The sequence below is a fragment of the Haliotis rubra genome, unplaced genomic scaffold (genome assembly GCF_003918875.1).
Source record: "Haliotis rubra isolate DU_JTF1 unplaced genomic scaffold, ASM391887v1 Scf34, whole genome shotgun sequence".
Lineage (NCBI taxonomy): Eukaryota > Metazoa > Mollusca > Gastropoda > Lepetellida > Haliotidae > Haliotis > Haliotis rubra.
In genome coordinates, this window is record NW_025767013.1 from 2,792,581 (window position 1) to 2,936,759 (window position 144,179).

Sequence of the window (144,179 nt, forward strand, 5' to 3'; positions counted from 1 at the left end):
CGTTGTTTGTTTTTATTTTATTAAAAATTCTATATATTTTAGCTATAATAACGGTAACGCTATTTTTCAGAGCATTATCATTTGCAGAAGCCCTCGGTTAATGAAAGACCTCAAGTGATGCTACTCTTAGACGTTTTCCACTTTTGGTAAAACTCAAATGAATGGATGTACAACCCATCAGACATGAGGGGGACACTCTGTCGTACAACTCTGTACTTGAAGGAAAACTGATTTGTATGTTTCGGTGTAGGTACTAACACCGTTATCAAGCAACTTGCTTGATAACGGTGTTAGTACCTACACCTAAACGTCAGCACTCATTGCAATAAAGAAGTTGACTATCCATACAAATCAGTTTTCCTTCATCTTCACAACTTCTAAAATGCCTCTCAAAGAAACTCTGTACTTGACAGGGGCAACTGACCATCTCATTATCTGTCGCTTCAAGGTTATGTTATGTTACAGCAACATTCTCAAGAAATCTTTTCAAAACAAGAAATGGAATCCAAAATAATCAAAGAAGGCCTAAGGAGTGATACCTTCATGTCAAGATTATTTTTTTCTGATTTGCAGTCAAAGGCAAGAAGGTGTTCATGTTTGTAACCAAAGTTCTGTAATTACAAACAGTATGCCTTCACGCCAATGTCAATTCAGTTCACTTAGGATGGCTGCTCAAATTGCCGACATATGGTGTAAGTGTAATGATATAACAAATTGCCTACATATAATAACACAAGCTGTAAGTGTAATCAGATACATTTTAGAAATCGCTTTATTTAGAAACAGTGTACAGAGATCATGAAAGGTCTGTATACAAGTAAAACATATTGTTAAAAAACAAAAGATGCTTGCTGTATTTACCTCAAACTTTAATGCTTTAACTGTGACATGTGTTTTTGTGTGCATGAAAAAAGAATGAAAACTAATAAATGCTTTGATAATTCTGAGTGTGTTCTGACAATGCAACAGCTGCCAAGATATAAATGAAAATGCAACATTGTGTCATCAACCTTGTATGCATGCTTGAAACACCAAGCCAAACACTGAAACACTTCATCAGGACTTGGTTAATGGATGGACTGAAGCATCGTTTCATGCTACCACATTATATTACAAATATTCTCCATTAATAAAAAAAAAAACTAGATTAGGGACTGAGTGAGTGAGTTTTAATTTTTAAGCTACCCACCACCAACAATAGTGAGTGAGTAAGTTTTAGTTTTTAAGCTCCCCCACCACCAACAATAGTGACTGAGTGAGTGAGTGGGATTTAGTTTTTAAGCTCCCCCACCACCAACAATAATCTAGTGGTTTGTTTCAGTATTAGTGAGGTACAAATGTTTGTTTATAAAAACACTGTTGGAATGTATAATATGAAGAACAGTATTAAGTAAAATATAAAATCACTGGTGGAAGAACCGAGTGCTGATATCCCAATCTCAAGACATTATTTATTCAGTGTGTTCTTAACTCATGAATTCCAAAAGTGATACCAATTTAGGTATCACTGACAACAGTATTATATTCTACTCTTCCTAGAAAGCAGTACACAGTAAGATAGGCAGATTCACTACCACATTAAACATACAATTACAGTCAGACACTAGCTACAACACAACAAATACTTCATCATCACTGTGATCCTACTAACATACAACTACATCAATACTATAAAGGTAAATTGCCTTCTGAATACATCTTCCCTCACAGCTAGTCTACAATGGGGTCTAACACAGGACCACATTCTGCCCAGCTTGTCACAAATCTTATTTCACATCACATCTGAATAATGTGTTACAAAGAAGAGCAGATAATTTCAGCTCTGCAGATCTACACTAGTATTCAAATAATATAGCCTTTGTTCTAAATATTAACCAATCCTCCAGAGGCAGGAGAGTCATTTGACTGTAGAATTCCAGTTTACAATCTTTCCCAAATTGGGTGTAATTTTTGTGTCTTGATCATAGTGCCACCAGTGGCTAATATGGGTTACGACCTTCATATGCCCCTACTTTTGACCAATCAGATTCCACCTTTCATATCACTTGCATTTGCCTCAAATAAAATGGTGGAACAGAGTCAAGACAATCCAATCGATAATCAAGATCTTTATGGTAATACAACAGGCCTTATCTCGTGAAGTGAATCAAGTCGTTTGAGCACCTTGATAAAAAACATTGAAAGGTTTTGAAAATATCTGATGATGCTTAGTTGACGGTACACATACTCTCCAAATCTTCACTGCAGTAATAATGTCTTTTGTGACCCAGATGTTGATGTCATTACACAATTTTGATTGGACTGTGAATAGACTCGTCAGTCCAGCTGAAATATAACTCTGTAATGCCAAGACGTGTGGAAACTGGACTTAAAGGGTCAGTTAACTCTTGACGAACATGATATTAACCATACAAACGGACACATAATTTCACATTTTGGCATGACCTGTAGTAACAGCTCAGGGGAAGAATGTGGCCATTCAAAGAGAAGTACAAGGCACTTGTTGACGTTTTGTGATGTCTTTCAGTCTGTGTATATCGCAGCACCGCCACCAGGCTGGGTACCAAACAATGACGATGCCACTTGAGATTGGCGTGAGGTACCATCATAGTATTCTTCTTTCACTCTGGCTAGGAATGGCTTGACTTGGTCTGCTGGTACCACGGACACAGCACACCCACCCCAGCCAGCTCCGGTCAGACGGGACCCTAGTGCGCCAGCCTTCCTGGAATACACCATACAAATGTAACAGATAGGTATATTATCATACAGTGGATTCTCAAATCAGGATAATGACTTCACTTTGGTTCAGAAACATGTTCTTCCAACTGAGTGACCTTGACCTTACCAATTTCAACTATGGTTTAGTTACATATACAAATTAGCTATACTATACTAAATATACTTTCTGACTGAAACTATTTACACTTACTCCATGAACTTACCCATCATATTGCAAGTGGAGGTGTACTGAGAATTTTGAAGGAGTACTGACATGTTTTTGTGTGAGCGAGTTGGTGATGTGGTTTGTCTGGACGATTCATTGATCACTATTTCCAACCATGTATTTGTATTTGAAGAAGAGTGAGAAATAACTGAGCAACCGTGTGATGCGCGAAATGTCAGGTCCGACTGGACATAAATAGGAACAGTGTAGTTTTTAGCCAATCGAAAAATAGTGATGCATATTGTTGCATGGCAACGCAAGGGATTCCTACTGCCGGGGTTCCCTTATGTGTCAACTAGCGTTTAAGCTAAAGAAACTCTTGACAACAAGTATTTATCCGAAATTGATTTCCATTTGCACAATACGCATGGAAATTAAATGTTAGACGTACAAAGGTATTTATGTGCGTACATGATACGCTTGAAATCTTATTTTATGTCGTACTTCATTGATTTTGAAGCATACATTACACCTGTACGCCCCTTATCTGTAGCCCTGTCCATGTGTTATAATGCACATCATTGTGACCTATCTAGTTGACACAGGTATTGAAAACCATATACATTGAAATGTAAAGCAAGACTAACATGGCAATGTGCCCTGATGCCAAAGAAGAATGAAATATAACATATTTACTAGTTTATATCATTTGGTCACATAGAAGATCACCTTTTGTGTGATCCAAGTGTCATGGTGACCTTAAAGATAAGGTCAAGGTCACTCCAAATCAACTGGTGTGTCAGTAATCCCCCAATGTAGGCTGTCATCAAATTTGAAAACATTGGGTAGAACTGTGCAAGAGATATCGCGTTAACAAGAGTTTGAAAAGTTGTCAAAGTGTCATGGCGACCTTGAAAATAAGGTCAAGGTTACACAAGTTGACTGGTGTCCACATGATCCCCCAATGTAGGCTGTCACCAAATTTGAAGACATTGGGTACAACAGTTCATGAGATATCGTGTTAACAACAATCGGGACGTACATATCTTTGTACTGGACGCTGCTGAATATATAGTCCCCTGTTCTGCGTTGCGGCGGGGTACAAAAAGAAGTAACAACAAAATATGTATATGAACACGGAATAAGTCTTAGACACTACAAACTGTGTAGCACATCCTACAATATTTAATTACACATTCCGTGTGGTAATTCTAAGAGTATGGATAGCCCATGCTCATGGTCTGTAGAAAAGTTGAGAGTGACTGAATGTTTTTTGAACCCAAATATATAACAGTGTTCCATAAATACACAAGTCTTTACACAGGTGCAGCTATCTGCACTGTTGGGGCACACTCAATCCTCTTTACTCACACAAATAGTGAGGCACCGGGACCTATTCTGGCCAGGGAAACCTGTTTGTGTTCAGTATCAATTACAGGTTATTATAAACTTGAGTTGAACATATTGCTGTACATACATGCAGATGTCGACTAGACTGTCCAGGTCTGGATGACTGCATTCGTACAGGTCTCGACAACTAGCGTGACTCGCACTCATCAGCTCCCCAAGACGCTCCATGCCATTGGTCGGCTTGTCATCACACACAGCCTTGAACTGCCACACACGATTAGCTTCACTGTATACATGACTAGCACGCTGGTACAGCTTAAAGCTTTGAGCTGTTGAAAAACAAATTAATCAGTCATCAAAAATCATTGTCGTACACAAGTTATACATAAACAGTATAGCAATACATCAAGCATCAAAGCCATACATTAAATATTGTTTGTATATTAACCATCTGTCATACATTAAATATCAGGACCTCAGGGTTTTACCTTGACTTACACAAATGAGGGTCCAGTAGACCCTCATCACTAAGTTTTATGGGTCATTGCTGGTAATAGGAGGGTCCTGTAAAGGTGAGATGAGGTGAAATTGGGTTTAACGTTGTGCTTGAGAATATATTTCGGCTCATATGGCGAGCGTGCATGCGTGTGTATGTGTATGTCGCGGCTGCTTGTACTAGCCAGACTTAAGCTGGTTTTATAGTGCTAGCCCACTGAGATACCATGCCGCAGTGAAGCATGAATACCCCACTCAGACACATTATATACTGACTCGAGCCGACCAGTCCCTTGTTGTACCCATTAATGCGAAAGCCAGACAGGGACCAACAAGTACCATATTTTAACATCTTTTTGGTATGACGACCTTCAGCTATCCGGTCGGGATCCGAACCTGTACACTTAGACTGTTCCACTATGGGCGGACTGGGCCTAACTTCTAACCACTACACTACGGAGGCAGTCGTCCTGTAAAGTATTGAAATGGTGTTGTGTACTGTACACTTAGATAATTGTTCCAGAGTATGGGCATCTTGTAAAAAACTGGGCCTAACTTCAAATATTGGAGTCCTGCATCAAAATTTAAGGCTGTACATCAAATATCAGAGCCAAATACGTATCAATTATCAGTCATGTATCAAATATCAGGCACGAGGAACACACTGAAATGAATTCACTTAAAGTCATTTCTCAATAAAAGGTACAATTTTGGCCCAAGTCAAAATTATTTTAATCCACTGAATATTGTATCATTTGATTCTGTTAATGAGTAATATTTAATTCAAATTAATCTTGGAAGGAGGTATTTCCACATTCAGTGACCTAATGAAACTGATTCAGTTAGAAACACAAACATGTGAATGGAATACTATCAAGTCCACACCAGGAACCCCTAACACCTTCAGTGTACTAACTTGTGAGAGTATTGGCGCTGAGCGTGGTGCTGGCAAGTTCATCAGCAGTGACTCCGAGAATCTGACACACCTCATCCTTCGAGTAGGGCTCCTGGTGAAGGACGTCCTCCACCACCCCCAGCATGTCCTTCTGCCCCAGACCCAGCTGCTGCTGCAGGTCCCCCAGACGTTTCAGACCCCGCCACTCCAACCCCCTCGCTTTGGCCATCACCTACAAGTGGCCAGCCAAATATCAATATATAACAAACTAATTGGCTTATCTTATGGTTCATGATCTGACTTTAGTTTTGGAAAAGTAAAATAACTTACAGTTAATATGCTTTTAACATTTTTTCTCTTTGTATTACCTGTACCTTAAATCAACTGAAAAGACATCGTAGTTCTTCTTTTATTTTGTCGTGCAGGATTATTTAACTAATGTAGATCTGAACAAATGTTAAATTGGATATTTATTGAGAAAGTTACTTTTGATGTACTTTTCATGTCATCTCATGCTTTCTGTGAAATATATAACAAGATATGCCAAATAAGGCATGTAAGAATGTGACAGGTCTGGTCAAACTGTGATGACAGTAATTTCTTGAAGTAATTTCCATCAGTTAATATGTATATTTTCGTGCTGGCCTTTCTCCAAGGTGTATAACTGAGGTATTACTGCCGATGTACACACATCTTCCATAATGAAGATACCAAGGGACATAACTCTTAGTTGGAATTAGACTAGACTGATGTCTAATCCAGTCTTAAATCTGTTCCACCTATGTCATGTAAACAGACTCCACTGTAGTAAAACCAGTAGCCTTGTCCCAGGACTGTACTAAGTCCATGTGTACATTGTACTTCTATGCTCCAAACACACATGTCTAGAACACAGATGGTACAAGGAAACCAGTCCTTCACAGGGACAACTTATTGTATAAGTGATATAATCAAGAAATTACTATTGTGCAAGTCATGTCAGTCACCTGTGTTGCAAGTCTGCACTCCACTACCCGGATATTGAAGTGGGATGTTGCGGCCTTGTTGGCCTCTACACAGCTGTTACTGATGACGAAGGCAGCTCCCTCTGGTAGCTCTACATCCATTGACCTCAAGGGGTTGAACTCTATCAACTTAGCCTGAAATGATGAAAGAAATCATTAAACTTTGTTATATTGAATATTCTTACACAAAAAGGCTATATAGTGTATGTATTTCATTTAATGTTTCTCAGTAAGGGTTTATTTCAAAGAAAGAGCGAAAGATGTTCCACAAATTCAGTTCTTGAAAGAAACAAGTAAGAACTAACAAATCAGTGTGTACCACCTCCTGACTTTATATATTGTGTGTATAAAAATGTGATGAGTACTGAAGGAAATATAAAAGTACCACTCATTCCCTTGATTAAAAGGATGCCTGAATGCATGTACAGCGTTCCTATTCCTCATATACTCACTGTTCCCCTCTGTGCCATGAAGCAGATGGCTTGGTCCATCCCAACCCCCTCCGTACCAATGTAGTGTTCACAGTGCGAACACACATCGGCAATCTCTTTCTGTGAACAAATTCAGTGTCAGGGCAAAGGCTTATTTGTTGTTTAAAGCAACACTCAGGAATGAATGCTTGATTGGCATTTTAGAAGATGCTATTTGATGAACATAAAGAATTTTCAGGACTTCATCTTCTTTTATTCTTTAATAAAACGTTTCGTGTCCGGAATTTATGTTTAACGCTCAGGAATACTCAGAGATACAAACTCAGGAATATTCTGCGATACAATGATGCTCTGTAAATAAATTTGGACCTGAAAATCTATTGAATGACATCATAAGCATTGGTCCAAGCAATTGGGATGTAATGTCATACCATCAACCCAGCAGCCTGACCACTCACATGACCAGCATTGTGAGCTGGGGATTTATTTTATAATGAGAATCCCAACTGGTGGTCAGATGTGTAACAACAGCTCTATTCAGTGGAGCTGTAATGAAGACTTGTGAGGGACAAAACATCATCGGTGGAGCATGTACATGTTTGACAACTTCAACACACATGGTATAGTTAGGGTTAACAAAACAAGTCAGAAAACATATGAACATAATCTGTAAATCTCAGAATTCTCCCATGTAATCAACCATCGGAGCCTATCAAACAATAAATTCCTCTATTTCACTACCGGATTGCCTCTCACTGATACAACAAGTTGTCAGTACAATGATTAATACTAATTCAGCATGTACAAAAACATTTGGGATTTTTGTGGACCAACTCAGAGGCTGACAGCTGGCCCCCAGCATCCAGTATGAAGATACCAGTAAAAAGTAAATCTGCTGGAATTACATTTCAGTCTACATTTGGCTCCATGTCAGCAGCAAATGATTGTAAAGATTTTAAGTTTGAAGAAACTATAACTGTTTTGGAATCCTAGATAACACCCTATTATAACTGTTTTGGAATCCTAGATAGCACCCTACTATAACTGTTTTTGAGTCCAAGATAACATCCTGCTATAACTGTTTTGGAATCCTAGATAACACCCTATTATAACTGTTTTGGAATCCTAGAAAGCACCCTGCTATAACTGTTTTGGAGTCCAAGATAACATACTGCTATAACTGTTTTGGAATCCTAGATAACACCCTGCTATAACTGTTTTGGAATCCCTAGATAACACCCTATTATAACTGTTTTGGAATCCTAGAAAGCACCCTGCCATAACTGTTTTGAAGTCCAACATAACATCCTGCTATAACTGTTTTGGAATCCTAGATAACACCCTGCTATAACTGTTTTGGAATCCTAGATAACACCCTATTATAACTGTTTTGGAATCCTAGAAAGCACCCTGCTATAACTGTTTTTGAGTCCTAGATAACATTCTGCTATAACTGTTTTGGAATCCTAGATAACACCCTATTATAACTGTTTTGGAATCCTAGAAAGCACCCTGCTATAACTGTTTTGGAATCCTAGATAACACCCTATTATAACTGTTTTGGAATCCTAGAAAGCACCCTGCTATAACTGTTTTGGAATCCTAGATAGCACCCTGCTATAACTGTTTTGGAATCCTAGATAACACCCTGCTATAACTGTTTTGGAATCCTAGACAACACCCTGCTATAACTGTTTTGGAATCCTAGATAACACCCTGCTATAACTGTTTTGGAATTCTAGATAACATCCTGCTATAACTGTTTTGGAATCCTAGACAACACCCTGCTATAACTGTTTTTGAGTCCAAGATAACACCCTGCCATAACTGTTTTGGAATTCTAGATAACATCCTGCTATAACTGTTTTGGAATAATAGATAACATCCTGCTATAACTGTTTTGGAATCCTAGATAACACCTTGCTATAACTGTTTTGGAATTCTAAATAATACCCTGCTTTAACTGTTTCGGAAGACACTCACCTTGGACATTGTCCAGCCATTTGCATGCATCATGGTGAGGGCAGCGCAGCAGACTAGAGAGCTGGAACTGGACAAACCTGCACTCTGTGGCACCGTCCCCTCCACCATACAGGTGAAGCCACGCCCCTTGCTACCCATGTGCTCCATCACCCCCTTGATGCCACACAGTGCATAATTGTACCACTGCGGGTCAGAGCTGCTGATGGTGAAGCTCTCAATATCCGTCTCAAAATCACTGTATTGGAGATGAAGACACAGTAGAGAAGCTTAGCTCTGAGAAAAGCTGCTAGTGTTCCCATACCAGGGAAGGAAATTAACCTAGAGCGTCTACTAGCCCAGATAACATAAAACAATACACCACAAGATGTTTGAATTTCTTATAGCCCTTAGGATCCCTTTACCATTAACAAAACAGGTATAACTGCACTAACTACTTCTTCCAAGAGAATATCAAAGGAGATTAAAAAGAAATTGTTTGAGTATATTTTGAGGTGAAAGCCAACACAAGGTGACCACCCCATCCTCGAAAAGAATTTCCCTGAGGAGCATTTCCTAACCTCAGGACTTTGTGATATATGTGCAACATCCGCCTCTGGTGTAGCATAATGCCAGTTTGAACAATATTTCACATATATCAAGTCTTCTTGATGTGGGAGGGAAAGTAATACAGCTCTTTGACGCTCACCACTGTAGGAGGGATATCACAATGTATATACTTACGGGTATTTGGGGTTTGTGTTGGACATGGTAATCTTTCCGCGGAGTCATTAGGTCTGGTGGCAAAGACAACATCCTGTTCAATTGCCATTGGCAACACAGCATAGCCACAGTAGTCAATGTGTTCACCTACAAGTTCAATCCAAATGAGTTAAACAGTTCATTGTAAAGTCAGTTCTGTAAAACATTTCCGTTACAAAAACAACAACAACAACAACAAAAAATCAGGGTCACCTCTTTGATATTTTAAATTCCATATTCTGTAAAACATTTCTGGGAAAATAAAGAGGAACAACAACATCAACAAACAAAAAAAGAAATTCAACATGTCCACCATAAAATGAAATGACCCTATGTCTTTCCTCTTTGTTGTGATATATGGAATTTAAAAGGCAAAGAGGCGACCCTGATTTTCAAATGGGTTACAAGTTACAACTATGCCCAGGAAATTCTAGAAAAACTTGTCTTGAATTATGAGCTTCATGTATTAGTTAAACACACAACCATATTGACAGGAATAAATACTGACTATTTCCTCATCACTATGGGAATTGTTTTGTGAATGATGAAGACCCTTATGTTTTAAATGATTTTCTTGTAATAGGAAGAATGGTACAAGTAAGTGCATATTTCCCATATCAAGCCTTTCACATATCCCGACTCCCAAGTGTCCAGTATTACATGGATGCTACCAATCTTTGAAACAGTCTGTAGTCTTGTACAGACATGTATCTGAAACTCACCAATGAGATTCACCCGCCCTGATGCTCTGGCATAAAAAGTGGGATTGGCATCAAATTTGGATTTGAATGCTGCTTTAATTGCATCATATCTGAAATAACAAAATTTTACATTTTTCAGTTTGTGAGTAACTCACACTGGTGTGCCTCCAGTCCATCTTTACAAATAAACATGCATTATTGGTTGGCTGTAACTTTGCAAGTATGAGATGGGAAAAATATGTTAGATTGGTTTGTGCAACAGCACATTTCTTCTTCAAGAATGATTGATGATGCATGATATGACATGCAAGTGCATTTATTAGTTGTCCTCATAAGTTTGTAAGAAGCATTCAAGCCACAAGAAAGTGCATGGGCGGATCCAGGAATTTTGAAAGGGGGGATGGGGGTGGGGTTTCGAATCCCCTATTGGCTCCGCCAATGCAAGAAAAATCTTCAATGTGGTCTTAAGTCATTCTCTCTGGATCCGCCAATGAAGTGTATCCAGTATTGTGTATCATCAAACCGGAATTAAGACACATAAATAAATATCTAACATTCCAAACGGTGAAAAATATTAAAATCAAATATCGACAGTATACATCGTTTTAAATGAACAAAAATTTGATGATTTTTAATATCCAACTATATATTTAGAGTTCTCATCCATAAGAGGAAGGATAAGCTGGGAATTCTTGACAGTTATACACATGACCTGGACAGCTAAATGATTACCAGTCAACTATTTGTACTAAGCAAACAATATTGTAATTGCAACATACAGGCATTAGACTTCAAGCAACACAAAGTCATAAAAGGTTGACTATTTGGAGAGGGTCTGCTGCCAGGCCGTGATGGTTAGAAATATAATACAATAATGGCTGGAAGAAATGATGTCTAAAGGCATAAAGAAGCTTGTCCACGTGTCTATTGACATGTTCAGCAGGTGATTGTTTTGTTTTGTTATCGGACCAGATTATATGAAAAACGTGACAATGTCAATTCTTGTTTGACAATACCAAGAAAATTAAATACGTTTTAACAACAAGAAGAAAACATCAAAGTTTGATCATACCATTCAGATATATCCACTGAACTTCTCGGGCACAATAATATACTTCATTTTACCATGAATCCCGAAAAATACAAAATAGCCATGCATGTACCGGTAAATAAGACTGACAGCATCACGCTAATGGGAGAACTGATGATGTACAACAGCTTCATGCAGTTTGTTTGAGAAGTGTTTGTTCATTAACATGCCACGTAGAATCATACGAATGTTTATTTGATTTTGTTTACGTGATACGGTGAATAGATATATCCGAGCTTTATGACCAACATGTTTCAATGTCTTGTATAGACTGGGGCCAAGGCCAACCCTGAGCATCAATGTCATCGCTATGGAGATGTGTACCAAATAATCACCTCTCTCGAGATTCTGGAGGTACGCCTACAACTGGTGGGTTGTCCGCCATCTTTATATCATGTGATTCAAGTCATGTGATGTCTTGTTTAAAACGCGGGAAATGTGAATTTTTAGTCTGTCTTTATGCGTTTAACTGAATTAAAATCAGTTGAGCATCAGTAAAGGCTACCACATCACCTTTCGAGTAGTATGCATGGTTACTGTATTCTATAGATGTTTTTTAAGAAAGTAAGATACTTTAAGGGTGACAACGTCTTTATATGATGCGACGTTTCGGTACTGACCGGCCGTTGTCAAGCAAGAGTGGACAACGGTATAAGAATCTATACCGAATACTATTCCAGCAATATCACGGCAGGGGATACCAGAAATGGGCTTCACACATTGTACCGATGTGGGGAATCACTGTGACGAGCCAACGCTTTAACCACCCGACTTTACACACACACACACACGCACACGCGCGCGCGCACACACACAAACATCCCCCACCCCACTCCCATAAATTTCGAGAGTCATACGCCATGCAAATAATAATTTACTCAGATGTAATGCGTCGTGTCATATCATTAATCTTGGCATTAATTCACATAAAGATTATTGTCACATGTAATACTAACAAACCGTTTTTAGTGATATCACCAATTTATACCTTCAGTACTGTAGTAAAGGTTGATAATGTGTCATGTCTTTATGCACTGCATCCGAATGTTAAACAAGTTTATGTATATATATTGACTCTGAATCCCAGCACCTAAACTGTGTTAAAAAGACGTAATTAAGTAAACGACGTCGGGAAAATGAGACGTTATCAATAGTTGTTTTATTCCATACATAAACAACCTATATACTATTCTTTTCACCTTTCTATTCGAGAATTATGATTAGTGGGACTTTGAGTAACTTGATTTGTGTTTTTTCAAGACAGTGAGTTAAGTTTTACGCCGCTTTTAGCAATATTTCATCAATATCACATAGTGTACCCATATGGGGGAATCGAACCCGGGTGTTCGGCGTGACGAGCGAACGGTTTAACCGATAAAGTACCCCATCGCCCCATTTTCAAGACAGATATATACATGCCTAAGTACTGGAATATATTATTCAAGCAACATGATGTGAGAGGGTGAAAATGGTATTATATTGCGCGTAGACCATGTAGACCAATCAAAATGTTTGTTGTATTCACACCGGAGATACAAAATGGCGGCGGCCATGTGTGGTCGTGTTGATATGACTTCGAGGGTTTGTGAACGTCTGTTGAAGGTGTCTCGTAGGCACAGTAGTTTGGTTCACCAGAATGAGGTAGTCGAACATAAAAGCCGCGACCTTTATCCACCTGTCAGACCCAAGTTCCCCGAGGGGAGCTGGGGAGCAATGGATAGGCGTCAGGCATGGGTCTGGCGGGCCAAAAAAGAAAAGTTATCAAATGTCGCGTCAGTGACAGACAGGATTGACATGATAACCAAGAAGAAAATGACGATGTGGAAATACAAGATAGCGGAGAGATACCCTCGTGTTTTGCCGTTTCAACAGTATGCTACCAAAACTCACCTTGTGAAGGGATTGCCAACTGTATACGCTTCATTTGAAGTGGATGAAGTTGTGAAACAAATAAAACCAATTGTTATTGACACTATTTGTTTAGAAAAGGAGATACTTGCCAGGGACAAATTAATTACAAAGGCTTTTCCATGGGATCGGCCGGTACTTAACTCACAAGTACTGCTGAAAAGCATGCTTAATGCTCTCACAACGTGTCTGTCAGCTCACTGTGATCATTTAAACACCACACAGTTTGATGAAAATGTGCGTGTGGAAGCATTTTGGGATCGACATGGATTTAGTCGTCAGAAAATAGTTGACAATGATGAGGATTATAAGAAATTTGTGACAGTTAACGAAAGTCGATTACAGGCTTGTCATCAAGCAGATTTTGTCATCAGGAGTGAAAACCCACTGCCAGAGGTAGTTTGACATTTTAGTTTGTCTGAGGACAATTGGGTTAGCAATAATCTATTGTAAAGAATCTGTTAAGTGGTGTATAATTAGAAGCGGTTGAATTAGGCATCTCAAGTAAATAAATGAAAAAGATTGTAATCATGGTAATATGAAAATGACATGCTGATACCGATGAAACTTGCATCATTTTCTTGTTAGTGGTTGTGTATTCGTGGTAATATCAGAAATATGTATATTTGTTCATATGTCATAGGTGGAGTTTGCTACATTGGTAAAGTGTTGCTTCTTGTTTCAGTTTTTTGTCTCGGGATGATGAGTTTTGCAAGACAGCAGCCTATCCTGAGCTGGAGTATCACCCTGTTACGTATGGTCAGAACTTTGAGCAGAAGCTTCAGCCTTCAGTTGTTGCTGGTAACTTTCTATTACGTTTTTAGCTTGTATAATGTCAAATGAAAACTGTGCTGATAACTATGTTGACTACTTGTCACTATCATGAGCATTTTAGTGTTTTCAAGCTCAGTGCATTGTTAATAGTGGTGGTCCGATTAATTGAAATAATCAAAGATTGGTCGCAGTGACTAAACGATAGTGTTGGGAATTGGTTGAAATCTCACAATTGATGTTTGCTTCATTACCAATGAACAGTCATCGAAAAAACTTGGTTAGCATCATTTTTTAGATTTTCCTATCCAGGTTGTTATTGCAGATAGGTATAAGATGATGCAACTTGCTACTTTAAAGTAATGACTAATATATCATGACCATAAACTTCCTGGAGTCTTCAAGAAATATTCAGTCATGACTTTTCAGTTGGTGAAGTGAGTTTTCTAAGAATTAAACAAGTTTGCAGGCCCCGACAACTTCGAAGATATGTTCCATCGTCAAGTGTTTCAAAGACTAAAACAGCAGTTCCAAAATCGTTTGTGTTCGATTATGAGAAAATGTGATCGATTGCTTGGTCGTTCGGTCACTGCGACCAATCTTCGATTATTTCAATTAATCGGAACACCACTACTAAACGACCAAGCAATCGAACATGTTTTCTCATAATCGAACACGACCAATCTTGGAACACTTGTTTGCATTAACAATATTTTTCACAAGGCTGGTTTTGTCTGTGTCATTAAATTTACATTTCATAAGCACTACATGTACAAGCTCGTTCCAAGTCATGATTGAATTTATCTTAAAGAATCCAGGAAATATGTGTTCCTAACATACTAATCATCATTTAAATATGCAAAATTTGCAAATGGACTTTATGCAATTTGCAAAAAAACCGAAATTACTACTTTTTTCTTTATTTTTTGTGTGCATTAACAAAAAATAACAGGAACATTTGATAAATGACGCTAACCAAATATTTTCGATGATTGATCGGTTGTAATGGACCAATCATCAATTATTAGATTTTAACCAATTCCCAACACTAATTGTTCATGTTGTTAACGTGGTTATTGAAACAAATACACTTATCCAATTCATTATCATGATTATTGTGTAACAAAATTAGAATATGTCCCTAATCGGTTATCACGTTAATTGCCATGTTCTGATAATTCAGTATGGACAAATTCAATCACCTGCTTCCGTCACTGATGTTAAGTTTAAAGCTCCCAGCATCTTATGATTATATGAACAAGATGTGACCCCTCTGCAAAATGTTCAGGTTAAAGACGAGTCGCTTGACAACAACTATCATACAGTTATAAAACGTTTATACAGGGCACTGGGTAGGTGATCCATGTGAGTTCGGCTTGCTGACATTATGTACATCCAACGAGGTGCGTGAGGTTGGCCAACAGTTCGGTGATGTTCAGGAGCAGCAGCTGATGACAGGCATGGGCATGAACACTTCATTTACAAGACTTGTAGCTGAAGCTTACTACCAAGGTAATATACTTCACCTGACGATGGGGAAGAATATATCTCTGTCAGGATCCAATGATTGCAAGCTTATGTGTATATATTCACCTGTAATGAATAACTTCCAAAACATTTTTCCTTTGTTTTATCAACTTGTGAAACCCAAAGGAAACATATTTAGTAAACATTAACATGATTAATATACTGTATTCTTGACAAAGTGTCATGATCCAATCCCTTAGATACTGGAAATATTTGCAAGTGGTGGCTGTGAGTTCAGATTATCACTATGCAGGTTGTCATGGTTGGAGAGAGAGGATATTGTACATGTGTCTGGTGGACTTGTAAGGAATCCATAACATTAATTATGTACAGTTCAGATAGAAAATTAGAAAACAAGATTAAATTCTTGGTTATCACAGCTTATCATCAACATGAACTACACTTAATTACTATGCATACAAATCTCTCTACTTCCTTTCACAGGTTTCAGCTCTGCAATAGATATCACCTACCCATTCACAACTCAAACAATTTTGAGTGATGGCCAACGTTTCACGTTTTTTGCATACCAGCTAAATACATTAGAGCTATGGAAAGATGATGATGGCAACTCTCTTAGGAACATCTGTTGGCACACACCAGAGATGAAACTCTATGAGTCTGTGGAGGCAGGAGAAGTGAAAGGTTTCAATGACAATGTTCTTAAACATATAGTCAAGTTTCTTATGTTAAAGCCTGGGAGACCAGGTGTAGATCTACGACCTACATTACCAGCAGGGGAACCTGCACCCAGAGAGGCCACCAAATACATTAATGACAAACCTGTGGTGATCATTGTCGAGGAAGAGGAGAAATATGTGTAACTGTTGTGCTTTCATCATCTGTCATACCAGGTGGAAGCCATACATGAAAGCCTGTTAATGTATAAAGTTATAACCTTACAAAAATGAACAAGATGAAACCCCAAATTATAAGCAATCTTCTGAGGGAATAAAAAATCATAATTCTTTTAACAGAACAGCTTACTATTGCTACAGTTTCCTTCAATTAAAGTGCTTCAGAGCAAGAAATAAGAAACAGAGTGAAATGTTTTGGTATATGTTGCATTCACTACATTCTAATTCCATTTCAAATCAAAATCTTCCATTTGGCCTTATTCCCATATTTCATTCTGCCAGTGTTCAATATTATGAATAAAACATTTTTTGGCGTTTCCATAGCAACAAGTTCGACTTAGCCTGAAATTGGTGGTTGTGCTCCTTTCCGGAGCAGAACTCTAAAACCGTTAACTATTTCTTCACCAAACTTGGCACATAGATAGATCAGGTAGTGTACTGGTGCCTTTTGGTAGTTTTGGAATTCTGAATAAAATATTTTTGGCATTTCCATGGCACCATGGCAACAAATTTGACTTAGCCTGAAATTGGTGGTTGTGCTCTTTTCCGGAGGTGAACTCTAAAACCGTTCACTATTTCTTCACTAAACTTGGCACATAGATTGGTCTGGTGGTGTACTGGTGCCCTTTGGTAGTTTTGGAATTGTGAATAAAATATTTTTGGCGTTTCTATGGCAACAAGTTTGACTTAGCCTGAAATTGGTGGTAGTGCACTTTTCTCGAGCAGAACTCTAAAACCGTTTCACTATTTCTTTACCAAACTTGACACATACATAGATCTGGTGGTGTACTGGTGCCTTTTGGTAGTTTTTAAATTTTGAATAAAATATTTTTGGCTTTTCCATGGCAACAAGTTTGACTTAGCCTGAAATTGGTGGTAGTGCACTTTCCTCGAGACTAAATTCTAAAACCGTTCACTATTTCTTCACCAAACTTGACACATAGATTAGTCTAGTGGGTGTACTGGTTCCTTTTGGTAGTTTTGGAATTGGTGATAGTGCTCCTTTCTGGAGCAGAACTTTAAAACCTTTCAATACTCTCCTTCACACCTAAATATTTGACATAATCATACCTCGTGAGACATAATCATGAAGAGTATTTTGCCATTGCGGGGGATATTGATGACTTTGTCTTATTGTTGGTATGCTTTTGATGAAGTGGAAAAAAACTTACAATATGCCTTTCTGTCCATCTCTACTAAGTGAACAAGCCGAAATTCGAAAATGTTTGGACATGAGTGAGTCATTTTCAGTTAGGTATCAGAGTTGTCCTGGCTGCCAGTAACTTGTCAGCTGTTTCAGGAAGGGTAGAAGTGTGCACTGATGTTAGACATGTAATCCTGTGACACAGCTGTCTCTTCAGCAGTGTAATAGCCAGGGTGATGTAGTCATGAGTCATCTGTGAGTGTTGTGTGTACGACATCTGTAATGTTGAGTGATAGTGCTATATTAAGAGGATCAACACAAGTTTGTTTGTATATGAATTATTACTTAATAAACAAGCTATCAAAACCAAATTTGATTTACTTCAGAACACCAAGGGTATGAAAAGGGAGCCGAGATAACGTGTAATGGCTTCATTCTCAGCGTGCTGAAATTGAAAAGCTTGCTTAAAATATTACCACAACCAACAGAACAGTGAAAACACCAGTGTAGAAACATGAATGTAAGACAAGTTTACATCAAACCGGTGGTCAGTGAAAGGGCCAGTGTTTGGAGTTATCTCCCTTAAAGTGTATACTGTTCTTGAGGTTCAAACTAAACCTGAATCAGTTGTGAGGACAGCAGCTTTCACAGAAGTATGAGTGTGCTTTGAACAAGCTAGCAGATTCACATACATGAACTCAGTAATTAAAACCAATGACAGTATTTAGTCCTGTTTGTTTCACAACATTGCAACATACGTTATATTTGAGATTACACTTTCCAAGTTGAGATTCTAGTACGTTTTTGAGCTGAGTCCCATCCTGGTTTCAAACCCACAATCTCAGAGTGAGGAACCCAATTGCCAGCACACAAAGTTAGCAATCGAACCCACTCAGCCACAGTTGCTTCCACAAAAATGGAAGCCTGACAACTGGTTGTCTGGATCACATACTGTGTAACCCCCTGACAAGTGTAAATAGGCATGGCTCCCATGGCCCAAGCTAGGAATACACAATGTCTTTTAGTTTTAGAAAACCGTCAAATGCAACATATATGTTATATGTGTGATAATCCTTTCTCGGTGCAAGCTTCATTACAAAGGCAGAATTTGTCCGCAGATCTGTGCAAGGAAGTGATATATGGTGCAGACATGAAGTAGGTGTGTTCATCCTCCTGTACAGAGCTTGCCAACTTTAGTGATAATTATTGATGCTTTATGGGCAGGCTATGTACACATGTACACGGATTGGCTGTTGGAAGCCTATTGTTTTCTATTTGGTTTGAGAGTTAAGAGTTTGAGAGTGAGTAAACTGAACATTTAGTTGTGGCCAGTGATCTATTAACCTGAGGTGAGGTGAAAGTGGGTTTTACGTCATGCTTGAGAATATTTCGCTCATATGACGATGTGCGTGTGTATGTGTATGTGCGGCTGCTTGTACTAGCCCAGACTTAAGCTGGTTTTATAGTGCTAGCCCACTGAGATACCATGCCGCAGTGAAGCATGAATACCCCACTCAGACATTATACTGACTCCGAGCCGACCAGTCCTTGTTGTACTCATTAATGCCGAGCGCCAGGCAGGGACCAACAAGTACCATATTTTAACTTCTTTTGGTATGACGCGGTTGGGGATCGAACCCGCAACCTTCCGCTCTCCGGGCGGACGCTCTAACCACTACACCACGGAGGCGGTCTATTAACCTGAGGTAATCCTCCTCATGTTAAAGATATTCTTGTGAATAAACATGGTTCTCTTTCACAATTGTGCAATGTAATTCCTGCTTGCTGTTTTGGGTGTTGTAAAAGTCACACTCAGCAATATTCCAGTGATATGACCATGGTATATATAGTCTGAACCAGACAGTCCAGTGACTGACATTGACAGCACTGATCCTGGCAAATGCAAAATGATGACAAGCAGTCAGTCAAGTCACCAGAAGGCGTCACCCCTGAATCATTGAGTCACTACTAGGTTGCTAGGGACAGGTGTTGCTTGCTGTAAAATACTTGTACCTCAACATTATGACATGTAACTACAAGTGTCTCTGGGTATTATGATCTCAAAAGATGACGATTGCCACGACCCTACTTAGGAAGATTACTTATCTTCCTTAAAAAGAGCAGAATCTGATTTCCTCTTCAATTATTTATTCAGACATGTAAATCAACATATAGAATATCTATTACAATAATATGTAACTGTACAAATACTGTTTGACCATATAACAAGAAAACTCTAAACAAAATAAAACTATAAAAAATCAGCAGTTATGTAAATATTCATTTATCACAGTTAATACATTCCTGGACGGTTGATCATATGTATTTGCATATAAATATTATAAGATATCAGAGTGCAAATATACTTCTCACATTATGTTACGAGGCACTGGTTTCCTTCAAAGCACAGGAATGGTCACTAACCCTTCCATCTGTGGTTTGAAGCAAGATTCTTCTCATGAAATGTTTCAAACTTTCAAGAGAATACACAGGTGTAAATATGCATAAAGATTATATCACAATTCTACTAATCAACATAAATAAACAATGCATTCAAATCACAATCACTTCAAGCAAACAATGTAATATTGATTTCTTTTAAAAAGAAATTGTGAACGGTAAAACCATATGAACAGTCCCACAGTTTTAAGGTTTAATGGTAACAGATACACTATAGATGTTATTTGAATTAATCATACCATTACTCTTTTTCCTATCTCAAATAAGTAAATTCAGCTGGCAATGTTAACCTACTTTTGACAGAAAAGGATAATTTCCCTATTTTAAAAATATTTAAATTAAGGAATGTACATATCACCTGACTTCCCAATACACAGAAGACATTCTATATTATCATTCATCATTTGGTAAATGCATCTAGAATTTACAAGCCTTTTTGTAAAGCTATAGATCCAAAAATTCATCAAGCCTTTTTGTGAATGTACAGATTCATACATTAATCATGCATCCATTACCTAATACTTCACTGCTGCACACACAGATCTTAGGTTTCAGGAGTCTGTGTGGCAGTAATGCTGAATATACCAAACACAAATTTGACCATCACTCGCAGCACACCTGTCTCAGTCCGGTATACATGTATTACTGCCCAACAAGGTGGAGCATACAGCTGTATGGCCCTGTCCCCCTTCACTTGGCCTGCAGCTGTAGGGGCTCCAGCTGAGCATGTTTCAGTGGCAGCTGTCGTGTGAGAGCCTCGTACTGGATGGCATGTTGCTTCCTCTCCTCCTGCAACCAGTACAGCATCTCCACTCGGTCCCACTTCATCTTGTCCATATATGGACGACCCTGGCAGATAACAAGTCATAATGAAGTAGCCCTGTTTCCAACTAGCTTACAATTCCATTTACTTGTTCAGTCTATAAATTTAGATGTCGGAAGATATACATATCTCATAATCATGACAACGATCTGTATATTTATGAAACCCGTGAAGGTCCAGGTTAGAATATTGATCTTCAGTAACTCATGCTTGTCGTAAGAGGCGACTAATGGGATCAGGTGGTCAGGCTCACTGACTTGGTTGACACATGTTATTGGTTCCCAACTGCGCAGATAGATGCTCATGCTGTTGATCACTGGATTCTCTGGTCCAGACTCGATTATTTACAGACTGCCGCCATATAGCTGGAATATTGCTAATCTAAACTCACTCACTGTATATTTATGCTCAAATCAATCATAAGCACTATATACCAGTAGTTGTGACTCATTGCTACTATCCACCCACCTTAAATGTTATGCTGTCCTGGAACTTTTCCTTGATGTAGTCAAGTTCAACTTTAATTTCAACTTCCACGGCATCAATACTCTGAAAGATATAATGATAGAAAAAAGAGATTATGGGTAGCCAGAAGTAAACTGAGTGAAAAATGTAAAAATGTGTTCGGAGGATGGTCACTGAAATGTGGTACAAAACCCTTCTAGGATGCCAGTGTACTGTTGTCCATTCAGATTTTGTCTGATCGTCCAGACAGTTTACAGTCATGTGACAGGCATCCCCGCACCATCAGTGAAACCTCACCAAATGGAACCTGCTCCAAGATATCCTGTTGTGTATTAGCTGTGTTTCTGCGGTGCAATTGAGCAACGCTATCAGTTATGAACAAAACAAATCAAGGTTTGTGCGACCAGTGGACCCTTCCCCATGACATCAAATTCTACTGGTGACAGACTTGACACTAAGGTAGTCATGCTGCCTATAGTTAGGCAATTTCAGACTGTTCTGTAGCACAGACAACCAAACCACTTGCCAAGCACAGCTGAAGTCTTGTGTTTCAGAAAAGGGCTGTATCTTATGAGACAACCAGCATCTCTTGCAATAGCCCTCAATGACATACCAGTATTCCGCACATCAATAACTTGCCATCTTTAAGCAGTTGTCAGTATATGCTTATCAACAACAAAATCAAATTATTTTTCCACTTCTTGAGTAATAAGAACAGTTTACTGAAACCTGGTATGTGCTTTGACAGGTACACATCTTGCCTTCGATCATAAAATTATGCATCAATGTATAATGCGCCCAAAGGTTTAAAAAAAATCATACAAACAAAAATATGACATAAAATCATATCATGTTGCAATTCTTTTTCCATGTGTATATATAATGCTGGCATGTTGCAATTCTTTTTTCCATGTGTATATATACTACCCATCAAAAGTTTAGACTCATTAGTGTAAATGTAGTCACTTACTTTAGTCAACTGTTCTAAACTTGATTTTGCAAAATATTCCATTCAGTTTAAAGGTACTGTTTACACATGAACTAATGTATTGTAAAACAAATTCAACGCGTTGAAAAGATTATTGTCATGAGTTCAGTAAAGCGATGTAAATCAGTGAAAAGTGGCGAATTCTTAACAAAACTTTACATCAAAAGCGCAGCTGTTCACATGAATGATATTTGCACATGCTTTTTTAGCAATTTGATGCATGATCCTCGCACAATTCATCTGCATAAGGTTTGCAGTTGGTTCCCCAAGTTAGTGGAGACATTCATCTTCGATGTAACCACATATATATACATAACATATAGTGAGTGTTTTAGGTGAGTCTAAACTTTTGATGGGTAGTATATAATGCTGGCGACCAAGGATCGCGAAATCTACAATATGCCCCAATGTTCAGCAGATCCTATTGACTTCACAGAACAAAGGTGAACACTGTGATCCACACTGCTTCTGACACCCCTCAAGTGCTATCACTGCCCCAACCCTACACAACCCTACCCACCAAAGCCCACCCAATGTCATGCTTGAAAGCCCAGTTAATAAAAAGAGTTGTTATCAATAAAGTTTGTTCTATACAGTTACACAAAGCTATCTAAGCTAAAGTGATTGTAACTCCCATACTTGAGTTAAGATTGCTTTGTGCACTGGGCCCAGATCCTTAGGGGTTAATAGATGGAAAACTGAGATCAACAATGCATTTAATGCTGCCTGAACAATGGCCATTACAAGTGTTACCTTGTAGTAGAAGCTCCTCTGTCTGGCCTCCTCCAGCCTCAGCACCGAGCTGCCCTTGTGTCCTGCAACATCCCAAATTAGACACTTTATTTTGTGAGTGAGTGAGTGAGTGAGTGAGTGAGTATGGTTTTACGCTGCTTTTAGCAATATTCCAGCAATATCACGATGGAGGACACCAGAAATGGGCTTCACAAATTGTACCCATGTGGGAATTGAACCTGGGTCTTCGGCATGACGAGCTAACGCTTTAACCACTAGGCTACCCCACTGCCCCTTTATCTTGTGCTATCATGCATAACCTGTGTTATCATGCATGTGTTGGTACCAGTCATAGAGCTCATGTTGAGAGTAGTCTCACTTCTTTAAACAGTCTCTTCAGATCATGAGAAATATTGATACTTGACTTGATAAAGTCCTTTAGGCAAAAAACATTAACATAAGAATGTTTTATTGTTTCACTGAAGAGAACCTATCACATTATTCCAACTATACCAAATAAAACCTCCTATAATCTGCCTCCTTGCCACTGACATGCATGGTCAGACTTAAGAGGAGGCATGAAAAGAGATCTGTTGAACTGATCAGGTCTGAGGTGCCCACTGTTAAGATGGTTTGGTATAGGGTTGTGATTTGTGTTAAACAGTCAATATCAAGATTACAACAGAAATTATACAAGTAAATAGAATGTAAATAGGTCTAGTAAAATTTAGGGATAAAATACAGAAACAGTTGTATTACGTATCCAATACTCATTCCTGACCAACCAATGACGTTTTCCTTCATACTACCTCAGTTGGTAACTTTTAAAGAGAAACATCCACAGCATAACCACCATGGCATACATGCACCTAACATATACTAACCTTTCTCAAAGAATCTGTTGGGGTCAGAGGCCCTTCTTTCAAAGTTTTCCAATTTCTCCAGCAGAGCCTCTCGTTTGAGAATTAGATCCGCTGCACTCTCCCACTTCTCCATGACCTAGTGACCCAAGAATAAAAACAATAATCTTGGTTTATTTTACTTGTTTAGGTATAGAACTTTCAAACAAAATTAACAGCATTCTTTTAAAAAAAATCCCTATACTTGACTTTGACTTATACGTAATTCATCTGATAAATGTTCTTACCGGAAATGCGAGTTTAAGCCCAGGGTGGGTGGTGGTGGTGGTGGGTTTGTCCCGGAAGCAGTTTAAGTTGAAAAAAATTCCACATATAGATAGATACAGATACTATATTGCCTCTTTAAAGAAAGAAAAAATCCTACCTCCTCAAGCCTGTCAAAGAACTCATTACAGCTGTACTTGATGGCCATATCAAGTTTCATGCTGTCAGTCATCTTGAGACACGCCCACACACGCTCCAGGCGTTCTTGTGGTGTTGCTGGCTTCTGGAACTCGGCCTGCAAGAGAAACAATCCAGAAATGTATTTGTCAGGATTCTGTATATCAGACTTTAAAATAAACAAAGAGAAGAAAATGTAACATTGATTTAAACTGCATCTTTTAAAGCCTTGACAAGACTTACACAATGTTGTGATATATACATGATATGTTTAACTACTAATTGTCCTACCTCCGATGACTTGGATGTTACAGAGTGGGTTGTGCTTGATAGTCTCCCTGATGCTTGAGATGTCACTCTAGATAAAAATAAGAGGACAGACTTATGTGAACTCTTCATGTTTATGATGTCCATGATGTTTTATGATGTGCTTTCTAAATATTGCTATATGATGTTTTGACCTCGAGTAGTGACCAAATTACAGTAAATAAAATAACAAGGGTCCTAGTCAAAAGGGCCGCATGACAAAAGGGCCCCAAAACGGAAAAGTCAAAAGGGCCACATCAAAAAGTCAAAAGGGCCTCAGATCCCTAGTCAAAAGGGACCCATAAAAAAAGTGTATTATAGTAAAAGGTTATACATCTCTACAATGTATAATTTATACATACTAGTTCAGTTTTTAATAAGACATTTTTTCAATATTTGAAAGAAAATTATGACAAAGAATAGATGTATGTGATGTTATTTATTTCATCTAAGCATAAAAAGTTATTCATGATTATGACAAATACTTTGGCAGAGAATGTATTTAACAATAGTGCCACAACACACCTGTAAGAAACTAAAATATTTCACAAAAACACATATCCCTTTGATGCCATATTTGTGTTTTGACAATCGTGTAAGCTGTCGCTAATCCCTGAGATTTCTTTGCTCTTCAGTGAATACTGTCAGAATATTTTAGAGTATTGTTTCCATTGTTAATAAACCTTACAATTGAAATACATGTCAGTTGAGTTGACTCAGTGTCAATATGTGACTTTAAAATCCTGGACAGACTTGTTCTTTATATCACTTCCCTCTACCATGGCAGTGAAGTATTTGAAAACTCAATGACGTAGCGGCCCTTGGGTCCCGGCTTTTAATGGTTCTCACTTCTTGGACACATTTTGGGTTGACAGCTATGTGATATCAGAGATTCTAAATGATCTCTTATGAAGGGAGGAAGCAGGTGCAGGAACTGAATTATAGGGGACAGGGGAGCTCACCTTGACTTCTCCCGTATCAAGCGAGCCTGTCTGGCCTGTGCAGCCCTCTCAGCCAGAGTCTTGGCTGATTTACTTGCTTCAACAGGCTTCTGTGTCTTGTTGGCTTCTTCCTCATCAACTACAACATGATGCAGAACACTGGGGAAGCCGTCCCACACACACTGTAGAGTTATTCAAAGACAGCTGATAACGAACCTACCTTATAGTGAGAATATACTCACCCGGAGTGTGGCCCTGTTTGGAGCCGGGCACTGAATAGATCCCCAACACTCTATGCTTGTCAAACTTCAATGAATGTAATAATAAATCTGTAAACATTGATTGTCTCTCATGCTGTCGACCACTTGTTTGCTTGGCCCAGACTGTATTATTAAAAATCCACCATGATACAGCAGAAATGACTTTGGCTCATTAAACACTGCTCACTCCCACTATTCTTGAACATGAGAAGACAACATAATCAGTCCACATTCTGTCATCAATGGAGGTATAGATCTTATCTTACCTTCTAAACCTGGGTCTTTGCCTAGGCCACCCAGGAGGACAGAGTTAACATTCCAGAAACCTTCCTTGTACTCTGTCTTGAGGGCCTTCAATTCCTGCACCTTCTTGTCTCGCTCTCTGGCAGCGGAACATCATCATATTAGTTATGAATGTGTTACATACCTCATACAACACTCACTGACTCAGTACAACACTCATACTGCTATACAACACTCATACCTCATACAACACTCACTGACTCAGTACAACACTCATACCTCATACAACACTCATTGACTCAGTACAACACTCATACCTCATACAACACTCATTGACTCAGTACAACACTCATACCTCATACAACACTCATTGACTCAGTACAACACTCATTGACTCAGTACAACACTCATACCTCATACAACACACATTGACTCAGTACAACACTCATACCTCATACAACACTCATTGACTCACCTCATTACAACTCAGTACAACACTCATACCTCATACAACACTCATTGACTGACTCATGACTGACTCAGTACAACACTCATACCTCATACAACACTCATTGACTACAACACTCATACCTCATACTCACTGACTCATACCTCATACAACACTCATTGACTGTACAACACTCATACCTCATACAACACTCAGTACAACACTCATACCTCATACAACACTCATTGACTCAGTACAACACTCATTGACTCATACAACACTCATTGACTCAGTACATTACAACATACCTCACTCATACCTCATACAACACTCATTGACTCAGTACAACACTCATACCTCATACAACACTCATTGACTCAGTACAACACTCATACCTCATACAACACTCACTGACTCATAGTACAACTCACTCACTACCTCATACAACACTCACTGACTCAGTACAACACTCATATCATACAACACTCATACCTACCTCATACAACACTCAGTACAAACTCATACCTCATACAACACTCACTGACTCAGTACAACATTCATACAACCTCATACAACACTCACTGACTCAAGTACAACATTCATACCTCATACAACACTCACTGACTGACTCAGTACAACACTCATACCTCATACAACACTCATTGACTCAGTACAACACACATTGACTCAGTACAACACTCATACCTCATACAACACTCATTGACTCAGTACAACACTCATACCTCATACAACACTCATTGACTCAGTACAACACTCATACCTCATACAACACTCACTGACTCAGTACAACATTCATACCTCATACAACACTCACTGACTCAGTACAACACTCATACCTCATACAACACTCACTGACTCAGTACAGTACAACACTCATACCTCATACAACACTCATTGACTCAGTACAACACTCATACCTCATACAACACTCAGTACAACACTCATACCTCATACAACACTCACTGACTCAGTACAACACTCATACCTCATACAACACTCACTGACTCAGTACAACACTCATACCTCATACAACACTCATTGACTCAGTACAACACTCATACCTCATACAACACTCATTGACTCAGTACAACTCATAGTACAACACTCATACAACACATACATTCATACAACACACACTGACTCAGTACAACACTCATACCTCATACAACACTCATTGACTCAGTACAACACTCATACCTCATACAACACTCATTGACTCAGTACAACACTCATACCTCATACAACACTCATTGACTCAGTACAACACTCATTGACTCAGTACAACACTCATTGACATCAGTACATACCTCATACACTCATACCTCATACAACACTCACTGACTCAGTACAACACTCATACCTCATACAACACTCATTGACTCAGTACAACACTCATACCTCATACTGACTCTCAGTACACCTCATACTCATACCTCAACATACAACTCATACAACACTCATTGACTCAGTACAACACTCATTGACTCAGTACAACACTCATACAACACTCATTGACTCAGTACAACACTCATACCTCATACAACACTCATTGACTCAGTACAACACTCATACCTCATACAACACTCATTGACTCAGTACAACACTCATACCTCATATACAACACTCATTGACTCAGTACAACTCATACATACACTCACTGACTCAGTACAACACCTCATACAACACTCATTGACTCAGTACAACACTCATACACTCACTACAACACTCATTCACTCCTCATACAACACTGACTCAGTACAACACTCATACCTCATACAACACTCACTGACTCAGTACAACACTCATACCTCATACAACACTCAGTACAACTCATACCTCATACAACACTCACTGACTCAGTACAACATTCATACCTCATACAACACTCACTGACTCAGTACAACATTCATACCTCATACAACACTCACTGACTCAGTACAACACTCATACCTCATACAACACTCATTGACTCAGTACAACACTCATACCTCATACAACACATTGACTCAGTACAACACTCATACCTCATACAACACTCACATTGACTCAGTACAATACTCATACAACACTCTCATACAACACTCACTGACTCAGTACAACACTCATACCTCATACAACACTCACTGACTCAGTACAACACTCATACCTCATACAACACTCATTGACTCAGTACAACACTCATACCTCATACAACACTCACTGACTCAGTACAACACTCATACCTCATACAACACTCATGACTCAGTACAAACTCATACCTCATACAACACTCATTGACTCAGTACAACATTCATACCTCATACAACACTCACTGACTCAGTACAACACTCATACCTCATACAACACTCACTGACTCAGTACAACATTCATACCTCATACAACACTCATTGACTCAGTACAACACTCATACCTCATACAACACTCACTGACTCAGTACAACTCATACCTCATACAACACTCATTGATACAACTCATACCTCATACAACACTCAGTACAACTCATACCTCATACAACACTCACTGACTCAGTACAACTCATACCTCATACAACACTCAGTACAACACTCATACCTCATACAACACTCATTGACTCAGTACAACACTCATACCTCATACAACACTCACTGACTCAGTACAACATTCATACCTCATACAACACTCACTGACTCAGTACAACATTCATACCTCATACAACACTCACTGACTCAGTACAACTCATACCTCATACAACACTCACTGACTCAGTACAACTCATACCTCATACAACACTCAGTACAACTCATACCTCATACAACACTCACTGACTCAGTACAACTCATACCTCATACAACACTCAGTACAACACTCATACCTCATACAACACTCATTGACTCAGTACAACACTCATACAACACTCATTGACTCAGTACAACACTCATACAACACTCATTGACTCAGTACAACACTCATACAACACTCATTGACTCAGTAGAGACTAAAGTCAGAACTTTCAAGTAGTAGGTAACTGAAAACCCTCACTTACCACTAAGTAAGTAGAGCGAGTGAGTGAGTGAGTATGGCTTTATGACGCTTTTAGCAATATTCCATCAATATCATGGCGGGGTACACCAGAAATGGGCTTCACACATTGTACCCATCTGGGGAATCGAACCCGGGTCTTCAGTGTGGCGAGTGAACGCTTTAACCAATAGGCTACCCCACCACCCTTAAAGAGTAAAGAATCCTAGAATAGAACATTACAATGATATCATGCTATTGTTATTGCAGCTGATTCTGATCCAGGAAACTTATGTAACTGTATGCCATTACCCAATATTACAGAGAAATTATGTTTCAGCCATATTGCCACTCTGGGTCTCACTGATTCTACTCATGGAAACACAAGATTTTCTTTTTTCCCAATTACGTAGTCATTTTAGTTGTAACTCAAAACTATATGAATACACAAGTGCTCATATGTCTCCAGAACTTCTAGTCATGTATGCATTACATGGATTTTTCTTTGATGTGAACACTTCAAAGAAGGGACAATGAAACTAAAAGATGTTGAAAAAAGTTAGTAACAGAGAACACATAAACATGAGTAAAACCAGTTTCTATTTCACCTTTGTTCTGTAGCTTTAGTGGAGTGAGAGGACCTAGTATTGTTCTGCCTTGGGAGTCGTCCTCTGTTTCCAATCCCTGTGGACGACCCTCCTCCTGTCCCTCCTCCAGAATTGCCATCATCATTATCATCTTCACCATCATCATCCTCAGAGTCATAGAAATGGAACAGCACTCCCATGAAATCTGTCTCCTGTAACAGAATGAAACTAACTGAACACTACATGAACCAGGATACTCATAGTGATACAGGACGTTTGTACATGGAACAGCCAACTCCACTACACCCTACACCAAGAGATCCCTTATACAGGAGCTGGTAAAGGTGGTATGAAATACAACATTAGAATCTGAAGACAGCATCCTTTGATGAAATTCATCACTGATCCCTAACTTCATTTGAACTATGTGTCTGAAGAAGATCGAATCCTGCATGTTTGTATGTTTGAGGAATTGTTTCCCTGAGATTTGAGTCATGATGTCCTTTGTGACCCAAACTGAACATATGACTAACCATCATTGCCATCATGCCCCAATACTATCATCAACAATGTCTCCACTCTAGATGGTGTTTAGCAACAATATCCCCACCCACATGAGGCCCATGATAACTTTAGCATATGGACTCTGTCAAAGTATATCTGCTGTAGAAGTGTCAGAGTATAAGTATCTCTAACACTGAAGCCTTATACAACAAGTGTCAGCAACGTCTTCATCTCATGCGTAAACTGAGATCTTTTAATTTTAACCCATCCATGACGTCATCATTTTATGCAGCATTTATTCAGAGTATTTTAACATTTTCCTTCCATTGTTGGTACGGGTCTCCCTCAGATCATCTCAAATCTAAAATAGACAAAATTGTTAACACTGCAAGTAAAATCGCTGGAGTCAGATTTGAATGTTTATCATCACTATATGAGTGGCACATCTTTTAAACAAATGTGAAGATACCTAAATTAATGAATTTATGTAAATATGTTTTGTATCTATCTGATGTGTCAATAGCTCTGCTGATGTAACATTCCTGAAAAGGCATTAAAGGGCCACTGATGCAGAGCAATTTCCGTGGACTGGTTGTTGCTCTTGTTATTGTTTTTCTCCTGTGAGCGCCCGGATGATATCCCAGAATTCTTGACTAGTTCGTGACCTCTGATGCGCCACAGTCTTGAATGCACATATTTTGTGAAAGAGCAGAGCCACCTAGCGTGGGTAGCTCCTAGTTTATAAACAATAGAGCAGCGCAACCTAGCGTGGGTAACTCCCTGTTTATAAACAAAGCCTGGCACCCGGCGAAATGGATTTACTTTCGCTCTGGCTATGGGTCGAAGACGTACGACAGAATCAGCAAAAAAACAAAGAATACAGGCAGAAGGGAAGAGGAGGAACCAGTCTCGAATCTGCTTAGTTCACTATGACCGATTCAACAGCTTGTGGGAAAACACTGGGTCAAGCAAGAGCGATATCATTAGACATCTGCTCGGTGTTCACGACAAATTCTGCGACTGCAGCAAGTAAGTTTTTCCTAATATTCATCACATAAGAGATAAATTAAAGATGTACAACTTGTTATTTGCCGTTTCCTGTAGCTTGATTGTGTTATGATTTTACCGTGTAGTAAATTGTAAACAAAGTAGATTCCTTTCCATACCTGATCTATTCTACTCTATTCTAGAAGGTATATGAAGTGATTGTGGACAGGGTCAACCTTGACCTTCAAATCTAGGGGTCCACAGGTACCCCCAGTTACTAATTCCAGGGTCCTTACTGGAAGTATGAGGGTCTTGTAAAGAATATAAATGGTGTACCATACTATACTGTAAGATGTAATGTTAACTTGTTTGAAACAAATTCAAAAGGTATGCCGACTAACCTGTGTGGAGAGGAACTTCATGTAGTCGTCGCTGGTGACAGTACTCTTCCACCATTGAAGCCACGATGCATACGTCCTGGCCATCTTGTCTGCTACCACGCTGGGCATGTTCTCGGATGATGTCAGCGGCTGAGATGTCTTCGACGGGTGGTTACTGAAGGCAGCATGGATCTTCTCCGGGTTAGGAGTCTATATGGAGCAGATGATTACCAATAATAACAATGACCTGTTTACTTGAGAACTTATTGAAGCAATTTGATACATGTCAGAACATATAGTCATGGTTTTCACAGGTTATATAGACTCTTGCTTACAATACAGACAGAACAAGTGTTTGCCACTAATATGGCAATGTCCCCCAAAAATTCCCCAATGTAGGCTGTCACCAAATTTGAAGACATTGGGTACAATAGTTCATGAGATATGGCGTTAACAACAGTTTGAAAAGTGGTCAAAGTGTCGTGGTGACCTTTAAAATAAGGTCAAGGTCACCGAAATCGACTGGTGTGTCTGCGTAATAGCGAAATACCCCAATGTAGGCTGTCACCAAATATGAACACATTGGGTACAACAGTTCATGAGATATCGTGTTAACAAGAGTTTGAAAAGTGGTCAAAGTGTCATGGTGACCTTTAAAATAAGGTCAAGGTCACCAAAATCGACTGGTGTCTGCGTAATACCCCAATGTAGGCTGTTACCAAATATGAAGATATTGTGTTATACAGTTCATGAGATATCGCGTTAACAAGAGTTTGAAAAGTGGTCAAAGTGTCGTAGTGACCGTTAAAGATAAGGTCATGGTCACCAAAATCGACTGGTGTCTGCGTAATACCCCAATGTAGGCTGTCACCAAATTTGAAGACATTGGGTACAACAGTTCATGAGATATCTCGTTAACAGATGTATGCTGAATACATAGTCAATGTAGGCTGTCACCAAATTTGAAGTCCCGTTCATGGGTTGCGGAACAAGCTTTCATGTTGTGACAATTGACAGGTGATATTTGTAAAATATTTGAGAAGATGTGCACAATACACAAGTCAGACATACCAGTATTAGAGTGAGTGAATGGGTGAGTTGGATATTTACACCCCTTTCTTGCAATATTCCAGCAATATCGTGGTGGGGGACACCAGAAAGGGGCTTCACACATTGTGCCCATCTGGGGAATCAAACCTGGGTCTTCAGCATGACACTTTACTATCTAGACTACTACCCCACATACTAGTATCAGAACACTCACTAAAGGTGTAAATGTGTTGTCTCCTTGAAAATTCTTTGGTGGACTTGAAGGTCTGAAACAAATGAACGGACATGACAAGGAGTGGTACACAAAACTATCTGGATCAACTCAACTCAGAATTTACTCTTAGGGACCATTCATAATTTATGGCTAGGGGTGTGAGGTGGGGGGTGGGGTGTGATGATGATTTTTATGGAGAAGCATGTACAATGTGAATAACCCCCCCTAAAATTTAAAATTTATGTACAAAGTAAGTGACCCCCCTGCATGCCATGTACAAAGTCAATGTCCCCCTCCCCTTTCCATATTTTTAAAGCATAATTTTAAAATATTTTATGTACAAAATTGCTGACCCCCCCCTAGAAACATGTGTACAAAATTGCTGACCCCCTAGAAACGTGTACAAAATTGATGACCTCCCCTACCTCCCCAGAACAAAATGGGTGACCCCCCCTTAAAATCATCATCACACCCCCTAGCCATAAATTATGAACGGTCCCTTATATATAGCATCACTAAAACAATGTTCGATACATAAGGGTAGCATTCATGTTGTACTCACGTTCTTGCCCAGTTTTTGGCATCCATTTCTCCCCAGGGAGGGTCATGACCTTTCCTGAGTTGTGGGTTTATAACCCTCTCATTAGGCTTCTTGGCTAGTGTTGTTGACGCCATGACGCCAGCCAGGGAGATGTTCTCTGCTGCAGGTATTATCATCAAGTCCTGTAAATATCAGAAAGTCCAAACATGCAGTCTTCCAGTACTTATACATAATATCAATTTAATGTAATTTCTCTCTTTATTATAACCTTTACATGTTATTGAAGAAACACCGGTAAAGATCCAGGTTAGAATTGATCTTCAGCAACCCATGCTTGTCACAAGAAGCGACTAACGTGATCGGGTGTTCAGGCTTGCTGACTTGGTTGACACATGTCATTGTATCCCAATTGTGTAGATCGATGCTCATGCTGTTGATTACTGGATTGTCTGGTCCAGTCTCGATTATTTACAGACCACTGCCATATAGCTGGAATATTGCTAAGTTTGGCGTAAAACTAAACTCACTCACTTACTATTGAAGAAACACTATATTCACACCATTTCTTATGAATGTAATAAATTAAATATTCTGATATGCTAAACATTTCTGCTTTCACATATTTTCTGCTGTAACATATTTTAGAATACCCAATAAGACTGTCTCATTCAAAATATGATAAATTTAATTTTCGGTTCCAGTTTTTAAGAATGTGGTTGTTACGCAGTGCAGCCTTACATCGTCTAAGTCCAGATGGTCCTGGGGCACAGTCTTCATTATCTCACGGTACACCTCCCCTGATCTCATCTGACAGGAACAGGTTCTTGTCTAGACCCTTCACAGTGGCTGGATCCACCTGACACACAAACAGGGCGATGGTAGACACAACATGTTTACTTTGGTTGAATATTAGGGCTGCGCAATCTAACCGGTTTACCGGTTCAGACATGAAAACGATACGTATTGCGATACGCTGATCGAAAACCGGTATTTTGATTTGTATTCGGAAAACATCGTAACACTCGGAAATCTTCGGATATTTCCTTGTTTTATTTGTGCCAAATATTATTCACATTTTCATTCTATTATGATTAACATTTTGTTATTAAAAAGCTTAATCAAGCATAGTGATTTTGTTGTGTTTTTGCTCTATAAATCAAGCAGTAACTCGATTATAAGTAGTTTTTTGTTCAAAAATACTTCATGCAATATATTGCAATACATATCGCAATACATGCTTTCGCATCGCAATATATTGCAATATGAATATTCTCTGCAATACCCACCCGTATGGAATATCCATAAAATATCTATTCTCCATGATATAGAACCATGTCCGGCTGTCTGTTCTCATTATATGACAGTTAAAAATTGGGTCATTTGGATAACATTTGTATTCATTCCTGGATACATTGTATTTTAACCTGATGTTACCAGTATTTTAAGTATTGCTATATATATACCATCCAAAAAAGTAGGGGATATTGGATTTACAAGATTGATAAAATGCAAATGATGAAGCCAAGGAGGAAACAGATGATGAAGAGAAATGAAGGGATGTGACAATTTATTCCATTCCTTTGGAAATGTTTCATCTGTATGGGTATATATTACTTTTCTCGTATGCATTGGCATTGGCTAGTGGTATGCTCGGGAAATGGAATATCCCCTACTTTTTTTTTATGGTATATAGCACTGTTCACGAATGGTGTTTCAAAGTAACAGGACATTGGGTCCTGTAAGTTTCAGATGTCTGGCTGACACACAGAAAATTCACAGGACCCATAGAATAAAATTAAACACACATTTCAGATTAAACATTTCTTATAATTGGCATTGAAATTATTAACAAACATAAGATTTATAAACAGCAAACAAGTGTCACATGTCACATATAACAACTTCAGTCAAAGTCATTGTGAAATATACAGTCAGACACTGGGGCCGGCGGGTTGTAGACTTCTATCGGACCGTTGGCGAATCTGCCAGATTTGTCCAAGGGTCAGAAGCTATTCGTGAACACTGTATAGAGATCATGTGTTATATCTTGTGTTGTATCTAGCATTGTTATATCAAATGTTATATCTACTGTTTATATATATATACATTAAATACAGGTAAACAATGGTGACAACAGCATTCATTCAGATACTTACCTCTTCAATCAGGTCGTTGTAGACAGTGGCAAATCTGTTCAGGGTGATAGAGGACATGCATACCCGCTCCGACACTCGGATGTCGGATGTACGTACAGTCAGCTGCAAGCAGAAACATCCATGTATAATGAATCTAATTTGTCATGAAAATATTGAATGATGCTTTAACAGCATATAATTATGTCATATATACCGTCATATCTTTTCTATTTTAACATGAATATTTGACAGCAACAGCACTAAGATCATTTTATTTCATGATATTGTTACCTCGTTTGAGAGCTTGCTGTTCACAGTTGCAGGCTGGGGATGAGTAGGTGCTTCAACAGCGATGCTGCAAAACAGAGGCCATATACTGAATGAAAAGCACTCATCTAAAACATGTCATGGGTTATTTACATATTTCCAGTACTTTATGAATTTTCTCCTTAATACTGCACTGTCTAAAGACGGCAAGGTTTCAGTGACAGATACATGGTAGTAAAATGGCTGCACTTACTGTTCATCCTCAATCCTCTGTTGTTTCTTCTTCTCCAATTCCTTCATCTCTTCTGCCATCTTCTCCTTCAGGCCATCATGACGTGCATTGCGGACAATAGCCTGTAGTCATAAACACAGGCATATAGCTCATGGATGTATCTCGCATGTCAACATTTATAATGGCAGAGACTTTGCTGATGGATGGGATATTCTGTTATAAAGCTGTAAATAATTCAGTTAACATTCCCCAGTAATGGTGGAATTCTGATGATCAGTGAGGGCTATCGACGAGGTTCTGGGAGAGTCCATCAGCAGTGACCAGACGTGACTGACCTGTAAGAGAGGAGGTAGATCTTCATCCACCTCTTGGTGAGACTCATCCTTCCTGTCCACCAGCCTCCGCAGATCCTCCGCAGCATACTCCCTTGACCCAATTTTGGGCTGCTCATCCGTGACCTTCTCCTGCATTAACAGAATGCATAATCATGGCAGTAGCTGATCAGTGTACTCGCTGGTCTGTGTGAACATGTGTGTGTGTTTTTTATGCCCCACTCACCAATATTCCAGCTATGTGACAGCAGCGTTTCCGTCTGGACCACACAATCCAGTGACTGATATTGTGTGCAACTAGGGCTGGATATTGCCCTGATTTTCATATTGCGATATATTGCGATAATTCAAGAGATATTGAAATACATATTGTGATATAATGACTGGAAGGTTTCTGTCCAAGTGTGTACATCATAACTTCATAAGAGCTCCCCGTGTGCGACATCGTCTTCTTAGTTGCTGTTACACCATACTTTCAGGCTCCCTGTCCCCATTGTGTATGGGTGTATGCCAGTGGTGTACAGATAAATGATATAAATGTTTTTGCGAACAAAATGATAAAGGTAATAGTATAACATGATTTTCATGGTAAATGTTGTTTGCTTCAACAGAATACACTTCAATGCAGTATGTAATTATTGTTACTGTATGTCAGTGATTCATTCAGATTCAACTCCAACAGTTGTGAAATGTTACATGAAACAGAAAAGAAACAAAAGTATATTTGGCACTTTTAATGCACATTTTGTTGCTATGGAAATCAAGGGCAGATAATTCAAAGGGACCTAACTCTGGATGACCCAACATATTGCAGAATCTGAACCATCTGCGATAACCATATCGCGAGATACTGTACCGGTATATACTGGTAATATTGCACAGCCCTATGTGCAACAATCCTTGCCGACCATGACACACAATATCAACCAAACCCCTGTCTGACCACCTGAGTCCCTTTTCACAAAGCTGTCTCAGTGCTACGACTGTCGTGACTCCTATGGTTTAACACTGACTTAAGATAGTCATAACGCTAAGACAGCTTTGTGAAAAGGGACCCTGGCTTAAGATGATCATAACTCCCATACTTTAACATAGACTTACGACAGTCGTAGCGCTATGATTGCTTTCAGGAACAGGGCTCTAATCTATTAAGTCCCCATTTACAACTAGCATAGATTGTCCGGGACGAGTACTAACCTTGAATACCCAGTTACTGGCCAATAGTCCATCAGACAGAATTATCAGTGTGCTGACATAACATTTTGTTCATATTTATCTATATAGATTACACTCTTCAGTTGGAGTGTGGACATCAGAATGGATATGTGTATCCTTCAATGTCGCCTTTTTGCATAAACAAATAAACACATACATAACAAACTTGAATACAAACTGCATACAAACCAGAATCATTTGTTTGCCTAAATAGCAATAACACATAGCGACCATGAACAGGCCTGAAATTCTACCAGCCATTTTGAACCATTAGCACAAGACAAACTGATTCTGGTTCCTCAAGAGCTAGAGCTTTGGATCCTTGTTTGTAAAAAGCAGAGTCTGGTTTAACAAGGTGATCTGAGTGCTTTGATTGGGTGCTGATTCCCTCAACACTGATAGCTTGGTACAATATAGACTCCTGGCAATAACAGAAGGAATGCATGCATTTTCACCATTACCACTACCTGGTACCTATAGTTAGTGAAGAATACATAGATAATATTTGTGCTGCAAATCAGAACCAAAAAGTCTTTAAAAATAAACTTTTGGCATAATGAAAACAAATAAGATTTTGCAGACATTCAGTGTGTTGATACTGCTTGAGTGTATGATCTGTGTTTGTGTGGCTGTGAGATTGTGCTGTGTGTGGTACAATAGTGAGTGAGGACAACACTGTCTTACCTGAAAGTGTCAACATCATCTGGACTAGAACATGTGTATATACCATGAGTACTTATAGTCATATGTCACACTAATTCCTTTCATATAGAGACTTTGTCATGCTTAAACATAATCTTGCATTTACAAACCTATTAAAAAGTTAGAAAATGTGATGTCCTTCAAACAGTAAAAAAATACCTACAAGATTGTAGATGTAGCATTAAGCAATAATCGCTCACTTATCATCGGTTGTGTAGATAAGGCAAATATATCATTGATATGTAATTACTGTCTGATAACATATATCATCTGTATGTAACTACTCTCTGATAAAATAAAATATACCAGTACTAACAGAAAGGAAGTGTAGCACAGACAGTAAATTCAACTTTGGAATGAAAGGTTATGTATACTTTTGTCACACTTTGTAATAAGTGAAGTATTTGGTTCATACAAGGTAAATGATCTATTTAGAATTTAAATGGCAATATAAAAGAAGTACATCCATAGAAATGGCTCTATGATAATCCTGAGGATGGATGTAAGTTTTGATTTCCCTAGCTCTAAAACCTGAGGCTAAAAGAACGATTCTTTTGGAATCTTACACCTAGGTTGTACAACATAACCATTGATCTACATTTACATATCATTATGTCACAAGTACCTTAGCCATGACCTCCCTCTCCCTGTGTAGAACGTCCAACTCATAGTGGTGAAAGGGGTCGTCACGGACACGCTCGCTAATCTCCATCTCCTCCAGTAATGTCTCGCCGTCATGGAGGTTGGGGTCAGAACTACATCGCTGTAACACACAATACAAACATGTTAATTACAAACCACATTTTATGGTGTCAAATATCTTTTAATTCTGTAAATTTCTGTTTGCCGTAACATATTATTGTGATATAGGAATTGAATTAAAAAAAATGATTTTCAAAATTTCTCATCACCATATTATCAGCCTCTGAAAACTTTTACAATCTGACAGCAGGTGGATCATTTCCAGTGTACAAGTGATTGGGTGGTTCTGGTTCTAAGATAATACAAATCAGAAACAGTGATGTATATTGACTGCTAATCATTAATCTTGACTTGGAACTGCAGCTGAAACCATCTTACCTTCAATAACACTTTCTGTAATGATGCCTCCTCTTTTGAGAAACTTTAAAAAATAGAAAAGTATAACATCATCAGAGACTGGCCATGTATTGTAAGTGTATGGGTCATTAGATCCTGGATGATGAATACAAAAATATGTCAGTGTTTAAGAAACTATCATACTAGAACAAGTAACTGGTTACTTACATACATTCTTTCGGAAACTAGTGAGTGAGTGAGTGGGTGAATGAGTGTGTGAGTGAGCGAGTGAGTGTGAGTGAATGAGTGTGTGAGTGAATGAATGAGTGTGAGTGAGTGTGTGAGTGTGAGTGAATGAGTGAGTAAATGAGTGTGAGTAAGTGAGTGTGAGAGTGAGTGAGTGAGTGTGCATGCATGCATGCATGTCTTTTATTTCATAACAATCAAACAAAAGTGACACAACACATACCTAGAAGTTTTGGATTCTCTCTCAGAAATTCTGCTTGCAAGAGATCGAGCATCTAAACATAAAAAATAACATTTTCAGAATAAAGCGAAAGTACAACATATATTTGTGGCTTGCAAACACAAACAAGCCAGCACTATAGAGATTATTCCTCAGTCAGTTATCATGGATCATGAAACGGTGAACCCAAGATCTAATACTAGCACTGTACTAGGATCGCCCTAGTACAAAGTCAGTACCTTCAGAGGGGGAGGCCATGGCCCTGTCCGGGAGCTGGGCCACTAGGTCCATCAGCTTGCTGGTGTCCAGGCTTGGCATGTTGTTGGTCATCTGTTGGAACACGGAGATCATTACTGTGGTCACCTTATCACTGTCATGTTTGTTTCTTGGGCATACACCATAAGTAAAAATCAGAGCTGAATGTCAAACAATTTGAGGATGCATGTCACACAGAATATTTACCAAAGCATTTTCTGTTAAAATACATACAAATTCCATTTCATGACAAATTTACATGCATGTATTTACATTTGTATAATACATGAATAATTGGGAAAAGCTACCACGACCTGTCTACTGTTTCACACCAACAACATTCCACTACTGTAGCTCCATAATAATACAGCTTGGTACTGCCATGGTCCACAGAACCCACCTCTCTCACATCGTGGTCCAGTGTTCGCATCCTGTACTTCTTCACCTTGGACTTTGGCCGACTTGTTTGTATCTGACAGAAACACAGGTAAATCATGGCATCTCAGTTCCATTTTAACCTAGAATTAACCTTTACGCAAATAGAGAAATATATAAGATAATAACCAAACAATGCTGGATTCAAGAGCACTAAAATCATCCATTCTATTTTACATGACCGATGTAATGACATTTATTTCTCTGGATAATCTTGAAGTATCATTCATCATCTAGTATGTGTATCTTCACACAGGTAGACTGTACTTTCATGTAGACATGGCATCAGTATATGTCAATCAATAGTGACAGATGGATGACAGTATTGATGGTTTGGAGGGCTGAAGCTATGGTAGAAAGGTCTAGTTGAACCATTACTGACTGATGTCAGTAAAGTCAATTACAACGATTCAAACTCACACCTGCTATTTGCTGATCAAAGGGAGATAACAGATCATCATCATCAATGCCTCAATACCACAAAAATCTGAATAAATAGTTGCCATTAGCCTTACCAGTCCTTCATATGAGAGCTGAGAAAATCCTCCAACAGCAGGCTTAGCCTTGGTGGGATGAGAAGGGAAGAAGTCTTCTGAGGACGTAGAATCAGTTTCCCCTTGACCTCTCATGTCAGCAACGATGTAGCGACGGATCGTCAGGATGGTCAAACTGTATATACAGGTCAAACAGGAACTATGTGTTACAGATCCCCAAACTAACCTAGGGTGGTCAAACTGTATATACAGGTCAAACAGAAACTATGTGTTACTGAACCCCAAACTAACCTAGGGTGGTCAAACTGTATATACAGGTCAAACAGAAACTATGTGTTACTGAACAGGTCCAGAAACTAACCCCGAACCAACCTAGGGTGGTCAAACTGTATATACAGGTCAAACAGAAACTATGTGTTACTGAAACCCCGAACCAACCTAGGGTGGTCAAACTGTATATACAGGTCAAACAGAAACTATGTGTTACTGAAACCCCGAACCAACCTAGGGTGGTCAAACTGTATATATATACATGTCAAACAGAAACTACGTGTTACTGAAACCCCGAACCAACCTGTCTGTCATCAAGCTACAACAAACTTATCGCGATACTGAAACACTAATGTACAATATGCATGCACAGAACTTATTGAAATACAAACACTCCTGTATTTAAACTTTCATAATTCCAGCTAACTCACAGAATAAGATACCTGTGTGAATTAAATGAGCAGTCTGTGTATTTTTATTACTTACAACTTGCTGGCTTCCAGGGCTAGCTGGGCTTTGAGTCGACTCATGTTGGCAGGTCCACTGAATACACCCCGGCTATTTAATACTGCAACCGAGTATGGAATGATCACACAGAAAGATCAAAGCGTATCAACAAAGTGTGGACAAGAAAACAAGATGTGTGATCTAAAATGTATCAGTTGTTCTCAACATGACATGTCAGCATCCATTACAGGTCTGTTTGCATACAGGATTATATAACCTCTGGTAGAATGTCAAGGTATACATGTATATATGAGAAATGTGTTCACCCTGAGCTTGGGGTGGTGGTGTAGCCTTATGGTCAAAGCAACTGCTTGTAACGCTGAAGTTTTGATTCCCCCACATATCGCTTAAAGCAGAATTAAACCATACTAACTCACTCACCCTGAGCTTTGTCGAGGTAATGAGAGAAGAGCTGTTCACAGACAGTCACAATGTACACAGCGATACGCCGGTTCAACTCCTTGTTCTCCTCAGGACTCTGTACAGTGAAGGAAAACATCTGTTGTCAATACACTGTTTAGATACAAGATATAATTTACAAAACAATTAATTCTAATTATATGTTTGTGATAACCCACATTTGATAAAGCTTCTTGTATCTTGTCTGAGTAAAGCTATAAGATACTACTTAACACACCAGAAATGGATCATCAATCTGTTTCCTGATGTCTGGCCAGATCAAGTTCACCTCACCCATGATGATACCAGCCTGAAATATAAACATATGCATGATCATAGGCTTTTAAAATCAGTGTAATAATGATTGAGTCTTACATAAACCTAAAAAAAAGTAGTCTGTGTCCAAAACTTTTGAGTTTTCAAGAATGTTTTTTATAGAATATGGTGATAACATAGGGTTCCATTTTTACTGACCGTTCCAGATCGAAAGAGAAAGTCACAGACAGATGAAGTCACATCAACTTCAAAAACACATGAAGGGAGATAACCCAAACATATAATTAATCTACTGCATCTTCTCTCCTATACCATAAGGCAGTACACTGACAGGAATAAACAAACTACATTAAGACGTCAGGCATAAACAATTTAGTACGGTAAGCAGAAATGGGATGATTGTTTATTAAAATTGACCGTACCAGATTCCGTTGATCTTCTATAGAGAGAAAAGGTACATCAGGTCGTGCTGCAATGCGACGCCTCACAAAGTTTGTGAGCTGGTCTAGAGATGATGGCTGACTCTTGATCTCTTGCTGTAAATAAACGGAAAAGTACTGACATGCTCAAACAGAAAAAAACCACTCTTTTCCATCAAACTATTTTGTATTTGCACAACATGACTCAATCAAATAAACAAGAATACCTACATCAATGGGAGTGACCGGGCGTTCTAATTCAAGTTCCACATGTTCTGGTTCTAGAAACAGAAAATTAATATAATTCACATCACACTTGATATAGTTTTGACACGTAAAAGAAAGTAGTAATGGAAAATGGAAAATAACAAACAAATTATTTTTGTTTAATTATTGATATACTTATGTATATAATGAGAATAAGAAGAGTTCTTCTTACCATCCTCATGTGGAAATGGAGCAAATATAGACAGTGGGCCAAGCACTCCATCAATACGATTCTCAACATCAGCCTGAAATGGAAACATGATTGCTTAACATATTATTCAAGTAAATACTACAAGCAGCTTCTTCCTAAATGAACCTGCTGGACAACAAACTAAAAATGATGATATATGCTGAGATATTAAAAACCTAGTGGGATTATAGGATAACTTTAAGTTCATAAAGTGATGTTGTTTGAAATAACAAACCAATCAACAGACTCAAGATACATCCAAGTAAATGGTAAAACTTACATTATCATATGGTGGCCATCTCATGGGATACATAGCATCATGTTTCTCGGGTTTGACAACTCTGACAGGCTGGTATTTAGGGGTGCGGATCTTTGACTCCCGCATAAATCCCTTAAAGCTTGATGTGTTTTTGACGTCTGAACTCATGATGAGATTTCTTGTCTGTTATAGGAGCATTCTTGATGAAGTCTGTAACATTACTTCCAGCTGAAACAAAAACAAGCATAAACAAGTATTTTCAATGTAAGATGTTTGACACACACATTTAATACCAGTTTATTTCATCATCTAGTGCGAAAGGTGGTAAACGAAAACACAATGTTCAGGTAGAAGAACAGATTCTTTCATGACATTTTACTTCTTGTACCAAGCAATAAATATGCACATTTGAAACCTATGCAGTTTGACTGCACAAACAGGGATTTAACCAAGGCACTATACTTGTGAATCCTGGTCCTGACATCATGCTGGCATGTGATTTTCAAGAATTATACTGATGTTATATTATTGAAATGATCAAATTTTAAACAGCTGTTCTACAATGTTGATACCATGTGTGAATTGAAACTTTGTGATTAAGTGAGAAAAGGAGAAATGAAAGAGACAATGAATTTGGTTGTAGTGTTTATTTCCTCCAAGAAAATAAAAATCTGCATGCCATCTTTAGATTAGTTGAAATGATTATAAACAGACACATTTTTGGCATGACTCTGCACAACATTCAGATGATCTAGCCTTGGTCAACTGAGTTTGATGGTGGATCAAAGTTATTGTTATAGTTCATTCACTACAGTTCCAAAATACTCACTTAAACACATTAAGAGTGCCTGCTTTACACATGACCAAAATTGGAAATTTTAATATAAATTGTATATTTATATACTTATCCTATCTCATGACTTGCACCTCTCTCTCTTGCTTCGACTTTTAGTGGAACGACTGTAAACTTTTTTCCATAGGCCTCCTTGTCCATTCGCCCGTGCACTCCATGCTACTATCCTTACTTAGCTTCTTAGTTCCTAATAAAGCTTGCAGCATGCTCCACTAATTGCCCACGTGACTACCTTGAATGATCATTCTCATCTTGGAACCAATGTTGTAATCTGAGTAGTGGGGAGGCGGGGCGGGCATCCATTGCGTGAGATAGGAGAAGTATATAAATATACAATTTATATTAAAATTTCCAAATTTTTAAACTTATCCTATCTCACGACTTGCACTTATCCCACGGTTGGACGGCGGGCCACAGATTACCCTTCTGTCTGGACAGTGCGAACAGCTGGTCTTGGAGCTGTGTGGACTGATGACAACCGTAGATAGCGATGTACAAGGGAGGCCTGTTACGCATGCACGCAACTCCTATGCTTGTAGTAGGTTCTCCGCAACCCCTTGGCTTACTAAGCACAATGACTCCCAGGGAGATGGGTGCTCCCGATTAACAAGTGTACGCCCCCCTTGTATTAAAGTCTTCGGCAAGTAAGAATCGGCCAGATTAACAAGGCTTCAAGAAGGCCAGCCCCCAGACACCCGACCGAAGCGGGTGAAAGAGAAACACAATTGGCATCTCCAAGGTTTAACGTTAAATTCCGGGCAGCATCAAATTGACCCTCACTCCTTTGCCTAAGCTTATTCAAAGGATGTGCCTGGCAACTTTGGAGGCAGAACGCAACGAAATCCATTGGAATTCAGGAGTGTCACACTTCACTGACGTAATTGCTCCGTGGAGTAGAGGTCAGTAAGCGTGAATGTCGAACACCTCTGCCTCGTCATACTGATTGTGCCTCAGGTCCGTAGGGCCACGCTAGGTGGCCGTATTCCGTTGCCTTGGTATGGAGGCCAAGTGAAGTAGTTCTTAAACCCATATAATGAGAACAAAAGGTTGAGATCCAGTTCACCTTTTATTCAGTATATACAAGGAAGTAGTAACGCGAATGCGGAACCGTCCCTCATCTGCATTGTTGGGCCAGAGCCAGTACAAGAGGTCCGAACTGGTGTAGTCCCTTGACATCCGTGACAGACAGGTCTCGCTGGTAATGTGAAGAGAAGACTGTATCAGAACACCAGAAGCAACCTTCCTAATGAGTCCTGGAGCTGTGACTTCTGTATCTTTAACAGTTCAATCGGGACTTGAAAGTGGGTTTCTTTATCTGGCGACACAGTTCTGTTTTAAATCGCTCCTCCAATAAAGAGATGTTAAGGGGTCCACGTCGGCGAACAGAAAGATTGTAGCCCCCAAAATGAGACAACTGATCCAGGATAATTTGGAACTGGTCCAGAGCTAAAGTCATGCATCCTCGGATGTAAGCGTCTTGATCAGAGTAAGTATGCTCCAGAGCAGTGTTAACAGCATCGACTGCTGCAATCATGCAACTAATACTTTTAGGAACCGGGATTGGTCTATTAGTAATAGATGGCAACGTCTTTCTCACCGCTGAATCCATGTGAGCCAACTCTCGGTCCTCAATAAAGTAGGGCGAAGCAGCTCGTTTGCCACACAGGGTACCAATATCCTCATCAACTTTTGGAGCTGTAGAGATTTTTGTTAGGCCGTGGACATGAGAGGTAGAAGGATTATATCTGGGAGCAGAGAATCCATCCTTAATTCGTTTCAGGCTCTTGAAACCATCATTTAGTGTACTGGATAATTTCAGAATACAAGGTTGAGGTGGTAGGGTGATAGTAGACCTAAGGTAGGTAGTTCCTAAGAATATAATAGTGATCCAGGTCATCTGCTGAAGTACTCAAGGGAAGTTGGAGCTTCTCAACAATCCAAAGGAGTACCTGAGGTGTCTCAACTGCTGCAAAGCTACCCTCAGTGGTAGATAACTCAGAGTGAGTGGGAGATGCAGGCATGGCTATTTGGACTGGACCAATCTCTGGAGGTGGACCAGATGAAGAGCCAGGAGCTACCGAAGCCGGATGGGCTGGAGTAGACGGCTGTATTTGGTTCCAGGCTGAGGTTATGGCCCAGATCATCATATTTAGATCTGGAGTCGCTGTAGGAGTGGAACTGTTATCAGGTTCCCATGACTCAGCGATGATCCTAGAGTGAGTCGAAGGATTCTCAGAGCGTGTAGACGGAAAATTGTAAGAGACTGTAGGCCTATTAGTGGTATCAGGGCAATGATCACCTGAACGTCGGTCAGAGGAACTGTATCGAGATCTCGACGTGGTAAGTACCGAAGTAGGTTGGTAAGCCGGTGATCTGGATTCCCTAGTATGGCTAGGTGATCTGGTATGATATGAAGAACTAGTCCGGGTCGCTGTAGTTCTAGTTGGTGATCTGGTTCTGATTGGAGCTCTGGTTTGACCATCTGAATAGGATCGGCCATGAGATGTGGATCTGTACTGTGATCCCGATTGGTCAATGGCTCTGTAAGGTGATCTAGATCGTATAGGTGACCTGGGTTGGTAAGATGATCTGGATTGGTAAAGTGATCTGGATCGATTCGATGCACTAACTGGAAACTGTGATCGTGATCTGGATTGAACAGGTGATCTGGTTTGCAGTTGCCATCTGGCTTGATTTGGTGATCTGGATTGGTTAGGTGATCTACTTTGAAGTTGTGGTCTGGATCGGTTCGGTGATCTGGATCGGTCTGGCGATCTACTTCGATGTTGTGATCTGGATCGGTTAGGTGACCTAGATCGGTCCGGTGATTTGATTCGAAGTTGTGATCTAGATCCATTCGGTGATCTGGATCGGTCCGGGTGATCTGATTCGAAGTTGTGATCTGGATCGATTAGGTGGTCTGGATCGGTCCGATGATCTACTTTGATGTTGTGATCTGGATTGGTTCGGTGATCTGGATTGGCTAGGTGATCTGGATCTGTCCGGTGATCTGATTCGAAGTTGTGATCTGGACCCGTTTGGTGATGTGGATCGGTTAGGTGATCTGGATTGATCAGGTGATGTGGATCGTAGTTGTGCTCTGGATCGTGACTGTGATCTGGATCGATCCAGTGATTTTGATCGGCACGGTGATCTAGATTGGGCTTGTGATGGTGATCTGGATCGTGAAGGTGATCTCGATCGTTGTGGTGATCTAGAATAATGTGGCGATCTGGATCGGCGATTACTGACTGAGTTTAGTTTTATGCCGCTTTTTAGCAATATTCCAGCAATAGGCGGGGACACCAGAAAAACCTGAAGTGCCCATGTGAATCATGAATAGCGCTTTAACCACTAGGCTACCCCACGCCGGATCTGAAACCTTGAAGTGATTGAGTGATGAACGCCCCCGCGACACTGTTGTAGGCAGCTCTGTCCGGTTCAATGAACTGTGGGGAGACAGTTGGCTGGTTGAACGCGGTTGGCCAGGCTCCAAACAAACTGAGACAGTCGAGGGGATATGTACCGATGATCTTGATGATGATAGTGTAGATGTAAGGTCCCCTGGTAGTGTAGATGGGACAGGCAACGAAGAATTGTCGATCACAACCCCCCGCGAGTGATCTGACGCTATGGAAGGAGGTGACTGATGCGTACGTAATAGGTGCTGAACGTCCTCAGATAAGTAAGAATCTGATGAAGCGTCCATAAAATCCTCTTGAACCACAGACGTGCTCTCTTACATGAAGGTCCGATTTTCAGTCGCTGTAACTTGATACGCTTGGCGGGAGTGGGATCAGATTCTGTTGATTTCCTGTCCCTATCGGGCGATTCTCCAGCGAGCAAACATGGGGGTAGGCCTTAAAATCCTCATCTTTTAGCGAATTACACTTGCCACATCGTTTGTTCCAGTTACATTGTCCAATACAGTCACTGCAAGATGAGTGAGGGTCGAGGGACGAATAATACGTCTTGCATTGAGCACAAACTTTCCTTTTCCTTGACTGATTATCAGTTTCCCCCATGATGTTGGGGTGAAATAATGTCCCTAATATACAGCACATCCACACAGTCATGCGACAAGAAAGAGAATGATCATTCAAGGTAGTCACGTGGGCAATTAGTGGAGCACGCTGCAAGCTTTATTAGGAACTAGGAAGCTAATTAAGGAGAGCAGCATGGAGTGCATGGGCGAATGGACAAGGAGGCCTATGGAAAAAAGTTTACAGTCGTTCCACTAAAAGTCGAAGCAAGAGAGAGAGGTGCAAGTCATGAGATAGGATAAGTTTAAAAATTAATGTTTTAAACAAAAACTCTAAATCCCTAAAGATTATACCAAGGTAAGTAATATACCTGAATATCTAACGAACTATAAGCATACACTAATCATTACGTAATAGGGCCTAGATAGGATCAGTCTGTCTTTTGTGAAATATCTATCCTCATTTATTACATTATTCATTTTGTGCACATAAAGATGGAACACCTTGTCCACTTGATCATGTTTAACTGGTTGATGGGGATGAGGATGCTATGCTGTACACCACATACAACAAGACCTATTAAAGCGCCTTCCAGCTGTAATGTGGGCACTATGTTTACACAATCCAGGGAGAAAGAGGATGTTCTTTCTGCAGTTTCAGATACTCAGAAATGGGTAAGACTTCCGCCCGTATCCCCCCTAAAATTTTAACGATGAGTGGCAGTTTTAGAAGTTGGATATGTCTTTCAGTATGTTCAGATACAGTTAATAAAAAAACATGTTAAAGCTCATTCTTATCAGATGAAAAATTTATATTCTGGTAATATGATTTGACTAGAATGAAATTTAAGGGGGGATAGGGGTAGAAGTCTTTCCCAGAAATGTTCTTCTGATCAATACACAAAATAAATACAAAATAAAAACGATTTTGAATCATATGCGAACCATCTCTCATATCAGCTATAAAAAAACACCTGTATTTATGAAATATGTCAGCATATTTTTAGTCTAGAACATAAATCTGATATCCTGATCTATATTTCGGCGTAATGTTAATACCCAGTATACTTATTTTTCTTCAGTGTAGGAAGACATTCTCGAAAACGCTTGTACATATACGACAGATATCAAATCGACACAAGCAGATTCAGATGCTACAATGTACGATGTCCGCCATGACAGTTTATCTTCACGACGGTCAAGTCAACATGAATGCTTTCACAAACTTATATCGACTCACATTTCGGATTAAAATTTCTCTTAAATCCAACATCGTTGTACAGTTTCCATAACAATCAAGTTTCCTTATGAAGACATTTCCAGCTGTTGTAAAATTAAACCTGTAAATCCTTTTGTTGCTATGCAGAAACTCGCTTCCGGTTTCTCATTGATGGTGTTCTAGAAATGTATAATCGTTGTTTTTAACGAACTAGAGACTTCTCATAAAAACGTAAATACATCTTTATAAGCCCACCCTTTAACAACTGACAATAATGACATGATATTATATTGGGATTATGATTAACTGATGTTCTATTTCCATTTAAAATATATTAAAGACGTTATCAATTCGTTTTAAATCCATTCTGCTTCAGTGTAATAACGTGGTCCAACTCGTGTCGAAAAGTCGGGGCAGGAGATTTTACGATAAACACGTTGTGATGGGCGGTTTGTACATTTTGAACAAAACTGTGTCTAAAATGATAACACCGACCTGACTATAATATTTCAGAGACAGTCTATTTTGACGTGAATTACTGAAATGACCTCGTCGTGTAGATCACTTTCCTGAGATTAAAATCCGGAAAATACAAACCTGCAGATAAACGCTGGTGAACTCATAGGTGAAGTGTAGATTTATATGAAAAATAATTTCATAAATCAGCTTTTCATGAACTCAAAGAGATTGTGTATTATTCTTTGTTAAAAGAATTTTGTTAAGGCAGGGACAGTCGCAATCAACAAAAAAACCCAACATAACTGAAAAGATGATGAATGTTTTAATCTTTCATATCTTTTGAATATTTTCATCATTGATTGAATGTCAGTTGGGCAAGCAAGGCTCATTATGATGGTTCACATTGTGATTTCCATTTATTCTTAGATGATATATGTTTAGATATATATTTAATGCAATGATTAATCTCTAATTATTTGTTAATGTGAAAAGTGATATTGTGGCCATGTTGATGGTAGAAAACGTACATTTATTAATGTTTCAGATTTATGGCACTTGAAGCCAATTGGTTACATGACATCTGTGTTTCACCATAAGAATGGAACGCCACGTCAACCAGCCATCTGTGCACATGCACAAGGCAGTATTACAATTGAGAAGGCTGTGTTTAACAACCCTGAACACTCTTTAGAAGACCTGGATAACTTCTCTCATGTGTGGTAAACTCTCAATTAGTATGCTTACTAATATCTTTCTTATCTGTTCCTAACATACACTCAGTATACATTTTTATCTAAATCCTACACATACCAAATACAAGTACTGATATATTCCAAATTACATTGAAGTCATCCTTGATATTGATGATATATGACTTTTGAAAGCTTGATAAATGTATCAGATACATGTACTCCCAATGTTCCCATAGCCAAGACACGGTTGTAATGATGAGTGTAATGTGTTCTTAATGTTAAATCATGCTAGAGTCATTCACACAGGCTCCAATATTCAGCACAGAACTAGCTCTACTCGTTTCCTGTGATTAGTGTGTTTGGCCTGTTGTCCCTGCTTACTGGAAAATAATCAGAGTTTTCAGGTTTTGACCTTGCTAGAAATGTTATGCCGGTAAAACATTATAAGATGATATCTACAGTATGAACTTCTATTCTTTTCGGGCGGTGGGGTAGCCTAGTGGTTAAAGCATTCGCTCGTCACACCGAAGACTTGGCTTCGACTCCCCACATGGGTACAATGTGTGAAGCCCATTTCTGGTGTTCCCCGCCATGATATTGCTAAAAAGGTGTAAAACTAAACTCACTCCATTCTTTTTCAGGATTATGTTTCTGTTCCATAAGAACAACAATGCCCACACCAAGGCCAAGGTGAAACCCCCGAGGCTGGATGGACGGAGGGTGGGGGTGTTCTCTACAAGGTCCCCCTACCGACCGAATGCTATAGGCCTCACCCTTGCAGCTGTTGACAAAATACAAGGTAAAGGAATTGTACAGCATACACTATGGTGCTTCCAGAATTATGTGTTTATGATAAAAATAAATGTTCAGCTGTATTTAATTTAAATACAGAAAACATATTTATATTTATTTATTGTCGCTGTGATTTTATGTTCTTTGAGAACTTTGTGTTAGTTATGTTAGTGTCAGGTCTACTTGCAACAACTATACAGTGTCAAGGTTGGAAAAGACCAAAAGCATTAAGAACTCTTTGTTTACGTAGATGTGCTTGTTAGTGATTCTGGAATCTCTTGTTATACTGTAGCTGTCCATGTACAGGTCAATTTTCAATGCCACATTATTTTCAGTGTTCCCTCAGAATGTGATGATTTCAAGAAACTATTGTTAGAGTCTATCACTCAACGTTTGGTAATTTTGTGCATATGACAAGTTTGTGATTTAATGGCTCATCATTCAGATCTTAATTTTGAACACCTTGCTGTAAATGTGGGATTTAAACAGTCAATGACTTTGATGTGCTATTTGTAGGTGCCACGATATATTTGAAAGGCATTGATATCCTAGATGGGACCCCAATTCTGGATATTAAGCCGTACATCCCCGACTATGATGTTCCTGTTACCATGGTTACAAAATCTGACCAATATCATGAAACAGAATCACCAAGACTTGACCCAACAGACATTTCACTTGAGGAGGATAAAAGTGTTGCCAACTCAATCAGAGACCCATGTTTGTTGAAGGATTCCAAAAGTTTGGAAACTGAAGGGAATCTGCCGAGTTCTTCGAAAGTTGACTTTGAAAAGACTGATGAAGATTCAGGGGGTACTGTGATCTCAGGAAGTAATCAAAGTAATAAATCTGAAAATAGTTTTAACATCCATGAAAATATAACTACCTGTGAAAAGGATGATATGGTAAAACGAAAACATGGAGATGAAGGGGAGGTAACTCCTGACACCTTGTCGTCCAGTCTCCTTTCTGTATCAACTGAGACAAAAAGTAGTGACTGCACAGATGTTGTGAAGACAGCTGACTGGATCAGTAATGTCAGGAAGCTGAGAGTCCGGTTTACACCAACTGCAACTGAGCAGCTTCAGAGGTTTTCATCAGATTCGCCTGACTCCAACTACAGACTGAATCTGTTCAGCTGTGTAGGTGATGTTGAAGCTGCTATACAGGAGGTGCTGAATGAAGACCCTCGGTCAGTGTACCGAAGACAGAAGTGTAAAGACAGTCTCTACTTCTTCTCTATAGACACGGTACATGTAACCTGCTGGTTTGACGATGTCACAGCTGAGGTTGTTCGAATACAGCCAGTCACATTTGTACCACGGTGTTCATGACAGATTTGTGATAAATGTTTACCACGATATTCTGTTTGTAGTATTTACATTGATTAAGTTTGATTATAGCTAAAATACATGGAATTATAATGAAACGGTCCTCCCATTATCAGAAATTTGCTGGCCGCTGCAAATGATATTGGACCGCTCAACCTTAACGATGGGCCACTATCAGTTCTGTTGTCAAGTGACGTCATAGTGGGTGCGTGGGCTTACGGTTCATTCAGCATTAATTGGCTTTCGACTGGCAGATATTCTTGGTCAAACAAGTCAAAGCAACCCAAATTCCCGCTTTAAATAGCGGTAATATTGGCTTTCTTGTTGGTGCTAACCTTAACAATTGCACTATTAAGACTGTTGATGGACCGAAACCGAACACGGACATAGTTTGACATGTTGCAGGTTATGGTCTTGTCAAAGGCCAAGGTCGAATATCGTCACTTTCCGTTGTGACGTCACTTGCATTGTTCGATGACGTAATTGCATTCGGGCAGTCAACCCCGTCAGAAGTTGATTTGGGTAAACTTACAGTCAAATTCCTTCATTGTTTCCTTTTTCTTTTCAACACAAGTTCCATGTATTTTAGTTAATAATGACTTGGTAATGCTATTTTGAGGGCATTATCATTTGCAGAAGCCCTTGGTCTTTTTCAACTGCCCTCCTTCGTCGGACAGTTAATGGAAGACCTCGGGCTTCTGCAAATGATAATGCCCTCAAAAATAGCATTACCCTTATATTATAATTGTTTGACAGGGCATGGATAGCTGAGTGGTCCAGGGTTCTGTAACACCCATACTAATGGACTGGTTATGGGGTGTGTGGGGAGGGTGCTCAGATTGGTCTTAGGACTGTTATTTTGATAAAATGTTATTTTGACAAATACAGTCCTCTTCCACAGCTACACTCACCATTTTATGTAACCTTTTAAACCTTCCTCCATGCTTGCTATAAGAGGTGGTCAGACTCACTGACTTGGTTGACACAGGTCATCGTATCCCAATTGCGTAGGGGGCGGTGGGGTAGCCCAGTGGTTAAAGCGTTGGCTCGTCACGTCGAAGACCCGGGTTCGATTCCCCACATGGGCACAATGTGTTAAGCCCATTTCTGGTGTCCCCCGCCGTGATATTGCTGGAATATTGCTAAAAGAGGCGTTAAACTAAACTCAGTCAGTCAGCCAATTGCGTAGATCGATGATCATGCCCTTGATCACTGTATTGTCTGGTCCATGCTCGATTATTTACAGACCGCTGCCATTTATCTGGAATATTGCTGAATGTGGTGTTAAACAACAAACTCAGTTATGATCCTTGGGTTGGTCTGTCAGCATATTATTAGCCTGTGGTTTTTCTGTTGTAGGAAAGGTGGGATTGGGATTAATAGCAGTGTATGAAATAAGGCCCGTCTGACCGGCCGAGTTACCCGAGTTAGCCGGTCCGATGGTCTGGTAAAAAGTTTTGATGTTCCTTGCATCTGTGTAAATTCACCATATTTGGTCTGGTTAAATCCATTTTTGGCTGGTAACATTTTGAAGTTACCAGCCCTGATGTCTGGCTAGATTTTTGGCTTATTTCATACACTGTTAATGGTCAAGGTTATTGCACCTTCATAGTGACATGCATGCACCGTGTCAACATGCGTCTTTCTACACTGTCAGTTTTCCATTGCAACCATAGATACCATGTGTCAGATTAGCATTCATACCCCACTCACAGAGTGATAGTATATTCATGTCATATTTTGTTTAATTTACATCTTTTTGGGTACACATTCACAATTTACAGTTTAGTATGTCCAGAGACCGTAATTATCATGTGGTCTCTGGTAAGTCGATGCTGATGTGTAATAATATTGGTCACCTGCTCGCTTGAAGAAGCCCTTTTTACACTGAACAGATTCCCCTGACGTATAGCTGCCATTCTGTCATGCTGCCATCAAACAGACTTCCCAACCCCTCAGAGGGATACTGTGGTATGGCATATTCCTGTACTAAAACCTACAGATGGACTTTGATATTAACCCCATTCCTACTCTGTTCTGAGAAGAAAGGAAGACATTTCTTCATTAAGTTCAATCTGGCACTAATTGGTTATCCTTGTAATAATCGCCCCCAAACCAGACCCACACAATAGCCCTGTGTCCAAGATGACTAATAGACAGCTTCCCAGTCCTGCACACGCCACTAATGATACAGCCTGGACTGGTTCTGGCCGCCAGATCCTCCAACCACCCTCCTTCCTCCACCAGCCAGCAATTAATATGTTGGCTAGTCATTCAGAAACCTTGGGGAATTCATCACTTTATTGGCACTATTTCGTTAGGCCGAATATAAGATTACTATTTGTGAGCGAGTGTATTTGTGTAAGGGTGGTCGGGCTCAGAAACTTGGTTCATTGCGTGGATGTTTACTCACGATTTCGATCACTGGACTGACTGGGTCAGATTTAATTACACAACGCCGTCAAAAAGCCGGAACACTGACGAGTGACAACGAGTGACATCTAGTAGATCAAAACTGGTTTTGTTATTACCATCTTTTCACTGTGTGACCATTGCCGACGCATAACTGTTGTCAGTGCTGTGTTAAACAACATACCAATAATGTCACGTTTTATGTTTTATCCCTGTAGAATCAGTTCCCAACATAAACATGATGCATGTGGCTTGATCCACAAGCAGTGAAGTTCCACCTCTCCTGGGAAGAGGGCGGGAGGGTAGCCTAGTGGTTAAAGCGTTGGCTCGTCACGCCGAAGACCCGGGTTCGAATCCCCACATGGGTACATTGTGTGAAGCCCATTTCTGGTGTCCCCCGCCGTGATGTTGCTGGAATATTGCTAAAAGCGGCGTAAAACCAAACTCAGTCAGTCTCCTGGGAAGTCTGACCCATGAAGATCCGGGCTAGAAATGCTCTTCAGCAACTTGTCGTAAGAGGCGACAAACGGGATCGGGTGGTCAGGCTCGCTGACTGGTCCAGACTCGATTAGTTACAGACCGCCACCATATAACTGGAATATTGCTGAGTGTGGCGTAAAGCAAACTCACTCACTCAATCAGGCCCAAGGACTGTGGACAAGGGGGAGATGGTGAATATCCGATCCGGTTGCCCTTGTAACTGGTTCTTCGGAACAAAGTCCCAACGGAGACCGCCGCCATATACCTGGAATATTGCTGAGTGCGGCTTTAAACAACCAACCCACCTTGGAAGTCTTGGATGAACATTAAGCGAAATTTGACCTCCAACACCAAATGAAGGATGCTCGGTTTCTTCAGCCAAACAAGCAGATCACAACTTTCTAACAGGATTCTGCTTCATTTCTCCACCATTTCGGTGACGCCACCACAGGACACGGGTACATATACCCTAGATAATACACCGCTTTCAGTGTAGATGCAGTGGTGCCCGGATTCGAAATATCCACATTCACATAGTGCGACGTTTATTTCTTAGCATTCAGAACTACTTGTTTATGTTCGTTTTCGATATACATAAATCAAATACGCTACCGTATGCCTCGCTCGACTCGAGAAAACCCGGAAGCTGGTGGACTGGATTAGACCGCTCACATGACCAGTTATGTATCGTGTGGGATGTTTTGTAGGATCTCCAGTGCAACTGTACATGTGTCACTGATTCAAGGTCGGATTTAGTGACAACAGAGACATTTATCCTCTACATGTACTGGCGAGAGATGCAGGGACTATGGATAGAATTGGTATGGTGGTTTCAAAGACACCGTATCCCGACGTTGACGTTGTACATTCTTCCAGTGAATTCGCCACTTGCTACAGGCCGCCGCGATAGAGCTGGGACATCACGGGCCTGACAACCCCCAAACCCTCCTTAACAAAAATGTAAAGAAAACATACACCCTACACCCATGCCCGCAAACTAAAAAACCCCAGACCCCCTCTCCAATTTTTAAAATTATAATAATTAAAAATAAATAAAATAATAATAATTAAAATGAAATGAAGAATAAACACAAACAACAACAAAACCCAAAGAAACCAACAACAACAAACACAATTTAAAATGAAAAAAAAAGAAAAAACACGAAAAAAAAGAAGAAAATCCCACCACAATCACCCCCACCTTTAAGAGAAAACCTGAACCTCCCAAAAACAACAAAGAAAAAACCACAACACCTTCAAACCAAAAAAACCCACACACTATAACGAAAACACAACCCCAAGAATACCCAATAAAAAAGAAAACAAAGATCCTTGTGTATCTGCAAAATGGGCTAGGTACGATCAGGGTCACATTGTCGGTCTATTATGTTATCGACGAAATATTTACTGACTGACTCACTCGGTATATTCATTTATTGCCTGTCGGCGAGATACATAATAGATAAGACTGTTTATTCATGATTAAAGGCCAGATCGCTAAAGCCACTTGTGAGAGGGTAATTTACGACCCCATCTGGCTTGGGGCAGGTGGGTGGAGTGGAGAATATATAGTTTTATGTATATGCCAGCAACAGTAACAACCAAAACGGCATGTACCCGCCTGGATGTATGTATGAATGGCTGAAGGGTGTGGTTTAATTAAGTCCTAGAATGATTTCTGTTTATGTGCTCTTACTATGTGGAGGTCGATGGCTTAGCATGACTATAACGAGGACCAGTTGTACAGTGATTAATGTTAAACTGCTATGGCATGCATAAAACAGCTGCTATTCAAGTGACGGAATTTGTAAACCTAGGGCCTTTATGACGCTATTTTTAGCAAGGGGTGGTTCCAGTATTAACGCCTCATTGAAGACACAACATTTATATGTATCCTCTTTGATGATTCCTTGTTTATGTATTGGCATTCCCGGACTGAAGTGGTGGAACAAAAGAAAAGCTGGTCTGTCTCACAGTCCCTGAACCACATTATTTTCCATGATGCCTATCCCCCCAGCAATGCTAAAGCTCTAAATGAAGCAAGTCTAGATTTCCCCAGCCTGAATCTCTCACATCACTGGGGCTCCTTTTCAATTTAAATGGGTTTCTTCTTTGAGTGGCATGTTTAGAAGTTGGAGAATCAGATAAGGACAATTTATGGATTAAAACTTCTTTATTCGGATGATGCGACGTTTCGATACAGATTCTTGTATCGTTGCATACTTGCTGGACAACAATACAAGAATCTGTATCGAAACGTCGCATCATCCGAATAAAGAAGTTGTACATCCATAAAGTTTTGTCCTTATTAAATGGGTTTATTTGTTACTATCCAGATTATATATGTTCAGGGATTAAGCGTTAGTCTATAGAAAAGCGTATAATTTGTTTATATGTCTAAAACACTTAGAAAGTTGTTATAGTGAGTGAGTTGGGTTTTACTCTCCTTTTAGCAATATTCCTGCAATATCACGGCGGGGAACACCAGGTCCAGTAATCCAGACCTCATACTTCTTTATTTCAGTGCTGACGTTTTGTTTAAAAGATGTGAATAGAATCGTTGTAAGGTGTAGTTGTTGTTTTTATTGCGAGGGTGTTCGTTTTAACTAACATCATATTAAATCTTCTTAAGAGATATTCTGTCTGGTTTCGTCAAGTTAAAAAAGTGTGGGTACTTGACTTGAGACACTAATGTTATGTACTTGGGGCTTAACCGCACTGGCATTGACCGTCCACGTCCATGTGCGCTAAAGTTTTATGAGTACCGAAAAACAGGAATGAAAATTGTTAGCTGAATTAGAATTGTGAATTGTCGTGGCATTACAGTGAATTTCAAAACTACTCAAGTAACTGTGACGACGGATGTCCAGTCAGATATGTGCTGGGAGAATGGGAAGGAGAATGTGGCTCATCACCCCTGTGGCGTTCCTCGGGGTGATTGAAGCGTCTTTAAAATCCCCACTGGAAGAGCATTCCCTTCACATGGCGCGATCCTTTGATGGCGGTGCTTCCATGCCAGCGAGATGAGTCGCGAACAGGAAGGAGCATGACGGCAGTGGGTAGATACTTAACTGAATGTGGAACAATGTAACTCTCCAATTTCGGAAAAGTAATTACATGCTTTAATTTACGGTTTTAGTGACAGCAATTCTCCCACCCAACTATGTTGCTGATAGTAAACCAATGGTTGAGGTGTTCTTTGTGAAAACTATACAGTCAAATTGTAGACGCGGTCTTCTTCCTAATACTTAACCCTTTAGCAGATAAAGAGTGCTACAATGAAGCTCGCCTCCACTTTAAGTCCTTCCAATGCGGGATGCAAGGTCAATGAGCGAGACCCACCAGCAACATATCTGAAGGAAATTACATCATTAAACCCTTAATTAAGTTCGATAATTATCAATTAAGTTTAATTATTGTAAAATGTGTGAAAATCAATTTTCATATTTTAACTTAAAAAATATGCTTGAACGAAATGTTCTAACATTGCATGTTTATGTTTTTAAACAAGGTGTGTATGCATTCCTGGGTGTTCGATTAATCATACCTTAACAATGAATTGCACGCTTTGGAGATGCTTTCGTGTAAAACCTGAGACAGTTTTGTGTGGACCGATTAACGACATCATGGACCGATGGATTCGTCACAAATAATGACGACAAACACGCAAAGGTAGGCGGGTACAATAATACATTCCCCACATGTTTAAGATGCTTGCAATACTCCACCATTCATTTCAGGCTGTCCACATCGACAAATTAACAAAGTATGTAGAGTAATAAAAATCCGCTCAAAGAGATGAAATTTGCAATCCACGCTGATTTAACTTTCAAAATGTCGATTCATACCTTCGACTTCCAGGCACAAACATCAGCACCAGCAATGGTCCCACTTGTTTATATTCCAAGAAAAGACATTCTCAGATCATTACCCAGCATTGTTGTGTGTTTTTATTACCCAGCGCCATGACAGAGAAATGAATTGACAAGGCTCCCTTCCATATGTCTGGTCGCTCGCCCGCCATCTTGGTCATTAGGGCTGCCATGCTTCATTTGCTCGGGATTATATTGCTCGACGTTTATTGGTTGTTATTTGGAAGTGATTTATAGCGTTTCTTTAACAAAACAGTGTTCAAACTGTGATTTTTGTATAAAAATCGCATTTGGGTGTATTTTCGTGTAGTGAGATATTCCGCCATGTTTTTATTTTAGAAATTTACAACACATTTCGTTTTTAATCGACTAGGCAGGTTCACAGTATGGTTCTATACTAAAACCCAACCCCATTAGTCAACGGGCATGTTTGTCGGTTTATGTTAAATATACACTTCTGTGTGTTCTTGTATCTGTTCCCGTTAAAAAACATTGTATCTGATACACTCGAACTGGATATTGTATGATTCTCACTCTATTATTTACTGGCCACCGCCTTGGAGTTGGAATATTGTGTAACACGGGGTTAAAAAGTAAAAACAAAACAAACAAAAAGAAAGAAAAAGTAAAAGAAAAGAATTCCAATTATTACCTTAAGAATTCCAATTATTACCTTAAGAATTCTAATTATTACCTTAAGAATTCTAATTTGATTTTCCATTTCTAAAGTGGACGTTACTTTGCACACAACCTGACAGGGAACTTCTTTCTATGTTTACATATTTCCGATCAATAGTGTCGAATGATTTTCTTATACATCTTTAAAACACAGAAAGGCTGAAAAATACAAACGTTACTATTCACAGATGGATGTAAAAGGAGAAACGAAATGATTTACAGAGAAGTTGAACCCAGGTGACTGCACTGAGGTAAAATATAACTGTGTTATCACGGTCTGTATACGATAGTAAACGATCCTTAATGGAATTAAAATATTGGAAATGTGCGTGACGTTTCCATATTAAAATTCTTTTAACAAGAAGATCTGAAGCTACATGTAAAAACTGAAATTATTTGAAAACTGTTTGATGTTTTGTTGTAGTTTGAAGTTACCAAGGACTATTTAAAAGCCTGTCTCTATGTGATGGGCGAGAGCAGCCATTGTTCCAGTGCAAAAGACTGAGCTATGAAGCCATGTAATAATGCGGTAAGCGACAGGTTGCCACTAAATGTTGTACCGATGTAGACATGTGAAAAAAGTATGATGAAACCTCTAGGCGAAATGACTTTTTGATGTCGTTACAAAGAAACCATGCGACGAAATGATGGAGTGATGTAGATATGTGATAAGTGATACATTGATACGATAATAAACATGACTAAGCGATGTATGTATGTAGATGTACAATGAAACCATACGATAAAATGATGGGGAGATATAGATATGCAATACAATGAAACCAAGTGACAAAACGACTGCACGATGTAGATGTGCGATAAGCGATACGTTGAAACCATAACACAAAATGACTGAGACATGTGGTTATGCGATAAACGATACGATGAAACCATCCGAGGATATGATGGAGTGATGTAGATATGCGATAAACGATACGATGAAACCATCCGAGGATATGATGGAGTGATGTAGATATGCGATAAACAATACGATGAAACCATCCGAGGATATGATGGAGTGATGTAGATATGCGATAAACGATACGATGAAACCATCCGAGGATATGATGGAGTGATGTAGATATGCGATAAACAATACGATGAAACCATCCGAGGATATGATGGAGTGATGTAGATATGCGATAAACGATACGATGAAACCATCCGAGGAATTGATGGAGTGATGTAGATATGCGATAAACGATACGATGAAACCATCCGAGGATATGATGGAGTGATGTAGATATGCGATAAACGATACGATGAAACCATCCGAGGATATGATGGAGTGATGTAGATATGCGATAAACGATACGATGAAACCATTCGAGGATATGATGGAGTGATGTAGATATGCGATAAACGATACGATGAAACCATCCGAGGATATGATGGAGTGATGTAGATATGCGATAAACGATACGATGAAACCATCCGAGGAATTGATGAAGTGATGTAGATATGCGATAAACGATACGATGAAACCATCCGAGGATATGATGGAGTGATGTAAATATGCGATAAACAATACGATGAAACCATCCGAGGAATTGATGGAGTGATGTAGAATGCGATAAACGATACGATGAAACCATCCGAGGATATGATGGAGTGATGTAGATATGCGATAAACGATACGATGAAACCATCCGAGGATATGATGGAGAGATGTAGATACATGATAAACGATACGATGAAACCATCCGAGGATATGATGGAGAGATGTAGATATGCGATAAGCGATACAGTGGAATCATGCCGCGAAATGACTGAACGATGTATTTATGTGGTAAGCATATATGATGAAACGCTGCTACGAACGTCATGATATGCGATACGATTAACCAACACCACAAAATAGCTTGGCAATGTATATAGTTCTGAGATGAGCAACACGAATAAACCATTCGATAAAACGATGGAGCGAAGTAGTTAAGCCATACAATGAAACAATACCACTGTATGGTATCAGTACCCCCTAGCCCATGGCTAGTAAAAATCCAGTCGGGCCAGTAAATCTCCACAGTCCATTTTCATAGAGTCGTTTTGTAGATATATCTGACTTGTTAAGTTATAAGACAGTTTTAAGTCACGCAAGATTATGTCCTGATAAAAATAGCAGCTTAATGGTGAAACCCGTGTCATGCCGACAATATCTTGTTTTCATGTATTTTTGTAATCTTTTGCTTAGTTTCTACATTCAAATTTCGGGCTAGTGAACTATTTTGTGGGCTAGTTACTTTCAGACATTCCTAGCCCAACTGGCTAGCAAAATTTGGGAACTATTTCACACACTGTATGGTATGGTCCGAGGCGATGACACATCAATGGAGAGTGTGAGTGAGTGAGTTTAGTTTTATTCCAACTATATGGCGGCGGTCTGTAAATAATCGAGTCTGGACCAGACAATCCAGTGATCAACAGCATGAGCATCGATCTGCGCAATTGGTAACCGATGACATGTGTCAACCAAGTCAGCGAGCTGACCACCCGATCCCGTTAGTCGCCTCTTACGACAAGCATGGGTTACCGAGGATCACTATTCTAACCCGGACCTTCACGGATTTCAGTGGAGAAATACGATGACACCATGGAGTCATTCCACGAAACGGTGTCCCCAGCCATGCATGCTGTGAAACTATACATGGCACAATGTGAAACAATGGAGCTTTGAATGTGAAGAGACTGTCAGCTCACAAGTCAAACTGGCAGGATTGGTAATATTTTCTGTTTTCTTGTGTAATAGGGACCGTTCATAATTTGTGGCTAGGGGTGATGATGATTTTAGGGCACACCTGTACTAGGGGAGTCAGTCAGCAATTTTGTACATAAGAATATTAAAAATATTGCTTAAACATTAGTGGGGAGGGGGTAATTGATTTTGTACATGACATGCAGGGTGAGGGTACGGGGTGTCACTTTCTTTTCACATAAATTTTAGGGGTGGTGGGTTATTCACGTTGTACATGCTCCTCCATAAAAATCCAAACACCCCACCCCCACCCACCCTCGCCATAAATTTTGAACGGTCCCTTACTCATATAAAAAATGAGCCTGCCTCAATTTTTTTAAATTACATGTTCGTCCAGGATTGTTGTGCGTGTGTCCAGAATGCATTCGTTGTAGCATGACCAACATATTGGAACTGTAACCATTGCTTTCATCACATGTTTGGGTCTGGGTTTACGCCGCTTTTAGCAATATTCCAGCAACATCACGACGGAGACACCAGACAGGGGCTTCACACATTGTACCCATGTGCGGAATCGAACCCGGGCCTTCGGCATGACGAGCGACCGCTTTAACCACCAGGCTACCCCACCGCCCAGGGTCAGTTTTGAAAGGATACGGTCGCGTCCCGGGACATCGATGGAAAACAGGGGAAAATCGTATCCTGGTTGAGTGAATAAAAAAAAATTCGGTGACCCTGTACTGAATACATTTGAGTGAATCTTATAAGTCGGTGACCCAGTACCGATACATTTGAGTGAATCTGATAATTCGGTGACTAGGTACAACGCAAGACTAAACTTGAGAGGTCAGGACCAGTAAGAGCATGTATGGACGTACATTGATATGTGCATCCATATTGATAATCTCAATAACGCTTTAATATATTTAGTTTTTTAAACAGTGCAATGTTGAATTTCATAAAAATATACATATTTTATATGAATATACAACAGCATGGTAATTGATTTGGTGGATCAAAGCAGCACAACATGTTTCAGATGATTAACTCCAGATGTAGCCAGTAGAATCCATGGTCTGGGTTGTCCACTGCCCACGTGAGATGAGTTAGAGCGGCTCCCAGGACGTTGAATCCTGCATTGATGTTAACGTGTCTGCGTTTCCCCAAATGGCTGTCAAGACTCCGCTCAACTCCTCGGCTAACGTGATATTGAATAAAACTTAGTTAATTGCAAAAGTAATCTCAGTTAGGTGCATTTGTTTACCGAAATCATATTTCTATACATACAAATCGTGTCGTGGTGGAAGACTGTTTTCTGTAGTGCTGCCGTCAAATGCGACTCTTTGGCCTCTTGTACTACCAGTATACTCGATATTTGACATTGTCCTGAAACGGCAACAGAGACAGACCGTACCAGTGTATTCTACCAATATGGGTGACATTCACGGTCTTCGATTGAGGGTATCATGACTTGGGATGGGATGCGCAGAGACATAAGAACCGGTCTTCATCTCAGAAGGGGCGCGTGTTAAGCCCATTTCTGGTGTCCCCCCGCCGTGATATTGCTGGAATATTGCTAAAAGCGGCGTAAAACCAAACTCACTCACTCACTCAGAAGGGGCGCGATGTCTGGTGTGGACTGGAAGGGTCACAGTCTGGCTGAGAACGGTAGAGAGTATGCTGGCGCAACCGGACCATACTGCACTGTTGGTACATTGGCTTACATTTTGGATAGGTTGCACTATTTGAAAGCGCTAGCCTATAAATGACTGCCATGTTTGTAGCTGCCTGTCTGTCTGTCTCCACGCACGCAAACACACAAGCAAACAAACACGCACATACACACACATCGTCCCGCTGTCGTAAGGCTTAAACATTTAGGCCTTTCAGTAACTGTTAAGTACAGATTCTAGCATTGTTTAAGAAGGCTAGATACCACACACACACGAACACACACACGAACACACACGAACACAACACACACACACACACACACACACACACACACACACACACACACACACACACACACACACACACACACACACACACACACTGTCGTAAACCTTAAACATTGAGGCCTTCCGGTTTAATCCCTAGCATTGTTCCAGAGTGAGTGAGCGAGTGAGTATAGTTTTAGCAATATTCCAGCAATATCCCGACGAGGGACACCATATATGGGCTTCACTCATTGTACCCATGTGGGGAATCGAACCCGGGTGTTTAACCACTGGGTCTTCGGCGTAACGAGCGAACTGTTTAACCACTAGGCTACCCCAGCGCCCCTGCCTGACTCCAGCATTGTTTCAGAAGGCTAGATACCACGCACATTGACACACATATCGTCCCTCTGCCTTATACATTCAGACCCGTCAGTTTGTTACCGACTCTAGCATTGTTTCAGAAGGCTAGATACCACGCACATTGACACACATATCGTCCCTCTGCAGAAGGCTAGATATACATATCGTCCCTCTGCCTTATACATTCAGGCCCGTCAGTTTGTTACAGACTCTAGCATTGTTTCAGAAGGCTAGATACCACGCACATTGACACACATATCGTCCCTCTGCCTTATACATTCAGGCCCGTCAGTTTGTTACCGACTCTAGCATTGTTTCAGAAGGCTAGATACCACGCACATTGACACACATATCGTCCCTCTGCCTTATACATTCAGGCCCGTCAGTTTGTTACCGACTCTAGCATTGTTTCAGAAGGCTAGATACCACGCACATTGACACATATCGTCTGCCTCTCAGGCCTTATACAGGCTAGATACCAGGACACATATCGTCCCGCCTTATACATTCAGTTTGTTACCGACTCTAGCATTGTTTCAGAAGGCTAGATACCACGCACATTGACACACATATCGTCCCTCTGCCTTATACATTCAGGCCCGTCAGTTTGTTACCGACTCTAGCATTGTTTCAGAAGGCTAGATACCACGCACATTGACACACATATCGTCCCTCTGCCTTATACATTCAGGCCCGTCAGTTTGTTACCGACTCTAGCATTGTTTCAGAAGGCTAGATACCACGCACATTGACACACATATCGTCCCTCTGCCTTATACATTCAGGCCCGTCAGTTTGTTACCGACTCTAGCATTGTTTCAGAAGGCTAGATACCACGCACATTGACACACATATCGTCCCTCTGCCTTATACATTCAGGCCCGTCAGTTTGTTACCGACTCTAGCATTGTTTCAGAAGGCTAGATACCACGCACATTGACACACATATCGTCCCTCTGCCTTATACATTCAGGCCCGTCAGTTTGTTACAGACTCTAGCATTGTTTCAGAAGGCTAGATACCACGCTAGCATTGACACACATATCGTCCCTCTGCCTTATACATTCAGGCCCGTCAGTTTGTTACCGACTCTAGCATTGTTTCAGAAGGCTAGATACCACGCACATGACACACACACATATCGTCCTCTGCCTTATACATTCAGGCCCGTCAGTTTGTTACAGACTCTAGCATTGTTTCAGAAGGCTAGATACCACGCACATTGACACACATATCGTCCCTCTGCCTTATACATTCAGGCCCGTCAGTTTGTTACCGACTCTAGCATTGTTTCAGAAGGCTAGATACCACGATACCACGGCATTGACACACATATCGTCCCTCTGCCTTATACATTTCAGGCCCGTCAGTTTGTTACCAGACTCTAGCATTGTTTCAGAAGGCTAGATACCACGCGCATTGACACACATATCGTCCCTCTGCCTTATACATTCAGGCCCGTCAGTTTGTTACAGACTCTAGCATTGTTTCAGAAGGCTAGATACCACGCACATTGACACACATATCGTCCCTCTGCCTTAAACATTCAGGCCCGTCAGTTTATTACAGACTCCAGCATTGTTTCAGAAGGCTAGAGTAGACTGTAATTATACAGGCTTGACAGAACACATACAAATCCACACCTTCTTGCACGCCCATGTTATACATGTCTGGCACACGGTGTATAGACCACGAATCAATACATCGATATGTTATCGATATGCACACGTGCAGGTCTTCTTTAGCAAAGCCGACTTCGATCACTTCACCATATAGACACGCCGAACTTATAGAGTTATATCACACATGTTGTCATCGTCCATCACTCACGGCAAAAGGAACCATTAAAGTAGAACGTGAGCAAGCAACTTTATTGGAAAACTTATATAACCTTTGACAAGGCACTTGTCATTTTCCAGTCTGGCTCGGGTGCATTTTGCCCATTGTCGTTATTGTTTTACTGAGCGTTTCAGCTGTTGCACAACTTATTACCGTTTCTTCGTTAAAAAGGTTTTGACAAGGTGTTACACTGAAAGATTACTTTTTTGGTTTAATAACATTCAATCATAGTGATCATAACATTTGATATCACATATGAAATCATGCATTTCAGATAAATATCATGATGTGAATGTTGTCTTTTTTTTTTTTTTTATTGTTTTATGTCGATTAAACTTTCAGTTACCGTTGTTACTGTAGTCTCTTAATTGAGGGGTTGTACATCTTCTGCCACTGCTGTGGGAATTATGATATACTGTATATTTCAACGTGTACTATACAGCCGATATTTACAAACGTTTGTACTGTTTTCTACATTTAGCTAAATAAACCCTATAAAGGTCAGGGTTAAAACTGATCTTCAACAATCTGTTCTTGTCGTAATAGGGTACTGAAGGTATCGGGTAGTTGATGTATGTCATCGTATCCAAAGTGCATCGATCGATGCTCATGATGTCACTCACTGGGATGTCTGCCCGACGCGATTATTTATGGCATATAACATGAAAACAACAACAAATAGAAAAACGAAAAAGGAGAAAAAATGACGGTGTAAATAAGTAGAAAAATATATTCGGCAGGAATGATTCGTTCGTGCTACATGCAAAGTGTTTCGCCTTCTAATTCACTGAGGAGCGGTGGGGTAGCCTAGTGGTTAAAGCGTTCTTTCGTCACGCCGAAGGCCCGGGTACAATGTGTGAAGCCAATTTCGGGTGTCCCCCGCCGTGGTATTGCTGGAAGATTGCTAAAAGCAGCGTAAAACCACACTCACTCACCCTAATTCACTCCATGTACTCCGTTATGATCAAACATGTTTGAGCATAGATGTATGTTGTACAACATACATGGTTGAGTATAGATGCATGTTGTACAGCAAACATGGTTGAGTATAGATGCATGTTGTACAGAAAACATGGTTGAGTATAGATGCATGTTGTACAGCATACATGGTTGAGTATAGATGCATGTTGTACAGCATACATGGTTGAGTATAGATGCATGTTGTACATGGTTGTACATGGTTGAGTATAGATGCATGTTGTACATCGTACATGGTTGAGTATAGATGCATGTTGTACATCGTACATGGTTGAGTATAGATGCATGTTGTACATCGTACATGGTTGAGTATAGATGCATGTTGTACATCGTACATGGTTGAGTATAGATGCATGTTGTACAGCAAACATGGTTGAGTATAGATGCATGTTCTACAGCATACATGGTTGAGTATAGATGCATGTTGTACAGCATACGTGGTTCAGTATAGATGCATGTTGTACAGCATACGTGGTTGAGTATAGATGCATGTTGTACAGCATACGTGGTTGAGTATAGATGCATGTTGTACAGCATACGTGGTTGAGTATAGATGCATGTTGTACAGCAAACATGGTTGAGTATAGATGCATATTGTACAGAAAACATGGTTGAGTAAAGACACATGTTGTACAGCAAACATGGTTGAGTATAGATGCATGTTGTACAGAAAACATGGTTGAGTAAAGATGCATGTTGTACAGCATACATGGTTTAGTATAGATGCATTTTGTACAGAAAACATGGTTGAGTAAAGACACAAGTTGTAGAGCAAACATGGTTGAGTATAGATGCATGTTTTACAGCATACATGTTTGAGTATAGATGCATGTTGTACAGCATGCATGGTTGAGTATAGATGCATGTTGTACAGCATACATGGTTGAGTATAGATGCATGTTGTACAGCATACATGGTTGAGTATAGATGCATGTTGTACAGCATACATGGTTGAGTATAGATGCATGTTGTACAGCATGCATGGTTGAGTATAGATGCATGTTGTACAGCATACATGGTTGAGTATAGATGCATGTTGTACAGCATACATGGTTGAGTACAGATGCATGATGTCGTACAGGAGTGAGTATAGACGCATGTTATAGGGCAAACATGGTTGAGTATAAATGCTTGTTATAGAGTAAAGATGGTTGAGTACAGATGCTTGTTATATAGCAAACATATGGCACGACCACCTGAACGTAACATGTCGCCGTTCGTTTTCCCCTTCGGTGGTGAATACGATCCTCTGCCAGTCACGTCGCTGCCAACGACGTACAGTTCTTGAACTCTCAATCTCTGAAGACTATGCTCTGCTGTCGATAAACCTCCCCTGTAAGGTCTGTAAACGCCTAATTCTATGAACACCGAGTTGCCTGACATGTTCTGTCGATTGAATGTATGCCTCAAGGCATTCGTCGCTGAAGACGTCACTGTCAGGAATCGATTCCGGATACGATAAGTACGCAGGTGAGGGTGTTCGTTGGGTGTGTCTGATCGTGGCCTGTCTGGTGTCAACCCGGCCTCTTTGTAGCGCTGTTCACAGCAACACGGGAGCAGCCAAAACTTCTAGAAATTGTCTGGGTGTCAGTCGTGGAATTTCAGTGGTGTCGTTTTTATCACAGTACGTATCTCACATGCCGTCCTTCTAATTCATAGCATTGGCGGATCCTTTGTCCTGAAAGATTACCAAATGATCATTGAAACTCGCGTAAAATTAAGTGTGCACCCCTCCTTCCTCAAAAGAGTGCACCCCCGCCCCTTTCTCAAAAAGTTGTATCCAACTCTGCATAAGCCCCTAGCGGCACGTGTTTTTGACATTTTCGCGTTTCCTTAAAGGAATCCACACATCAACAGCTACAACAACAACGGCAACATCAACAACAGCTACAAATACAACAACAAAAGACAAAACGTCAACACCAAAGGGAAACAAAGATCCAAGAGGTACTGATGACGTGTACTACCTTCTACATAGAGTCCTTTGTGTTTGGACTATTGGTTTTGGTTTGATTTAGTTTGAATTTGTCATATTGCTTTGTTGTAGTTTTATTTTCTGGTAGTAAAGTTTCTTTTGTCAGTCTTAGCCTTCATATAACCAGTGTGCCTTTGCAGGGTTCCATGTCAGCGTAGATCCATAGCACGACAGTGCTGGTCGGAAAAGCCGACGAGATGAAAATACACCTCACCCGTTTGTACATGTTTAGATGTCACGTATCCCCTTGCGGTCACTCGCTGTATTGTCCGTTTGTCATCATTACAACTGGATTGTCAGCTGCCTACTATATAATTGTGCAATGCTTGTGACGTCCCCAGCCACAGACATTGACAAGAACCAGATCCTTTTCGCACGTGTCAACTCAGTGCTAACATATGGTCTGCAGTGTAGGAGTGTGTCATATCGTTCAAGCCAATATCTCGGAATAAATACACAGAAGTGTTTGTACGACCTTGTGACAATAATTGCTGTTCAGATTTGCTATCCTTTACTGACAGTCTATGTGCGTTCTATCCTGGTTTCTTTTACATAGTTCCTGGACCTACTCCAATAGTTGATCCAGTCGTGTTAAGGTAGGTAGGTCAGTTTTTAGGTCGACCCTGGGTCTCAAAAGGCCTATATGCGCCCAACACTTAACAAACTGTTATATTTATGTTCAGTTAAATTATGTCATACTTCCCAGTTTTAACGAGGAAGCCTAACACAGCTCTTTGTATGCAACCATACACTAAATTATCGCCAAGTATTGTGTTCATTGTGAAAATGTTTTTGGTTTTGTTAAGTACAATTTCTTTGTGCTGAACTGTTTCTGGTCAGTGTAAGTTACAACATTCACATAGAGGAGATAGGTCTTTATCTAAAATACTTTTATATGCCTTCAATCCACAATGTCCTAGCCTGAGGCGAGTTAAAACAACTTCATCTCTGTGACAACGCCGACGAATTTTAAAATGTTTGTTTACTACTGGACATGTAGAGTACATGTGTCTACAAGTAGTGTCAATATCCCATTTATTTTGCCAAGATGCATTTATTGAAGAAGAAATGGCAAAGAAGTAATCTCTTGGAATTGGCTTAATAGATTCAATATTTGGCTGCTGAGCGTTGCAAGCCATCTTAGCAAGTTTGTCAACTTCTTTGGTTCCAGCTAAACCAACATATGCAGGAATCCAAACAATATCACAGCTGATGTACATGGAGTTTATAACAGTATCAAGATATAAGATGTCATATAGTATGTCACTGCGGGGGCCTTGTGCACCTGATTGAATTGCTTGTACAGCTGACAACGAATCAGAAAAAATATTGCTTCGTGTTCATTATCTTTTACCCATTTTAAAGCTTTAAGTATAGCTGTCAGTTCTGTGCAAATACAGACAGATGATCATTCAATCTAAATCTTTCGGATAAACCTAGATCGGGAATATAAAAAGCTCCACCAACATGTCCAGTTCTGGGATCCTTGGAAGCATCTGTGTAAATCGGAGTAAAATTGTTAGTCGTGTTAAGTTTTCTGGACGGGGTTTCGTCCCTTAGGTGTATCAGAAACCTACGGGGGCGGCGGGGTAGCCTAGTGGTTAAAGCGTTCACTCGTCACGCCGTTGACCTAGGTTGGATTTCCCACATGGGTACAATGTGTGAAGCCCATTTTCTGGTGTCCCCTGCCGTGATGTTGCTGGAATGTTGCTAAAAGCGGCGTAGACCTAAACTCACTTACTCACTCAGAAACCTACAGACCCGTGAAGATCGGGGTTAGAATATTGATCTTCAGTAACCCATGCTTGTCGTAAGAGGCGACTAACGGGATCGGGTGGTCAGGCTCGCTGATTTGGTTGACACATGTCATCGGTTCCCAACTGCGCAGATCGTTGCTCATGCTGTTGATCACTGGATTGTCTGGTCCAGACTCGATTCTTTACAGACCGCCTCCATATAGCTGGAATACTGCTGAGTGCGGCGTAAAACTAAACTCACTCACTCAGAAACCTGCGACAATCTGGTCGAATCCCGGTTCGCCCTGAGTACATTTCTTGGTTTGTTATTTCTATACACATGGGTTTCACAAAGCATTAAGAACTCTATTACTTTTTCTTCTCACATTATGCTAACACGTTTTGAAAAGAATCATATACTGTTGAATTCGGTCTTAACCAAACTCATTTGATCACTCAATGAAGTTATCTCTCGCAGTAGTGAAAATCATTTGAATTATTTAAAACATTAAAATGGTAAATTGATTGATAAGTTATGCTTTTTTATTATGTTGTATCCTTTTTCACGAATGAAAACGCAACATAAAGGAAAATGCACATTGCAAGCCATCTCGCATCGTTTTTCAACCTATAAACTGCTTCACAAATGTACAGTAAACAGTCTGAGCGCATTAGATAAATCTAAGTTATCTGCGCAGTGAGCGCAATATATATATATATATATATATATATATACATCAGAGTTATGTATGCAGTTAGTGCTACATATATATACACTCATAAAGTCCAAATTGTCTAATTATCGTAAAATGTCGAGGTCCAAGAGTAGAATAAAACTACATACATGGGAAATAAAACTAATATCATGCACTGCTGTTGTTAGACCTTATGGCTGCTCTGTTTCAGAACATATGCTAATATTGACTGACATTGTTGCTGGCAGCGTGGGACGTTATCACGCCAATTCCCCATTCCATCTTCCGCTTCCCGAAAGTATCTCTACATGACAGCCGACAGAAGCGCCAACCAGATGAATACTCAAATTATCGTTAACACCAATAGGAATAAATGGAATTTCTACGGCTGTCAGATTATTAATCCGGTATTTCAGGGAAAATATTTTATTATGAAAATATTGAAACTCGTCATATCTTCCGCTCCGCTTCTCTAAGTAACACTAACATGTGTTGAGGCGGCCCCCAGGGGAGGTAACCCTTGCTCGTGTGATGTGCGTGGTAGAGCCCATAGGGGTATTGCAAATGACTTAATCCCCCTAATGAAACTGTCAATAACCCAAGGGCAGCTCTCAAAACACTACTATCAATTAAAGCAACAAAACAATGGACAACACAAACCAGCTTGTAGATTGTTTGGCGACGAACAAACACTGCCTGCAAGCCTCCACTCTATGCTTCTCCGTAAGTCGCCTACAACCCCCACGCTTATACAGTAAGTTGGCCTCTGCCAATGCAGCATGTTATGTTAGCCTTATTTCACCCTATACAGTAAGTCAGCCTCACCAAAAGCTCTATGTCCGTTAGCAAATCGGCCTCACCATGGCAATTTCCCATTACCCCACGCTCTCTGCGATCGTCATTCGTTCTCACGCCCTTAGGTAAGTCGTCCTTACCAACACGCTCTGTGCACAATAGTAAGTCGTTCTCACCTCTCGCCCTAAGGTAAGTTGTCCTTACCAACGCGCTCTGTGCACTATGGTATGTCGTTCTCACACCCTAAGGTTAGTTGTCCTTACCAGCACGCCCTGTGAACTATGGTAAGTCATTCTCACCTCACGCCCAAAGGTAAGTCGTCCTTACAAACACGTTCTGTGCACTATGGTATGTCGTTCTCATCTCACGCCCAAAGGTAAGTCGTCTTTACCATCACGCTCTGTGCACTATGGTAAGTCGTTCTCATCTCAAGCCCAAAGGTAAGTCGTCCTTACCATCACGCTCTGTGCACTATGGTAAGTCGTTCTCATCTCACCTCGTATAAGGTAAGTCGTCCTTACCATCACGCTCTGTGCACTATGGTAAGTCGTTCTCATCTCACGCCCTCAGGTAAGTCGTCCTTACCATCACGCTCTGTGTACTATGGTCCTTACCATCACGTCGTTCTCATCTCACGCCCAAAGGTAAGTCGTCCTTACCATCTCACGCACGCTCTGTGCACTATGGTATGGTAAGTCGTTCTCATCTCACGCCCAGTCGTCCTTACCATCACGCTCTGTGCACTATGGTAAGTCGGTAAGTAAGTCGTCTTTACCATCACGCTCTGTGCACTATGGTAAGTCGTTCTCATCTCACGCCCAAAGGTAAGTCGTCCTTACCATCACGCTCTGTGCACTGTTCTCATCTCACGCCCAAAGGCAGTAAGTCGTCCTTACCATCACGCTCTGTGCACTATGGTAAGTCGTTCTCATCTCACGCCCTTAGGTAAGTCGTCCTTACCATCACGCTCTGTGCACTATGGTAAGTCGTTCTCATCTCACGCCCAAAGGTAAGTCGTCCTTACCATCACGCTCTGTGCACTATGGTAAGTCGTTCTCATCTCACGCCCAAAGGTAAGTCGTCCTTACCATCACGCTCTGTGCACTATGGTAAGTCGTTCTCATCTCACGCCCAAAGGTAAGTCGTCCTTACCATCACGCTCTGTGCACTATGGTAAGTCGTTCTCATCTCACGCCCAAAGGTAAGTCGTCCTTACCACACGCTCTGTGCACTATGGTAAGTCGTTCTCATCTCACGCCATAAGGTAGTCGTCCTTATCACCACGCTCTGTGCACTATGGTAAGTCGTTCTCATCTCACGCCCAAAGGTAAGTCGTCCTTATCACCACGCTCTGTGCACTATGGTAAGTCGTTCTCATCTCACGCCCTAAGGTAAGTCGTCCTTATCACCACACTCTGTGCACTATGGTAAGTCGTTCTCATCTCACGCCCTAAGGTAAGTCGTCCTTATCATCACGCTCTGTGCACTATGGTAAGTCGTTCTCATCTCACGCCCTAAGGTAAGTCGTCCTTATCATCACGCTCTGTGCACTATGGTAAGTCGTTCTCATCTCACGCCCAAAGGTAAGTCGTCCTTACCAACACGCTCTGTGCACTATGGTAAGTCGTTCTCACCTCACGCCAAAAGGTAAGTCGTCCTTACCAACACGCTCTGTGCACTATGGTAAGTCGTTCTCATCTCACGCCCTAAGGTAGTCGTCCTTATCATCACACTCTGTGCACTATGGTAAGTCGTTCTCATCTCACGTCCAAAGGTAAGTCGTCCAAACAATCACGCTCTGTGCACTATGGTACTTCGTCCTCAACTCACATCATAAGGTAAGTCGTCCTTATCACCACACTCTGTGCACTATGGTAAGTCGTTCTCATCTCACGACCTAAGGTAAGTCGTCCTTACCAACACGCTCTGTGCACTGTGGTAAACTTTCTTTTACATGCACACATTTACTCCTGTAGGTATATTTACTTATGGAGTGCATTTACTCACAGCAGTAAAAGTATATCGTCATCGCCGCAACACGTTTTGCACTAGGGTAAGCCGTACCTCCTCCCACGCTCTAAGTACTATTGATTACCCGGCTCCGATTTACACCTGTATCGTGACGTCGCATGTATAACAGAGTTCTTGTTTTGTCCGAAAATGTCTCTTAATAACAGTATAGTTAGCGTTTTTAAGTTATTGTCTGATACATCTGTTGTTGCAAATACTGCTAAATGTATAAAAGCTGATTGCATTCAAATGAGAGCACCCATTTGATTTAAATTTCCCAACTGAATAGAATGTGATTTTAACGAACATGTACATACACCGATGCACGAAACCACTGTAAAGTTTTAACAAAAGAACCAAGCCGACGATATGATGTATATAGTTAATTGAGAACACATGCCATCTGTCAAAGCATTTGTATAGTGTGTGATAACGGAAATGTAATGTAATCTATTACCGTGATGTAATATAATTGTATAATATACATGTGTGTAATATGATGCATATGGTCTTGAAAATAATAAACTGAAAATTGATGTAAATGTTACGTTATTGAAAATAGCAATATGATATTTGGTCATTCGTGTAACACATATTTCATCCTAACAAATCCAATGACAAAACCCATATCTGGTGGCAGGCGACTGAACATCCTCAAAGAGGGGTGGTGTCACAATTTAATTAACAGTTTCTGTATCGGGAGTGACCACCATCTGCATGAAAACATGCAAGGCGCCGGCTGTACATTGAAAACACACGATGACTGAAAACCGCCTGAGGATGTTGTTCCAACTGAGCTCTCAGCTAACCATGTCACGTTGTTACAACGTTATGCTTTTGTTGTTACAACTTTATGCTTTCGTTGTTACAGCGTTATTCTGTGGACTCCTGTTTACGTTGTCACAACGTTGTGACCTGACGTTGCGATACGTCATTTTTACGTCGCCACAAGGTTATTTGATGCTAACGAATCGTTGTCTTAACGTTCTATTTAACGTTAACAGTTGAATATTTTCCCCAGTAGTAAACAGTGCATACGAAACAAAGCAGAACTTCACGTCAATGATCGTTCACCAATTTGCATGTTGTTTTGGTCGTGTGTTTTCTGAAGCTGTAGCTGAATAGTGAAGAAAGGATCTCAAAGTGAAATGTTTTCAAGAAAACCTTCGTGACACCAAGTTATAAGAAACGTTGTTATAACGTTGTGGGGCCAAAGCATAACGTTGGCTCAACGTAAATTTGCAACGTTGTTATTACGTTGTGACATAACTACATGTATATATAATGACGTAACACTAACGTTGTGACAACGTTGTGTCATGACGTTACCAATCTACAACCTTTCCACAACGTTGCGAAAACGTGTTTAGCTGGGCTGGCATTATTGGTCGTGTGGCAGGCGTCGTTTCATTTCATCTCAAACTGATGTTGGTGGGGTAGCCAAGTGGTTAAAGCGTTCTATCGTCACGCCGAACACCCAGGTTCGATTCTCCTCATGGGTATATACATTGTGCGGAGTCCATTTCTGGCGCCCCCCGCCGTGATATTGCTTGAATACTGCTACAAGCGGCGTCAAACAAGATAGGTCTGGAAACAGTAGGCAATGCCACTCAAGTAATTATATGCTTCCTCATAGGTTTGTTGTAAAATGTGCAACATATGGGAACGTAACGCTGCAACGTGACGTAATACCGTGACATTTGCACAACTGGTACACAAGGAAGATTGGGTAATCTACTTACAGCGTTCGCTTGTTCGATTCCCCTCATGGGTACAATGTGCGAAGCCCATTTCTGTCGTCAATTGCTGGAATATTGCTAAAGCGACGTAAGACTAAACTCACTCACTCACAAATGGTACACCGTAATTGGAATCATCGTTTTAAGCTTACATGAGACATTGAAATTAGCACTGGCGTTAAATAAATGTGTTCTCCCTCTGTGTTGTGGTGCCACCTCATACCATGACGCTTCCACCCTAAAACTGACTGACGTCAGAGTCAGTTTTGCCAGACGATGAGAGTTGTCCAGATGAATCCTGGACTGACCGGATCATGTCGTCTGAACCTCGGGGCGGTGGGGTAGCCTATTGGTTAAAGCGTTGGCTCGTCACGCCGAAGACCTGGTTCGATTCCCGACATGGGTACAATGTGTGAAGCCCTTTTCTGGTGTCCCCCGTCGTGATATTGCTGGAATATTGCTAAAAGCGGTGTAAAACCTAACTCACTCACTCACCCTTCTGAACCTCTCACGCTGTCCACATCGACCTAGGATTCCCTGGCGACATCGTGAAACAAATGCAAGTGTATCACTGGACGTCCGAGTTGAACGTTGATCTCAATGAGCGAAGTGTGCAGGATTTAAATGTGGCAGTTCGGTATCGATTCTGTGGATGCACCACTCCAATATCGTTGTCTCGTTGTCGACTGGCCCGTGGCAAGTCGGAATTTTTGCCCTGCTGTAGATAACGTCTCCAAAGAGATAATATTGTATTTAGATGAACATTAAAATGTCTGGTAACGTGTTTTTTCGCCATTCTTGTTAGCAGCAAACCCACGGTGCGTAGACGTTGATTTTCAAGAAGCCGTGACATTGTCTATGTGCGGTTGAGCAAAAGAGGTTTATGAGCACATGGCAGATACACAACTGTTGCATTATGTCCACATAAAAACATGTGTGTCAGTGCTAAAACAAAAACCCACAAAAATGTGTTCCGTGCATTAACATGACAATTGTGAATAAAGACCTTAAAGTTGGGAAGATGTATTTATGGGTATGTATAAAATGGATTTAATTCCAGTGAAGATTTTGTCTTCACTTCATACAGTTACATTTCTATTTTTCTGTGAGTATATACTTTAAAAATAAAACTACTGTGCAAAGGTTTCTGCTTCTGGGCCATGTCATACAGACTTCTTCATCCGGAATAAACAGAAAGGTAAGGAGCAGGATGCGATGCCAAGGGTGCTGGTTCGGGAACATCTAATCGTGGTCTTTACCTGTGATATGAAGGAACAGTGTTTCGATTATCATGTTTGTATTCGTGAGTGAGTGAGTTTAGTTTTTCGCCGATTTTTAGCAATATTCCGGCGGGGGACACCAGAAATGGGCTTCACACATTGTACCCATGTGGGAATCGAACCCGGGTCTTCAGCGTGACGAGAGAACGCCTTAATAATAATAATAATGGAAATTTATATAGCGCTAAATCCAACCACTAAGTGGTTTCTCAAAGCGCTACAAAATACTAACAATGTTTGAATAGAGTTAATAGTGCAATGAAAAGAGATGCGTTTTAAGTGATTTGAACGCAGCAAAAGATGGGGACAGTTTTAAGGCGAGGGGCAGTTCATTCCACAGCGATGGAGTACAAACACTGAAAGAACGCTTTCCATAAGAGGCCAGTCTATAAGAAGGAGTTTTCAAAAAGAATCTGCTTTCAGATGGCAGTTGTCTGGATGGTTTGTAGGGGGTTAGCAGTTCACTTAGATATTCTCGTGACATGCCTTTTAGACTCTTGAATGTGATACAGAGTACTTTAAACACTATCCTCGCCTCAACCGGAAGCCAGTGTAATGACTTCAGTATCGGCGTAATGTGAGTCTACTTTGGGGCACGTGTAACGATTCTTGCCGCTACATTTTGGAATTTTGGAAGTCTCCTCAGAGATTCTTTACTGATGCCTAGAATCAAACTGTTCACATAGTCCAACCTCGAGACTACCAAACACTGTACTAATGTCTAGGTTGCATCAAGTGATATCAGATGACGAATTTGACTGATACATCTGAGATGATAAAAACAGGTCTTGATAATCCATGGATTTTTACCCGGGATGAGAAGTCTACAACAGAGTTGCCAGTCACAAGTTTTAAGTTCTTGTCAGTTGACATCTGAAGCTGTTGCTTAGAGCCTACCAACATAGCCTCAGCTTTTCCATCATTAAGTTGCAGTTTGCTACATGTCATCCAAGATTCTATCTCTGATGCACATACACTTGTTTTCTGAAGGGATTCAGCAACTTGTGAAACTTCAAAACTATCCAGGACTTGAGTATCATCAGCATATGATTGGTGACCGAGATCATGCCGTTTTATGATCCCACCAAGTTGATTCGTATACATGTATATCACAAAGAGTAACGGACCCAGAACCGATCCCTGTGATACTCCACATGTAAGATTGGCACAGCAAGATTGTTTGTCTCCTATGATAACATGCTGACTTCGGCCGTCAAGATAAGATTGGATCCAGGTAAGAGGAACACCAAGAATGTTCATCTCATCCTTGACTCGTTGGAGAAGCTGTTGATGATCCACTGTGTCAAACGCCGCTGAGAGATCCAATAATGTAAGAGACGCCACATGACCCTTGTCAACCTTGGTCCTCAGTTCATTTAGTACCCGCAATAATGCTGTCTCGGTACTGTGATTGGTGCGATAAGCAGACTGAAAGTCATCCAGCAGTTTATTGTTCACCAGATGTTCTCTCAACCTTACATGTACTGCCTTCTCCAAAACCTTTGAAAGAAAAGTAAGATTAGATACAGGTCTATAATTACTTAATGAATTTCGATCCAGGTTGTTTTTCTTTATAAGAGGTCTGATAACTGCCTTCTTGAGGACGTCCGGGAAAACACCTGAAGACAAGCTAGTATTTATTATGTTAGTAATGGCCGGCAGCAAGATGTCCAAATGATCATAAAGCAGTTTGGTAGGAAGTGGGTCCAACAGGCATGTGGTCCTCTTTGAACACTTAAGCAGCTTCTCAACTTCCTCTTGGGTGAATGTTTGAAATTGCACAAGATCCTCAATTTCACGAGAGCTATCACTTGATGTCTTGGGAGGCAGATCATGTTTGAAACCATCCTTGATGTTTGCGATTTTATCCTCAAAATAGCCTGAGAAAGAGTCAGCAAGAGTCTTCTTGCAAGTATGATCCGGTAACTTAGGATCCTCTTCTCTACCAAATAGTTGCTTCATAAAATTATGAAGTTTACCAGGATTCCCTTCCTTTCCCTTTATCCTATTTGTAATCACTTCCACTTTTGCTGTACGAATAATCCGGTTGAGATCATTCCTAGCACTCTTTTAGATCTGTCGGCGTACTTCACGGCCAGACTTTCGCCTTAACCACTAGGCTACCCCACCGCCCCGTATCATTTAGCTACTCCCATACAAATGCAAATACAGTATGACCTCCACAAGACGTCATTTTACACAAGGATGAAGAAACCTGACTGGGGATAGGATTCTTTAAGAAACCATGTTATTTTAAAATGAAAAAGAGCCATAAAAATAACGAAACACAAAAACATCATTGCATTGCCGAATACCTTTCTATGAGCTCCCATCACTCATTTACATTAAGCTAAACAATATGAATCCTGTTCAAGCAACTTGTAGCGGTACGTACATTTAGACCTTAGTGCCTTTGAACTTCATTCTTATAGTGTAATCACTGCATCGCCCATCCATATTGTGTTATGAACTGAAGTGAAGGACGTTCGGTGTTAACTCCGCTCCAAGCAATATTCTTCCCTTATGACGGCAGTGTAAATACTCGTGTCTCGACCAGTGAGTGACATTATGAGCATCCATCTAGATACGATGACATACATCAGCCAGATCAGCGAACCTGACCCCCTGAGTTGTTGAAGACCAATTGAAACCCGGATGTTTACGGTAGTGAAGGAAGTAGCTGTTCTGTTCTAACGCCATTCTCTTGGCATTGATGTATTGTCTTTAAAGTCATCATTTATAAACATCGTCAGGAGCAGCTGCTATTTAGGCAAGCAGTTTGCCGTTAAGTAGTCTTAATGGGAAGACCAACATGCGCTAACTGCATAGTTAAACAGAGGTGTCACACTCACATTGCAAACTTTTGTAGCTTGTTTGTGTCCGGATAGTTACGAGTTCGATTCCGATATTCTCTCGATTACGTTCCTTGATCGTATAACACATGGCAGTGTATCTGATTGCGGCTTTCAATACAGTCACAAAGCGTGAAGCTCATTTCTAGTGGCTGGATTGCTGAAAGCGGCGTAAAAATGCTTTCATTCATATCAAGTTGACATCAATAATATGACTGAACACTGTTGAGCCTCACTCACTCAGAAACTTCAGAAGATTTCTGAGAATCTTTAAACAACACACTGCTGACAAGTAGATTGGATTTAAAACACATTACTAAACTTTTTCTGGGAATAATCAGATATATCACTGTACTTAGATATGTGCGTCGTAGAAAGATTAAAACATATACCGCATTTAGCAGATACTCTGTATGCTGACAGCTGTTGACATTATCCATACTGAAACGTACAGAGCTATACAACAGAAATATATGTTGTGTCATATTAGACAAACAAACAGCAAACGTGTTATTGCCTCAAACACCTGTACTTTGAGTCGCCTTTCATCTTCGCCGCCACTCAAGTGTTATGTGGCTAAGTACAAATTAGATACAAGCGGTGTCATTGTTGCAGTGTCATCGGGACGTTAGATCCGGCGGATAGAGTTTCCATGGCACAAATTGTCCCACTCCCGCCGGTGACTCCACTATGCACCGTATGTTAACAAGAGCCACACAGAAAGATCCTGGGATCTTTAATACCGTCGGGACAATGAGGAGGGTAATTTGATAACGCTTTCAAAAAAGACAGAACAGATTTTTAAGCATCTTTAAATTCTTGGCGTGCACGTGGGGCGTAACGAGATCCTCTTATGCCACCACAAAGAAAGAAAGTTTTCGTTTTTCAGCTTTTCCGAGTTTTGCCGCATTTTGGTGGGCTCGTCCCACTTTAGCACATCAATCTCTTATAAATAGCTGTCTGTACTCGTCCATTCAGTGTAAAAGTATTTGCAAACAAAATAAAGACTTTCGCAGGTGTTACGCCTTCATTCAACAAAGTGGGACCCGTACATACAATTGAACTGAGGCGCTCAGGCGAAACAACCAGTGTGTTACGCAAAGCAGAAATTCCACTTCCCAATCCTCACAGGCAATGCGTGATAATATAACTTGTCTAAATATCTACTTGTTTTGTGCTAGACACCAATAAAACGTATACACTTGAGTAGACACGATGGTAAAACTGTCAGCGAGAACATAGTAGTGTCGATAAAAGCTCCTAGACAGGTGAGATGGGTACCTCCCACCGCCCTTGACAGATGGGAAGGGGAGGAGCAAGATCGATATTCATTATGAACACTTTCTGCTCTTCAATCGACTAATAGTTTGTGTAGATTGCTCTCAAGCTCTCAATACCTGCGCTTGAAATGCAGGATAAATACATTAAGTTTTTAACGTAGGCCTTTGACTGGTGTATACACTGGGAGTCGGAGACCATAAACATCAGCGTAAGATACAAAGGGCTGGGTGTCATGGCGGTGTCAGAGGCGAGGCGTGTCATCAAATGTTTGACAACAATAGCTGACAATTATTTGTTGAGACAGGTAGAACACGATCCCACAATTACTAGTTATTTGATTACATTTGACACGCGTTGGTTAAAGCGAAGACGGGTCGTGATTTATCTAAATTAGTTCAAACTTGTCAAAGTTTCATGCTACATTTCGTTTCGATAAGAAATGTAAATTAGTCTGTCTAATTAGCAATTTTCACAATGGATTGAGAGTGACAGGTATTTGCTTTGTAGGATTTCTCAATTACATTTCGCTGTGAATTACTAACGGTATTTTTCACCTGGAATGATGAAGCGTTGCGAGGTTGATGCTCATGGCGACTGTGTACAACATCCATCAGCTGGGAATATTATTTTTATCTTTTCATGTAATCGGTTTGTTTAAATGTGCTTCAATAACTCTTTTGAAACAATCAAAACAAAACAGAATTCAGTTGAAGCATAATGAGGCATCAAACAACGGTTGCGTTTAATAAGAAACCCGAGATGTACTGCTCTGGAAATATTAACGAGATTCTTGTTGTGACGTAGAATGCACATTCATTCATCCGGACTGTATTTTTAAAATCGGGGAATTTGAATAAATCCCCAATTTCCGATAAAGACAGACGTAAAATTTGTGTTGAAAATGTATACAAAAACTAATGTATTTCCAAGAGTTTGGCTGATCGAAAAATTCATTTCATTTTCGCCGTTACACAGGCCTTTGTTTGAAACGTGAAAAAGTACAATATTTAGTTTTCCCAGACAGTGATATCCGCCAAACGTCAGCTTTCCATTAAAAGACAAATTTCTTTCATAAATCTCGAGTGGTTTTCATTTCGAAGAGCGACCACTACTTTCTAGATCCTGATGATATATATGACCACAATTGAGTTACCCCCTTCGTTTTGAAGGCTATCATTATGCTACAGCGCCTAATTGTATGTGATGTTAAACAGAGCAAGTTTTCATTACTGGTGGCCACGGCGGGATTAATGTATCGTCTAGTTACACACTTGCCCGGTAGGGGGCGTCTCGGCGCGATATTAAGAAGTGTCATTTTCAAATTGATATTGGAAGATTGATACGTGTTCAATCTTTCATGCTTTGCTGCAGCTCATGAAACAAAAACAGAACGATAGTTAACTTAAAGTAACACTGACAAATAGTTCATACATTTGATTTTTTTAAAAAGAGGATTTTTTTCATTATAGAATTCTGATACATAACTAAATTTGAAATTTGAAAAAAGTGCAGTACATAATGATGATCTTCGTTCACCATTGTATAGATGTTTGTATACATACACTACCGGGGAAAAGAAAGTTTACATACTTATTTGATTTGTGGCTCTAGATGAAACAAAACAGGAGTCTCACTGATAATGTTCCTTATATGGTTATCATAGTGGCGTGTATGATTTTAAATTTGCAGGCATTTGGCGCATGTTTTCAGCCAAGTAACGTTTTGATAACGTTTGTAATTTGTTTTGTCAAATTGAGTTTTCAAGTGCGTACTTTCTTTTGTTTATGTCAAGATCGATATTATGCCAGTGATAAATTATTGAAATTTGATTCTGAGAGACTTTGGTGTATTTTCTGAAGCTGTTAGCTTTTCTCAAAACTTTACTTTGACAAAACCCGCGAAATGCAGGAGTTTATCCAACATAGTTCCTGGAGTGCTTGAAACGAACACAATAATCTGTTTTGTCTGATTTTATTCTATTCCATCGTTTCAAAGAAAGTTCACTTGGTATATTACACATATTAGGCACTAAAATCACTCGCAAGTCAAACTACTTCAAGAAATATGCCGTCTTTCATGTTTGCAGATTAACATTTTTATTTGACAAGAATTAATATAAAACACCCATAAACGATGCTGTAAAACGCACATTTCAGCAACTATCAAATCCCGGAATCCAACAGGTTCGCAATGTAAATCCCATGTCGTTCCAAACGTAGTCTTTGCTTTATATTCACTCAATTTCCCTCTATTGAGGCATCCGATTTGATAAAGAATGTATATATTGATACATTTGCTAGGCAGTCGAGGAAATCAACATGGGGGACACACCCCCTTACAGGAGCCCGTTGAGTGATCTTGGACCCTGTCCAAAAGATCTAAAGAAAAATAGCATAATGAAACCAGTTATCGCAAATTTTGCGATGAATCATTTAAGATGGTGATATCGTTGTCCACAATGCAATTTGCAATTCTCTCTCGAGTAACCGGATTTGATTATTTGTTTGAGAAGACGTCGAAATGAGCCATGATATACACCAGACCCGTCTTGGACGGCCCTTTGTGACTATTAGCCCAAGATCCGTCCGGGTCTAGCGAGTTCTCTCCGCCTACCAACACAAATAAGACGAAGTAAAATTGATGTTTACTTTCGCCGTATCTAATCAACTTGGGTTTAGTTTGATTTAGTGAAGGAGAAGGGGTTTTAAAGACATTCACTTCGGCAGATAAAACTAAAAACTGACACCCAAATGACGAGTAAAAAGTTGCGTTTCAGCAGAAATTCTCTGACAATAATCATGAGATTGTTTTTTGTTGGTTCTTCAATTTTCAAATACCCCCTTGGGACCAGCGTGTGTTTTTTACAGCTTTTTCACGGGGATCATTCGCACCTAACAAACCCAATTTTAGGATTCCCAGACAAATACGATGATTGTCGTTTTGCATGTTCTCGGTCATTCCTGCGTCTCTGATCTCCATAGTTTGTGAGATAGAACATGCTTCACTGGGTTAAAATAACGCGTTTCTGTATTAATTACCATCAGCATAAACATCAGAATAAGCCGGAGTACTCTTTGAATAAAAGTAGATGCGTTCATTGAAGATATGTTTTTATTAAAAGATGGAGAAAGTTTGAAACACCACGTGCTCACATGATGACGTTAATTAAATTTGATGAAACAGTTCTATCTGATTTGATGATATAGCACGTTCAACTGCAGTCTGGATATAACCTAATAATCCCATATTCAATCTTAAACTGTGTAGGGACTTAAAACTGAAATAATACGCGGGTCATCTGCTCTATGCAAAGCCTTTCAGCAATTAATATCAATTTTAACGTCAGGGCGATGTTGATAATGATCCATGATGATGTTGATAATGATCCATGATGATGATGATGATGATGATGATGATGATGATGGGGCGGTGGTCTAGATGTTGGAAATTTATGGTCCTTCTATCCAGTGAAGTCACACGGCGCGCTCCTGATATTATCGCCAGCGGACACAAAACGAGAGCTACCGTGGCTCTTCCTTCATACCCCCTGGGAGGGGGGAACTTCAACGACCACCGAAGCGCACAGTGGTAGCAGGCGCGTCGGCACTTCACTTGATCAAACAGACACTCTAGCGACAGTTGCAGTTATGTCTCCAAATCACCATATTTCAAATACAATTGATAGTTAAAATCTTCAGAACAACCGAGGGTATATATTTACGTAATTGTCGCTTCTTTTCTGTGTCTTTGCAGAGTGGGCGTATTTTGTGCAGTTGACATCCGGCATTATGAACAGAGTTTGTGGTAAAATGCTATTGAGAGGAACGTGTGTTTATACAATCAACAAAAAATAAAAAGTAAGTAAGAGCTCTCGAAGATTTAGCATACCGTGTTGCCCAAGTGTAAGAACAAAAGAGTGCATTGCCAAAGGCGAAAAAGGAATAAAGAGAAAATAAATGAATATGTTGTCAAAGAGAAAGTAAATGAATATGTTGCCAAAGCGAAAATAAATGAATATGTTGTCAAAGAGAAAGAAAATGAATATGTTGCCAAAGCGAAAATAAATGAATATGTTGTCAAAGAGAAAGTAAATGAATATGTTGCCAAAGCGAAAATAAATGAATATGTTGCCAAAGCGAAAATAAATGAATATGTTGTCATAGAGAAAAGAAATGAATATGTTGCCAAAGAGGAAGTAAATGAATATGTTGTCAAAGAGAAAAGAAATGAATATGTTGCAAAAAAGAAAATAAATGAATATGCTGTCTAAGAGAAAATATATGAATATGTTGCCAAAGAGGAAGTAAATGAATATGTTGCCAAGAGGAAATAAATGAATATGTTGTCAAAGAGGAAATAAATGTGTAAATTGTTAAAGAGGAAACATGTTGTCAAAGTGGGAAGCACTTAATATGTTGTCAAAGTAGATGTAAATAAATGTGTTGTCAAAGTGGACATACATGAATGTGTTGCCAAAGAGTAAATAAATTAATATGTTGACAATGTGGAACTATATGAATATATTGACATAGAGAAAATAAATGAATGTGTTGTCAAAGAGGAAATAAGTGAATGTTTTGTCAAAGAAGAAAGAAACTGAATTTTCTTCCAAGATGATGTTTACGCTTATCACATTTGTGTTTTCGGCAACTGTTTCAGCTCAGTAGTGTTTTACTAACGTCAGTAATGCTTTGATTTAATGGACACGAAGTAGTTCGTCAGTTCACAAAGAATAACACGCCATTATAATAGCAGGATCACCCGAGAGAAGATGATATAAGCATTATATTTTGTGACTGACATTGCAAAAATAACTTGATGGTTTATTTGTCTTCCTGATATGAGGCTTGTGAACTTTGAACAATGTTATATCACAGATGAAATCAATAAATACTTTCGAGGTTTCGATAAAAATATATTCTACCATGACTTCAGTAAATACTGGATTGTGATTAATTAATCAAAGGCATTCAGAGGTAAATAATAACGTTATACACCTCTGAATTTCCAACACAGTATGTATTTTTAAAAATCTTAATAGCACGGTTATGGTAGAATGGTGATAAACGCACTGTGTTGGAACGCTACGCGTTCGGTTTTAAATCAAATTTAGAGCTATTATAATTAAATAAAATATACCACTGATTTTCCAACACGATATGTTTATCTCCTAATTAGAGAAGAACAACTTGTAATTTCTTCTTTACTTTCTACTAATTTCTGTAAGTTATTGAAACTCTGTTTTAAAATATAATGCAACACATTTAAATGAAAAAGGATAAATTACCATAAAAGTACCTATGAAAATGTGATTGGATACAGCGCTTTAAAGAATTAGGGTTTCTTTGAAGGGAGGGCTCATGTTTGTTAATATTTTCTCTCCTCTTTCTTTGAAATGCATTCATTTCATAAAATCTTATTAACGAAACGAGTTCAGCCGATCAAGACAAAAATATCTCTAAGTTGAAAATGGTCAGATGGCGCGCCAATTTCGATCCCCTACCTTTTCAGAAACAACATATTTGTTGTTAAAACAAACCTTAAATGAAAAATAACACCCGTGATTAAAAATCAGAAAAAGTCCGGGAAAGGGCCATGCGGGATATCAATAATTGGATGAGCTGGGAATAAAATGGCGTTGCTTTGGTAACATTGTGTAACCCAAGATGGAGATGTTGGGGATGCCGCCACAGCCCCTTTAACAATCCCATCACAAGTCAAAGCTACGTTGAAATCCAAGAATCAAGCAGTTTGTATAAATAGAGTTCTTAAACGTGTGGACCCGTGAAGGTCCGGGTTAGAATATTGATCTTCAGTCACCCATGCTTGTCGTAAGAGGCGACTAACGGGATCGGGTGGTCAGGCTCGCTGACTTGGTTGACACATGTCATCGGTTCCCAACTGCGCAGATCGTTGCTCATGCTGTTGATCACTGGATAGTCTGGTCCAGACTCGATTATTTACAGACCGCCTCCATATAGCTGGAATGTTGCTGAGTGCGGCGTTAAACAAAACCCACTCACTCTAAACCGTGTAACAATCCAGTAGAGAGCAACGCTGAAATCTAAGATGAACGCTGTAGCGCCTTAAATTCAAAGGAAAACTTTGAAAAATTTCTGGGTAATTATCGTGAAGATAAAGTCATATGTAATACATATTAGAAAGTGTAGCAGGAAGTGGGTGTGGAATGTTTTTCGTGGAGAGAAACCTTTTCGGGAGGAAAACAAGGTATCAAATTAGAGTAGTACACTGTTTGAAACCCCTTAACAGTCACATATCGTAGAGTCGAGCTTAAAGCGACTTGCGTAAATACTTCGAGTTATCGAAAGTTTGACACAGTAAATAAATGATGACTAAAGAAGGAAAACGCAGGGACCAATCTGTAACTTCGAGGCATTAAGTGAGTGGGTGAGTATAGTTTTATGACGCACTCAGCAATATTCCAGCTCTATGGCGGCGGTCTGTAAATAATCGAGCCTGGACCAGACAATCCAGTGATCAACAGCATGAACATCAATTTACACAATATTGGGATACGAGAACATGTCAACCAAGTCAGCGAGCCTGACCACCCGATCCCGTTAGTCGCCTCTTACGACAAACATGGGTTACTGAAGATCAATTCTAACCCGGATCTTCACGGGTTTCGAGACATTAAAGTTTGACGGTATATTGACTTTCACTTGTAAGTCGTTGAACTCAAACACTACAACTGTAACACACCTTACACTCCTGGAACCCGATCCATGAAGCATTCGTAAGCCTAAGATAAACTACAGAGTTATGACAGGTCGTAACTTTACGAACGCTTTGTAGATCGTTTCCCAGGAACAGTTATCTTAACTGTATTGGAAATTAACAAATGTAGGTATGTGGTAAATACAGTGAAACCACTTTAATCCAACATGACATGGCACGCGGTCCGGATTAAGGAAGCTTTGACTGAGAACCGTTCGCTGAATGCAAGGAGACATTACTATCAGTAGTCGGTCGGACAGTAGGGTTTCTCTGTACATAATATTATCCTTTGGTATATATTTGTATCATCGTCCCTCTCCATTGTATACAGCTAGTTCACAGTCACGGACAGTGTTGGTTCTCTGACACATAGTTGCCATGTAAAATGTTTCATCCCGAAGGTACACTCTCCTCCCAAAACACACACACCCAAAAAAAACCCCAAAACAAAAAACCCCAAAACCAAACCAAACAAACAACCCCCAATAAATAAATAAAAATAAAATAAATAAATAACAACAACAACAACAAAACAACAACAACAACAAACAAAAACCCCCAAAACCCCGCATAGGCCAAAAATAAGGAAATGTAGAAAAGGAAAGGAAACGTATTTCTTCTAAGTGTACATAAGTCGATTAAACTTGTACATAGATGAAGGTAATTCGACTCACGGATGAACATACCTATTGTTGTCATTGTCAATATTAATTCAGTTTACTCAATGCACATGTTTGGACGCAAGGGGGCGTTCAGGTTAGTACCTGGTAACACCACCCCTTGCAGTCGTCACTGCTCGACACCACCCTGGAAGGGATTGCATAAGTCGTCGGATGTTTGCTTGGGGAATTCTTGGCCATTCCTCCTGCAACACGTTGCGAAGTTCTGCAAGTGTCTGAGAACGATGGTGACGTTTATGGACGCGTCGATCAAGTTCGTCCCATAGATGCTCGATCGGGTTCAGATCAGGTGATTTGGAAGGTCATTGGCGAGATAGGCACCTGTTACACGAGCTGTGTGGGGCCGAGCGTTGTCGTGTTGAAACAGCTCCTTCTGGCTGTTCAAAAGTGGGAGGAGGTAAGGTCGCAGGATTTGGTCGATGTAGCGATTTGCTGTAAGATTGCCTTGAACCACCACTAGCTCTGACCTACCCGTGTAGGACATGTTCCCCAACACCATGACGCTTTTCCTGTAAGTCTGTCCACCTGTCGAACGCAGTTAGGCGTTGACGTCGATAGACACGTTGTCTCCCATCCCATCGTTGCAGGAGGAAACGCGATTCATCGCTGAACCAAACGCGTCAGAAGTTTCCCAGGTTCAACGTATATACCCTGTTGCACCATTGGGCACGTCGTTGTTGGTGTAGTCGTGTCAGGATAGGTCCCACTTTTGGTCGATTTGCTCGAATTCCCACTTCTCTCAGACAATTTCAGATGGTTTGGTCGGAAATACTTTGAAGACCAGGAACCTGGCCTGTAGTGTCCGTTGCTATATCAAATCGGTGACGTAGGTGAAACACCCGGATGAATCGGTCCAGTGTTGACACTCTTGGACTTCCACTTTTGGGACGATCTTGGGTCGAATTGAAGCGGGTATATTGATGTCATACTTGAGATATGGTACTGTGGTGGACGTTGAAGTGTCTTGCAACGGCAGACTGGGACTCACCTGCTTCCAAACGTCCAATGGCGATATTTCGGTTAGTAGCATTCAATCTTTGCATTTACGTCTTCCTTTCCGTCGTAAATTTCTTAATGAAATGATGAATTTGGTTTGGCCTTTAATAGTCGACATCTCGACACGTGCATTGCGCACAAAACGTTTCTGAATGCTCTTTTCATGTATCGTTTTCATTTTTATGACAAACGTTTACAAACACATTTTCGGATGCGTTTGCGTAACAACCACGACATGATCAACGGGATGCAAACATAGGAATTGTCTTAATGACGATTGCTGTCAAAATATGTCGAAATGAAAACGCCTATGCGTTTGTGTCTCATTGACCGTATGGTCTGATAGTGCATACTTTTTATGAACATCTTTATATTTTCTATACTGGCATTTTACGATATTTGACGCTTTTACATAAGAAGATGTTCTTCTTTCCTTCTTCTAAACCTCAGCTGGTTTGCTGAAACTAATTAATCGTTCCTTTCATAGTAAATTGAGTTCTCTTCGTCCAGCCAAATACAGTGGCCATCAATTCTAATTAAGCTATTTACTGTACGTGTGTCGGCCGGATACAGTTATTAACCCAGCAACTCTCTGACACGTCTTTCCTCAGAACAACCCTACCAGCGGTTAGTGATGTGTACACTGGAGACACGGGCCGGGTAAAATGCAATCTTAGCAAGTTTGAACCAGGTCATCCCAAACCCACGTTTTGTCTGAAAAAATATTTTTGAAATATGTATATAGGTCTGGCATATAAAAACAGCCTTATTCTACAGACTTATGTTGTCATACGCACCAGGGCCTAGATTTTCGAAGCTCTCTTAGCACTAAGATAGTTGTAAGTTAATGTTAATGTATGGCACTTACGACTATCTTAGCGCTAAGAGAGCTTCGAAAATCTGGGCCAAGGCCTGGGTGTTGGTCATATCCGCGGACCATTTACAAGAGCGGAAAGAGATGTTCCCTGACATCTGTCATCGTTAATACTTGGAGATGGTGTGTGGTCCTGTGCATGGAGCATAGAGCTCAGGTCACAAATCAGTTGAAGGTAGCAACATTGGGCGTGAAGAGTCCTTGGATTGGTGACCATGTTTGGCAGCTTGATTCCTGGGAGTTTCTTTGACTTCAGTCCTGCCCACAACGAAGTACATATGATCTCACCTTAGGCAAGTGAGTTTGTTCAAAATTGCCTCTGTCCACCCAGCAGAAAAAAGGGTACCCGATGGGATAAGATGCTTAACCTTACAGGCTGCTTGGGTTATTCGGGGTAATAATTACAGCGCATTTGAACAGTGCTACATTGGAAATAAGCGCTAGACAAATGAATAACATTATTATCTAAAACTATCTTCATTGGGCAAAACTTTCTCTGTACAACTGCCCAGCGAAGAAAACACCGCACTCGTGCACATTTCCAACACTAACTCCAGATTCTCATTTTACTTTCATTTTTTTTTAAACGCAAACAGCGCCAGAAACACTCCATGCTAAGAAGTTTGAAAAGTAAGCATAAAAGGACTGCTGTCCATTAAATAACCCTGTTACGTGCTCTAACGGTGAAGTAAAGGTACACGGCCAGTTGTAATAATCTGCCTCTGTGTATGACGAGGTGCCGGCGTTAATGGGGTTGATCGATCGGAGATCCAGACAAATTCTACCCTCCCATCAATATTGCGGTAATATGAGAACTCTCGCTGTTAAATCGAAAATCACTGTAAGCAGCGATACTTTAATGGAATGAAAAATTCATGTCTGTCGGCAAGAGTGACTTTATGGGATAATTAGTCATATCACTTCACAGGTGACTCTTAAACAATCTTATTATACAATCGTAAAGCTATATTGTTTCTTCCCGTTAATCGACCACCCTTGTGTAGCACCTATTGATTCTACGCCTTTGGTGTTAGCATTTACAGATTTACACACTTTGTAAACTTTATAAATCGACGGAGTTTCTCTTTAATCAACGTTATAGTTTCCAGGCCCGCTCTAAACAAATTATGCCACTTAGATTACACGCGTTGGAGAAAACAGACACATTGAGCACACGTGCTGGTTCAAACTCATTCATCTCGGTTGCTATTAATTTGTGGAATGAGATAGGACTCGGATCGGGAACACGCGCTCCGTAACTTAATCAAAAGAAGGAGATGCCAAGAGCAACAAAGGTATAACACTGTTAATGGCATGTTGAATTTTGCCTTATTGCTACCAGTCGGTGTGCCGCTACACATTTACATTACGGTGGCGACGAAACAGAAACGAAATTGAATTAGGATGCCGGAGCCGCCCGCCAATCCTAACTTTAAGGTTGTGTGATCATATAATGGCGGATGAATTGACACTTGGGGAGTAATCAGGCCTCAAATTCGAGATGATATAGTCCATCATTGTAGCACGTTTCTGTCGCTTGAGTTACCACAAGGCATCGGGGGAAACGCAAAGAAAATTAAAAGTGTGATGATCTTGCTTAAAACAAATTGTTTGACGAAATCGCGTGCTCTGGTATACCCCTGAAGTGCTTTCAGCAATATAGGCTGATAAAAATTAAATGTATATCTTTACAGTCTTTTTTGTCTGTTACACTCCTCAGTAGCAAAAATGATACTAGGCAATATTCCTTACGGGTCAGTGCGACCCATGCCTTACTGCAGTATCTACTTGGAATTTCTTTCGTGGTAATTGAAATTGGTGTTCTTGATAAAAAGTCTCCATTTTTTCTTGCTAACTCAAATTGGTGTTCTTGACAGAAGAAACCTCTACCTGAAAATTGGTGTTCTAGACGAAGATACCTCTACCTGAGAATTACGATGATAATATTATGCAAAAAGTTCCGAAGTTAAAATATTAACTCACTCTTTCATAAAAAGACCCGCACTATGGACTGTTAAATGCGGGCCATACACGAGACAGACAGTGTTTGCTTTTTAATTTCTACTTGCGAAATGTTGTTATTATACTTAACACATGCGTACTTCAAAGTTGTTTCATGTCTATAAAACACCAACAACATTACTTTTTTTTTAATTTCCGCCAGCTCAGCGGGAGTTCTGCCTTCACAAAAAGAATCATTTAGCGTTAAACGAAACCTGAATCGTTAAATTCAATTCCGTTTAGAACGAAGAAACATATTATAGTTTATGTTTCGGCTGACGCCATCAAAACAATTTTGTAAACCATTTGGCCATAAACAAGCAGTTTATATCAACTTTCCTGTTAAGTAGTTATCAAAAGGCGTTCAGAAAATTGGTTTAAAACCACCAAGTATAAAGGGTAATTATTTACACGATTTTCTAGCAGGCCTACACAACTGTGTCTCCACTTAGTATCGTAAAACATGATCTTCAGGCTAATATGGTAAAAAATTTGAAAGATGTGTTTGAAATATGTATGTCATTTCAGCAAACACGGTGGCCGTATGTAGTCATATTACCTATAAACATTTAACACGGTATATAAATCGACAGATTGAATGAGGGGAGCTAATATTTCAAAGAAACACAAGCGCATCTAAAACCATTTCACTGGCAATTGCAGTTTAAATTTCTTTCTGAATTGAAATTAATCATCTGTTTACGTAATTAAGTGTTCCGCGAGCATTCTTTCCTACCGTAATGATTCGTCTCACGGTGTTTAAATGGGTGAATTCATAAATAATTGGGTGTTAAGCAGGAGGGGGTATACTTGCAGATATTAATACTACACAGTATGTTCACTTCGTCAATGACGTTATTATATTCATAATACATTTCCTTAGTCTGAAAACTATTAATTATTGTACTTATTTCATTTCCCACACATTTCGATTTTTATATGCGGTTGGCGCAACGTGGGGAGTAGGTCGAAGTATGTAACACGTGCAGTTTTTTTCCAATGAAATCTGAAATAAAAATCTCGTTGAATTTGAAACGTGTAGGCTGGCTTTGCCATTGAAATTAATGGAAACTTGTTCAGATAATTCAGTAGCAGTACAAAAGAGAATAAAGAGTCGTTAGATTTGTACATCAGAATTCCAAAGACAACTCAACTCTCGTTTTCACCTTTTCAGTGTGTCAGAGGTTACAGGACTGTCAATGAATCAATTGTAAGACCGGAAAATCTCAGCTAGCATTCATTATTGGAGACTGAAACGCAACGAAATGGCAAATTAATTTTACACTGTAATGATTGCAACAACCAAATAACCCTATTTTAACTCATCGAACACAATCTAGCCTACATTGTATCCCTTTGTATATTGTTATGTAGCGAGGCTAGTGTGTTGGGAAAGCAAATGAGATATCGACTGCACATTGACAACAACTTGTCGAGGCAAGAGGCACATAATAAGAAAAAAATGTTTCAATTGTAAAGAAAGACGAAATGAATACAAATGTCACGACTGGGAATAATGTATTTTGATCTGACAACAGAAGCATTCGGGCGGGTGGAATCCAGGAATAAAATTCTCCGTGCCGTCGCCATCTTGCTTTTCATCAGTTTTGCACGTGCCCAAGTCTCGTAATGGCGCAGATCACACGAGACAACGCACATCAGTATCCGGCGATTGTGCACTTGCAGATCGCGCGTTTGTCGTATAATTCGAGAGAGCAGGATGATAATTCCATGTACAGCATTCAGTTTGAGTCGATCAGTTAGAAAAGTGGCTTATGATAGCCCGTACCGCCCATACACCTTCACTGAGGTGGAATCATTGGATGACGAATTGGGGCAGTTAGAGTCGCTGGGTAGGCCTAATGACACGGGGGGCGACGGCCGGCCATTCACTGTGACTGAAAATCCGGAAAATTGTCTGAAAGCATATTCAGATCCAGTCGAACACCCTTACAAAACACCGGGCTGCCTTTCAACGAGCCAAGTAGACACCGGCGCCAAATATTTGCAGTGGTTTATCTGTGTTAACTATGCCAAAAATCCCCCCTTGACTACAGTACAGACCCTCCATCATGGCATATTTGATTAATGCCTTCGAGATGTCTTAATTACGACTGCAGAGGGGTATGGAGAGATCTTCACTGCCCCTCTTTGGGGCTTCTCTCACAAATTTAAGGCCTTGAGACGCTCCTCTGACTTCCCCCGAACCATGTTGATCTCCAAACGAAGACTGCCTGATTCAAAAGGATAGGCAAAGAATACAATTTGCCACGCGGCTGAACATTCTTTTAAAGTGTGCTTTGAAGTGGTTCCTATTGTCGATTCAATACAAATATTTGTTTCATCAAATTTCAGACCAATTGAAAAAGTGAAAAATCAAACGAATTCCTAATTTAAATAAATTTGTAAGCTCTTTGGAAATCGGAACATTGAAAGAATTCTTCACTGTTTCGATGTTCCTGCTTCGTTGCTTTGTTTAAAGAATTATAATAAGAAGGTACTCCTGTTCTCTCACGGCAATAGATAATTGTCTGGGTTCGTTATTCCGAATGAACTATTCATCAATATTGTTGTTTTTTTCTGACTCGAAATGAAGTTAAAGCTTTCATGTAAGTTTGAATGCTTTGACAAGTATGACTGTCAGGCATTGATACCAAGCACATGCATAGTGATTGGTGTTTGGACAGACACACAATGAATGTTCAAATTACTTCCGAATGTCATGTTATGCCAAAAGCGACATCTGGTTATATCCCGATACTTCGTCATCTCAAATGCGTAAAAATTGGTTTAATTGAATCTGAATAAACTTTGCACATGCAACATAATAACATAAAATGTTTTATGAAAATTTCGCATTTGTTGTAATTGCCATGAAATGTTGATGTAATGGATTGTGTTGCATGAGGTAACGATTGAAACGTTACCGGAGATATGAAATGAAAAGGCTATCAAATCGGTTCAGTCCAAAACGAGGGAACGCTTTACTTCGGTTTAGTATTACGTGACTTCATGAATCCAACTGGGTGAGTCCCATGTCTAAGGGTGTATACACAATTACTAAGTTTGGTAAAGCATACAAGGTAGACTAATTCTTTGGGTTTTATTAGTTTAATGACACACTCAACACTATTCCAGCTATATGAGTAAGCCTGTGAATAATCGAATCCGGACCAAATAACCTAGTGGTTGATATCACGAGCATCAAGAAGCATCAACTCAGTGGGCATGCCTGACCACTAGTTCCGTTAGTCCCTCTTTATGAAAAAGATGGGTTGCTGAAGACCAACTCTTACCAGGATCTTCATGGAAGAAGACACACACGGGTTGCTCAAGACCAATTCTCATCCGGATCTTCATGGGTTGCTGAAGACCAATTCTAACCAGGATCCGTATGGGAGGATAGAAACCTTGGTTGCTGAAGACCATGTCTAATCAGGATCTTCATGGAAGAAGACACACACGGGTTGCTCAAGACCAATTCTCATCCGGATCTTCATGGGTTGCTGAAGACCAATTCTAACCAGGATCCGTATGGGAGGATAGAAACCTGGCTTGCTGAAGACCATGTCTAATCAGGTTCTGGACGGGGGACTACTATCAACAGAAATGGATATTTATAGATGCCATGGATGAGACGATGTTCAACTGAATTCATTACAAGGTACTTAACATGAACATTTGTGATTTATTAGCCACACACAAACTGATACGTCTTTGAGATCGACATCCCTGTCCCACATATTTAGAATCATTCATATATGGTGCTAGTTCAAAAATGTAATTAGATTTAGCCAGTATATTTGAAGTCAACCAATACTCAGTAATCCTTGTACTCTGAGTGACCATTAACCGAGGTACATACACAGTACAGTGACGTCTCGCTATATCGAACATCATGATCTCGACGTGCCATCTGAAACATTTTCCCTGAATAAGACGGGCAAGTATCAATACTGTGCAGCAGCAGACATCTCGGCTGTCTCGAAATACTGATACTTGGATAAATATCTGATGGCCCTCAGATCTTCGACTTAACGATGTTTCATTGCAACCAAAGCAACTATTCTTCATAAGAGGACTTCCTACATTTAACCATCTGACCAACTTGTGCCTTTGCTAAGTAGTCTAATTTTGTAAGGTGTCTTTTTCGTAAATGTTAATCTGTGTTTTGAAAACTTCCCCGCCATCTCCATTCACATTTTTACACAACATGGATCTGGGAATAAAAACACCCTATATTCAGGGGGTTCATGTGGGCAAAAACATAAATCATATATGCACCAATAAGTAAAATCCAAAAGAAAGGCATAAGTCATCTTTTCAAGCTCATATTGTATGTCAGGTTTGATGCTAGGATGAGGGAGCGATCAGGTTGCTGTGTCTTGTCTCCTATGAAGGAGACAGGGACAGATTCCAGTAATATACGACTTACGGCGATAAATTATAGTATCACTTTCTAACAGTTTACTGAACCCAGTGAGGTAAGAGATACGCCACCATGGGATATATAGACACAAGGTTAATCCAACACATACAATATTAACTAGGAAAGATGTTATAGATATGTAGTTGAAAAAACTTCTTAGACATATTTTTGGAGGATTATTTAGTAGAAGATTAAGTTTTCAAGTACATGATTGATAATGCATGAAGCCATGAAACCAACGGGTCCTGTCAAAAAGACATGGAACTCCTGTATGAGTTTGAAAGTTAAACTTTAGGTATATCGCCTTTGTTTGTTGTTTAACGCCGCACTTAGCAATGTTCCACCTATATAGTAGGTTGTAAATAATCCAGTCTGGACTAGACAATCCAGTGATTTAATTTGAAGATTGGTTTACGTAAATGGTTAAGATGACATACCTGGTTATCAGGTAAGACATTCATTAGATTAGGTATTATCTAAAGGATCATGTCTAGGCAGGAGTTGTCAGTGTCAGTGCTGATGATGGGGATAGGCATAGTTTTACGGAAGGAATGTGTAGATGACACTAACTCCATGTTCAAGTCCCTGCATGGTTGACCCATGAAGATCCGGGCTAAAACTGATCTTCAGTAACCCATGCTTGTCGTAAGAGGCGACTAACAGGATCGGGTGGTCAGACTCGCTGGCTTGGTTGACACATGTCATCGTATCGCAGTTGCTTAGATAGATGCTCATGCTGTTGATCATTGGATTGTCTGGTCCAGACTCGATTATTTACAAACCGCCGCCATATGTGAAATACTGCTGAGTGCGGCGTTAAACAACCAACCAACCAACCCTGCATTGCTATATCCAGTGTATTAGAATATGGGATTGCCTGAACAGTTTGAAATGCACTGTACCATCTGGAAAATCGGGATGTTTTGGTATGTTTAAGTTATATATCCCAGGTGGGTAGATGGTGTCAATCAGCAGATTGTCTGGTCCAGTGTGTGCTCTGGACGCTATTATTTACATACCGCTGTCATTAAGCTGAACTGTTGTTGAATCCGGAGTTAAACAACAAACCAACAAAACCTTGTTGGCCCTCACTTACTCTATAGAACAGGATCTTCATAGTTTTTCTCTCCTCACGACTGTCAGTATAATATACATTTTAAAAACAATATTAAATCGAAGCGTTCTCAGAAAGTCAAGATTTCGGCAAAGAGCATGTCACTCCAATGCATGAGGTTCCGACCCAAAGTGTTCCTCCGGCGGTGAAATATGGAACAAAAATCCATAGGGAAGTGTGATCGGCAGGAAATCGTAAAACACATGTGTTCTTATGCTTCCAGAAACATGGACAATAATCCAAGACGAATTTTCTAAATGCCAATAAAAGGAACCATAAAGTGCGTTCCACTTAGAAAAATAGTGCGATGATAAATTCGCTTTGAAATATTCAGCGGTGTTAAAATGTCAGATCAGTCAATAAAACGAAATCGACAAAATTTAAGTAAAAAGAAATTTCATGACTTTCATTTCTGCTGTAATCAATGAATATTAAATTTCGGCACTGTTAACACGTGGTTACGACACACGCGGAAGTAAGACAGATACAATTCCCGTAACACTGCATTTCTACTGGACGTTTCCACACAATCCTGAAAAGAGAAAACAGGCAGTCCTGTCAATTCGGTGTTTTTTTACCCGGAGTCAGTTCGAAACCTCCCGATATAATCTAACAGTAGTGGATGATTGATCGTTTTGGTCCCTTAGCCGCTTTCAAGCATTGTTTAGAAAGGACACACAACCGATAGGATTTAGACACGTACCCGTGATAAGAATCGAACTCGGTCATTCGACGTGATGAGCGAACGCTTGCATGACTGACCTACCCTGTCGACCCTAACTCATACTACTTGAAAAACTGTCCAAATTGTTTGACTTTTAGCATATGTTTTACTTTCGGAAATCATTTCAGCTCCATTAACTAGACAGATAATTTCATACTTTTGTTCTTGATTTAAAGGTAATTATGTAATATTTGCAAAACGATTGTGCTTTGTGATATCTCCGACTCTCTCATTCACTGAGACAATGGTATATTCTCTTCCATGTCTGTTAAGTGAGGATAGGCAGTAGTGTATTATCCCAGTCTGAGGGAGACACGGGTACCCCAGTCGTCTAGGGCGTAGCAATACGCCATCCAGATGTACCAGGATCCGAAGGTCCTCGGTCCCAATCCCACAGTCGCCTTGATCACTATCCTTGGTTTGACAACACCAGATTCGAACTCATGGGTCTCGGCAATGTGCGAAAACAGCAAGACCAGCCTCACTTTGTGCTTCTTTCAACATTGGGCAATCAATTCGTGATGTAAGAGAAATATTTCTAAACCCACACAGTGACTCATAATCAATGACGATGACGAAATGTTAAATGACGAAAACATCATTACACAGCAAATACACAATAAATACATGGTGAGGACAAAAGAAAAAAGAAATCCTCTGTGCAAATATAAAGTTTCCATAATAATAATAAATATACACTTGTATAGCGCTTGTTTCTCCGACTCTCTCATTCACAATGATAGTAATTACACGATACTTAATTATATTCCAATAATATATTGTTCAATCCATATGGAATGAAGTTACATACAGAACCAGAATCACCTCAAGAGGGCAGTCCGTCCCTTCCACCAAGCTCGATAATCCCTCCATGTATATCAATACAAATGAAGAATATGCGATCCGCCTTTCAGTGATGACTAAGGGCCATTTTCAAGCTAAATACAAACATGTATACCTAAGATATGCTACATCATTTTCCGGCCCGTGGATGTATACTGGGTGTAATCTCACCATTATTCTGGGGACAGTGCAGGGATCAAGTCCACACACACTAAGTTGACGGTATACAGGTATGACCCTTGGGCAAGTAATCCCACTGTTTACCTATATTTATCATTAAATTACCACGACGTATATCAACAAGGGGATTTTATTTCCCATTAGAATCCGATACCCCTTCTTGAACCCACACTGCTAGTCTATTTGTTGAAGTAATATGGTTTAAGAAGACCAGAGCTGTGCGTTAATGAGTTACCTTCGAAGTATCAACCGGACTAAAACCCTTCCCCTGCCGAGCTTTTTCTTCCAACCGTAATTAAATGAAGACGTTATTGAATACCCCTACAGGGGCTTCTCAAACAAACCAATTACTTCATCTACAGTGCCATTGTATTCTGGACTAGCCATTTCACCTTCCATCGCATCGTATACGGCTTTGAAATTAATATTCTGAGCGTTAGATGAATCGCTCCACGTCCCGCAATTGGATTCAATCCCATCCAAAGCTTTCCGTCGCGGAAGGCCAGAGATCAAAAGAGCGAAGGCGTTTTCGGCGTAAACCCGGCACCCTGGGTTGTTTACATTTAAGGATTTTTTTTCACCCCAGGGTGTCATACCCAACCCAGCAATCCGATATAAACATCAGCAGCTCCAGTCCTCCGCTACCCGGGGATGAATGATTATATAGCGGGATTCCATGCAGGTGCGAAACATATAAACAAGCCTGTCACTCATATTTGGTAGGGGAACAAGAAAAAATAGCAGAGTTAATCCGGGAGTCAGTCGTGCGGAAGGATATCATATTCAGGTGTGTGAAGAGGCCAGCGGGACGGCGGGTGATGACTCGAGAGGCGCAGTGTAAGAGCGGGGCTTTCTACGTGGAATTTCGCACAGGTGTTAGAGCTGCTGGCGTGAAGCAAGGAGATACACTATCCCCCTATCAATCTATGTCGTCTCACACAATCGACCGGTCTCCGCCGCTTAGCTAGAGTTGAACAAGGATCACATTTCTGTCCCTTTGTACAAGACTTTGACAATCAGCTGACTAAGTACTGGGGGTTTCCGTTCCTATACATGTTTTCTCTGAAAGCTAACCTGGCAGGACCTGCAACCTTCGACGCTCTCCTTTAACAAGCTTGTCTCTGACAGTCATGCAGGTGTGCGTGTTGGTTATGAAAATAAACAGAGGGTTTGAAACCAAATTTGTATTATTATTTCGTTAAACTCCTTTATACAGTCGATGATTAGGAACAGATTTTCAAGAATTAGCAAAGCCGTAACTATTTGGATGGCAAATATTAGCCGCTCAGCAGACTTAATGTTCAAGACTGATCTCCTTTTATCAAACACTAAGGCGCATAAGGAAGAGATTATCAGTGGTAATCCTTCCGCCTTTCTACCCTGAAATATAAACACGATATTCTGTTTAAAGATGTCTAAAGGCTATTTTAATACACTCTGTAATACAGAAATGTTTTAATAAGTAAGAATTTGTCGTAATAACGAAAAACTGTCAATGTACATATCGCAAGCTATGAAAGTAAGAAGTTCCAATTTAGTTATTTACACATTTTATGTGCACCAATTTTTGTACATAACATGGGTTTTGGGCCTAAGAATAAACACTATTGTCTATATGGTAATAGACGTATGGCCTCTCATTTGTGTGTCAGGAATATGTGTATAGATTCTGTGCACGGGGCTATAGGATCCTGAACCAATATTTAATAAAACCACATAATACAAAGTATATTAATGAACAATAGTAAACAAACACTTCCTATAGTCCAGAGTAAACACTAGTAATTGAATGTAAATATGTTGACTGTGGTGATGATCGTGTAACTAACAGAGCGTGTTCGTTTTATTTGATATCGAAATGAGTGTCGTAATTGATAACAACGTATTTCATTATTGTATGTTGAACTAATATTTGGAAACAATGGTTCGCATTAAAGGGAACACATTGATAAAAGTGCTACAATATTATACAAACGTGTCTTTATTCATTAGAGTTAACGTATACATCTGCTGTACATTAATCACTTGACATTGTTATTCGTGTTCTACGACTTCGGTGCCATCTGACTGCCTCTTTGGTCAAGTGGATAGAGCGCCTGCCCGGAGGTTGGGTGGTCGTGGGTTCGAACCACAACCTACTCGTACCATGTGCTATGTAAGTGCAAACATTTGATAGCGATGTTAAACACAATTTCACCTATCTTGAAAGTTATCTTTAAACGTTGATAAGAAGTGAGTGAGTATAGTTTTACGCAGGACCTGTCCTTTGGTGATGTCACCGAAATGGTGAAGAAATGAAGCAGAGCATCCTTCATTTGGTACTGGAGGTCAATTTTCGCTTTGTGTTCATCCAAGACTGCCGAGGTTGGTTGGTGTGTTGTTTAGCAATGTTCCAGCTATATGGCGGCGGTCTGTAAATCCGTTAGTAGTGATACGAAGTGACTACAAAGAATAATGTGACTCCGAATCGACTCAGTCACCGAATGTTGATGGTGCAGGGAGAGGACAGAGGGAGAGCATCACCGCACCGAGAGGACCAGAGGAAGTGTATCACCGCTAGGAGCGGACAGAAGCAGCTTATCACTGCACGGAGTGGACAGAGGAAGTTAATCACCGCACGGAGTGGACAGAGGTGGACAGAGGAAGTTAATCATCGCACGGAGTGGACAGAGGAAGTTAATCACCGCGCGGAGCGGACAGAGGGAGTTCATCACCGCTAGGATTAGACAGAGGGAGTTCATCACCGCTAGGAGTGGACAGAGGGAGATCATCACCGCTAGGAGTGGACAGAGGGAGATCATCACCCGCAGAGGATCATCACCGCTAGGACAGAGGGAGATCATCACCGCTAGGAGTGGACAGAGGGAGATCATCACCGCTAGGAGGAGGGGACAGTGGACAGAGGGAGATCATCACCGCTAGGAGATCATCACCGGAGTGGACAGAGGGAGATCATCACCGCTAGGAGTGGACAGAGGGAGATCATCACCGCTAGGAGTGGACAGAGGGAGATCATCACCGCTAGGAGTGGACAGAGGGAGATCATCACCGCTAGGAGTGGACAGAGGGAGATCATCACCGCTAGGAGTGGACAGAGGGAGATCATCACCGCTAGGAGTGGACAGAGGAGATCATCACCGCTAGGAGCGGACAGAGGGAGATCATCACCGCTAGGAGTGGACAGAGGGAGATCATCACCGCTAGGAGTGGACAGAGGAGATCATCACCGCTAGGATTAGACAGAGGGAGATCATCACCGCTAGGAGTGGACAGAGGGAGATCATCACCGCTAGGATTGGACAGAGGGAGATCATCACCGCTAGTGGAGGGAGATCATCACTAGGAGAGGGAGATCATCACCGCTAGGATTAGACAGAGGAGATCATCACCGCTAGGAGGAGTGGACAGAGGGAGATCATCACCGCTAGGAGTGGACAGGGAGATCATCACCGCTAGGAGTGGACAGAGGGAGATCATCACACCGCTAGGAGTGGACAGAGAGGGAGATCATCACCGCTAGGAGTGGACAGAGGGAGATCATCACCGCTAGGATTGGACAGAGGGAGATCATCACCGCTAGGAGTGGACAGAGGGAGATCATCACCGCTAGGAGGGAGATCATCATCACCGCTAGGAGTGGACAGAGGGAGATCATCACCGCTAGGAGTGGACAGAGGGAGATCATCACCACCGCTAGGAGGGAGGACAGAGGGAGATCATCACCGCTAGGAGTGGACAGAGGGAGATCATCACCGCTAGGATTGGACAGAGGGAGATCATCACCGCTAGGAGTGGACAGAGGGAGGACAGAGGGAGATCATCACCGCTAGGAGTGGACAGAGGGAGATCATCACCGCTAGGCTAGGGACAGGACAGAGATCATCACCGCTAGGAGTGGACAGAGGGAGATCATCACCGCTAGGAGAGGGAGATCATCACCAGACAGAGGGAGATCATCACCGCTAGGAGTGGACAGAGGGAGATCATCACCGCTAGGATTGGACAGAGGGAGATCATCACCGCTAGGAGGACAGAGGGAGATCATCACCGCTAGACAGAGGGAGATCAGAGGGAGATCATCACCGCTAGGAGTGGACAGAGGGAGATCATCACCGCTAGGAGTGGACAGAGGGAGATCATCACCGCTAGGATTGGACAGAGGGAGATCATCACCCGCTAGGAGATCATCACCGCTAGGACAGAGGGAGATCATCACCGCTAGGAGATCATCACCGGACAGAGGTGGAGAGGGAGATCATCACCGCTAGGAGTGGGAGGGAGACAGAGGAGATCATCACCGCTAGGATTGAGAGAGGGAGACAGAGGGGAGGGATCATCACCGCTAGAGGGAGTGGACAGAGGGAGATCATCACCGCTAGGAGTGGACAGAGGAGATCATCACCGCTAGGATTAGACAGAGGACAGAGGGAGATCATCACCGCTAGGAGAGGACAGAGGGAGATCATCACCGCTACCGGAGTGGACAGAGGAGATCATCATCACCGCTAGGATTCACCGGAGGACAGACAGAGAGATCATCACCGCTAGGAGTGGACAGAGGGAGTTCATCACCGCTAGGAGTGGACAGAGGGAGATCATCACCGCTAGGAGTAGACAGAGGAGGACAGAGGAGTTCATCACCGCTAGGAGTGGACAGAGGGAGACCGCTTAGGGACAGAGGAGATCATCACCGCTAGAGTGGACAGATCATCACCGCTAGAGAGTGGACAGAGGGAGTTCATCACCGCTAGGACAGAGGGAGATCATCACAGAGGGAGATCATCACCGCTAGACAGAGGGAGATCACCGCTAGGAGTGGACAGAGGGAGATCATCACCGCTAGGAGTGGACAGAGGGAGATCATCACCGCTAGGAGTGGACAGAGGGAGATCATCACCGCTAGGAGTGGACAGAGGGAGATCATCACCGCTAGGAGTGGACAGAGGGAGATCATCACCGCTAGGAGTGGACAGAGGGAGATCATCACCGCTAGGATTAGACAGAGGGAGTTCATCACTAGGAGAGGGAGTTCATCACCGCTAGGATTGGACAGAGGAGATCATCACCGCTAGGATTAGACAGAGGAGTTCGTCATCACCGCTAGTGGACAGAGGGAGTTCATCACCGCTAGGAGTGGACAGAGGGAGATCATCACCGCTAGGAGTGGACAGAGGGAGTTCATCACCGCTAGGATTGGACAGAGGGAGTTCATCACCGCTAGGAGTGGACAGAGGAAGTTCATCACCGCTAGGAGTGGACAGAGGAAGTTCATCACCGCTAGGAGCGGACAGAGGAAGTTTATTAGCGCACGGAGTGGACAGAGGTAATTCATCACTGCTAGGAGCGGGCAGAGGGAGATCCTCATCACGAGGAGTGAACAGGGGAAGATTTTCGCCGCGAGGAGTGGACAGAGGAAGTTCACCAGTACGAGGAGTTGACAGAGGTCGTTCGTCACCGCACGGAAAGGACACCAGGAAGTTTGTAAACGCACAAAGTGGACGGCTGAGTTAGTTACTGCTTGTTGGTCTCGGTAGTAGGGTTTAGCGAACTGTTAAGCGCCAAGCAATGATGTGCAGCTTGCGTATGAGAACAATGGAATGTACTGCATGACACATGATGTGCGAGAATTAAATGGGTGTTGTCAATGCCTCGTGCTCCGTGACGAAGAAAGTTACTGTCCTCGTTTCCATAATAAACCGGAAATTATTGAATTATCACGGTATGATGTACGTTCTGTACACGTTTGTTAAACATAATGATAAAATATGGTCGTTGTGCTCCTATAAGGCTACCACTAAATACTAAGGGATAAGAAAGTAACCAGTGACCTTAAATTTGATGGGTATATTTATCTACTCGGATAATCTAAAATTCAGAAATTGCCGAGTGCCATTTTGGTCATGCTACTTGATCCAGACTCTGTTTTTCATGCGTCGCATGGGGCACCGGGTGTGCAGTCGTCTAGATCGTCCCCGTTCCCAACTGTGAACAGAACGCCTTCATTCCACACGACAATGAAACGCACCCATTTGACTGAAATGTTGCTTATAATGCGCACTCAACCGACTGTTCATTCAACTGCTTCCTTCCTGTAGGTTGTAGGTAGAAGACAAGTGAAAATTCACAAGAAGGCTGAGCACTAAGTAAAAACATTCTTTTTTCAAATTTCATGGATTTATACACTGTCATATATTCAAGAGTAAAGAAACCTTTTTGACCTTGGTCTCTGCCTTTGTGACAGTTACATCTGATTCAATTTATTTTGGTGTTCTCTGCTGCTTCTCTTTCTTGTTCTGCTTCTGCTTGCAGTGCAGTCTGTGGAATGGATTCCATATCTGAAAAATTGACATCAAATGATTTCTCTGTATATATTTTAATTCCTGAATACCAAAGAAAACAGAATAAATCATCTTCTTAAGACACGTCTGTTCTTCTTTTCCAGATGAAGTTTTCCCATAGCCACACCAAACAGGCATAATAAAGCAGAATCAAAGTGACAGATGTTTTTGTCTCCTTTTTCTGATGTAGATATGATCAAATGAAGATTATTTAAGTCTTATTGGTATATTGTAAACCGACCAACCCAAATGTAGAACACAGTGGCTACGTGGAACACATGAAAAGCATTTACACTGCTTAGCACTACCTGATTTCAGGACGAAACAATACTTGTTTAACGCATTAAAGCAAGGTTGAAACTCAATTTCTTGCATAGTCCTTAAATTTTATCCTTAAAGCGAAACATTCTGTGTGGACGTCCCAGTGATTATAATTGTGAAGCAGTATTTTGCAGCTTTTTGAGAAAGGGTGGTGTGTGTGTGTGCGTGCGTGCGCGCGCACACTTCATTTTCACCCGTTTTCACGAGAGTTTCAATGGTCCGCCTGTGTTTTAGCATTGAATGAATTTGTACTTTGTTTATCTAGCTTTCGTCCCTGTTACCCAAAGCAGTTAGATCGACTAAACTGTTTTAAATATGTCTGCAGCATCACTTCCAACACTCAACAACCCTGCCCAAATGCTATATCCTCGTTCTCGCAATGACGCAACAGCAGCCATCTTCAGAAACCAGCCGACCAAATTCACTTGTGGTGATTTAAATAATTTAATCTGAAAGCCAACATGTTTCCATTACAGGCCTAAATGATTTTCCATTATTTCATTATGATATGATATAGACTGTAAAGCATGTTGACAAGTTTAAATAGCTGTCACGTGATTCCACCACTTCCTTGATCACTCTTCCGGTACGGCGCCTCTTTTCAGATGTGTTCACAGCACCCAGGTAATGCGACCATCTCGCACGTCTCTCATCATACCTCGACGGCTTTCAACATCCGATTACATGAAAACAAATATGTACATAACGAATAAATAGAGACGTCGAAATTTGTCATTAGAGACAAATAAGATACAAAGCACTCAGCATAAGGCGTCGCTTTTCAAACAAAGCAAATTATATGTTTGATGGAATTAGATATTGAACGGTGATTATTATATTGAAATAAAAGTTAGTCGTTTTAACCCCATCAACGCTGATGTATTTCAATACGTGTGAGTCATGGTTCTGTCCAGATATGATGACATTTTTCAAAAGAAAAGGGGTTGCTGACTAGTCCAAAGGAAAGTGCGTTTGTCTACTTCGTGAAATTCTCAGGTACGAATTCCGCATATCCCTCAGACGGTCATGGCTTGATCTTTCATCCTGTTAGGGAACAGATAAACGTCTGACAGAACCAGACGAGGAGAAGAATGTAGATTGAAACAATTCAAAGCCACAAACGTGAACAGGAGCCACGCATTGAGCACTCGCGTATTGTCCCGATGGACGAGCACTCCTTGTATTACCTTCCCACGTCTTTTAACCGTCGATTGATTGCTTCAGATGTGCAGCATAATATACTCCGTTCATTGTCTGGCCTGGGAGATAGTCCACCCCGATCACACTCTCGGCATCCCAGAAAACGAAGATAATAATCCTCCCAGCAGATGGGTTAATCTTTGCCTGCTTTGTTGGTGGTGTCATATGCATTTGATCTTCAATTTCTTTAATTGTTGGTGATCTTCAATTTCTTTAATTGTTGGTGATCTTCAATTTCTTTAATTGTTGGTGATCTTCAATTTCTTTAATTGTTGGTGATCTTCATTTTCTTTAATTGTTGTTCGGACTCAACACACCACTGCAAAAACCTTTCTGAATCAGCTATAAAGAAAGATGTCAGAACATCGTTAGATATTTTATTAGGGATGAATATCGATGATGTTAGAATGGACTCTTCTGGGGAAATGCCCCCCTTAACGAGCAATATGACTTTCACTCGTTTGTCAGTGGGTCGTCCCCATATTGTGTATTATCTGGATCGTTTCTTCAGGGAGGAGGTCGTGTTCAAGGTTCTCCCCGCCAGTCTTAAACTCTGCTGTCCATCCCTTTACCGTGGCATAGGTGCATCTTTCTCTTGCCTTGCTCGCACATCGTCATGGATGACTTTTGTCTGGTCATTTTCCATCACAGACACCTGATGACATAGCGATATTGTGCTCAATTAACTCAAGTTTGTATATTGATATACATCTGTCTTAATACTCATATCATGAAATGACCACAAAGAAAAATATCGCAATGTGTTCTATGTAAGACTCAGAGCTTTGAATCCTCCTATAATCGGCGACGTTTCAACGCTTATCCAAGAGACGATAACTTGTTCACAGGGAGAAGCTGAGTGTATGCTGGAAGGGAAACAAAACCAGTTTTGACCCCTGATACCATAAACACCACCATATATATATGTCATGCAAAATGACGAAAACATTTGCCTCATCGGGGTTGAGTCGGGTTCGATGCCGTCACTTTGACCAGTAATCCAGATATATCACAGCTTATATTTTTGATTGGGACAAAACCCCGGACTGATGCTGACCTCAGACGTTTACCGCTATGTTGAAGACCATGACCACGAGTCCTGTGCTGACAAAACAAGAAACGCAATCAGGGCAAATCGGGAGTTGACCAAGATCCTATGGTGCCCAAAGGACAAACTCTGCAAAGCAAATTGCGGAGCCTTAGACGATTGAGCCACCCATGGCCTCGTTGTATAATGTGGCCCGTGAGTTTGTATACTGTATGGACAGTAGACAGCTTTGAACATGGATGGCCCGTGGGCCCGAGGTTATCATTCGTATACATACTGATTAGTTGCACATCGTTCATGGACATGATGTACAACCAAACCTGTTGAGGGTATGATATGTACTCTGTTACGCATTAACTTTGATACCACTGACGGATATTGACTTTATATGCATGTACATCATGTACTTGCATATGAAGTCAATGTCCGTCAGTCCAGGAACACCGCTTTCGGATCCTACATCCTTTATCCTACATTTATATGTAGTAATAATCAAGGCATTCTGAAATTAGTTCATCCGGACGGCTTAAATGAAACTTTAGGATTAAAGAGGTTAATCAAGGATATTCAAGGATATTCGTGAGGCTACTACGAGTTCTATGACGGATAATTTGTTATTCCTGATATGCAAATGAACGGCCTTTAAGTTAATGTCCAGCTGTACCAAAAAACAACAACACCACAATTGTTTCAACAACAACTTTCTAGGTCCCTCTTCCCCTCCACAACGGTAATAATATAACCACACATTATACCCATTGTTTCACCTCTGTTACGCTTAGAGTTAAACATATAACCTAAATATTTATATATTTTAAATGTGTTTTCAAACAAGAATATGAAACCCCATATGGAATAACCCATATCACATTTAATGAAACTCAAATCATACAGTGTAGCCGTGTATAAGCACAACTACATGCATTACATTACATGCATGGCACGAATCGTAATCATGATTCCAGAACCATTCTGGAACAAATCTTTAGAAAAAGCCATCGCCAACACACACGAGACCAATGGTGATACTTTTAGATATGTATACGATAAGCGGAGCGATGAAGCGACTTGGTCACGTGTCATTATTTGTTGTGTTTAGCGACGAGGTTTTTGTCGTCGTGGATGACTGAGTCTTTTGCTGCGTCCGTTCTGGCAGTGTTCTATATGTTCCAGATCACTGGTGAAACATGATGGCTTCAAGCTGACCACAGATAACGCCCTGGAACAACGCTCTGTCACTCACTGAAACAGAAGGGGAACACGCTTTATGGTTTGTAAACGTGATACACAATACCGTGGTACAACAGGTTGCAGGTATCAGTGTCAGTGTGTGTCAGGGTGGCTCAGTGGTGTAATGTGCAGGATTCGATCCTTTAGTCACTAACTCACTCGGTAGGTGCCGCAACTCGATATACAGGGTCCAGTCCTTTTGCTGCTAACACAGATAGCCGCAGGCTTGTGGTTTTGCTGCCAATTCATTCACTCACTTGATTGCTGGAGTCACAGGTTACCTTTTCCAATCATTCAATAAAATATCGTTGAACTGAAACTCAAACTTTTATTCTTCATTTTTGTAATGTATCAGTGTAAAGCGCGTTTGGTTAACAGAACCATTAAGAATCCAAGCTCTCTTTCAGTAAAACAACAAATTAATGGGGTATGTTTATCGCTGCTTTGTATTTGATTTTGGTTGAGTCACAGCAGGGCTGTTCAAGATGGGAGGAAAGCCCGGAGTGATACATGTCGTAAATGCTCACAGCTTGACATCGGGCAGAGTGCTGACACACTAAATTACCTTACACTGAGTTGTATAAACAATGTTATACACGTACGTTGTTGAAAATAGTGCTTTTTCGCACGTTTCCCCACACAACATCACTGACTTACCTAAAAACAGCAATAGGTCTTTTTAATACATATCTAATATAGCTATGAAATTGTTTCAGTCACCAGTTGACGTTCATCATAAAGCAGGGCTTAGTTCCGGTGCTGGGAGTGGTAGGTGTAGGTTTAGTAAGTATTGAGCCATTAGCCATTGATTTATAGACATAATAAACATATGTTTGAGCTGACCCTGTGATATTCTGGACAGGGCGGGGACGGCGCTAAAAAAGAAATACGTTGACCTCACTTTGTACTCACATAAAAAACCTGTCCTTTGGACATGCTGGACATCTGCATTTTGTGTTCACTGATGTATTTTCTATGTTTTGAAGTGGTTCGTGATCACGTGATCTATATGCAGTTTACAGACCGAATATAGCTGGAATATTGCTGAGTGAGGCGCGTCAAACAAACAAACAAACAAACAAACAAACAACAAGGTGTTATATGCCGTCACCTGTTTCGAAACACCCATTGCTATGATGCATGCAATATCGCCTATGATACCCCCAAGACGTGTATACGTCTTTGGACACCCATATCAAATACACCACCATCAAAAAACCACGTCACGTTTATCTAATCTTAAGACCCCATCAAATATGTGTGCATACTTTATTTGCCCGATAACCTAGGTTACAGTCAAAGGGTAACGACTTGCAATGTGCTACATATGAGTCTTTTGCAAGTTTCTTAAAAGTCAAAGTGAAAGTTTACTAACCCTGCACCCAAACATTCAAGAACGTGTACTTGCCACACAGGCTCTGTAGTAACACCCTTTTCGTTTGCATTACTCCAAGGTGTGTCATCATGAGACATGTGGCACCTGAGTTCACCTGTCATCAACATTGTTTCGACTTTTCTCGGATGCTTGATTCACTTATCGGGCCATAAATTCCCCTGTATCCACCCAGTACGGTACATTAGCTTGTGTGAGAAGGTGCGATGGGCAGAATTAACACCCCACCTCCACACACACAGGCCAGCCTGACCCTTCTCCGGCTGTTTATTGTTTCGGGACATTTGTTCATCATGGAACAAAGTCAATCAGCCAAGGAACCCAGCGCGCAATCTTTGTAGAGGCACTGTCGGGCGGGGTATTAAACTTTAATGACATCTACACTCACATATGTTAGCTTCACACTGTATGTACAGGATTTAACAAACACTTTATTCACGCGGGTGAGCTGTGAACATGTTTGAACATAGACTGATGCGCGAGACTGGATGCTTCAGTTCATCCAGTTTATGGACCAACACGTTGGGAAATGTCCATGTGAGCTATAAGTGACCACAGCGTCTCCGTTGAAAGGGTGCATTTGAGTACATCGGTTGTATCTGGAACAAAGTCAGTCAAGCCAATGAATTTTGTAGAGGCACGGTAGGGTGGAATATTAATCTTTAACGACATCTAGACTCACATATGTTAGCTTCACACTACTTTATGAAAGACAGAATGAGAGAGAACGAAAGCGAGCGAGAGAGAGAGGGAGAGAGAGAGAGAGAGAGAGAGAGAGAGAGAGAGAGAGAGAGAGAGAGAGTGAAAGAGAGTGAGATGAATACAAAATAAAAGTGGTTACGAACAGGTGCCCTACTATAGTGTAGTACTGCAGTTTAATTGTGTGGTGTCCGCGCTTGAAAAAGGGCCCCATTTACACCTTCTCCTGCTTTGAAATCCCCATTTAGACACTATCGGCCTATCAGTTGCGTATCTACATGTATACATAGTCAATATGCAAAACGTACGAACAATCGACATTAACATATAAAACTATGTAAACAAAAGCTAGGTTTTTCCTATCGAGTGATACGGATTGAGTTATCTGCTCTTGTGTTGCGATAACACTGCCCCCTAGTGGGATGAAACATACATTTCACATCGTCAGTCGTGTGTAGTCAACTGGAGAAGCGCTACGTCGGCTTGATTGTGATTGGTTGGTCAATCGCGACCGATAAGTTGAATATAATAGCTTATTCGGCAGGCATCGGGAAATATTTGGATTAGTGACAATATTTGTTTGTTTGATAATGTGTTAGAGATACCTCAAGCACAACATATTTACATTTATTCTGTGTGCCCCGTTGTTATTCTCATTTAGAGTCAAGAAACACACGGAGAGAAAAATGTTAATGCCCTTCTTAATATGATATGAATTATCAATATACATTAACTGTTGCTTCGTGTTTAGAGAGTCATTTGTGGAATTCATGCAACATATTAGCCTGTTAGTGATATTTAAAAGGCCATTTTACCACCCTAACCACTTGGGTTTTATTAATCTAAGAAAAATGGAAAACGAGAACCGTTTTTACTTGATTGCATCAAATTTCTATACACACGTTATCTCGTTGTTTAAGGAAAGTATCGATAATGGTGCATCTATATATCCGGGGCCTTTGTAATCAAAGATGGACCAGCCAAATTAGTGGTTAACAGTATGAGCAACGTCTCAGCATAAGAGACGCGATAACACATAACGAATAGACTATGACCACCCGATACACTTTAGTTCTTACGACCCAGGGCCTAGATTTTCGAAGCTCTCTTAGCGCTAAGATAGTCGTAAGTTAATGTTAATGTATGGCACTTACGACTATCTTAGCGCTAAGAGAGCTTCGAAAATCTAGGCCCTGTTTCACAAAACGATCTTAGTGCCACGACTGTCGTAGCTCTATGTTAAAGTATATCAGATACGATAGTCGTAGCGTTGTTCTAAGCCCGCGTCCTCAAGGAAACAATAAATATTTCAAGCATCACGGGTGAGAATGTAAGCAGCATTTGTTTTACCAGACACTTATGAGCATGATCTTCACAGAGCCCACACAAATTTCCTGCACTCAGTTTTTGGAGGTAGGGAATTGAACTCCTGTCACAGTGTAACAATCGAAGGCTGTATCCACTCAGCTACGGAGTCGCCTCAAGTTAAGAGGACTGTCTGTCCTTGGTGAATGCAGGACATGCTTACACTCTTCGTGAACACCGGCTGTGATATTTATTAGTGATTTTTAGTGTTTGATACAGTTAATTTCCTCCACTATTATCTCTCTTACGCCTAATAGAATATGGTTCGGCAGATGATTGAAGCTGATCATTCTGTATCGTTAATTTTTTTATATTTAGTCTTGGAACAAACTTGGGAGCACAGATCCGTGTTTATTTTTAAACTTTGGATGGTGTTGGGCGACACGAGTAAAATCTTCCCATGTCAGAAATCTTGTTTTAGAGATTTGCACCAATGTCACGCAGCGCTTACGGACGTCGCTATACAATTCCTGCCGGGTGAATCAATGGCTCAGTCAATATCCCTAACGTTAGTCTTACTTGAGAAACTGTATACTAGAGAGAAGACAATCAAGCGTACACCGATAAAGTCAGCTTAAGTTCTGTTTCTGTCTTCATAGTATTCGGCTGAATGCTTTGGAATGGACCTGCTATTTTTTACGCTTTCGCTGTATGGGTATTGGCCAAGGAAACTAGACTGTGCACTTTCAATGTTATTCTTTGATCTCCTAAAAGCATTCGGAGATTCTTCTCTAATGCAGCTGAGACGTCAAGAAAGGAATGAGTCAAAAATAAGCCAGGCACCGAGAAAACACTTCAGGGAGACCGGAAATGACGTTATGCGCGAGCGATCTGTGGACGAGAAATTTGCCTGAAGCAGAAGTGGGCCGTTCCGCTCGTCCAAGTGGTCGTCTGTTAGAGAAGACCGGGCGAGGATAAATATTTGTCAAGCGGCCGTTTGGAGGTGTAATCTTATCCTGACTAAGTGCCATGTATTTGCGTTTGAACCCAAGGCTTGAAACAGCCAGTATCAACGAAGAGGACCTTTCATTTCCGTACCACGCGAGCTGTCACGCTCGCAGGAATCGGGGCCAATCGCAGACCGGAAACATCTTAATATTCAACTGAAGCGTAGTTTAATCGAGCTAATTTTCTGTTCTAACCTCTCTATCAATAAGATCCGACTTTTTGATGGCACTCTCTCCCGACACTACTCACAGTTCGATACTTGCCACTTGACGAATGCTGTTTCACCGTGCCGTCATTTGATTCCATAATAAACTTGAAGTCTGGATTTTTGACTTCCCGGCCACAATGTGCATTTAACGGAAAACAAATAAACCCTTCTCTATTCAAATAATCCCTCAATTCTCAATAAGTGAGGTTTTAATGCAAAGATAGTGAAACACAAACACAAATTTTCGTGAAATTCGACCCTGGATCCGCCTGCTTGAATAGGCCTGTCAGACTCGGTCTGAATGATGGCCGAAAATCGATTCCTTGGATTAAGAAGTTTCCCCTCTTCCTTGTGTTCAACGCTAAATCAAAGTTTGAATTATTTGAGATCCATCTAAACGATTTGCTTTGCCAATTATACCAACACATCGGATTTGCTTTTGGAAAGACATTTTAAGTGGTGTAACGCGAAAACAGGGCCAATTTGCACGTTTCTGCTTCGTGTAGAGCGGTCGTATGGTATAAGTGGGATCTGTAGGCAAGCTCAAAAGAACACCGCGCGATTGTTAAGTCTTCAGGGTTTTTCTTTACAATCGACCCTTGTTTAGATAGGATTTTCAAGAAAGAACAAACCCTAATTTGGTTTCATGTTGGTTTTGAAATGTCATGCATTCATATATTCTTTTCCTTTTTATTAGGGAATGATTCATTTTGTATGTCTGCTCAATATTGGAAGATAGACATTTCGTATCTTATATATACTGTTGTATCATAGTGGTTGGGCCACTGAGCGTTCGTCTTATTTCTGTCTTACAAGTTACATCGACATTATTCCCTTTAACTATTAGTCACTGTATACAGTTTGTAGTTAAATGCGAAGGTCACAAGGACCCAGTTGAACACAGCGGCTGTTAGAAGGGTACAAGGACACAGCTGAACACAGCGGCTATATGAAGGGTACAAGGGCACAGCGGAACACAGCGGCTATATGAAGGTTACACAGACACAGCTGAACACAGCGGCTATATGATGAAGGTACAAGACACAGCTGAACACAGCGGCTATATGAAGGGTACAAGGACACAGCTGAACACAGCGGCTATATGAAGGGTACAAGGACACAGCTGAACACAGCGGCTATATGAAGGGTACACAGACACAGCTGAACACAGCGGCTATATGAAGGGTACAAGACACAGCTGAACACAGCGGCTATATGAAGGGTACAAAGACACAGCTGAACACAGCGGCTATATGAAGGGTACACAGACACAGCTGAACACAGCGGCTATATGAAGGGTACAAGGACACAGCTGAACACAGCGGCTATATGAAGGGTACACAGACACAGCTGAACACAGCGGCTATATGAAGGGTACAAAGACACAGCTGAACACAGCGGCAGGGTGACACAGCACAGCGGCTATATGAAGGGTACAAAGACACAGCTGAACACAGCGGCTATATGAAGGGTACACAGACACAGCTGAACACAGCGGCAGCTGACACAGCTGAACACAGCGGCTATATGAAGGGTACAAAGACACAGCTGAACACAGCGGCTATATGAAGGGTACAAGACACAGCTGAACACAGCGGCTATATGAAGGTACAAAGACACAGCTGAACACAGCGGCTATATGAAGGGTACACAGAACACACAGCTGAACACAGCGGCTATATGAAGGGTACAAGACACAGCTGAACACAGCGGCTATATGAAGGGTACAAAGACACAGCTGAACACACTATATGAAGGGTACAAAGACACAGCTGAACACAGCGGCTATATGAAGGGTACACAGACACAGGAACACAATATGAAGGGTACAGACACAGCTGAACACAGCGGCTATATGAAGGGTACAGCGGCTATAGGGTACAAAGACAGCTGAACACAGCGGCTATATGAAGGGTACACAGACACAGCTGAACACAGCGGCTATATGAAGGGTACACAGACACAGCTGAACACAGCGGCTATATGAAGGGTACACAGACACAGCTGAACAGCGGCAGAACACGGCGGCTATATGAAGGGTACAACAGAGCACAGCTGAACACAGCGGCTATATGAAGGGTACGACACAGCTGAACACAGCGGCTATATGAACAAAGGAACACAGCAGCGGCTATATGAAGGGTACAAGGGCACAGCTGACACAGCTGAAGGGAACACAGCGGCTATATATGAAGGGTACAAAGACACAGCTGAACACAGCGGCTATATGAAGGGTACAAGGACACAGCTGAACACAGCGGCTATATGAAGGGTACAAGACACAGCTGAACACAGCGGCTATATGAAGGGTACACAAGACACAGCTGAACACAGCGGCTATATGAAGGGTACAAAGACACAGCTGAACACAGCGGCTATGAAGGGAAGGGTACAAGACACAGCTGAACACAGCGGCTATATGAAGGGTACACAAGACACAGCTGAACACAGCTATATGAAGGGAAGGGTACACAGACACAGCTGAACACAGCGGCTATATGAAGGGTACACAAAGACACAGCTGAACACAGCGGCTATATGAAGGGAACACAGCTGAACACAGCTATATGAACAGCACAAAGGGCACAGGCTATATGAAGGGTACAAAGACACAGCTGAACACAGCGGCTATATGAAGGGTACAAAGACACAGCTGAACACAGCGGCTATATGAAGGGTACAAGGGCACAGCTGAACACAGCGGCTATATGAAGGGTACAAGGGCACAGCTGAACACAGCGGCTATATGAAGGGTACAAGGGCACAGCTGAACACAGCGGCTATATGAAGGGTACACAGACACAGCTGAACACAGCGGCTATATGAAGGGTACAAGACACAGCTGAACACAGCGGCTATATGAAGGGTACACAGACACAGCTGAACACAGCGGCTATATGAAGGGTACAAGACACAGCTGAACACAGCGGCTATATGAAGGAAGGGTAGAACACACAGACACAGCTGAACACAGCGGCTATATGAAGGGTACAGACACAGACACAGCGGCTGAACACAAGACACACAGTGGCTATATGAAGGGTACAAAGACACAGCTGAACACAGCAGCTATATGAAGGGCACAAAGACACAGCTGAACACAGCGGCTATATGAAGGGTACAAAGACACAGCTGAACACAGTGGTAAAGAAAACATATGAACACAACGTTGACGTGAAGGACACAAGTTGAAGATGGAGATACTGAAGTGCAGGATACAAGGACGGGATTGAACATACACTCTTCAAAACTCAAATTGTACAAATTATACAGGGAACAGTGAACATATATACTTGGGGAACACAGCAAGTCCTAAACAACATATAGTGGGGAACAGATAGAGTAGTGAACTGCTGTATCGGGAAGATCACATAGAGCAGTGATCATACTTGGGGAACACAGCAAGTCGTGAACAGCGGATAACTGAGAACACATAGAGCAGTGAATATACTTGGGAAACACAGGAAGTTGTAGACAGCAAATAGTGGGGAACACATAGAGCTGTGAACATACTTGGGGAACACAGCAAGTCATGAACAGCAGATAGTGGGGAACACATAGAGCTGTGAACATACTTGGGGAACACAGCAAGTCGTGAACAGCAGATAGTGGGGAACACATAGAGCTGTGAACATACTTGGGGAACACAGCAAGTCGTGAACAGCAGATAGTGGGGAACACATAGTAGGGACACAGTGTGGACATACTTGGGGAACACAGCAAGTCGTGAACAGCAGATAGTGGGGAACACATAGAGCTGTGAACATACTTGGGGAACACAGCAAGTCGTGAACAGCAGATAGTGGGGAACACATAGAGTTGTGGACATACTTGGGGAACACAGCAAGTCTTGAAAAGCGGATAGTTGGGAACACAGAGAGCTTTGAACATATTTGGGGAACACGGAAAGTCTTGAACAGCGGATAGTTGGGAACACATAGAGCAGTGACCATACTTGGGGAACACAGCAAGACGGGAACACTGAATAGTTGGGATCACATATTGAGGTGAAGTGCTGATGGCGAAGAACACAGAGAACTGTGAACAGCGGATAGTGGGGAACAGAGAGAACTGTGAACAGCGGATGGTGGGGAACACAGAGAACTGTGAACAGCGGATAGTGGGGAACAGAGAGCAACGATTGTCATCATGGGGGAACACAGAGATCAGTGTAAGTGGACATAAAGTGCGGGGAATAGATGATAGTGGACTCACAGCGATGAACAGGTGATAGTGAAGAACATAGACAGCGAAAAACAGATGAAAGACAGGTGAACAAGGAGTCATCGCTTTAATGTCATCGCCTCATTCTATATAACGTCACCTCATCATTTAATGGAAATGTCATAACGTCAATATCTGTAGATTTCATCCCGTCAATATCAGTCAATTTCAATCCGTCAATATATGTAAATGTCACCCAGTCAGTGTATGTGAACGTCATTCAATTACTAATCCAATCACGATTAGCAAATGTCATCTTGCACATGTCCCTACATAATGTCAAGCCGTCTCCTTGAAAACTAGGCTACATGAGTTTAACACGTTCACACGGATTAGGATTTGTACCAGATTTCTAATCACAATCGCATCCCATAAACCACAAATACAACCGAATCTTTATGTCCACATCGATATCCACACACCTTTAACTGCCAAGTGCGCATTACCCTGCTCATGTCAGAGACCTAGCGGAAATCGAACGAATCGGATGTATTAAAACAGTAACAATGCCGACGAGAAGGGCTGCCCCTACACCGCTGTGTGTATCATAGGACTATTAAACCGGCACCTTTGTCCAGCCCAATTGATTTTCTCTGCCCTACAAGCATGTGACACAAAGCAAATAGACTGATATAGAGTTTGCGATGAGAAACGGGTGGGAAAGGCTTGACAATACCCGACAATATAGAGATCAGGTCGAGTTCGGACAGGTTTTGTGATATTCGGGGGAAATACGTCGAAGAAAAAACAAAGACCTGTTTATATACACATATCATGACACATAGAGTTGAGTTGGGCTTTACGTCACATCGGCATTATTTCAGCCATATAGTGACGAAATCTGCATTCATAAACATTTTATGTAGTCCAAAAGAGTTATATTTTAAACACTTCCTTACTGGTAGAACAGGACCCACTTAGTGAACACCTGGTGTTGTCCCTGATTTTCGGTGTTCCATTATTAGGACAATATATGCATAAAACTAAAACTTTTAACATTTTTTTACGTTGCTCGTTTTCAGGGCATTTGGTGTGGAATTTATTACTGGTAGAAAAGGATACACTAACCTTTTTCTCAGACACCTGGTGTCGTGACTGAGTTGCACTTATGCATTCAGATGAATTTCAACGCTATTTGGCCATTTACGCCCAAATGAATTAGATCTTTATCAAGATTATCGAGACTGGTTATCCTCTGACGTAAACAAATATGCCGTGGCAAGTTGAGGATTGGATGTCAACAATGGCGGTGTAATATGCCTACTGTAAGAATGATGACAGCTGTGAGGTGCGTGTAAGGATGTTTCAAGACCCTAGGTGAGCAACTGGTTTATGTGATCCGCGCCATCACAGGTGGCTATGATGTACAACTATTGCTGACTCCACATAAAATAACACCCACAGCATTCTAATATTAGCCGTTACCATAGTCTGAAATGATATGCCCAATACAGCCCATATGCTAGAATATGTGGTGAGCTTATAGTCTCTGGGCTCCTTTTTATAATATTTTATGAATACATTTTAGAAACAGTTTTTTCTGTAAAATATGTTTATATTCAGAGCTACTGATAACTTTTGGGGTCATTGAGTTATGTACTCTCTTGTGTTCATTTCAGTTGGGTATCCAACTTTTCTTTGAGTAACAAATAAATTGTTCCCACCTCACTCGAACTCAATTGGGTATTTTGCCATTTTCCAATAATTGTACAAATAAAATAAAGTTTAAATGTTGGTTTACGTGTTTGTTATTTATATTTTGATCTGTAATATAAGAAAGTTGCCAAGTTCATGTGTTGAAACAGAACAACTCAATATACGTCAGTTATTTCATCTATCCACCGGTACGCAAGCTAAGATTTGACATTTTTGTGTGTCCGCTTGTAAGATCAAATTTATTAAATATTTACCAAAATTCAAGCGTATCTGTACGCAATAGACTTAATAGGAATTGAGTTTTCACATAAATATTTGCGTAATTTACGCAGATACGCAGCTTATCTGTACCTCTGTATGTTAGTCTACGTCACCAGTAGTGTTTCTTAGTTGTCTCTTATTCCAGAGAGTCCGGGTCAAGCTGTTCTTGCTACTCTGGCTAATGCCACCACATGAAGCCCATGTCAGACGTAAACATTGATCCGGGCCTTCCAGCACCCAGCCGGTTTGACAAATCTACCAAAGTCCTATACACATGCATGTTTCTAACGGTACTGGTCTGTAAAGTAGGGTTTCATCACTAACGGGGTTTCTGTGTAATTACTAACTGAGTGCTCTGTCAAACACAGAAAACAGATGTCAAACAGTCCCACTTGTGTTTCGTTTATTCACTTTCAGTAAGCTGTTGATCCATCGGCTCCATGACTTCTTGTCTATCCAGCCTCTCTTCATGTCTGTTGTCTGGGATACCAATTTCCTTTAAATGATTCTGTATTAAAATGGTTAATTCAGCAATGATCCCAGTGCCGACCTACTGTGTTGCTACACATAGTTCACGTCCCAATCAAAAACAAATAATGTTCGAAAAAACATTGATTGCCGCTTATTTAACACGAAAAATACATTAAAAGTCACGACATGGTTACTAAAAAACGTCATGAATATTCAAATGCCCATCATAAAATGTTGTTGAGATAATATTTACTGTGCCACAAAAGCTATTTTCCCATTAGCGGGCCACTAAAAGATCGCTGGCGATATTAGTTTGGGCATTCAAAGTTTGCCATGCATGGTGGTACGACGGATACCGAGGCAGCTAAATGCTTCATTAGCGGTGCCCCATTTGCAAATTGGTATTTGATTTCTTGTCGAGTATTTTGATACATTAAATCTTGAAACTATTGACCATTATGCAATAAATATCAAAACGGATATCAGGTCACGTGATCGGAACAGCAGGTCATGTGGTGAGATCAATTTCAGATTGCACAAAGACGTAACCAAAGGCCAGAGTCATAGGTTGGTATGAGTGTTAACTCCTGTGTGTTTGAGAACACATAACAATAGTTCGGAGAATCAAGAAATCTTTCATTCAATCTGAAAAAAAATATGTTAATAAATTTTGATTATCTGTATCAATGGAAGATGAGGCTTAATATGTTCCGGTAGCGGATGTGATATTGGTGTCAACAGCTATGAACGTTTTGATATAAACATGATCATAACATTATATTGACACGCTAGCCGTAATTAAGAACTGTTAATATGAAAATATGTAATTAAATTGATCCTAAAATCGGACAGTTACGCAACAACGAATACCTCTTCGTGTAGCGGTTCACACTTCCTTGAGCATGCGCTGTGATGATTTAAATGAATGTCACGTGACGTCCCTATGCATTGATCAGATTATAAAGGCTCATTTCATTCTACAGAATAATTCCTAACATCTTTTACCATTAACTAGTGACGTAGGAATTTAATATAGTTTGGAAATATTTTACTCAGGTTATTAATTATAGTTTATTGACCACGCATGATGCGAATAAATCATACACAGATATTGGGTGAATCACGCGGTAATTGTGTTGAACCAAATCACTGTGAATCTTCATCTTTGTTGCCAAATGAACACACATTTACTCATTACAAAAATCAATTCTCTCGTTTTAAAAACAATTGCAGATTGTGTTTTGGGTTTTATGGACGAAATGAGTTTATGATGCAGTTTAATACCTTTGTTCAAACCTGGCCATGATCTCGCGAATGGTGCTAACATCGAAAACTAACCGCCGTGAACTGTCAAAGTAGCGCCCACCTTACCGTACAACGAGGAAAGCCTCTCGCAGGAAATGAGAACACGTGATATGAGAACGGAGGTAACTTCATTAACAACACTGACGCCGTTGACATGCTGCTGCTGCTGCCGTTAGACGATTTAGCATTATCCTCTTTCTCCTCCTCCTCCTACATCAACGTCTTCCACTACCCTTGCAACCGCCGGCTCTATTACCACTACCAATATTACTACCACCACCGCCACCACAATGTCAACTACCACTATTCCAGTATCAACATTACAACCACTATTACGCCTACCACTACCAACTATTACATGGGTACAACATGAAGCCTATTTCTCGTGGCTCACGCCGTGATTTTGATGGAACGCGTCGAAAAGCGGCTATCACTACAACTGCCAATATCACTGCTACTACTATCAATAATATCAGAACGGAGGTAACTTCATAAACATCACTGATACTATTGTCATACTGCGACTACGATTTCTACTGCTACGATAACGACTACGATTCCGACTATGATTATGACCACTTGCGCTATAACCCACCCCTTTCTCCCTTTTTGCAAAAGGACCACGGTCTATCTTGCTACTCTATCAACAATTACTTTCCCCACATGGGCACAATGTGTGAAGCCCATTTCTGGTGTCCCCCGCCGTGATATTGCTGGAACATTGCTGAAAGCGGCGTAAAACCCAACTCACTCACTCACTCAACAACTACTATTATGAAAACGTCCGCTCTGACGTGATACCCTGACAACGTGTGCCCCGAAGGGAGTCCTGGATTACGCCCAGCTCACACCACCCCACCGCTGTTTACGTGGCGATGACTGTCACCTGAATGGACATTCCACCTGAAGTCGTATAACAGTTTACATGCTATAGCATTTGGTCAATTGCGGATATAGCATATATACACTAAACTATGTACAGGGAGTATATAACGAACTCAAAGGGACCACTAATTCTAGTTCGCTTTAACCCTAGTTAAACGTATTTAAACGTAAACATTTAAACTTAAATGTACGCCAAATTGTCGGGAAACAGTTCGTTATATCCGTTCGTTCGTAATACGCATGTTTGTTAGAAACGCAGTGCACTGTATCCGAAATCCGAAATATTTAACATATTTGAAAAAACCCATTATCGTTTGAAAGGGGTGATAGGGTGTTTCACAAACGTAAACCAAATTTCCTTCAAAGCATATGTACTTGCTTTAAACAATAAAAACAATACAAACAGTACATAATAGAACAGCATATAAAACAATTGTAGTATATATACAATATGCACCATATATATTAAGAAATACAGCATTATGCATTTCATCTTTTTCGTTATAATCTTCAGAAATGAGTTGCATATATCAATGGTATTGAAAGTACCGGACAGAGATAAACAAAGTGCCCAGGCTACTAGTATAACCATTTCTGAAGGAATATTTGCCCAGTGAAAACCAACATACAAGTTGCAACCATTATAGTTGACATCTTGCACTTCATAGCTACCAATAATAGCCTAATATTCTGCCAAATACACCCGATGAACACACACAAGCCTTAGCCTGGCAGTTCAAACAAATCGCACGAAACACAGAGAAAGGCCCACACAGCAACAATGGCCAAAGGGGATTATTTTGTTGCTTTCAGAGGATATTGCCTTGGATTTATCCGGGATCTCTTCAATGGAACAACGCTCTTGATCCGCTTTCTTGTAGCTCCGTCTTTTACACGTTTTCAATATCAATGGCTGCCAGTTCTAGCCAATCCAATTCTGGACAACCGGAGAGGGACTGATAGCCTGATTACGATTCACATCTCGCGATGATAGGAAGTCACCTTAGCGCGGTACCTGTGAACTAATTCGTCAACCGGTTTCAGGTGGAAATTCGAAATATCGATATTTGATGAGAAGAGGCCTTTAACAATGGCGTATCGATTCTAGCCACGGTATTAGTGAAAGCAGATCGAGAAAGTCTTTGATGTTCAACAAAGTGAGCGGATTCGTTGATTGGTTGAAAAATCTCCGCTATTTAAAAGACCGTGGGGGTGCAAGGAGCACGCCTGACACCCTCCCCCTTTCAATATACCCCCCATCCTCTCTATCCTTTCTCTCAGCGATTTGATGTCAGCAAATCATCTTCAATAGAATCACCACCATGTATAATTCGACGTTCTAAGCGTAGAACACATGTGTATTGATGGAGAGGTAGGGATGAACACACCTTATCGTTGGGCTAAGACATCAGGTGGAGATCAATTGAGAAATATTATGGGACAGATGACGGTGGTCATGCATTCCAAGTCACTGGACAGCAACAAATGGTGGAAAATTGCAAATCCAATCACAGAAAAAACTTTCAGCTTAATTTTCCAAGCACGCAAGTGTTGATGACAAAAACAAATTCAATACTGAATTAATTCAACTGGGTGGGCTCGCTGAAAGACTTCGAGCTTTGCTGAACATATTTACATCTAAGCCGTCCACCTTTGTTTAGATTTCATGATTTATTAGATTAAACTTGATTTTGCAGGAAGGCACTGACAAGGAAAGAGTTTTGACCCGAATGTTAGCTCAATAACACAAGGATGCCAGGAAGAGTCATGGCAGGTGCTTTAATCAAGGTATCGATTGGGAAATTCAAAGAGAAGAAGAAATACCCAGACTACAAAATACACTTACTTCCACTTGGCAGGAGAAGATAAATATGAATTTACAGCAATCCATCTTTGTCTGAATGCTAGAATAATAATATTGATATTTGCTTTCTGTGGGATAATGTAAAGCCAGCGAAGCGGACCTTGATCATGGACTGAGCGGCGGATGCCATAGGTGACCAGAGGTATGTCTCCTTCCATGAACCAAAGTACCTACCTCGTGACCATGGTGATTCTTGTATACAGCTAATAGTATATAATATTGATATTATTTGGCGGATCATATCGGTTTCACCAAGTTATTTCCTTTGACGTCAATTATTTACGGTGTATAAGCTGAAATGCTAATATATCACAAAAATAGAATCAATAATCTTATGAGCCTGTTATTTCGACTTCACTTTCTTGACAAGGTTGTTTCACAGGAAATAGTTGTTAACAAGCTTGTTTGACCGTTATAATTTTGAGATAATGTATAATCCCTTTGAAATTCTTGTCCATGAAAAGGCATTGAAAACGTAGTAATTCATGGGGATGGGTGTTTTCAAGACATATTTGGCGTATAATTCAAATTATTTTCACTCAAGCGGTAGAATGTGTCTGCGGTGCATTGTGTACATCAAGCAACAGCTCCATAAATAGAATTACCATTATCATTTAGAAACTTTACTTAAAGATGTACATGCTGGATTGACGATAATTCCTGTATCCTAAAAACCTGAATAAAGAGGCAATAACACTTGCGATATTGCAACATTAATTCTACCTCAAGTGAAACTTTCTCCACTAATTCTTTCTGCAAAAAGAGATTGACACGTTAGAAGCACTGAACCATACTATCTTGGTCTTTAAAATAGATTAAAGCGGTTCCTATTTAAACATCATTTTATTGAGGCATTTAAAACGAGAGGTCGACACGAAGGCTCTCAAGATTGATGACAGTTCTTGACAAGATTTATTCAACAGCCTCAATTTCGTATCAATGACCGGAAGCAGCAGTGTGACTTCCGGTGACGAGTCACGAAAAATGCTACTTGGGACATTACTTTCTATCGATACGACACGTTACAGGGATTGCATTGCGCACTGCAAGTTTCGAAGAAGATACAGTCGACGTACAACTGTAGAAAAAACCAAACTAATCTGATTAAGATTTAAATAATAAATATAAGGCCCGCACAGCAACTAATGAGGCGAAACAAATACACGGCAGAGGGGAGTCCTCTGGCACGAAACACAAACATATAAGACAATCCCATAAAGATAACCCTTATTATTGAAAATCCGAGAGTGGGATTTTTTGATGGTTTGTGTCTGTAATTTCAAAATAAGGGGAGGTAATTTTAGACTCTGGGCTTGTTACAAGTCTTCGAGGTGTCAGTTATGATTCATTTAAAACGACTGGAAAGAATATCGGACCAAAGGAATATCTTACCAAGTACGAAATAGATTGTTTAATCTACCTTTTGTGGATACAGACCGTACCGGTGTTACTTCCTGCCGATCCAAATGTTCCTGGTCGGAAATATCTGCACAGTGGATTCAACCGTGTAATAACATGAACTAAACTTTCCTCTGCTGTAATTTGTTTTATAATATATGCACATGGTCGATTCCTGTGTCCAGGAAATATGTTCTTTATTGAAACGCAGTAAAGTTTACAAAACGAAACAGGAGTTTAAAGAATTAGTACATTGAATTTCCACTTTTGGAGTATTTTGTAACCAAACTAACTTCTGATATCTGCAGTGCCACAGTTAGCCTTACCGTAACATGTATTTTTTAAAGTAGTTAGGACAACAAAACTATTACACTTGGAAATGTTTTTTGGTTGATTAAAAGATTGAGACTGTCTTTCTTTAAGATGAACCATTTCGTTCATGAATGGTTAACTGTTACAGAAAGGTCCTATATCTGGCGTATAAATATTATCTTGGTACAGGTATTTACCTGCTTCATATGCCAGTGTTGTTTCATCTTGTTTCAGTAGGTGGAGAGAATAGGGAATGCGACAGGAAACATATTCTGTTCAGATAGCTCATCGGATGTAATTGTCTTTCCGAAAATCTTGTATGGGTGATACATTTTTTCCCACCTTTTTCAAACCAGATTGAACCGCCAAGAATGAACAAATATATCATCCCCCTGTTATAGACATGTTATACTTATCATAAGCCTAGAAGCAGAGACTTATCAAACAGTTTCCACCTCGTGTACATTTGCTACTAGTCTGTCTCACAGTTCTTGAACAACACTTTTTCCCTAGTGCCTTGCTCTCCGTGTAATGCTGAGCTCTATATCAGTCAAGTCTAGGTGTCACTGGGGCCTCGCCAGTAGCTAATCATATCGGCGAAATTTAAACACTTTGTGACCTCTTTGTCCTTGCCAGAGAGGACAATGTTCGCGTTTTACATGCATGTTCAAGTGCATTGGTTAATGTAGAATATAATAATCGAATGAAATTACTCGTATCGATCCTACTTTCGAAACCGCCGCATTGAAAACGTATTTGATTCATTGAGAAATTCCCAAAATATATCCTGTTCATTGTCGAGTTAAACTAAAATTTACTGTTATCGCAGTCAATATTGAAAGTCATTCGGGACCAAGTTATGCAAACTTCCGATACCATCCCCAAGCATTCATACAGTATATAATATTGTCACATCATGCAATTATGAGAAAACAAATGTTAAATAAAGTCAAATTCACGAAATCTTATTTATTGTACGAACTAATAACTAAAATCTTTTCATATGAATTGTGATATAGTTCCCAAAATATGACAGAGCGTTGAATAGGAGCGATGAGGTGGCCAAGTGGCTGAAGTGTGCTCTCGTCACGCCGTATGCGGGGTTCGATTATGGGTACCATATGTGGAGCCCTTTTCTGGGGTCCACTGCCATGCTGGAATATTGCAAAAGCGTCGTAAAACCAAACTCACTCACTCACACGTCTCATTTGGATGTATATGCAGTGGCGTTGATGATTATGGAGTGCTTCTTTAAACCATGGGCACTTACTCATTGCGTCGTAAAACTATACTCACTCATTCATTCTGACGTGCATGTGTCGGTACTGCAAAATACATTTACATCAATGACATCGGTGTCAGTTCATATAGATACAAATACAATTTCGAGTAACAAAGTAATGACCATTACCATGTGGCGTCTTTATATCGATCTATCGATGACCCTGTCCTCGCGGTCCACGTATTACCCATAAAAGCCGACCGTGTCCAAGACAAGACAATGGGACATACCTGGTGTGTTCAGGGTCCCAAGAATACCTGCACGTCTCACGTCGAATCTTATCAGGGTTCAAAAATCTAAAATGATTGTGATTGGTATTGATTAGTATAAGATTGGTAATTATCTGTGACATTTATATGAGCAATAAAGCGGATCAGACGGTGTATGTTGTTCTAACTGATCAGTGGTATCAATAGCACCTCCATTGTAAATCGATACGTCTCCAACCCGTTTCTGTAGACGTAATCAGGACGGTATGCGCATTAAAGGTATCAACCGAGATCCGTCTTTGCTTAAAGGAACACTTATTTTTTACAAAAGGGCTGGTTTCCTTCATGCCAATTCAATCGCACTCAACCATTCAGATTCAGGAAGGCTGCTTCCCACGCACGACCTTATCACGGCCTTTGTATATTTCAGGTTGCATATTTTTTCCGGAATAACTTCACTTTTCGTATTTACTTATTTTTGTTTTTTATCAGATAGGTTTTTATATAGCAAATATAATTATTATGCTTCGGTCGAATAAAACGAATTACAGGTGTGTTAGACTGGTTATAGCCATGAATCCATGACACTTTTGAATGGATATGTAAACAACTGTACTTCCTTATTCTTGTAGCGACGTTTCTTATTGGTCCTTCATCTGGTGAATACTGAGTAAGCATGTTAAATAAATGCACACCACATGCTGATCTGCTTGCACAAGGCAGGATTCAAGTTCACATTATCTTGTATTATATGAAAGTCAAAATATCTTTGATTGTTGCTGGTAACATTTATCCCTCAACACAGAAGGCTTATGTTGATCATAGGAGTATATAATCTGTGTGTTTTAACTAGATCTTCCTGTGGAACCAGGATCTGATGAAACATTTATATTGGTCTGGCTTCCATTTGTTCCATGGACTCATGGTCTTTGAAAACTTGTATATATTATGTGTTAGGTGTTAATGAATTTATGTTTGCAGAATTCAGTAAAATATTTCCCAACTCCGTTATATCTACACTAAACGCCAGAAAAAAACGTTACCCTTCTACCTTTATGAATTACTTAAAAACTATCAAAGATATGTTAGAAGGTATTAGTATATAGGAAAGCTTAACAACACAGCTTTATGCAAATCACGAGAAAACAACTCAAATGCATTCATATTATGGTGAAAAGCATTTTTTTCAGAAGAGTTAAATTATCCTATTTTCGTCCATGCCGAAATAAACCAATAACAGTGATTTGGATGTCCGGAAGAAAGGTTGAAATAAAATTCTGCTTTGGGACAAAGATAAACCATTTTTAAGCTATTAAAGCAAGAAACAACTGTTGTAGAGTGTGTAAAATTGTAAAATAATCATTTCTATGATTTCAGTCTTTTAAAATATTTTCTGCTGATTTCCATTAGTGAAAACAAGTAAAACGTGTCTTTGATATTGTGAAAATGTTTTTAGGAACATGTATAATTATCTTTGTTGACATTTTTGCTTGCAAAGTAACATTTTTCCATTTTCTGTTTACACATAGCAATATCAATCGCCAAAACGCAGTAATATTCAAGTAGTATTTGCATCCATTTCACATGTAGAAAGATTCTATAGGGAAGAGAGCCTAGAGTACGTGATATGATACACAAGTACGAGAAATATGCCACGATTAACAGCTGAAGAGAGAGAAAGAGCCATTGGGATGGTGCAGATGGGTTCGACTTACAATGCTGTTGCCAACGCCCTCGGATGCCACCGTATCACGGTTATAAGATTTATTCAGGGCTTCAGACAGACTGGAGTCACCGTAGACAGACCAAGAAGTGGACGTCCACGCATCACAACGCAAGCTGAAGATAAGTACCTCCGTCATTAGGAAGGAGGCTAACGTTTCTTTTGGCGTTTAGTGTATATGCAAAAATGAAGCATAGAAAGTTCCTACTGTTATGAGATTACTGTATTCGGCTCCACCCGTTTCCAACATACCTTCGTTCGTTTTTCGAATAGTCGTGTTATAGGGATAGTGCATAAGTTTACTGTTAACCGTCCACCAGCATGACCGTCAGTTATTGTTTTCGAAATAACACACCTATCAGTAATAGAAATTCGGTATGAAATTTGATATGGAGTACTATTTAAATAATGGTCAATAATGTCGCCAAATTGTGCTATGGTATGTAATAATAGTGAAACTAGCTAATCCAGTTGGTTTTCAATACGTTTTTGCTTTTTCAATGTGATGATTTTGGGATTGGGGTGAGCCGTATGAAGTATAATGTTTTTGACCATCAAATAAATATTTCCACTTATTTTTATAAAGTGGTATTCAAACATAATTTAATTTCGTAAGAATACCAATATTTAAACAGCAAGAAAGTGTAGTCTGTGTTTTACAAGCCCTCGCTGTGAACGATATCCGACGATCCCTGTACCATAAACTTCAAAGAATTCAAAGTTGAAATTGATGTTGAAATAATAATCTGCTAATTTGTTTTAAGTAGTCAGCGGTACCATCTTTACCATTTCCTTGCATGGGAAATCCCTCAACTAGTGGTTATCTTAGCTGATGTGTTAAACACGGAGGCGTGAGACGGGGTGATTAGGTCAAGAATTTTCACACATTCAGGGCAATAACCTGACAGTTTGCGATTAAAGACAGAAGTTTTTTACTGAAGATGTATCATTAACTTTGTTGGGGCAATATTGATTCTGGTTTAAAATGCAATGAACGCACCCTCGTTCAGGAATAGGTTACCGCGTTCCCACCACTATGGCACATGGGATCGTGATCGGGCGCCGTAATCTTCAGTTTTCAAGCGGCCAGGGTAACACCTTTGGGAATGATACATTTATACAGAATGGGCAAAGGGAGAGATAGCAACCTTGCAATACAACTTAATCTCAATATATATTGATGCTTTAAATAAATAAAGGGATGGTGTAAATGCATACTTTTTTAAAACCCGAAAAAGGATGTAAGGTTGTCACAACATGCATCATTCTTCAGTGATGATGTAAAATAATTAAGAATGCAACTACCAGCATATCTCTGCATATATATATTGTCGTCTAGATTTGAATCAAGAAGATCAAGGTTTTCACGCCATTTCAGGAAGAGGTTCAGGAATATAAGGTATGTATGGTATTGTCAGTATAATGTCATCAGATTTAAGGATACAGGTACTTCATAATATGAGAAAACCGTATTTGTATTTAGAGAGCGTTATTCGTGTAACGGTTGTTGTATTCTGAGTTAAGTAAACTGGTTACAGACTGGTGCAACAGGTGTCTTTGTGTCACATTTGGGAATTTTCCTCAATTACAGATAATTAATTTTAAAAAAGGAATTAAAACCTAATCATTTTTTGCAACTGGCTCATTAGGAAAAGAGGTTGATACCAGTGCCCAAACTGTTACACCAAACAACAGTTTGTAAAGCCTCATCTGTGGGTGGGTGAGTATGTTTGGAGCAGTGTTTCATCTAATAGCCATGAAAGGCCTCAACACACTCTACTAACTTCGGTATCGACACCTGGTGCTCGCTGTCGATCAAGCCATGGCTTTAAACCAACAAACCATCAAACTGTCAATAAATTCGTACACAACGGAATACATATCTACCAAGGCATAGTTGATTTCTAACAAAATTGAAAATTCTTTTCATTATTAGCTGTAAACGAATTCCAAGTAAAGCGGGTTTCCGGTAGGTAGGTACTTCCAGAGACACAATACATAATTTATTATGTAAGCATTTATTTCCCTAATATATTTTCCTCTTCATGCTGGTTTTTGCCTGTGAGAGCTATTCAGCGGGGAGCTGATGGGGCCTGCGTATTTACACTTTAATCACAAAACCAGGCTCCGCGGAATGCTATCTGCCAACATTGCAAATGGATTTACTTAACTTGAAAGGAAAATACAAAATAAATAGACTATTAACTATTATATTATACCTTTTTGAGGGGCATACAGCCGTTCTATCGAACCAAACATGCGTACACTTCTAATAGAAAATTACATACATTAATTTAAATGTTCATAGGAGACTTTTGTCAAAACATCACCAATTACAGTGCGCCAGGTACATTTCACAATGGCAGCATCTCTGATCAAACACGTATCACAAATGTGTATCAATAGTGGACGTATGGTAATGATAATCAAAATTATGTCCAATTTATTTTCTGTTTATAAAACTGTAGACACGCATCCGCCTGTCAATCTGCATATTTCTTGAAACAACATTGGTGAGTATTCTAAGCGCGCCATGCATTACCTGGAGGTTTAATATTGAATTGTATTAGTTCCGCCAGATTGAAATGCAACGAAAAACCGTGTAATTGAATGTAAATGTTGAAAAACTGTTTAAAGCCTCTAAGTAAGTTCTTTGTACTACCATCCTTTGTTCAGTGCAGTAATGCAATGAAGTTCGTCAGTATAGTTTTGCATCGGTTATTCCCATTTACAAAGGGGTATCTGAGGAAGTGCATCGTCGCTTTCCTACTATGAACCCATCGAGTTTTAATGCATTTCGTTATATGAATACTTCGAATAACCTGAAAGGGGTTAATAGCTGCTGCAATGAAAAGAAATAACTCTTTGAAATTATAAGGTTCCTGACTTTTTCATATTATAATACGAACAAAATCGTACCAGACCGGCAATATGAACATGCGTCAGTTTCGGGAGAAAATCTAGCTATAACCACTACCCTTAGTAAATGTTTAAATATTTTTAATCACCGCCATTTTGAGTCAATGGAGTCAGTGACAGCAAATTCGTAGCATATTCATAAGTGGTTAACAATATTACATCTCCAGGATAAATGCTAAAGGTGCACATCCAATCGATATAATTTGTCACTGGAAAATTGCTTAGGTGAATAACTGTTCAATTGTGTAATCATGGTGAACTATTTCATTCTAAGTTGCTGACGCTTATAGGGAAGAGATCAATTTTTCTAGTATGCTATTCTTTGTCTACGAATTTATCTCAATTTTTTTTTCCAAAAATAAATTTGTCTAAAAATGATTTTAAACAAAGCTGTTAATGTGTATTTTACTGTCAAATGGATGCAGACATCAGGTGTTCACGACTCGGTTAGCAAGGGTTTCGTGCTCACCGGATGGTGCACGCCTATTTCCAGCTGGAGCGGAGTATACAGTTTGACCACACTGCATGTCAGCTCGGGAAGCTGGCAACAACTGGCCCTTACAATTTAACTATACATGCGTGAATATCATTGACATGAGGTAATTAAATATTTTCTGATTCCCAATCATCTGACTCCTGCAAAAGTTCTGTGTTTAGAAATATGGATATGGGCCTCGATTCAAAAAGAGATCTTAGCACTATGGCTGTATCTGAGGTTAAGACGCGTCATAGCTCAGAAAGCGCTGGATCTTCAAACTGGTTTCGTCTCTCAGTAACGATTTTTATGTTACAAGTGGGTATCTTCATATATCTGAACAACTGAACTGAACTGAACAGAACTTCCGAAACCTGGTGTTTCTGTTACTCAATATACGCATTCAACCCAAACTCAAGTTATAATCAAGTAAATATGTTGGTTTCAACGGCACCCATGGAGTCGATCAAAGAGTAAACAGCAAAGAAGAACTTCCTTTGATAAGCATGAAATGAAGGCCCCCATGTTCAGGATAACCTCACAGTCGCCCTTTAATCTCCTCGCAGCGCTATAAAAAAGCTTGCCGCATTGTCTCCACGCGATACCAGGTCCATCGACAGACAGGTGCCCAGTTTGAGCGACTGCGTCACATGAGCTGAAGCTTGCTTGTAGATTTTAACGTTTTTAATGGGCTGTACATTCGGACAGTGGTATGAACGCCAATGTCGTACTGATGTAGCTTATTCTGATTTAATGGGATATGAAAACACATGACATTAAATGTTTAGGACAAACAACACAAGAGCTAGTGTCACGAGTGAAAAAACATTCCTGCTCGCGTTTGTTAATGTGCTTAGGTCTGTTACCTAATAGGTCCAATAACTACATTTACATTCACACAATGCATTTCATAGAGCTGCGTTGCACGTGCGTTTCATGCCCAACTGGTGCATCTTATTACATGCACTTAAAGTGTAGTATATTTCGCGAGACACATTGTTGACGTGTCAAACAAAATCCATCATCATGGAGTCTTTCAAGGATGCGAGGTGTCCCTCTTCAAAGCTTACATCTGTTGTCAAATCGATTGATTGCTTGAAATAAAATGAAAATACTACGATTTCAAAGCTTTTTTTGACATTTTACGCAATCAAAAGGACATAAACCAATTTATTGTCAGCGACCGTCATTGCATGTTGATGTGTGCATTCACATTTTAGTTGTTGTTTTTCATTTCGTTTTATGAAAAAGATAAAAGATAAGTTGAAACCCATAAATCATTCTGTTTTCATTGACAAAGTATCCTCTACATGATCCTGAAATATACGCACGCAATCATACATAAGGGACTTCAGGATATTGCATAACCTTCTTTATCCTCTTTTAACATGATTTAAATACAATTTAATAAACTTAAATATTCGATTAAAATTTTAGATACCCGCTGTTGCCTCGTGATTACCTGTGTACCAAATCGAGCCGGTACAAGCGTGTACTAACCCAAAGCTCCAGTACCAAAAGAGGTATCACTTCAGTCAATGCGTTTGAACGTCAATAGTTCGACTAGTTCGCATAATCAATAATTTTTACTAAACGGTAATTGGAATTCATACACAATTATTTTCGAACCCAAAACTACGTTTCTTTGTTACTTTATTACCAACAATATCTTTTCTAATAGAAATAGATTTTCGTTTAATACAAACGTGCTACTATTGTTACGCGTACTGTGCACTTGGCACATGTGCAGTCGTAGCAAAATAGTAAAATATGCAATCGCGAGTACCCAACGCGTGACGTGACCATAATTTGTTTTCCAAATTGCAACGTGTGGATAAGCTAAATGTTATTTAATCAGTAGCCTTAGTCAGTCCAAACAAGGAGATAATTATTTGGCTAAACGTTCATTTACTGGCGATGGTTATCACATCCAGACTGAGTGGTCCTTTGTTCGAATATTTGTGAAGTAAACTTCAAAATTTTGGAATAAATTCCTCATTTATGTTTATATTAACACAATCAAAACCGTTTCAGATATGCACGAAAGCGTTCTGACTCTAATGATATGCACATCCACGGCTTGTGCAATTTTCAGTCCTGTCTTCAAAGGGGACGTCATTGATCTGTAGGTGTAACTCGGATGTTGGGTTCTCTTCATGAGAACACGCGACACTTGCCATTGACACGCTGCCCAATAGTCAACATGCTGTAGTCTTTTGGTTGAAAACTGATGCTGCCAATAATTTGATCGAAAACCGCCAAGTCTTTCAAATACATAAACTCGAAGTGCAGCAAAAAGTTAATTGCTTGGGGAAACAGTGTTTACACTTGAAAACTGGATTGGACCAAAGCATTACAAACCTCATAAAAACGGCACTTCAATAGTCTGCAGACAGTTTCAGACACTGCAAAATTCTATAATTGTCATAGCATATGTGAGAGTTTCTTGGACTTCAGTCCTGCCCCACAACGAAGCACATGGGACACATGTGGTCTCACCTTAGGCAAGTGACTTTGTTCAAAATTGCCTCTGTTCACTCAGCAGAAAATGGGTACCCGGTGGGATATATCATGTGACTATAACCTTCTAGCGCCTCACAGGCAGCTTGGGTTATCCGGGGTAATAATGTATTGTGCTATTCTTTGTTAGCGCTATGACCATACCTGGTGTGGAGTATGGCGCTATATAAATGGACACATTATAATAAGGAAACATGCTGACATTTTGGTGGTTAATTTGGTAATGATAACAAAACCAGACAAATACAAACGCAAAATAATATATTCTGTAAAAATTTAGAGACTTGGGTGAGAACAGATGCACCACCTCTCTACGCCCTCCCCTAAACCCACCATTGAATCTTCATGTGAATCTTCATATCAGTTTAATGATCGTTGTCCGGTATATTTGAAACATACAATTTACACGAAATTGAGATTTTGAGTCGCTTCATTGTGACCTTAAAATATAGATTTTATCAGCAATGTTTCGTTGAGTCCGTGCCAGGCCCACCTGTGGACGGACCGGGGATGTGCTGTACACGTTTTGCTGGGAGTATTTGTATGTCCAGATTACTCGTACCAGGTCTCTTGACTACGTACAGCATACATGTTGCACGTAATGAATTAAAATTTCGGAAATAAAACTGCCAAATGCCCATAATTGATTTTAAAGCCGAACGTGCAGCGTATCAATATTTCAGAATTTACATTATGATTATTTAACAAATGTATGTGATTATATTAGCATTTATTTCATTATTTTATGATGACGAAGATTCTGAATTTGTTGTAGAATACATTGCAACTTAACTTTCTTCGTGTGGGGAGTAGGGGTTCCAGGGAGATATTTACGCTTCCAAGGGTTGGTCCCCTCATCTTTCTAGAAATGTAATTGTAGAGGAATAAATGGAAAAGAACATGGTTAACATCACTTTCTTCTTTCACCATATATAGGTAAACATGAGATCGTTGTAAGTCGATAACATGGCGCCATGGATTCAAAATAAGGTGACACTTTGGCTCCTTCAAAAACATGGAATCTTCGGACTGTAACTCACAGACTATAAGTGAGGGAAATGCATTTAACGCCGGTTATGACAGCATTTCTGTTATATCAGGGCGCTTCAGCTTGTAATTTGGTAGGTGGTAAAAGACATCGAGGCACAGGACACTGTCCGCTTTCGTTGAATAACTAATGCGACAAAACCCTTTCCATAATCCTAAGAAATGTAGAAAAATCAGAGTCCGGTGTATGATTCCAACGACACCATATTATGAATATGAATTGTAAATCGGTATGACAGAATGGTGATCCAGGTGCACAAATACAGTACTGACAGATAAAGGAGTGAGTGAGTATGGTTTTACGCCGCTTTTAGCAATATTCCAGCATTAACACTGCAGGGGACACCAGAAATGTCTTCACACGTTGTACCCATGTGGAGAATCGAACCCGGGTCTTGGGCGTGACGAGCGGACGCTTTAACCATTAGGCTACCCCACCGCCTCGACAGACAAATGACAACATCTGGGACTCGAACCTATAATCGGCTGATCCTGCCACCACAAAGGAGTAACACACAGAAAAGTGAATGCCAGTGCATTTGACTTGTTTTGTTGAACGTCCTAATCAGCACTATTCCAGTCTTATTATTGCGGCCTGTAAATAACAGAATTTAGACTAGACAATCCAGTGATCCATATTGTGAGCACATCGTCCAGGAACGTTCTCAGGCAACAAAGCCACCAAGCCTGATCACGTGGCCCTTTAGTCGATTCTTACGACCAACATGGGTCCAAACCCAGACTTCTCACGTTGCCTATGGCACAGTTGATTAAACCTCAACAAGACACAGGGTGTTGTGGAAAGGTCGGCCTGTCCTATTCCACCATACACGTTCGCGCTTCCTCACAAGCCTGTTGCATTTAGACTTCATCCTATTTAGCTATTTGTATTTAATACAACTGTTTCTATTTCACATCATTTTCGTGTTTGGATTGATAAACTGTTGTTTTTGAGAGTTATCTGAGGTATATTTCATTTTGTGATTGCGTGCAGTTAAGCTACTTTTTAAACTATGAATACACAATGCCAGGTAGAAAGCGGTCAAATGTAACCTACGTTTATAAACTATTTAATACAGACCACACAAACTCCACACAAATGAATTAGATATGAAGAGATCGATGTGGTTTAATTCTAACGAAAAGCAATGTCGTTGTTATATACTCTTATGATTGCCGATCGGCCAGGGAGGTATATTACGTGTACTATATTTGTAATACCTAAACCACATAGCCACCACAACAATGCATGCTGTACATTGCCATTTATAACTAAATCAAGTTAAAAGAGAGTAAAGATTCTGATAACAGTTACCATTAATATAGTCTATTTTCTCTATCTTAATGCTTTTTCCTATCCAAATTTCTGTCTTTTCCCTAAAATCTCCATTAATATAAATTATATTTTTATTTTCGGCAGCGTGATCCCTGTTATTGTGTCTAGACGAATTAGACAGTTTCCGAGTGTTGTGCAGTTGGAATCAAGCCTCCGCTGATCCGTGTAACTAGGTTTAATGCCGTACGATTAATTCTCACATTGGTAACAACACTCCGCCAGAAACATAAACTCCGAATGGTAATGTATTTTGACAGCAGGAAATGGCCATTTAGCCTCCAACACATTATAATTAATGTGCTCCCTTGACAAATGTAACACCATTGGCAAAAGCAACTATCTTTTTCTCTCGAGCCAAAACAATGCTTGGTTAGGTTGCATTATCCTCCTAATTTGACGGGAAATCTTCTGAATGGGGAACCAGCGTTACACAGACCAAGGGGATAGAGACCCAGGAAGCGTCCATTTGACAACATGTAATTAGACGCACACCGGTCCTACGGCGCTTACTTAGCTGGGCGCGATAATTATCAAATATTAGCATAATTTGTTAATTTCTTTGAAAAGAAGATGTAAAGAATTTGTCACCTTGGCGTGTCAGTGACACGATGATTTTATCATTTCGCCATCTTGCTATTCAGGCTTAATGAGCTCAGTACAAATATTGCCTTCTAAATCTGATTGTGTTTGTGGAAACTTTGAATTTATTTTTCCATCTTAAACATGGGAAAATATTGATATCATTATTGCTGCATTTTTACAGAATTAAACGGATGCTTTATAAACTGATAATAATTATACACGCTTGAAAGTATTTTGTTTTTGTATGAACACATTCATATTGATTTGATTAATTTTCAAAATAATATCTATGTCTGAATTGGAAGTGTTCAGTACGTTAACCGTCCTCATATGCTTTATTGTTGGGAATATACCATGAAATACTCATATTAGTCTCATATGTCTTTATATTCAGTATTTGTTCACAATAGAGACTAAATTAAAATTTCAGGTTTCACTGGCTCTCATGAAAACGGCAGGATGAAGATATTAACCATGAGTTCAAATTAAATATTAGTTAAATGTCGGGTTGCAATATTACAATATTGGAGGGTTTGTTTATTTCCGTAGCCATATATACTTTTTAGCTCTCAATAAACAAATTGTAAATCCACATGAATGATCGTGTAACGACTCACTTAACCGAGTCTAATGGATAATTCAATTTAACTGGGTCTAATTTGTAAATTTCATTAATTTGAAGCAGGGTGTAATTATCATCCGAACAATAAGCACGTGCAACTGGCGTTAATTTCAAATACATATGTTTGGTTTTTTTCAAAGGATAGCGGAGCGCGCATCCTAACAATATCCATCAATATATTACAATATCCATTATGAGCCGCCTAACGTGTCTGAGAACAATGTTCCACATTTATTAATTGTAAACTCTGATTTAAAATATTGTAAATTTATATGAGGTTTCGTTACAACAAATTATTTTTATGAGAGCGGTTTCACCTGAAATACAGCGATATTGATATATTCATCCATTTACTATAAAGCATATACCGATATGTATATTATAGACTGCAACAAGGTAAATATCAATCGAACGTTGTTACCGTCAACAGATATCAATCATTCACAGCATTGATATCAAAACCTTAGCTTTAAGGATTTCATTGGGCTATGTTTTACCATTCCAAGATAAACAATTTTTATATTATCTATGTGTGTAGTATTCCTCTTCTTCATAATCACCCCAAACATATTTACCAGGTATAATCGTTAATAACGTTTCCATCAACTGTAAACAAACAAGAAGACGTCCACTTTGGCATACATTACTAGCATTTGTAATTCGGGGTTTTTTCGTTTCAGTATATTTATTTTTGTCGTCTGTTTCCTCAATTATCACATGTCAACTGTTTAATAGTTGGAGGGTATTTACATACTATCTATTATACCCCAAACACTTGTGAGATATTCTATACCCTTCAGAAAATGTCTTCATACCAAGGCCCAGAGGGTGTGTAGCGATACTGTTCTCATATCCGTACTATTCACCTTTACAAATGACTTAGCAGTTAAGCTGTCGACACACACTTGAATGCTTATTGTCAGAGTCTATACTGTATGTATTAAGCGTCCTGTGAGATAAAATATTGGTTGGCTGGTGTTTTTTATGACAAAAATTGTCTATGGTTAGTTTACAAGGACGCTTAAATGTGAAGAATGTTGTGAGACCGATGCAATTCCTGGACATGTTCTCTTCTATGTACAGCTGCTGTTTACTTATGATCACTAACATTCATACAATTCCTGGATGTACTCGTAAATACAATATAGCATACAAATTGTAAAACCAAATAAGACAACACGTATAGTTACAATGTGCTTTCATAATGTGGTGAATTAAATTAACCTCATATTGCATAAATAAGCCAAAATAATATTCAGAAACTGAAACCTTTATAACCTTTTAAACTGTTTGATAAATAATATATTTTGTTGATCGTATATGATATTAGCACAGGAGACACAGAGCATCATCATTATGCGCATAACAGGATCGACCATGATGAAACAATGATAGTTTACTTTGGCTGAAAAGCATACTGTGATATACGAGCTTAACATTATAAATATTCAAAATACCTTAGACATTTTTATAAGAGATTATAAAGAAAAACGATTTTCACTATTGTTACACAGCCATGAAAGATATATTTCTGTACTTAGAGACTTCACATTGTATGTCTATAATTCTCATCCTTCATTTAAAACATTGAGTATACATGTATTTGTCTTTTATATTTTTTTATTTGTCTTTAGATGTAGTGTATTTCTATCATTCCCCATGCACAAGTGATTCGGTTTGACATTTAGTATTGGTGAACAAGTCGACTAATCACCCTGTGTGTACAGGGGCATGTGAGGACTTAAGAAGCAATTCCCATCAGAGATCAAACGCGGTGTATTCAGGGACGTCATTGTTGAGGTATCATCGTATTATGATGTATGTGTCTTGTAAATCGTCTTATTTCTCGCTTTACCAGCAAAACAAAGTACTCAATCAGTCTGCTGGCACTTGTACCTCAAATATTGACCAAGCCATAACAAAGCCATGTTCTGGTCAATCCAAATAGCTGGACAGTGGTCACTTGAGCGAATGAGATCTCTCACCGAGGTAGCAAGAAAATCCGCTATGCTAATGCACCCCATGGTTTTTATTGGACAACGACAAAATTGACCGAAGTCGATCCACTGTGAGACGGCGAGTTCTGCCCGAACAATACTGTCAAAATAAACACGATTGTGATTTGGTTATTTTTATCCCGATAGCCAATATAACTTAACTTGTAACTTACGCAAGACGCTATACCGGTGTACAGGGATACTGTGACAATACATGTAATCTATCGCAATGCTATTGTCCTTGAGTTGAAATAACAGCATCTCTATGACTCCTCCTGTTGTGATACCCAATTTCGTCTAAATGAATTTATGCCCTCTAACCGAAGGCTGGAATTTGAAAAGCTTGGGTTTAGTTTATGGTATCCTCTTCCCAGTAACAAATAAAAATATTTGTTGAAAGACCAGCTAGCTCCGCCTCTGGAGTGATTGACGTGGAAAGGTGTGATCTCACGCTTGTGATTGGTCGTCGCGCTTGTGGGGTGGGGCTTACGTAGCCTGAGGTATTGATGGCTGGAGATGTTTGCAATTTATGTCAGACTGAAGCTAAAATGGAATACTTGGAGAAAAATTAGTGGAGAAATTTCATTGAAATACCCCGACTGACTCGTGTCAGCATCTACAGTTTGGTAT

At 40.2% G+C, this 144,179-nt stretch overlaps 5 protein-coding genes and 3 long non-coding RNA genes across 9 annotated transcripts in view; 6 read left to right on the plus strand and 2 right to left on the minus strand.

Moving 5' to 3' along the window:
- Positions 1-754: 754 nt before the first annotated feature.
- Positions 755-11,965, minus strand: LOC124284593 (N-acetylgalactosamine kinase-like). Its single transcript, XM_046720701.1, is given in 10 exon segments — positions 755-2,725; positions 4,365-4,566; positions 5,649-5,859; positions 6,614-6,766; positions 7,084-7,182; positions 9,046-9,280; positions 9,766-9,800; positions 9,803-9,891; positions 10,506-10,594; positions 11,910-11,965. Coding segments are annotated over 10 exon segments (1,365 nt in total). The 5' UTR covers positions 11,960-11,965; the 3' UTR covers positions 755-2,523.
- Positions 11,966-13,114: 1,149 nt separating this feature from the next.
- Positions 13,115-16,705, plus strand: LOC124284595 (39S ribosomal protein S30, mitochondrial-like). The gene is made up of 4 exons (XM_046720703.1): positions 13,115-13,878; positions 14,169-14,283; positions 15,598-15,765; positions 16,225-16,705. The coding sequence occupies exons 1-4, from the start codon at positions 13,126-13,128 to the stop codon at positions 16,602-16,604; spliced, it is 1,416 nt and encodes a 471-aa protein (XP_046576659.1). The 5' UTR covers positions 13,115-13,125; the 3' UTR covers positions 16,605-16,705.
- Positions 16,706-19,916: 3,211 nt separating this feature from the next.
- On the minus strand, positions 19,917-50,410 carry LOC124284594 (coiled-coil domain-containing protein 87-like). Its single transcript, XM_046720702.1, is given in 32 exon segments — positions 19,917-21,090; positions 21,533-21,613; positions 23,271-23,332; positions 24,134-24,248; positions 24,534-24,668; positions 24,842-24,908; positions 25,819-25,936; positions 26,324-26,439; positions 30,375-30,565; positions 32,246-32,434; positions 33,489-33,540; positions 34,051-34,211; positions 34,768-34,824; positions 34,826-34,885; positions 36,186-36,287; positions 36,456-36,519; positions 36,685-36,785; positions 36,999-37,127; positions 39,538-39,675; positions 39,993-40,035; positions 40,420-40,471; positions 40,656-40,746; positions 41,072-41,143; positions 41,622-41,775; positions 42,357-42,438; positions 42,759-42,855; positions 43,015-43,086; positions 43,475-43,588; positions 43,703-43,752; positions 43,911-43,983; positions 44,209-44,415; positions 50,263-50,410. Coding segments are annotated over 31 exon segments (3,144 nt in total). The 5' UTR covers positions 44,356-44,415; positions 50,263-50,410; the 3' UTR covers positions 19,917-20,931.
- Positions 23,124-31,158, plus strand: LOC124284597. Its single transcript, XR_006900590.1, has 3 exons — positions 23,124-23,137; positions 30,689-30,691; positions 31,040-31,158. It is a non-coding gene; the product is annotated as an uncharacterized LOC124284597 (long non-coding RNA).
- Positions 50,411-50,601: 191 nt separating the features above from the next.
- Positions 50,602-53,545, plus strand: LOC124284625 (tRNA (adenine(37)-N6)-methyltransferase-like). 2 transcript variants are annotated; one of them, XM_046720731.1, is made up of 4 exons: positions 50,602-50,690; positions 51,245-51,419; positions 52,034-52,191; positions 52,701-53,545. In XM_046720731.1, exons 1-4 carry the CDS (start codon positions 50,684-50,686, stop codon positions 53,516-53,518), a joined length of 1,158 nt encoding a protein of 385 aa, XP_046576687.1. In that variant the 5' UTR covers positions 50,602-50,683; the 3' UTR covers positions 53,519-53,545. The 2 variants fall into 2 exon arrangements, with proteins under 2 accessions (XP_046576687.1, XP_046576688.1); XM_046720732.1 differs by lacking the exon at positions 50,602-50,690 and adding an exon at positions 50,697-50,866.
- A 6,432-nt stretch (positions 53,546-59,977) lies between these two features.
- Positions 59,978-70,646, plus strand: LOC124284576. Its single transcript, XR_006900587.1, has 4 exons — positions 59,978-60,079; positions 61,146-61,208; positions 61,382-61,486; positions 70,609-70,646. It is a non-coding gene; the product is annotated as an uncharacterized LOC124284576 (long non-coding RNA).
- Positions 70,647-109,307: 38,661 nt separating this feature from the next.
- Positions 109,308-127,806, plus strand: LOC124284627. Its single transcript, XR_006900602.1, has 3 exons — positions 109,308-109,366; positions 111,792-111,888; positions 126,961-127,806. It is a non-coding gene; the product is annotated as an uncharacterized LOC124284627 (long non-coding RNA).
- A 16,253-nt stretch (positions 127,807-144,059) lies between these two features.
- LOC124284565 (forkhead box protein B1-like) overlaps positions 144,060-144,179 on the plus strand; it is a 1,649-nt gene continuing 1,529 nt past the window's right edge. Inside the window, 1 exon segment of the mRNA XM_046720659.1 lies at positions 144,060-144,179. This exon segment is cut by the window's right edge and continues 951 nt beyond it. The gene's annotated coding sequence lies outside the window, so the exon portion shown is untranslated.

Excerpts from the sequence above, each read along its gene's own strand:
- LOC124284595 (XM_046720703.1), top strand. The coding sequence starts at position 13,126 with ATGTGTGGTCGTGTTGATATGACTTCGAGGGTTTGTGAACGTCTGTTG. Across the intron at positions 13,879-14,168 it reads GTGAAAACCCACTGCCAGAG|TTTTTGTCTCGGGATGATGA; the intron begins GTAGTTTGACAT and ends TCTTGTTTCAGT. Across the intron at positions 14,284-15,597 it reads TCAGCCTTCAGTTGTTGCTG|GGCACTGGGTAGGTGATCCA; the intron begins GTAACTTTCTAT and ends ACGTTTATACAG.
- LOC124284625 (XM_046720731.1), top strand. Across the intron at positions 51,420-52,033 it reads GATAACTTCTCTCATGTGTG|GATTATGTTTCTGTTCCATA; the intron begins GTAAACTCTCAA and ends ATTCTTTTTCAG. Across the intron at positions 52,192-52,700 it reads AGCTGTTGACAAAATACAAG|GTGCCACGATATATTTGAAA; the intron begins GTAAAGGAATTG and ends TGCTATTTGTAG.